Below are 118,359 nucleotides of genomic sequence, written 5' to 3'. Positions count from 1 at the left end.
ATGAGTAAGCAATCTCTCCAATATAATTTGTCCTGACATTCAGCTGAAACAGTGCTTTGAAAAATGCAATCACTATCTCACCTTCCGCTCACTGGTTTACAAGGCTTTGCTCACACTGAGTTTGGACCCAACAGTATCACTAAAATGCAGGATCAAATATGGATATGCCTTTGTTTAGAGATAAGACTTTCAAAAGAAGATACAGAAAGAAGAGATAGAATGGTTTAACAATGAAGACATGAGTGAAGTGGCTACAAGAGATCTAGAACATACAGCATGCAAGTTTTCCTAAAGCATCAAAACCTTTCTGATGTGCAGAAAAGCAACAAATTCTCCAAGGTCCTGGGGTGTAGAGAGGATTTTTACAGGTCTCTTCTAATCTGCAACCTCTGTTGAGGTTGCAGTTAAAGGGCATTTATACAGCATGAGCATTAAAATAGAAGAAAAAATAAAAGGTGTATAAAATCCAGGAAGATCCCTGAACTGAAGTGTCCTATTGCTTGAGGCCAGACATCACACATTAGTGATCTTCTTTCACACTGTAGTCTGCTTCACACTGCAGTACAACTCCCACTCTACTTGCCAGCTTGCACATCTGCTCAACTGGCTTTTACATCACAGGAAGATATTTATATTCTTCCCGAGACTTTTGGTTCTTGCTACAAACACATGGAGCCAACTGCCCATCTAATGGCAACACAGGGCTGAAGACAACATGTGAGCAACATGCCAGTGCACATGATGGGTTCTGTCAGAGCCAAGCTAGAGCTCAGTGTAGGTATAAGGAGACCTGCTGGGAAATAGAGCTATGAAGCAACAAGGAGAACAGGAAATACAGCTGTGCGGCAGCAAAGGAATCACAGGATATATGGATGTGCAGGAACAATGGAGTCCTAGCCACTCTACTCCTTTGAGTATGTCACTGCAATGCAACAGTTAAAGGAACAAATGCAGAAGCAATGGAGAAAAAGGTGGCATGAAATGCCAGGGACTCTGGGGCCACACCTCACTCCAGAAGGCACCACATTACTCACAGGCCTGCAGATGGATGGATTTGTTCTGAGACAAGCATTTTCACATGGCATGAGCTTAGGAGGAGGCAGGATGTGTTAACTGTATTTTGTGTAATATTATGTTTTGAGATTCACACAGGAAAAACTATTTATTATTTCATCCAGAATAATGTTGTATTTCTGGAATAAGAACATCCATATGGATAGTTATGCTCAAGTAACTAATCTGATAAAAGCTTCATTTCCCTCATCAGAGACACCTTAAAATCCTTTTTCTTCAAACAAGTCAAATCTATTTCTTCCTCAAGCTTTATGCCAGGAACCGGCACTGGAGTAGAACTGCTGTTCATGCTCTAATTTCATCAAGACTGGTTCATATACAGGATCAAAGAGAAAAAGTGGGCAAGGAGACCCTGGATTTTATTTGAACAAAAAGCTTTAAATATCCTGAAAATGGAAAGAAATCTTGGAAAGAGGGAAAAAAAAAAACCCCAAAAATAATGCTTATTTGGGCCAGTAAAGCCAGTCTGGCTGGAACAGTGCCATTAGACTGAAGCTCAGCATCAAAAGCAAGAGGCCAGGATGGTGGCTGGAAAAGGTGACACAAAAAAGGAAGTACACGGAATTCAGTAGTTCTTCTGTATCTTGTAATTTACAGCCAGGAGTTATCATATTTGCAGTAGCCTATTAAAAAGCACTGTGGTAACAGTGTAACAGAATAATCCACTTTCAGACATGGCTTTTCCCACAGTGTCAGTCACAGGTTTATTTGACCTGTGTATACCTAAACATGAATAATCAAATAAACCTGAAGAATCAAATAAACTGTTTCCAAAGTTAAAGGACACAGCTCCAATTCTATGGACAAGTTCTGCAGACTGTTACTCAAGGGCACAGTGCTCATCATAAGAGATCTGCAAGCACCAGTTCTTAAGGCTACAAGAAGACACATTCCCCATACAGTAGCTGTTAAGAAAACTATGGCTCAGGTAAAAGAGGTTTTTCTTCATTTGAGCTGCCTTTCTGAGGCCATTCTTTACAGGAAACAAAAAAAACCCAAAAACCACAGAAAAAATTGTAAATTAACTACAAATTCGTTGCTTCAGTATTTAAGATCACAAAATAATCTTAAATTTACAGGACAATCTTAAAGGAATAAGCAGTCTGAAAACTAGCCCATTAAAAAAAAATAAATATAGAACTTCAGGGAAAAAGCAAAAAGCCTTCACACACTATGTCCGTGTATTATAGAAGCTGTGGGTCAGAAGGGAAATGGTGTCCAGTGGTTGGAAGGTGTGTTGCAAAAATAACTTTACATTGATTGCATTAATTTGCATAACAACAAATTTAGAAAAGGTAATTGTAACAGTATGTCTGAGAAACATAATTTCACTACATACATCTTAAAGAGAGAGAGTCATGATTTACTACATATTTATCCTTCTACTCAAGCAGAGTGGGAAAATTACATTAGAAAGATGGCCAAGTACATCAATGCAGTTATCCCATCAGCCCAAACAGCCAAATCTTCATCCTGTTTTTTTGTGCTAGTCTTCTGATAATGGATTAAAACATAATTCTAAATGTCTATTATCTGAACTTCAGCAACTCGGTCATCCAACTCAAAAAGAGAAAAGTAGCATCTTTGACTTATTTTTAAATGGCAAGATAAATCCTGAAGCTTAAAGCCCCTTTTGTTCCCACCCTGCTTGCATAACAACGCCATCAGTCAGAGCCACTAAACTGACTTTCTAGGTTATATCTGTCAGTTATGATACTGTTCAGAGACCATAATGTCCAAAAGCCACCGAAAACATCCAAACCTTGTCACTTGTCTGATGAATCTAGAGTATGTGAACAACAAGATCAGAGTTCAAGAGTGCAGGTAAAAACAGGATTCTATGCTGGAATCAAATGGTATCCAAATTTTGTATCCAAACTACTAAGTTTGTTTTTCAACAAGTAGTTGAAGAAACATTTGCATTCTTTAGAGCAGTCCGGTATTTTTCCTTGTGCTTAAAGATGAACACTAACCCTTATGGGACTCAGAGTTATTTCCAGAGAAATACAGCAGCAGAAACTTAAGCTAAATGGACACTGTCAGATAAAAAATGCATCCTATTAAAATAAAAATTACCTGCTACCCATACAATGCATTTTTTATAAAAAACATTATTCGCCCATCACTCCTTGTTAGGCTTTGCCTTTGGGCACTTGAATGCTGCACTACTTACATCCTTAACAGAAGCAGTTCCTTTGAACTGTTTAAAAGTCATTAAACTATTTCTGCTCTATTTTGCAAATATTGCTCCTTCGGATACCTGACAATGCCTCTTTGAACCTAAGAGAAGTATGAACAAGCTATATCTAGTTCTGACTAAAAAGGTCAACATTTACATGGGATAACCTTTAAAACCCCCAATATTTATCACTGCCAAAAGTACAAATATGTTTTACTTCTAAAATCTTAATCAAGTATTTTTAAAGCTGAATATGTCAAAAGGATTCAATCATAAATACTGAATATCACAATTTGTGTCCATGATTTAACTTGTGACAATAGCAAAATCCCCTAAAAACAGTTTGAACTCTGGGTTTGACACTTCTAACTTAGGATGGTATATATATTCAGGGAGCAGAACCCACCATTCTCCATCTTCTGAAATGGAGCTCAGGTGTGACAGACCCAGATGTTTTACCATTAGGCTGTCAAACCTTGGAGAAAGACACAATGGCAAGGTCCTAAGTCAAAAATGCCTAAAATGAAGCTTCCCTGTGCAATTGCAATTGCGGAGCAGCACTTGGAATGAATCTGTGGTCTAATTTTCCTAAGCTGGGAATTGCTGAGGATACCTGGCAAAATACTAGCATTTCTACAACTGTGGAGGAAACACTCTGTGAATCTCTCCCGGGGCCCTGTAGATGAACATACTTCATTAAACTTTATTTTCTGGGGGGTATTATACTGGTTATATATGTAATTATAGATTTACCATACACTCAAGGAGTCTCATCTCATTTTAGCTAAAAATCTCTCTTCTGCTTTAGGTTTCTATGCAAGACTTTAAATTCTGTATGGAGAAAAACATTGTATTCCAATATAATGTTTCAACAAAGAGGGAAAAATAAAGAAATCTATTAAAAATCCTGTCAGTTTTGTTCAGTAAAGTTTTTTTTTAAATTTTTTTTATAAAAATGTACCAAGGAGTAAACTTCAAAGAAATCAGGTGATGCATATAAAAATAGTTTTCAGTGGCTCTGGAAGGAAAAAATAGCAAAAATAAAAGGAAATAAATGAAGGGGAAAAGCGCAAATAATAGTTTCTTTCTTCTTTTTTCACATCACTGAGCATCCTCTAGAGGTTGTTCTGGGATCCCCCTAAAATAAGATAGACAGAGTTAAATTCAGTTCTTACCAGCTATTCAGACTGCAAGCCTAGACTCTGGTTCTCATCTCAGTTGACAAAAGCACTTTTTTAGTAGTTTAGTTACATTAAGGGCACATCACTGCATGAGAGGAAGTAGAGTACATGCCCTGGTCTGCTGCCAGGACCGACACACTGCTCCTCTGGTTGTGGTTTCCTGTGATGGGTTGACTGGTTTGTCTCCATATTTCCAACAGTGATAAAGATGACAAATGAAAACTGTGATGTCATTAGCTTGAGACAGCAAGTTCCTTTATTTCAAATGCTGATTCCATATGAGAGATCTATCTGGTGTATAGTTGCTTTTTTGGGTAAGAAAAAGCATTGTTTTATACTACAAATACAGTGCTCAATCTTTGGGCCCAAAAAAGCTTTGGGAACTAACCTGCAAACCTGCAGAGAATGGGTTACTCATGAAAAGAGCTACTAACGGATCAGAAGAACAAATCCCTTGATTTCAAATTTAAAATATTTTCTGATATCACCTATATATCTTTCTCCTTTTTTTGCTCTCTCAACTGCTGGTTGCTTATTTTACATTATTAAGCTAAAGGTTATCAAAACATACAGGTGGTATCATTAAGAAAAAAAAAGTTTCAGATGTAGATGGTATATTGTATTAGAAAATAAACCAACAAGCTGAAATTTACAGCAAGACCACCACCCTCATTCCTGGTTTTCAGTGGTTATCTGGTAATATTCTGCTTCCAGCAAGAATGCCCCAGCTCTGTTGCAGAGCAACAGGTACTTGGAGGAACACTGCCTACTAATGCTGCAAATGTGTGATCTGAAGCACAGATACCCTGAGCTGGCATCAGCCACTGCCTGAGCTGTAGCAGGATGGATCCCAGTAGTAATTCCTGGCAGCACCACTCACATTGTCCTCTCTTGGTGCACTGCAATGTTGCAAGAAACCACTGGAAGAAAGGATCAGGAAGCTCAGAGATGACAAACTGAAGGGGGATCCCTCCCCTAAATCTTATTGTCTGATTGATCCAACTAAGGAGGCACAAGTTAAACATCTGGTCTGCATCTGATTACCTGTTGGTTGAAAAGGTCTTCCTCTCCATATTCTGCTTCATCTTCTTCCTCTTCATTTTCTTGCATGACTACTGATTTAGTAACACTTCTCACTGCAACTTCCTACACAAAATGACAGATAAGAAGATGGCCAGGAGTCTTTATCTATCCTTTAAGTTTTTACTATACCGTCCTTTATAATATCCTCCTTAAATTTTGGAGAGTTTAAAGCAGCTTGGCCTAGATTTAACACTAGCTATGCAAGCAAATACTGGCAATATCCTGCAAATCACAACATCATTCCTATTTCTGTGAACTAAAAGGCATGGTAATGTAATTCAGCCACTTGAATTTTCTTTCGCTACCCTGGGATTTAAGAGGAAGCAGACATGTTTCAGGTGATAAGAAGTCAATTTTACACAAGGTCACAGCACACACAGGTAGGAGCTGTCTGAGATACAGTGTCATGTGAGAAACTAAACTTTCTTAGTATGATTACATAACACAAAGAATAGTCCCAATTTCTAATAAATGTTCAGTGTCAACTGCATATGTTGGTTATCAGCATGGTCTTACAAACCAGGCACTAAAAAGAATTCGAAAACCCAAGGAAGCTTCCTATATATTACTAAGTTATTTTTAACACTTCTAAATAGTAAGAAATTCTCTTCTGCCTACTCGAACCATGGAAATCACAGGTGAAAATCTCTAGTTGTGGAAAAAGTTGCCCTCAACACACACTCCTAAGCAGGGATACTAAAGGTAACCATAGTGAAAACAGACATGGATTTGAAATTTTTTCAGATACTAGTTTGACCACACCATTTGAATACTGAGAGTGTTAGTTTTCTATTTGTACAAATTACCCCCCTCCTACCTCATCTTGCCCACAAAGTTCTTCTAGAAAACTGCCAGAGAGAAAGGCAACACAAAAACTGATACAACTGTGGTCTGTTTCCTTTTCCTACTGCTATCAGATTGCTGGGATAATGGCATGCTTATGAGTAACAGCCAAGGCACAAATCTCCCTTGCAAAAGTCATCTGCAGGGATGCTTGTAAAAAAACTAACTGCAGGCAGATGTAGGACAATGCAGAATGCTCAGGAACCTTTGCCAAATGAGAACTTATGATATACTTCTAAAATGGAAAGGACAGCTATCTTCCTACTTGAAAATTTACATTACACTTCAGAACATCATAGGAACTATATAATGGAATTGTGAATTGCCAGAAATGCTTCTTTTCTTTGTCTCTTCTAAAAGTACACACTCAAATTCCAAACAAATTCTCTACCAGCAGGTATTCTTCTAAAATAGGAAAAAAGTGTCTGTGGGCATAATCATGATGATCACAGTTTTCAAAAGTATCCCCAAAATGTCAGATATGTACCGGTATCTAATTATTTCAGTGTTACAAACTGCCATATTAGAAGACAACAGTGGAGATCTCACAATCAGGATTTTGTTATTGCGTCATGTCACCCCACCCTCAAATTAAGAGTTTGGGAGATAACCCAGCCCACGGACACAGCCTACCTCTCCTTCAGAGTTTACGAGGCAAGTGCGGATATTTCCACCAGTGCCCCAGCTGCCTTGATTCTTCCACACGAGAACAGAAGGGGGACTATGAGATACGCCTGCATCTGCACCCCAGATCTAGAGAGAACAGTCTGTAGTTAGCTCAAATTTTCTCTTTTAAATATACATATCCCCCCTAATTCTCCTACTTCTCTCTACATACGAGGTTTCTTTTCTGAATTCCAGTGGCAGTTTTACCCTACTTTTAAATACATTATTCCTTGTGGTCAGGTATTAAACAAATGTAATATTGCAGTCATTAATTCTTTTCTGAACAAATTTCTCCTACACTGTCTCAATAACCACACTGTATGGAGCCAAGGCAAAAAGCAGCATGAGTCTATCAGTCTTTTACATGCATCTGACCAACTAATACTTAAGTAGAAATAGTTCCAAGTGATTAAAAGATTCATTTGTTTCTTCCTAAAAGAACATCCGTTGCAGACTGAAAATAAAATGCATAATTATTGCCAAGCAGCTGTTCTACTACCGTCAATACTGAGAATGTCCAGTCTTAACTACAGTCTACTAGTCTGGATGAATGCTCTGAACTGTTCCAAATTCTTTAAGAGGTTGAGTAGGATTAGGGTTCTAAACCTGGGCAAAGGTGTTTGGAAACAAATAGTCCTTGACTAATCCCCCAAAATACCTTTCTCTTCAACTTCCTCTGTGCCCAAAATAATGGTCTTAAATACTCAAGTACTAATACGGAAATTCACTTTTTGTTTTGCATTTTTAAAACTGAAATTCTGCTCCTCTAGAGTGAGATCCATGAACCCAAATGTTATGCACCAAATCAGGCTGTACCAGACTTCAAGATTTCCAATTGCCACAGCATCAAAAGAATATGTTGCTAACATACTGTAAATCCAACTTACTGTAACAGTCTGCCCAGCTCTAAGGACATACTTAGGAGTAAATTTGTAAGCAATTTCTTCTCCATCTCCAATTTGTCTTTTCAGTCTCCAGTTACCCAAAGACTGATCCTAATGGAGAAAGTCAGAAAGTCATTCAGAGTGAACAAAACAGAACAATCAGACATCAGAGTCTAGGTCTTTGTTATTAAAATAACGAGAATATAATTTTATATGGTTGTTAGACATTTGCATCCTACCTTGAAAGTATTTGCCTATATCCAGTCAGAGTCTAAAGTGTAAATCTCAGAAGGTCATTCAGCAAAATTTTAAAAGACATTTCACACATCATCCATTCACACATCCATTTCACACAACAAAGTTCTGCTAGACAGCAGGATTTTTCTGTGAGCAATGTCCTAGCATGCATTTACACATCTGGGACACAAATTGTATTCTCTTCCTGCAGGCTGTTAGCCCACCATTATGTTCCACTTTTCAAAGCCCCCATTAATTCCTGGAGGATGTTGCACCTTGAGATACTCTCCTGTGCTCCACATGGCTGCACCTACTCATACTGCAAAGGGCTATGTATCATCTCAATTTAGCTTCTCCCTTGTTTTCTATGTGTTCTGCTGATACTCACCTTCTCAGAGTTGTTCTTAAGCTGAACATATTTGCCCTCCAGGTCTATCTCTTCTATGCTGATATTTCCTGTAGCTGAAGCTTGCTGGGACATTTGAAAGCTACTGCTACTGCTGCTGCCACTGATACTTCCAGTGCCGATCCCACTTGTTCCACTGCCAGAAAGCTCCTCTGCTTCAATACGTTTTCTCTTGCCTCGGGAAGAGCGAACAACTGAAGTGCTGCTGCCGCTGCTGGAGGTAGCCCGAGAGACTGTGACACGGGATGAGGGACTTGGAGAGAGCTTCAACCTTAACAGAACCAAGAAAGCATTTTAATTAACTCAGAGAACCACTGACAAAGCTACAATACCCTCAAGTAATCAGACTGTAATTTGCTTGGAGGCTGACAGCAGCGTCACTCTGTATGTCAAGAGGACTGCACGCATGAGGAGGAGGGGGCTACCCATCCCTGAGGAATGTTCTGGCAGTATGATCATGTGACATGGAAAGCAGTGCTACTGCGAGCAACACAGATTTCTTACCCCTCCCGCCAGTACAGCTACTACTAAATACACTATTCTTGGGCCCCATGATTTAAAACCACAGAAATACAAGCACTTGAAAAAAAAGTTAAAAAGTGTCATCATGCAGCACCTACAGGATGGCCAGGGTCTCAGGCCCAGCCAGCACGGGTTTAGGAGAGGTAGGTCATGTTTGACCAACCTGATCTCCTTTTATGACCAGGCAACCCACCTGGTGGATGCAGGAAGGGCTGTGGATGTTGTCTATTTGGACTTCAGCAAGGCTTCGGACACTGTCTCCCACAGCACACTCCTGGATAAACTGGCAGCCCAGGGCTTGGACAGGAGCACTCTGTGCTGGGTTGAGAACTGGCTGCATGGCCAGGCCCAGAGAGTGGTGGTGAATGGTGCTGCATCCAGCTGGCGGCCAGGCACCAGCGGTGTCCCCCAGGGGTCTGTGCTGGGGCCAGATCTGTTCAGTATTTTCACTGATGACATGGATGAGGGTATTGAATCTTTCATTAGTAAATTTGCAGATGACACTAAGCTAGGAGCATGTGTTGACCTGTTGGAAGATAGGATGGCTCTGCAGAGAGATCTGGAACAGTTGGATGGATGGGCAGAGTCTAAAAAGGTGAAGTTTAATGAGTCCAAGTGTCCAGTCCTGCACTTTGGCCACAACAAGCCCCTGCAGTGTTACAGGCTGGGGATGGTGTGGCTGGACAGTGCCCAGGAGGAAAGGGACCTGGGGGTTCTGGTCAGCAGCCGGCTGAACATGAGGCAGCAGTGTGCCTAGGTGGCCAAGAGGGCCAATGGCACCTGGCCTGGATCAGGAATGGTGTGGCCAGCAGGAGCAGGGAGGTCATCCTTCCCCTGGACTCAGCACTGGTCAGTCCACACCTCGAGTGCTGTGTCCAGTTCTGGGCCCCTCAGTTTAGGGAGGACGTTGAGATGCTTGAACCCGTCCAGAGGAGGGCCAACAAGGCTGGTAAAGGGCTTGGAAGAGAAGCCATATGAGGAATGACTGAGGGAGCTGGGGCTGTTTAGCCTGGATAGAAGGAGACTCAGAGGTAACCTTATCACTCTCTACAACTACCTGAAAGGTGGTTGTAGTGATGTGGGGGTTGGTCTCTTTCTCCGGGCAGCAACTGATGGAAGGAGAGGACACAGTCTCAGGCTGCGTCAAGGGAAACACAGGTTGGATATCAGGAAAAAGTTTTTCATGGAGTGAGTGATTAAATACTGGAATAGTCTGCCTGGGGAGGTGATGAAGTCACCATCCCTGGATGTGTTTAAAAAAAGACTAGATGTGGCACTCGATGACATGATCAAGTTGAGGTGTTAGGGCTGGATTTGATAGTATATATAGGGTTAAAATTAAAATTATTTCGGCAGCTGCAAAGCTGGGGAATACAACCTCAGCTTCACTGCGACCAGAATGCTGCTTTCATGCTATTGTTTTAACCAAATCAAGTATAACTTTGCCTGGGTAATCGCGGGGAGGAAGGATTAGGACGATTTGTACTTAGGCCTATACATCTAAGAAATAAAGCTGTTCTCTACTAGGTCGGGTGGAACTATACCTAATCATCATATGATAGATTATATAATTGTAACGATTGTTGGTAGCTGAATGTGATTATTACCTTAAACCAGAATCATGAGAATCATAAGGGAAGATATTTACCAAAAATTCATGCTTGGGTGTATACAATAGAACAATGGGAGGGCTTAATGATTAATATAGAGTTGTATAACGAAAAAGACTATAATACTGTACATCTTCTGAGCCCTTGTTGGAGTTGGATTTGGGTCTGTGCCCCGACTCCCAGAGCTCTTCAATAAAGCACCTTGTAGAGTCATTCCAGGATTATGTGTTTCCTATGCTAACACGTTGGACTCGATGATCTTGAAGGTCTTTTCCAACCTACACATTCTGTGAGATGACATGAAGACCAAGCACAGAATGATGTATTCCACTGTACTGCAAGACCATTACAAAACCCCAAAATAAGGACAGTGTTCAGTTGAGAACAAGTGTTCCATGCAACAACATTGTGGTGTGAAGCCAATATAACTTCAGTGAAAGAAAACCTGGGCATTCTTGCTCAAGTGGTAAAAAAAATAAATGCAAGAAATGAAAATAACACTTGTCAGTCCTTAGAAAAGCTATTATAGAAAAGAAAGTGGAATCTTTACACACCTTTCCTCTTCTCCTTCCAGAAGTTTTCGGTAGGCGCTGATCTCCATGTCTAGCGCTAATTTAACATCAAGCAGTTCTTGGTACTCCGTAAGCTGAAGCTGCATCTGATCCCTCATGTCTGTCATTTCCCTCTCCTTTGCATCCAGCATCTTCCTAAACTTCTCCCGCTCACCAGCCATCATTTCCTCCAGTTCCCGAATGCGATCTTCTGCTGCACTGGCCTAGGCACACAGCACAAGAAAAAGCCCATCTGGCATCCATGCAGGTCCACTCAAAAAGTTAACACCTTTCTCCCTCCCAAATGAACATAACAAAGATTTCTCTGTGTAAAATCCAGGAAATATGAAGGCTCAGAAGTGTTAATATATTCACACAAAACAGCTGTGTGTTTAAGATGAAAGCAAATTTACTCCTTTACCTGTTTCTGAAGACCAGAAAGCTGATAGCTGAGAGCTTCTATCCTCATGCGAGCCTCCTTCAGCTCCTCTCGAGCTGCACCAGCAGCTTTGTCATTTTGGTCAGAGGACAATTTGGCATTCTCCAGCTGAAAAGAAAGTTTTATACAGCTCACTTGTAGTGTTAGAAATTCTGTAATATCCTTTTGGTAAAAAAATAGCAATTATTTATTTTAAAAAATTTTAAATGGTCTAGTAAGTTTAGGATAAGAACTGCATAACTTTAAGGAATGCCATAAGGATTGAAGGAAAATCTATTTCAGATCTGTTCCTATAGTATTTGCTTATGCTGTTAAAAAATACTCTATTAGCCCTTCCATTACACAAGCAACCTCAGTTTCTAAAAAACTGACCATGTGCTCTGCTTGTTTGTCCTAAGGCAAATCACACTGGGTGGCAGCAAACGCTGCCTACCTAATCCATGTCCTGGTCCAACAGTTTCCTGGATGCCCAGAGATTAATTCAATAAAATATTCCATGAGTATTATGTCTTTCCTGGCTATTTGCAACTCAGGGACTTCCTCAGTCAGAGACAGTATTTTGCTTCTTACTATCTCTCAGTGGATTTCTCAGGCAGGAATTTGTCTCTGCTTTCTCAGGTTTTGGGGCAATGAGTTTAGCTCTGTATTAAAGAACAATAATTTTTGTTTCTTCTCAATCTGGACATTTCTCACTGGACATTCACTGTCCCTGTTCCTACTGAAAAAATAATAAACAATCACTCCTCATTCACCTTCCCCCATGCTATTTATGCTTTTACAGGCATCCACTGTATCTTTCACTTCTCTTAATGCATCTCTTTTCTAGGTGAAGTTTTATTTAAAATTTTCTCATGCATGACTTGTTTCTGTCAGTCTGCTCTGTATTACTCTGCCTTTGCAAGAAGCAATAAAACTACCTGCGGCACTGCAGATGTCATCCTGTTCCAGCGGCAAAACAACGGGCTTGGTTTTATTTTCTTTCCCTAATAGTTGCCACTATAGGATTTGTTTTTAATTTTTTGTTAAATTTACCTAGTGAACAAGCTTAATTTCTAGTGGTTAATTTTAACCTAAACAGAGAGAGCAAAACCAGAACTCTTATATGGTAAGTCTCATGAAAGCAGAAGGCTAGAAAAAGCACCTTTTGCATGCCTTAGAGCTGGACTTCAACGATTTTGCCACATATTGTGATTTTATGTTTGTTAAATTTTGTTTATTAATTGGGAGATAGGACTTTGGGAGAAAAAGGTAAAACAGTACAATTTAAAAGTAAAAACACAGAGAGAAAACTATGATTTTCAGTCAGTTGCTACTACTTAAATATGATTGCACATTACATTACTTTGGGAGAGGAGCCTCTCTAGAGTTACGGAGAACATGCTACAAGAAAAGGTCTGGTGGCTTTCAAGGCCACAGATCTGCAACTGCTCAGAATTTTTGAAGATTCTGTGTAGTTTTACTTATATAACAGTTTTTTTAAGCTGTTTATGGGCTTTTACATGTTTGTTTTAAGAATGCTTTTTTAGTATAAAACAGGGATTTTTTTTAATTTGCCTTTATTTTAAAAGAAATAGAGACCTCTTTGTTCTTTTTCAGGAGTTAGGGACATATTTTATTTAAGAATTTTAATTAAACCTTTTGGCTAGAACTTGCATTCTCCCAAGCAGTATTAGGATATTACAAAAACAGTCTATGTTTCCATAATTTAGATCTAGAGAAGCCCAGTCAAAAATGTCTACTGCTTCTATTTTATTTTCTAATAGTTTTTTTTAGTTCTTTTACTGACTTTGTCTCAGTGCTGTTTTTTTACATTTTAAATCACTCTGTTTTTTACAGAAGAAAAAAAAGAGTTAAAGTTTTTGCTCAAAGTTTTTTTTCTCCCCAGCAAATTCTTAAAACTTCAAAGCCACAAGTAATAGTAGAAAAGAAGAAAAAAGTTGCTCAAGAACACTAATAAACAACTCTCCTCCACCCCTGGTCAAATCTAAAGCAACTTAAATTTGCATTAGCTCTCTTGAGCTTTAAGAAAGTTCTTAAAAAGTCTCTCCTCCTTCAGACTAGTGGCTCTGACAACTATTGTCCAGAGCACAGTTACCGTAGTCCTGGTGCAGGGCCAGACCACTGGTTTGCAGTTTTCCTCCTTCTCTCCCCATCAGAAAAGCCAAAGAAAGAACAGAAGAAACATGACCAGCCTCAACCACTCTCCCCCAAGGCCCCAAGGCCTGGCCCCAGGGGTCCCAGCCCAAACCCTGACTCACAAGATGTTACCTCCCTGCTGGCCAAACAAGAAAAAAAAACAAGTCACCTAAAACCTGTAATTCAAGACTGTGTTTCCAGAAACATAAAAACACTTCCATTTGTCAGCCAAGCTGTCAATTACAATCTATGCTAGAACTTCATTAAGAGAAAAAACTTTTCACATTCATGCTAAACTACCACACCACACCATGGAATCCACTCAAAAACTAAACTGATCCAATTCTAAGAACAGTTACAAGCAGAAGATGTTTAGCCACACAAAACAAAGGTTTATAAAATCAATCTTCATTAGTTCTGCTGTTCATTAGGTTCTGAGCAGCACATACAGATGCTTCTTGAACCTACAGATTTTGAAGGAACTTCAAATACATACTCCACTACTTCTTGTAAAGTTGAAAAATAAAAACTATTTGAAGTCTTACAACCATTCGCTACCTTACAGTCATGCTAGCATAGTTCCAAATGCTCAGAATTTCTATTGCTTATTATCACAGATCATGATGATATTTCTTAGAAGCCCTTTTCAAGTATTCAAAAGTCACAATGAAGTCTCCCTAGAGAGTTCTCCTGCCCAGCCTGAACACCCCAGCTCTCTCAGCTCTCTTTCATGAGAGCTGCTCCAGTCCTCAGATCACTTCTGTGGCCTCCTCTGGACTTTCTCCAGCTGCTCTACATCTGTCCCATGCAAGAAGCTTTGACTTCGACTTTGAGCTTTTACCCAAAATCATCTCATCCTGGAGCTGCTCAGTAGCTAAACCTAATAATCTGCTTTGACATCATATTCCTCCCCAGCTTTGGCTCTCTAACAGGACACATTTTATTCAGAAATCACAGAATGAGTTCAAAGCTAAACCACTTTCCCTTCATATTCCAACTTAATCCATAACAACCACCTTTATGCAGGAAAAATCAGCTTAATTTGTTCATTCCCCTGTTTAAAGCGTGCCACTTTTTTATTCTCTAAATCTGTATGTTGCAGCCTTCCTTAACTTTTTTTTTCTACTAAGCATCTTCTATCCTGGATCTCCTTCAGACTGCGACAAGTCAATCCAAATGGATCCTTGCATAAACTATTACATGTTCCACAGCTTTGTGAATAATTCCAACACTGCCAACTGTGTTGAGGGTTTTAATTTTAATTTTGGGGCCTTAGTATTTATTATCTATAGTGTTACTGCCGTAAGTAAGAGTTAAGTATTTGTACACCAGCATTTCTCAAACCAAATCATCAACTGAAAGAATTCAGAGGGAGTCTCAGTGAAGGGTTGGGGAGAACAGTGTTATCAGTACCATCATTCTTTCAGTACAAGAAGTGGCTGTAACTTTGACAAGTATTTTCAAGAGCCAGAATTGGCAGGATGGGGCTCTGAGCAACCTGGTATAGTTTAAAGATGTTCCTGTTCAAGGCAAGGGGCTGGACTAGATGGCTTTTCAAGGTCCCTTCCAGCCCAAACTTGTTGTCCTGACCTTTTTCAGCCTTCTAACGTTTGCATTTTTGTAGTGGAGTTTCTCACAGACTTTCATGTAAAGCAAAGTAATGTTACTGTAAACTGTTCTTGTTTATTGGTTCTCTCTTGAGGAGAGACAATTGATGGACTTCTAGTTTGACCAGTGTGGTTGGAGAGGTGTGAACCTCATTTGTCCAATCCATGGTCATTGTCCAAAACCTATACAAACCGAAGTAAGAAAATAAACTTCTATCCTTTTGCCCTGAAGATCTGACTGCGTGCATGTCATTTATTTTGTGTCCTATAGCGACACAAACCATTCTATGATTTCCAAATTATAGACCATGGTTTTCATCACTGAAGCTGGTCAAGAAAGGTCTGATATCTTGCCTGAAGATTCCCTGTCACCAAAGAAATCACAGCTGCATCTAGTAGCAATTTTCCAGTCCAGAACTAACTTAGATCATTGAAATATGGCCAGGCTTAGATATATTTAAACGTGCATTGGCATGATTAAGAACCCTGCCAGGACCACAGTAAGAGTGAGGTGACAATGCACCTTTAGATAAGAAGCCCCTTTCAGTTTATCTATATCAGTTTGCAAGCTCACTGCATTCAAGCAAAAGCCCATACTGAGACACACCCACTCCCAAACTCTCCAATCCCCCCTCCAGCTTCTTATACACAACACACTGCACATATTGCAAGTCTTCCCTACCCCCTCCATTTGTGAAGAAAAAGTGATCTACTGATGTAAAAAAAGAACCCTTAGAGCAGAAGACATTGTCTAATCAGCTACTGCAGGACATCCACTATTCCCACTGTGTCTTCTGCAGAGAGCAACAGCTCCACATGTTTTCTCACTAACTGACCTCGCTTGGCTAAAGCTATTGCTTGCTATTACCTCTGACTATAACCTCCCTGGAAATGCACCTGCACACAAGTGCCAGCGAAGGCATTTGAACACTGGGACAAAACTTCCTCAAATTATAGTTACTCATCTCTTTAAAAGCAGTAGAGCTGGCAGAAGTGGTTTTTATCTCACGAAGTGGCTTCTGGTCTGACAGTGCTTGGGACAGCAGTTACCTTAGCCTGATACGTCTGCTCCAGCTCCATCTTATACAGTTTGACTTGCTCATCATGTTGATTTCGCAGATCCTCCAGAGCCTGAGTCATTTTGGATTCATACTCCTGTTGGCGGCTTGTGTCCACCTCAATCAAACGATGTTCATGTCGTTTCCTTGTCTCCCTTATTTCCTTCACACACACAAAAGAAGATGGACAAATTCCCACACTAAGGCAAACAGTACAAGCAGTTACTTCAGACAACAATTAACTACTGCATTACTAACTATTTAGTATAATGGAGCTACAGTACCATAGGCATTTAAGCCTAGGAACTGCTGCATGCATGAACAGATTCAAAGTCATTCTTCTCATTTGTCAGGATGAAATTCTTAAAAGTGATCCAACTTAAAACCAGCTTCAAAAACAGCCATATACTGTCTAAGTAAAGAACTGTTTTATGGTACAGAAGTCAAAATGGGGGGAAGGGAGGTGGAAAAAAACATTGATTTTTACATAGCAAAGAGATTCCATATGCTGCACTAAAAACCCTGCCCTTCTCAGTATACATCCTGACATTAATAATAGAAGTCTATAAGCAATCAGATGAAAATAAACACCTTGTGTGAACATTATATATATTAAAAAATTGTTACACTGAGAAAAACTGCAGCTTCAAATTTCACTCTTAAGCACATGCAGATCTCATCTATGTTCTATATACTTGATCCCTTCTCACTAGATTTTGGCTAGAGTATTAATAAAGCAGCAAGCCAAGCAATCATGAAGACATAATTTTTATGATCAGAGTTTGTACTATGAAATTTTAATTTTTAGAAATGTAAAAGTTTTCTGCACTTAAGAACTAGTAAGGTAAGGCTTATTCATGCACTTATTCATCCAGAGACCTGGCCACGTCTGAATGTGCGGTATGAGAAAAACAATTTCTTCCTTCAGGGCAGGACAAACAACCAAAGTGTGATTTTCAGTGCTGGGAAGAGGCCTGAAGTTAGCAGCAGGGCCATGAGGAACAGAGCAGGCGAAGCAAGGCTCAATTTTGCTAGACTGGAGTCATAGCAGGCTAACACATATTCAAAACAACTTTACTAGCTGTTTTGCAGAAATGCTCCTCATCTAAAACCAGATCCCTAGAAACATGTCCTTCTACTAGCAGCAATGTGATCACTATCAGAAGTGATATGGAAGAAGCTTTTCTTTCTGTGGTTAATTTTTACACCAAAAAACTAGCAAGCAGCAGTCTCTCAGTAACTGTAGGCAATGACAGCTGAGAAGCTGAAGGAATGTCATGGGGGGACTACAAAGGATCAGGTGAAGGGCTGAGCTGATCCAGTAGTTCAACACCACTAGAATAACCAGGCCTCACTTGCCATACTCCCAAATCATTATGTCTCAGTTTTGGACCCTTCAGTGAACCAAATCAATTCACTAACATAAAGGAAATTGGTTTCTTTATTGCTTCATGTGTTGAGTTGGTGCATACAAGAATCAAAGAGCTTCAGGGATGGTGAAAGAATACACCCTTGAGCACAGCAAGTTTTAGGATTAGCTTCTGCTGTCTCATTTAGCTTCACCTTTAGTCAATAGCAACACATTCTCCCCAAGAAGTGTTATTTTAAGGTCCTACAACCAAACAAAGATGTGTCACTGCAGTCAGTGTATCAATCCAACCACTCTAGGGCATGGAAGCAAAAATGTACATCTAAGGGTGATCTCTTTGGTTGGTTTCTTTGCCCTGCTCCAGCCCCTGTCCCTTGTCCTTAGCCACACAGCCCTTGTCCCATCCCTTAAATCAGTCTGAGCACTTATTTGGATTCTGTGGCAAAACAACTCAGCCACAAAGCAGTCAACAATTAAACTCAACCAAAAAGGTATTAGTATCTTTCTACTTCATCTGGTTGAAATGGTTAGGTGAATGGTGAGCCAAGCATCACAGCATCACAGAGTAGGTGAGATGAACAGTGGAAGCACGTGGCGACTGCTCAGCAGCCATTCATTGAATGACCTTGCAGAACCACAAGAGATGGAATCAATAGACATAACACTTTGCATCTTGTACAGAGAGAAAGTCATGCTTACCTTTCTCAATTTCCACTATTACAAAAATTTTGCTCTTCACTAGAACCATTCATTTAACAGGCAGAAAACTACCTCTGCAATAAGCAAGGCAGTTGCATAATGTTCTAGTCAATAAAAACAGGTTATAATCAGGTTCAGCAACCAAAGCTGGTGTAAGGAAAGAGCAGAAAGGTCCAGAGGGAGGGAACAAGATTTTCCCTTTCCCACAGCAGTCAGCTGCCTCCTTGAGTTCACCTGCCCATGGAACAATACTCTTGTCATTTGGCTCTTATACTGACTCCACCACTGATTTACCATATAAAAAGGTGTAAAACCTTTACCTATTTTATTATTCAACAGTTTTATAGGAAGGATAATACTGATCTTCCCTACCTGGACTAGTTAGTTGCTCATAGTCAATTTGATTAAAAGCTACATTAACTTTGGACAGTAGCAAGATTACTAGATTGATAGTACCTCCTCAAATACATTCTTCCTGAAGTCCAGATCCTCTTGCAAACTCTGGCACCGATTTTCCAGGTCCACACGCATTAGTGTCTCCTTCTCCAATTGCTTCTTTGCCACAGCATGACCATCTTCAGCCTAGTAATGAATTTTAAAGATAATTTTGTCTGGATTCCTATCTTCCATCTATAAATGTTTATGGTCTTCATCTGATGTCTTTGGACCAGTTACTTACAATAACAAATCTAATGTCAAGCAATTGATAAAAAGAAAACCAACCCACACCACTGCCAGAAAGAAACACAATAAATAACAAAAGCCTCGCAAAAACCACCACGGCTGTGTGTGTATGTGTGTGCTAAATGATACTTAAACCAAGCTTATATGTTTGCAAGCCAGCTATCTAAAATATAGGATTAGTTCAATACATTCTGACACAGGAGCTGAGAATTTTAAATTCCACAAGCACAATATGTTGCACTTCCTTTTTCTTGCTAGCATGGTCCCACTGGGTACTCCAGCACAAGTGCAACATTATGCAGGACCTTACTAAGGGCAACATTTAATAACCCAACATCCTATGAATATAGAATTTTTCAAACAAAAGCTTCTAATGAGCAAAATGTCTAGAACACTGTGTTGCCTTGGTAATTTTACATAGATTGGTTATAATTTCGTTTTGTATCTAAGAGGGGTAGCCAAAGGTTCAGCAGTAAGCAAGGTGGATCATTGATGTTCAGGCTATAAACTAACTGCAAAGAAAAAAGGGAATTTACGCTACACAGCCTGTCCTGTGCTGAAGCAAGGGAGCATTCCCTACCATACCTTAGCAAGCTGGGCACGCAGATCAGCCACCTCTGCTTCCAGACTGCGTTTCTCATTCAGGACAGTATTAAGTTCTGCTTCACTTCTGTGGAAGAGAACTTCCAGATCCTTGATGCGACCCTGAGCCACAGACAAATCTGCATCTTTTTTCTTGTAGCTGGAAAAACAAAGTACATTATAATTATACATGGGTGCACACCCATCCTGAGCACATCCTGTCCTGTGCTTTTATCAAGACAGCTTTGATCAAGCCCAGCTCATCACTATATATGGCTCCTGCAGTAACCTGCAAATGCTGCTGATCATTCCCTGGAACATTCCCAAAATGTGCAGTCAATACCACGTTCTGTAAATGCATGGCACGGCAAAAAGCATGTCATGGACAGACAAGAGAAAAACAAGAAGGCAACTCTGGCAGCTAAGAGATGGTAATACACACAAGGTGTAAAAAGTAATTTTTCATCTGGCAGCTACACAGCTGCTATCTCTTACTTTGGAGTACAGCCCATGAAACAAAATATATACAATGGCCAAAGACTCCTGAGCATCTCCAGGGTTTTATACCTGATGTGGTCAAGCCTATTCCTCATGATGTACTCCAGTAAAATAAAATAATCCACTATGGAAATGTGATCATCTTTCAGGAATAAACCAGTCTTTCTTCAGCAATATTCATTACAGGCAAAGCATGTCCAAGTGCTTTAAATATCATTATTTGAGCTGTTAAATCCAACTTGCAGATGTGATCAAGGTAATCTTCCGTCTGCCCACCAAAAATTTATCAGTCTTTTTATCTAACATAGTGACTTTCTGCAGCTTTTCTCAGCATGTATCATTATGTTTTTAGGAAACTGCTCTGTTATGTGCTGCAATCCTTCCTTTCTGCTGCTTAAGATCACTGTTCTAGCCTTACACCACACGGGATGGAGAAAACAGGCTTTTTTATTTTCTTAAGTCATCACAGGCAATTTTTCTAGTTTCCTTTCCTCACACTTCTAATCTGTAGATTTGTAGTTTGCACCTGTGGTCCATAAGCTGCTTTTATGGCCCCACAGAAATAACTTTGAAGAGAATTCCGACTACATATAGTAGACTTTTAAAAGCTCTGCATTCAATCTGCAACTCCAAACATGAAAAAAACCATTATGTTTGCAAAGAGAAAAAAAGAAGCTGAAAACCACTGCTCTAAGTTATACAAACCTTCCCACCCAACCCAGATCCTGAAGCTTGGTTCCAAAACTCCTTATCACCTGTACTGTCCTCTTGAATTTTTGATTTGCCTGAATTATTCTACAAAAATCCTCCATTATGGGGTAGTAGTATGCCCTACATATATTTCTTTACATGGTTCAGCATGATGTGCTTCTTTTTCTAACTTGACATCTTTATTTTATGACACGTTCAGCTTGTGTTTTCTCTCTTTATTTCACAAAGATCTTGGATTTTGTTTTCGTTTACCTATAACAAATTTTTCTTATCATCAGTCCACTTTGTCACTGTGAATTCTGTTCTGCAACATAGGTGAAGTGCCTTCAAACTCAGCAGCTTGCAGGAGGCACAGACAAAACAAGGATTCTACTTCAAATACAGTTATTTAGCAGTAATCAGAAGCTCACAAGCGCTGTGTTACATGTGTTGCAAAACAAGCCATTCTGCCTGTGTCACAACCAATCAGACCTGGGAGCCTTCTACCTGTGCAGGATCCAAAGAGCAAATGCTACTTCACTGTGAGCATGGACAGCAGTATGTGCTCACAAGGCCTCCTGATTCCTCCCACCTGCAGAAGCCAGGCAGCAAGCGACTGTTTCCAGGGATAGGAACAAATAGAAGTGTTTGATGTTCAGCTTGACAAAGAACCACAGAGAATTCTTGACAGTGGTAAGTAACTTTGGCCCCCTCAAGGACACTTACAACATTGCAAGCCATTTTAATTTTTATTATCACTTACAATATCAGCCTGGTTTATTGCCTTCATGCAAAAATGTGACATAAGTTTTACAAGGTACAACTCCTTGTGGGGGTCTCTGAGATTTTAAAAAGTTCCCACAAGCAGTCAATGCACCTGGTGTCAATGCTTCAAGGAATACCAAGTTAGGGTAACTCTTGAGAGCTCCTTTTTTCCAGAAAGAGCCAAGTTTGCTCAAGGGAAATGTTTCAGTGACCACAGAATCACAGCATTGTTTGGGTTGGAAGGGACCTTAAAGTCCATCTCATTCACACCCCCATCATGCTCCAAGCCTCATCCAACCTGGCCTTGAACACTTCCAGGGATAGGGCAGCCACAACTGCTCTGGGCAACCCATGCCATGCCTTCACCACCCTCACAGGGAAGAATTTGTTCCTAATATCAAATCTAAACCTACTACCTTTCAGTCTGCAGTAAGACCCTGTTGTTCTGTCCCTACATGTGGGGTAGACAGCAGGCAGAGGAAGCCACAGCATGACATTCACCCCTCTCAGAGCTGCGAGTGTGCAGCTCCAGCAGAAGACTGTTAAAGCAAGCAGAATAATGGCAGCTGACAGATACTGACCTTCAGACCTGGCTTGACCTGGGGAAACATGACACTGGTAAAAATATGATCAGACACTTCATGAACACCAGGGCAGGAGATTTTCCTTAACCATGCCATCACCTCTTTGATCAATGAATGGACGTTATTCACTTCACCAGGTCCGGTTCAACAGTCTGATGGGACAGGGGTGTTCTACCCAAGCAGAAGTGTTGTGCACCTCACCAGTAAATTAACTGTTCCCACCATAGCTCCTCCACTGACCCCCTCCCTCCAGTAGTCAAAAGTTTTGTCAAACAGCTGAAGATGAAAACACAAACACTGGAAGCCATTACAGAGCAAAAAGGATAGAACTATACATCCTACAGAATAATATGAGAATAACTATTTTTACAACATATTTTAATTCTAGATTTAAAAACATGTCCCTACTCCTGATACAAACAAATGAGAAGTTAAGCTGTTCCTTACATCATATAAATGGTGTTCAAACATCCTAAAGATATTTAACCTTTTATAAAGTAAAACTACCCAACTGATTTATTAACCTAGTTATGGGTTGGAAGGAAACTTAAATCTCATCTGGTTCTGCCCCTCCTACGGGCAGGGACACCTTCCATTAGACCAGGTTGGCTTCAAGCCCCATCCAGCCTGGCCTTGAATACTTCCACACAGATGAGGCAGCCACAGCTTCTCTCACGGCATCCTGTTCCAGTGGCTGGATATTATGTTCTTCCCCTAGAGGGTGGCTGGGGCACTGAACAGGCTCCCCAGGGAATGATCACTGCCCCAAGGCTACCAGAGCTCAAGGAAGAGTTTGGACAAGACTCTCAGGCATACAGTGAGATTTTGGGGTGTCTCTGCAGGGACAGGAGTTGACTTGATGTTTTTTGTGGGTCCATTCCAGCTCAGGATATTCCATGATTCTATGATTCAGCGCTTCACCACCCTCACATGGAAGAATTTCTTTCCACTATCCCACCTCATGCTGCCCTGTCAGTATGAAGCCATTTACCCTTGTCCTACCACTACTGCCTCGTATAAAGCCCTCTCCTTCTCTTGGAGCCTCTTCAGGCAGCACTGGAAGTGGCTCTGAGGTTTCCCTGGAGCTTTCTCTTCGCCAGGTGAATGCTCCCTGCTCTCCCATATTGGCTCCAGAGGGGAAGGGCTTCAGTCCTCAGAACACCAGAACATGTGGCCTCCTCTGGACTCACTCCAGCAGCTCCACATTCTTCTGATGTTGGGCCCCCAGAACAGAACACAGTACTCCAGGTGGGCTTGAGGGGGCAAATGACCTTCCTTGATCTGCTGGTCACACTTCTTTTGATGCAGCACATGACAGGATCAGCCTTCAGGGCTGCAAGTGCACACTGTTAGCACAAATTTCGTTTTTCATCCATTGATACTTAGTTCTCCTCAGGGCTGCTCTTGATCCATTCTCCACCCAGCCTGTGTCTGTGATGGAAATAACCTAACATATATGCAGAACCTTACACTTGGCCTTGTTGAACTTCATACGGTTCACACAGGCCCACTTCTCTAGCCTGTCCTGATCTCTTTAGATGGCATCCCTTCCCTTCAGTGCATCAACTGCACCACACATGTTTTGGCTGGCTGTTCTTCCTCGTTAGAAGGAAGTGCTTCCTGCCCCTTGCGCCCCAGTTTCACACTCCATTTCCAGTGGGTTCTCTGGAAATTTAAAGGAGATAAGCTGGTGGCTCCTGAGAAAATAGGAGCCAACAAGGAAACACATGTGAAATGCCTCCAAGAAATTAAGGGGCATTCATCTAAGAAGATGATACTGCCAACAGTATATCTGACATCATACAGTCCAGCTGTTTCTCTACACCAACCCATGCAGGGTGGGCAATAAATAGGAGGAGCTGGAAGCCACTGTGCTGCTGGAAACCTGTGACCTAATTGCTGGTGAAACTTGGTGAAATTAATCTCATGACTGCACTTCAACTATCAACAGCTATAGGCTGTCAAGAAGGGACAGGTGAGGAAGGAGGAGGGGTGGAGGGTTTGCCCTACCCAAGAAGTGCACTGATTGTGAATGGCTGTCTCTAAAGAACAGCCATAAGCATTTTGAAAGCCTACAGGCAAGAATCAGAGACAGAGGCAACAATGGGAACCCTTGTGGTTGGCATCTATTCCTGGCTGACTGATCAAGTGGAGCCTTTTTGCTCCAGCTACAGGAGGCATTGCACTCAGACTCATCCTGCTGCAGGACCAGAGCCATTCTGCTGCAACAGTAGCAGGGCAAGCTGTAAGCACTTAAGGAGGCTGCCAGAGAGCACTTAGGACAGCTTGTCAGGCCAGGTAATAAACAGCTCTACCAGACAGGATGAGATACTGGACTTGATGGTCACCAATACAAGTGAGCTAACCAGTGATGTCAAGACAGGAGGCAGCCTGGGCTGCAGCAGTCATGCGGTCCAGGAGTCTGCCGTCCTGACAGACATGGGTCAAGTGAACAGTAATGAAAAATGAATTTTAGGAAAGCAAACTGCCTACTGTTCAAGGAGTTGGTCAATAGCACCCCCTGGGAAAATGCCCTCAGGGACAAGGGAGAAGGTCTTTTGGGATTTTTTTCTAGAGCACAAGAGCTCTTGATCATCAGGACTGGAAGGCAAGAGACCAGCATGGATTAGTTGAGACCAGTAGGTGAAACTAAAAGGCAAGAAGAGAATGACTAGGCAGTACTATCACGGGCTGGTATCCTGGCAAGAGTGTGGACACACTGCCTGCTTGTATAGTGACAGGGTCACTAAGGCCAAGGTGCAGCTGAAGCTGAACTTGCAAAGGGACACCCAGAATAACAAGAGCCTTTGCAGGTATGTTAGTCAGAAAAGGAAGGACAAAGCAAGTATATTTCTTTGACAAACAAGACTAGCGAAGTGGTAATAAGAGACAAGAAGGCTGCTGTATTCAATAACTATTTTGCCTTAGCCTTGAAAGGCAACCTCTTCAGTAGACGGACCACAAAACAGGAACTGGAAGGCAAAATAGCTCACACTGTAAGAGAAGGTTAAGTTTGTGACCACTTGAGAAACCTGAATATATGCAAGTCTATGGGATCTGACAAGATGCACTCCAGAGCCCTGAGGAATTGGCTGGTGTAGCTGCCAAGCCACTCTCCATGACATCTGAAAACTTATGGCAGTCAGATGAAGGCCCAGATAACAGAAAAAAGGGAAACATTGCACTTACTTTTCAAAAGAGTGGGAAGGAAGACTTCAGGAGTTACTGACCTGCCAGCCACACCTCTATACCTGGGAACATCAAGGAACAAATCCTCCTAGAAGCTCTGCTAAGGCACACAGAGCACAGGGAAGTGATTCAAGACATCCAGTACAGCTTCTACACCGTCTACTCTCTGAGTCACTTTGGAAGGGCTACAAATATTGTCTCTCTGGACTTCTGTAAGGCCTTTGATAAAGTCCACTCACAATATCCTTCTCTGATAACTGCACAGCTAAAATTAGACAAAGGCATCAATGAAAAAAAGTAGTGAGCATATGCATACCATAAAAGAATTTGAAAATTCAGAGTCAATCTGTAATTTTGTAAAGGAAAGCAAGGAGTGTAAGCAGGGGTAGGAACCCTGCTCGGAAGGGCTCTGAGAGAGCCTTACTTCACCTCTGCCCAAAGAGGCCACAGCAAATGTGGTTACCACAAAACACTTCTGAGTTCTGTAGCACTTCTGCCACTCACTGGGGTCTTGGGAGACATCTTTGCATCTGATGTGAAATACTACATGGAGCTTACCCTTCTTCACACATCAGCAACTCAGAAGCACTCAAAATGCAACTGTGTTTAAGAAATTACTCATAAATAAAATACAGAACAAGACATTGAACACTGTTAAAATAGCACCTTTAATACTGGCTGAAGTTCCAATTCTGCAATTTTCTTTCCCAAGAGGATACACTAAAACAGAAAAAATGACAGAAAGGAAAAAATATTGACTGAAAGTACAAAGCAGCTTCAGGAGTAGAAACAACTAAGCAGTAAGATGTTTCCACTTGAAAAAAGAGATTATTAAAGAGAAAAATCTTAAAAGATATGAAGGAGAATACAAAAATAAAGGGATAAATGAACAAATGAAACTGGGCAGGCAGATTGAACAACATGTTCACACGATACATAGGTAAGCTCAGAATCCCCTTGCTGTGTCTAAGAACTCCACAAACAGTTGGTGGCATAATCCTGATCACACTATGAAATGCAAACCCATGATGACTATTATACAGGTAGACATCAGGAAGTCCTTTAGCTAAAGGGAATTGCTGAAGACTGGAAGAGTATCCCAGAGAACTGCTGCATGCATGTTACATTCTTGTCTTCTCTAACAAACGGCTTTTAACAGAAAGTGAATAAGAGGCTAAGTAGACCTTTGGTCCAATCAAATACAAACTACTCTAGAAAGAGCCTTGGGATGCTTCTTGTTGACTTACTAGGCAAAATTATATCCAAATATCTCAAACATTAAAAATCCCCCAGAAAATGTTACAACACTGGTAACACAGTAAGAAAAAAAAATCTAAACTAAACAAAATATGTGCCCCAGAATCCAAACCCTGTGAGTTGAATTTCCACTCACATGGAACCCTGGGGTAGTGTTGTCTGTCAGTATCTGAACAAGATACAGAAAAAATAAGCCGAAGTGCTTCCTCTGAAGTCCATCACACTGACAGAAAAACACTGTTCTTTCCTAGACTACAGGCCCTGTCCCAAATCCTTGTGTCCCATCCAAGGCTCTTGATACAGGTTGGTCAGCTGCTTCAGAAATTGAAATTGTGCCAGTTGACATCCCCAGGAAGGAACTAAAAAGCAAGGTAAGCCTCAGGCTCCAATGGACACAAACTACGCCTGATGTTACAGTATCCAACCACACCCTGTGGCTTCCCTGGAGTATCTTCAGTGCCTTCAAGGCTTTCCATGCTCACAAACCCAAGCTTTGGGTGTAAAAAAGAAAGGGGGAATCTGATCTTAAAGCAGTAGGTTGACTGTGATCCTATGTCTCAAGGTAAGTCTATTATCTCCTGTCCCAGCAACCCAACCTGTTGGGAAAGATGGGACAGGAAGGGCTTATGGATATGATTGTCTGGTAAGAAATACTGGAGATATAAAATCTGTGAGTGAAATAGAAATGAAGGGCAGCTTTGAGATGCAGGCATGGCAGGCAGGAGGACGGTGAGTAACTGGAGACAGGCTGAAGGACAGAAAACAAAAGGACCCAAGAATGCAGTCCATCTCCACTCTGCCAAGGCATCAAGGAAAAAGTAGATAAGAAGAGTAGCCTTTACAGTTTAGAATATAGGATGATATGGTAATTTAGTAGTTCGCAGAGGCTGCATGCAAAGTTTGTAGGTTTTGTATGTTGTGCCAGTTGGTCACTGTAAATCAGAATATTCAACACAAAAGGAGATAGAATGTGTTGGAACAAGGACCTTGCTCTCTTACTCTTACCCTCTTACCTCTTCACCTCTTCTCTTCTCGTCCCTTTTCCTCTCTTGCCTCTTTGCCCCTTCTCTTGCCCTCTCTCTCCCTCTGCTGCTTCCACCTCCCTCTCTCCTCCCACCCTGACCCCGGCACTTTTCTTACCTCCCTCACCTCATATCTCCTCTCTCTCTCCCTCTCTCTTTCAGGCTTCCCTCCAGCTGAGGCTGGTGGCTGAAAGCAGCCCTCTTTATCCATGACCCTTGCAATAAAACCATGTGTCTCTAGAATATCTCAGGTCTGCAGAGTACCTTGTCTCTGCCATCCATGAATGCCCCTACACCAACCTATTCCAAGCAAAGAACAGAATGGCAGTGTTTGGGATCCCTTCTGGCCAGACTGTACTGGCATCCTTAAATCTCGCCCCTGTCATGAGGTTGAAAGAGAAATAGAGGTAATAGTAGTGAATATAAAATTATGCAACAACCTACTCTTCCACTACACAAAGTTCTCAAAGCAAGTTTGATCTGAGAGAAGCACCGTGTGACTGTCAGCATAGACAGGGAAGCTTCAGTAATGAGCTAGATGTCAGGTGAACACTGCAAATTAAGACAAAAAATTGAAAGTTGCACTTGCAAGAGTCATATTTAAAACCTGGACACATCACAAGCTAGACACCTCACAAACACTTCAAGTACATTACAAACATCTCAATTAACTGGCAGGAATTTGGTAGAAGAAATTCTGAAGCTGAAGAAGAATTCAACTCTACTGCTGTGAACTGTAAACACAGAGAGAAACACAGAAAACCAGGTATTTTTTCCTCATCTATCACAGAAGAGAAACAAACAGTTGAAATTAGTTTGGTAGAATTGCTAATTGAAGTGACTGGTAAGGAGCAAATCAAGTTGTCCAGATAACAGATGAGGGAGGTGATCCAAGGGAAAACACCATCTCCATCACTTGACATGCACAAACCTCTACAACAAGGTATTTGTAAAATCTCTTAGTGGTATCAAAAGTCTAAATCACAGCAATCCACTGGATTCTCATTACCTGCCAAGTGAAGATACTTCTTACGGGGATACCTCAATCAAAACAGAGAAATATCATCTTGCAGAACACAAGACGTGCACCAAGTTCCCAGTTACAATTGTTGCTCTCTTCCGGAGTTTGCTTTAAAAGCCAAGCAAGAAGAGTACTTGCTATCATGAGATGAGAGAGACAACATTAAAATCCATGTGATGCCAACTGCCATGCAAAATATACTCTCCAAAATAAATGCCAAGACTGCTGACCTGAGGCTTTGAAGAGAAAAAACAGACCCAACAGAACATCCCAGTAGGGCTGGGTGGGATTCACCTCGCTGCACTTCAGGGGTTTTATGGCTGACCTAGTTACCAGAAGGGTTTTTCATGGTTAACAAAAGCTGAGCTAATTGAGTCCACAAATACCAGCACGCAGGTTGCCTGACCACTTGCAGGCCTATGGTATTGGCTGTGCTTCAATAGGCTTTACACTGATTCACTCAAATGCAGATGCTTACACTACCCCTATTTCATATCTGGACAGTTGTTTTAAGGCAAATTCCAAAAATATCTTCAATGGCTGACTTTAAAAAGTGGGCCCAGCACAGAAAATGAGTATCCAGTGATACAGCAGAATTTACAGAGAAAACATTAAATATTTTATCATAAATCAACTAGCTAGTCAGAAAATAAAAATAAAAATTAAAAAAAAAAAAAAAAAAAAAAAAGAAGACAAGGGAGGGAAACACCTAAGTCCTTTCATAACCACTTAGTTGCAAATGAAGAGAGATGAGAGACTTACAGTAGGCCTTAGTGGCACTGCCAAATTAAAATCTCTTTTATGGCTGACAACACTGATAAACAGGTGATATACATAATGACCTGCTCATAAAAAAAAATCTGTATCTCCCAAATATTATATATTAAAATAGATACCAAAATTCAATTTGATTGAATTGAAATTGATTTTTCCACCACATACATTAATTTCAAAATTAACTTTCTACTGCTAAACAGTATTTGATTACAAATAATTCCCATGAGAATTGAAATAATGGATTCTACTTGGCTTCAGGAACTAGTTTATTACACCAATTCTCTGTGATGCAAACTGAACAGCAGTTTTAAAAAATTTACTCAGTACAAGGTCTTTTCCCAGCACATTTGCATTGTAGCTTCAAGGCAACACTGCTTCCATATTCCCAAACAGCTCAGGACCAACCCTTTCCTTTTTCTTCCATTTACCCAATCAGTCATACTGTGAACCAGACAATAAAAATCATTAATTAACCCTCCCTGGATGGATCAATTTTATTCTAGATCTTTCTCAATCCAGTTTACCAAGCAGCTGCACACATGTGTTCACGTGAGGGGAGGTATGACAGGACAAAGTAGGCACAGGCACTTATTTAAGCCTCAAATCATGTGATATTCATCTTACATTTACAAGTACACTTGTGTATATACTGCTGGAATTAGGTGCTCTGACTAGCTGTACCAACAAACTGAAGGATTTTCCTTCTGACAAGCCTGCATCTTCTCATGCATCTGCTTCCAAAAGGCATTTTAAAAAGCATCATTAGTATCATTTCCACAGCAAATACTGCCCATTCTAATTGAAAGAAAAAAATCAGTCTCCTCACCTTTTATTGAACTCCTCAAGTTCTGCTCTCAGTTTTCCTATTTCAATTTGTAATCTAGCCCTCTCTTTGGCAGTTTCATCCAGAACTCTTCGAGCATCAGCCAGTTCAGACTCATAGAGACTCTTGATTCCGCTTACCTAAGGGGAAAAAAAAAAGTATTTGGGTATGAGAACATCCCAATGATTATGAAAGAAATGAAACATAGGATCAGGTTGCACACAAGTTTCTTTGAAAAAGGGTGTATGATATGATTTCTGCCATTTAAGAATTCTATATTGAACATTTTCAATTAACAAGTAACCAAAAGATTTCGTTTTTATTAACACTGCGACAAAACATACTATGTTTGAAATGTGCAAAAAACCTCCCAAGAGATAAACTGAACTAGATCAGTGCACCCTAGAATCTTAGCTTCAAATATTTGCCCTTATTCCCAATACTGCTGCTTTGGGAGATTTTTTTAAACACCTGAAGACATGTTGTGGAATTCAAGCCCAAGGGACCACTTTCACTCTGCTGCTCTTCCACTACAAAGTGACAAAAAATCTGAAACCAGATGAACTACAGAAATGTGAACTGTTCAGAAATGAGCTTCCACTCTTATTCTCTACCTCAGACTTCTCCCTAACCCCAAAATAATATATCATATAATCAGTGATACAGACTGGATGAGGCACCTCAAAGTCTTCTATACCTTTATATTATTTAAAAGGTAAGGTTATTTGAAAGGTATATCAGATGGCTAAAATGTACAGACCACGTAAGATTGCTGCTTTGGCTTCTGTGAAAGGATACCAGAAAAACTTTTGTAGAATCACAGAATATGCTGAGTTAGACCTGTAAGGAGCATCAAGTCTAACCCCAGGCCCTGAACAGGGCACTTCCTACACTGTGACTTTGCGTTGCCTAAATGCTCCTTGAGCTCTGGCACCCTTGGTGCTGCGCATACTTCCCCAGGGAGCCTGTCAGTGTAAAAGCACCCCCTGGAAAAAAACCTTCTGATATCCAAGCTAAACCTCTTCTGACTCAGCTTCATGCTGTTTCCTCAAGCTCTGTCACTGGTCACGAGAGTGTAGAGACTGCTGCCTGCCCCTCATGAGGAGGTTTAAGATTCCCCTCAGTCTCCCCTTCTCCAGGCTGAACAAACCAAGCGTCCTCAGCAGCTCCTCAATGCAGCTTCCCCTCTAGACCCTTCCTCATCCTTGTGGTCCTTCTTCAGACTCTCTCTATTAGCGTAATGTCTTTTTTAAACTGTGGTGCCCAAAAGTGCCACCAGAACTCAGGGTGAGCAGAGAGACACAATCCCCTCCCTCGCCTGACGTCCCCCCAGGACATGGTTGGCCCTCCTGGCTACAGGGCACTGCTGACTCAGATCCAACTTACCATTGAACAGACCCCCCAGGTCCCTTTGTTTAACCCCTCTTCAGCTTCTCATTCCCCAGTCCATCCACACAACCACAGCAGCCCCATCCTAGGGGTAGCATCTGGCTCTTGTTAAACTTCACAGGGTTGCTGATTTCCCATCTCTCCGATCTGTCAGTATTTCTCTGGAGGGCTTCTCTGCCCCCTGCAGGTGTTGATAGCTCCTCCCACTTTACCATCATTGGCAAACTCTCTTAGGATTCCTTTGAGTCCTGCATCCAAGGGTCATTGATGAAGACGGGCTTTTGGAAACTCATGGAACTTCACTCATGACAAAATGTCAGCTTGATGTCCCCCCCAACACTACAATACATTGTGCCCAACTCATGAGCCAGTTGCTCACCCATCACATGACAGGGTTATCCAGCTATACACTGGTCATTTAGTAAGGTGAATCCTGTCTCTCTGAAGCAGTTGTGAATACTGAAAGACAGTTCCATGGTCACAGAATCACAAAACGAGTTGCGCTCGAAAAAACTTTATTGTCCATCTCATTCCACCCCCTGCCATGTGCAGGGTCACCTTCCACTATCCCAGGTTGTTCCAAGCCCCAGTCTGACCAGAACATTTCCAGGGATGGGGCCACATCTTCTCTGAACAGAGCAGAGGTCCAGAATCCCCCCTTCACTGCTGCCCATGCTGCAGGCTTGGCCCAGTACAGAGGGGGTTTCTGGGAGCCAGTGCCCACGGCCAAGGCAGGTTGAGACTCTCGCCCACCAACACCTCCAGTCCTTCTCCCCAGAGCTGCTCTCAAGCCATTCTCCACCCAGTCTAAATTTGTGCTTGGGGTTTGTTGTAGAATCCAAAACCCAAACTAGCAGTTGTACAATCCAGAGTCGCTCTGCAGGATCTGCTTAGCTATCCTCAAGCCTTTCACTCTCCCCATACCAACCGGGCTCTGATACCACCAACAATCACGGTCTTGGTTTGAAAGACAGGTGCCTGCCGAGGAAGGCACGAACCTCCCTTGGAATGGAAAAGGTGATCCCCTTCCCTAAAAGTTGTTTTAACTTTGAAATTATGGGGATTTCAGGAAAAAAAATGGGAAAAATGAATAACAGTTCCTTACCAGTATATACATGTGTATAACAAAGCAAACAAACAACAACAGAAGCAGCACCAGAGCCACAGACCCAGTGACACCAGAGCCGCAGACCCAGACCCAGCCAGAACCACAGATCCAGTGGCACCAGAACCACAGACCCAGCCAGAGCCACAGACCCAGTCCCAGCCAGAGCCACAGACCCAGTGACACCAGAACCACAGACCCAGTCCCAGCCAGAACCACCGACCCAGACCCAGCTAGAACCACAGACCCAGTGACTCCAGAACCACAGACCCAGTGACACCAGAAGCACCGGCCCAGTGACACCAGAGTCGCAGACCCAGTGACACCAGAACCACCGACCCAGACCCAGCCAGAACCACCGACCCAGTGACACCAGAACCGCAGACCCAGTGACACCAGAAGCACCGACCCAGTGACACCAGAACCACAGACCCAGTGACCCCAGAAGCGCAGACCCAGTGACCCCAGAAGCGCAGACCCAGTGACCCCAGAAGCGCAGACCCAGTGACCCCAGAAGCGCAGACCCAGTGACCCCAGAACCGCAGACCCAGACGCAGCCGTCTCCCGGCGGCGGGCCCGTTCCCGTTGCTGCAGTCCCGGGCACAGCCGGCAGGGGCGCTGGTGGCTCCCAGCCAGGCGGGCCGGGTGCGGTGATTCCTCCAAGGCTGCAGGGGGCGCTGTGGCGCGAGTTTCGCTCCGTCTCCACGGGGCACTTTCGCAGACCCCCAGCGGGCGGCCAGTCTCAGCACCACTTGGGACGCTGAATGGACTGCAGCAGGAACGTCGGAGCAGCAAGCTGGAACAGCCGAGGCAGGCACACCCAAGGTGGCAAACAAAGTGTAGCAAAAGCTCAGGAGCTGTGCCAGGAGTCACAGGGGTCGGGCAGACTCAGGGTGTCCTTAAGTAGCAGCAGAAAACAGCGGGACTGGGCAGTGGCAGCCGGGAGATGCTCCCTCGGACGGGCTCAGGGTCCTGGGTCTTCCCATGGGGTATCTGAGTAGATGGTGAGGGTCCTTCCCAGTGAGGTCGGGTGTTGTAAACGTCCTAGATCAATGGCTGCTCTTAAGAGTAAAGGCTCACCCACGGTAGGAGAAGCAGTGCAGGACAGAACTCAGCTGTGGAAGCGAATTCTCCCCCCACAGTAGCAGCAGCTACCGTTATCCCTCTGATCCCCCGAGTGAGCAAGGACCTGAGCCCAGTCCTTCAAACCCCAGCCAAAAGCTCACTGTGTCTCCACAATTCTCAAGAGAAAGCACCCCAGCATAGAGACTGCAGCCAGCTGTACCCCTTCCCTCCATTTTGGCCATATCCTTTGTCTTTTCAAGTACCTATAGTTCTGGTCTCTTAGGCAACAAATGGGAGAAAAATTCCATAAGGGAAAGAAAGGAAAGGAAAAAACCTTAACCTCCAACAATCACCAGAGGCATGTAGTCATGTTGGATACTCTTCAGGTCCGTCTTGCCATTAGCACTAGTCTCTTTGTTGAAGAGCAGAAGGGGTAAAACTCATATGGTCATGTGAACCTCAGCAGTCTCTCTACACTGTCCAGAATACAAGCCCTAGGAAGCAGAAACGAACCTTCTCAGATATGAGGTTAGGCCAGCAAATGGGTCCCTAAACTATGAAAATGAAAACCCCATCTCAAGGAGACAGAAAAAATAAAACTAAAACCTCAAAATGGAGTTCAGCAGAAAACAAAAGGACATGCTGCAGACCAATCCACTTCATGTCCGCGTGCACCCAAGCATAAATCTTCCTGCACAGAGGCCAGCCTAGACACCCATACTGCACTACCCATGTCTTTTCACTTTCCCCCCCCGCCTTTTGCTGGCAAAAGAGCCTGCAAGTTTGTAATTGAGCAACACAGGGAACAAGGAAATCAAAAAAGAAAACAGAGATCTTTCCATGGCAGACTCTGAAAGACACAACTGCTGGAAGTTTGCACCTATCTGTGCTGGGAGAATGCAAAGCTCACTAAGCAGTGAGTCAAGGGCAGACACACTGACACACAGACCCTCTCAAAGCAACCACTTGAGAAAACCTGCAAGATGTCACTCAGTGAAGACCTGAAACATGTCAAGAAGGTGCTGAACCAACATGCTAGGCAAGAAACAGCCAACCACAACTGACTCCAGACAAATTTGCTGATGAAACACTAATCTCATGAGCATAGATTATTTGTGCAAAACACAAGTGTATTCCCACCAGGTGTGGCTCACTATGTTCTTATTTAGCCAGTTATAGATTGACAAAGGACTGCCAGTCAGCTATGGCTCAGACTCACCAAGGTATCAGTCAAGTTCTCAAGAACAATGAAAATGTGTGTTATGTCACCTCCCAGATGACGTCTACAGTGCCAGAAAACCATTTAACCCAGTATTTTAGAGGATGCATCTTGAGTGACCCAATGTCCACAACAGCAACCAAGCGTGCATTTTGCAGGTGGCAACTAGGCAACACCAGACCTTCATAACCTGGTCATGACAGTAGCTCTGGTCATTGTAGCTCCAACACTGGCAGGGGTAAGAGGAAACTATGTGAGATCACAGCCACCTGCATTCACACCCACAGAAAAGGGAAGACACAGGTGAAGAGGGAACCCCCATAGATACTGCTTTTGTCACAAGGGTAATTGCTGTCAGCAGCTGAGGCTCCCAAGGATCTTATTTTTCTCACTAATTCTCCTTTCAGAGGATGAACACAGTGGGGTGTTCTCAGAACTGCAGTAATCCATCCTGTCCCCATGAAAACATCTGTTCCAGAAGACTGCAACCATAAGCACTGCAGGAGAGGGCAGGGAGTTAGTAAAAGGGAACTGAGGAGAGCTCTTGGACTGTTCTCTTAGCTCTTCCAGTATCTCCCCTCTCAGCCTCACAAATTAGGTAATTGCAACAGTGACGGCAACACAGTGAGAACAGCATCAGTCATGTACTAAGGATATAGAAAAACAAGGGGATGAGCTCGGTTTCTCTTCTGTCACAGGCTAACCTACACAAGGGCAGTGATGGAGGAAAGCAGAGAAGGAATGAAAACTGTTAGAGGTTCCTCTAGCCACATCTGCAAACTTTTTGGGTTTTTTGCATTTCTCTGAGGGCTTATTGTATACACTTTTTATTTGTCTAGACGCTTACTACATACAAGTAAAAGTAAAACAGCACTGGACAGGGTTAGGAAAAAAGGCTATAACTAACAAAGAACTAAAGATGAATCATCTGCAAAGCTCCTTTTCCCTGCTGTTAAGAGATGGCAGCCCTGTGCTCATCGAAAAGAACAGGAATGCTACTGTTCTAAGGTCATGCTGAGATTGCCATATAGAACAGCAAAGGGCAGCTTTTTGCAACCTTGTTCAAGTTGGTGATTGAAACAATGAGGAAAAAGAACATCCTGATCAGCTGATGACTGAAGAATCTCTGGCAGAACAGTGACTACAGTCCTTGCCTGATCAGCATCAGCAGAACTTCTCTCATCCAGAAGACACTACCCAAAACCAGAACTTTTGTGCACCGATCAAAATTGTCCCCATACATGCAGGCTGGGGGCAGGGGGTGTTAGGAACGGTTACCCATTGCTCAAGACATGTCATGTTAGTAAATAAAGCTCAGGTATGGTCCCTGTGGGATACTGGAGTGACAAGAAAGGAACACCTCTCTCACGATAACCATGGTTCTGTCTACTGCTTGCCATAACTATCCTTAACACTGAGAAATTCACCTTTGATTATGGACCCCATCATCTGCTGTCTAGGCAAAAGTCTCAGGGCTAACCAATAGCCCACAGTGAGCAGTCCCTCCTGTCTGCTTCCTACAACGTGCATGATACCACCTACCACAGTGGCAGGTGGTGTTTTCTGCCATCACCAAAGAAAAGCCAAAAATAATAGAATATTCAGTCAGCTTTTATAAATAATAAATATGATCAGACTCAAATTTACACACAGTTGAGAACAACCAATTAGAATTTTCATCTTGAACACTGTGGAAAAAGAAAATAGTCTCCTACAAGCATGTAGAGCTTAGATGCTTACATATATAAAGATTTAATAGTGCAAAGAACAGTATGCAAATTTCACTGAACTATGTTTAACTGTGCTTCTACACAATAGTTAGGGCTGCTTTGGGGGTTTGTTGGGGAGTTGTGGGATTTGGAGGGTTTATTTTTAATTAATATCTTATTTCACACTAAGCCTAATCATTTTATGAATGCAAATTCCAACGGTTAATAAGAAGACTGACTTGTCACCACAAAATCCAGTTTACTAGGTTGGTCCCCAGAGTGAAAGGACAGGATTCTCCTAGTCCAGTAAATGGAAAATCTGACAACTATGTGAAGTTTTAATGCTTCCACAGGCCTAAACTAATGTCCACTATCCAGCACTAAAACAATCAAACTACAGTTTCCTTTTCTGGACAAATGTAAAGAATAAACAGACCTTCCTAAAGGGATGGGGAAAGTATTTAACAAAGGTTGATCCAGAGACAAGCCAAAGCATCAGTGCCAAAGAGGAGCTTGATGAATCCTGATGAAATTTGTTATAATATGTCTAAGGATTAAGACCTTTTTGAAGTCTGGATGAAAAAACATGAGAAGGAAAGCTCAAGAGCAAAGTAACCAAAAGGTTCCTATCAATATTTTCAAGTTTATTTTCTGATTACTGCATCAGAATGCTTTTCAGAATCGCTAGCACACAGAACTGCTGTTACAAGCTGCTTTACGCTCATGTTGAAAGTGTGATGAAATTGTATCTACGTTGTCTGCTTGTCCTCTTATTCTTGCTGTAATGTGTGCTGTCAACAGAATTACATTCTGCCTCTTGCATTTCAAAGGAATACTCCTTCTAGCCTCCAGCGATCTACCGCTGAGAAGTTCCCTAAATTAGATGTGTTTATTTTGTTTATAGCATGATTTCACACGGCGAGCGAAGTTTCATGCTTAGAAATAGCTACCGATTTTGAATAGCTACAGATGGAAGTTACAATATATCATTAAGCGATACAAGGGGACTTTAAAGGTACTTCGGTTTTGGGCATTCATGCACTAATTGCAGGTACTCCAAACCCAAACAAAACATTATCATATCTGCTCTGCTAAACTAAATTAAATCAAACCCTCCTCCCAACAGCCCACGCATCACCACATTACCATCTCAAGGGGCGAAAAAAAATTTAAAGCTGCAACAGTGGCACAGCAATTCATCACATCCCAGAAGTTCCAGTCCAAGCTGTTAATTGACAGGCTTTCCACAGCACTTTAACATCATCTCAGTGGTGGGACACTGCACCTTGCTGAGGGGGTCTGCGCTACACCACAGCACGGGACTGTCCCCAGTGTCACTGACTACATCCTTCCGCCAGAAGTGAAGGAGAGTCCCGGGGGAAGCAGACACCACGGAAAAGGGAAAAGCAAGGCTTAGGAAAACAGCATTCAGTTTTGCTTCCAAAATTCGAGGAAACAAATCAAGTCCTTTACAAGGATTTCATTCCGAGTATTTACGCGGTCTGTAAAAGATTTCCTATGGTGAGAGGCAAAGTCAGTCTAAAGCCTTTCAAATCTTCCACTCCATTGCATCAGCCGTCAAGACAGAGGCCGCAGGGGACACCCAGCGCCCAGGTAACAGAGTATGCCTGCGCTGTGAGCGCGGGCACTGGAGGGCTCGGACCGCCCGCGGCCCCGGCCAAGCCCCGCCCGCGGCCAGGGGAGCGGCAGCGGCTCCGCGCTCCAGCCCGGGAGCCGCCAACCCGCCGCGTCCGCCCCGCTCCGCTCCCGCCACCAGCATGGGCTCCTGCCGGTGCCGAATCCCGGCCTGAGCCGCCTAAACGTGTCGCCAGTAGCCCCTAAGCGAGACAGCACGGTCAGAGAGCCCCCGAGCGCCCCGAGGGGAAGCGCGGGTGGGAGCTGGGTCCGCAGAGCCCCCGCTCCCCGCCCGGCGAACGCGCATGGCGCGGCGGCCGCACGGAGCAGCCACAGCGCGCCCTGCGCCGAGCAGGGAACGGGCGGGAACGGGCCGGGCGAGCACCGCGCCGAGAACCCGCCCCGGGCCGAAGGCGTGCGGGGACCGGGGAGGGGAGTGCCCCATGGCCAGTCGTTGCTCGCCCCCCACTCCGGCCGTACCTCCCGGGTGGTGACCTCCTCCTTCTCCGAGATCTTCAGCAGCAGCCGGTCGTTCTCCAGCTCCAGCGCCCGCACACGGTCAATGTATACGGCCAGGCGGTCATTGAGCTGCCGCAGTTCCTCCTTCTCCTGCAGCCGGGAGATGCGGGTCGGCGACAGCGGGGTCCCGCCGGGGGTGCCACGGCTCGGAGTGCCTGACATGGCGCTAGGCTGGCGGGCGGATGGGCAGCAACTCATTCAATCCCGCCGCACCGGGGGAGGGAGCGGTAAGATGGCGGGCGGGCGGCCCCTCACGCCGCGGCGCCGCCTGGGACATGCAGTCTCGGCGCCAAGATGGCCGCGGGCTTCAGCGGTGCCCGCCATTTTGCGCCCGGTCCGGGGCCGCGTGTGCGGCTCGCGCCGCGCGCCAAGAACAGAACCGGGCGCGGGGCCGCTTCTGAGGCGAAGAGGTTTTGGCGGCAGCAGCGGACGAGACCGGAGTGACCGACAGGACCTGACCCGTACCCTCACCGGCGAAGCCCCGTGGGGCTCAGGCCTGAGGGGTTCTCCGAAAGGATGTGTTTTCACTGTAGTTCCCTAAAATACCGTCCGCAGCCGCCTGTGCTCTGTGTGATTTTGCCTTTCTTTGCTGTCGGCTCTTCACAGGCCAGGGTCCAGCGCTGTGCTGAAATGGAGAAAACGTAGATTGAGTGTTCCCCAAGGCTGATATTTTTAGGAGTGCCTAAAGAGTGATTTTTTTTGGGTACGTAGTCAGACTTTGTACAAACTAAAATTCACTGAGCGCTTTTCTCTTCCTGAATATTTGGAGTAATATTTTTCCCCAAACCCCCAAATTCTGTCACTTCTTGTCAATTAACTAGTATAACGTGGATTGCTATTCCCAAAGCTGTTCCTGGCCTCGTGCCTTTCACCTACAAGGGAGGGCTGAGAAAATGGAGGAGTAAAAAAAAACAGTCTGAAAAGTCTGTCATCTGTATGAAGAGCAAAGAGAGAAAGTAGCAAGACTATTATGCAAAGCTGGGAGTATAGGTCTGGATAGAGAAACAAGAAAGACAGCAAGAAAATACAGCATACAATGTGAAAACTTAGAGATCTAGGGTGAAAAAGTAGATAGTAGGTATTTAGTCTCAAAATAGAACTAAATGTGAAATCCTAATATGAATCCACTTCAAACTGAAAAGCCTTGGAAAAAAAACAGGAATTCTGGACGCTCAAATCCATGTGCACAAATAGCTGTAAGTCTCTCTAGCAATCACTGCACAAATCACAGGTTTTCACCTGAATGCATTTGCCTCAAAATGTGCATCTGATACTGTCCTGGCTGCTGAGAGACAGCAGAATGCCTGTCCCATCTGCTTGGGCATCGCCTCTCCCGGGACAGCACTGAGTACTCGCCGCTCCAGCCCCGTCTCCTACTGAGAGCCAAGGGTGGGAATTTCCACCCCGGTCTGCGGAGCGGTGGGTGTCAGGGGCTTCCCCGATGGTATTCATGAGTGACAGCTAAAATGGAAGCAAGATCACTCCCCGTGCGCTTTCTGAATGGCACAACCTCTCTACATAAGGGTCACTGCCGGCAGGGCGCTGCCAGTGAGGCTTGATGATGTGCGACTTAGCGTGAAACTCAGCTATCTAACGGAATCTGGAAAGGAAGCAGAGAGCAGAGACTACAAATCCCAGGGTCCTGTGGTCGCTTCTCATCGGGAAGTCGGATCGTGCCCCATCCGCCTCCTGCTCTTTGTTCCAGCCCCACTTAGGAGTTGCAGTACAGTAAAAGTGCGTGTTTTGAATTTTGGCGCCTCTCTGCAAACTATAACCGCGCTGCTTCTGGGCCGAGTTCCAGCACCAGCCCCTCCTCCTGCCCCAGCTCCTGCGCCATGAAGTCCGTGTCCTCTCCAGCATCGTCTTCCCCCGAGCAAACCAAAAATACACCCCTTGAGCATCAAGCCGTGCACTTAGAGTGAACTTTGTCTCTGTTTAACGTTGTGTTTCCAAAACTAGCAAATTTATAGAAGACCAGCTATAAACTCTGGTCATGTTAAGATGGGGAAAAATATTTTAAGAATGCTGAAAGCCTCTGTATAAGCATTTTTTTATGAGCTCACTTCTCTTGTGATTTGATGTGATCATTTGTGTGTCTGACATATTTTAGAAATTATTTTAAGCTTTTTGCCTAATTTTGATTGATGATGTAAACCAGATGTAAATCCCTTTTGTTCATGAAGTTGAGCTCTCAGAGGTTTTTTTTAGAAAATGGCTTAGAAACTTTGAATGTTTCAAGAGTTTTTGTGCTTTGGGTTTTGTTTGGTGGAGATTTTTGCCTTCTAGTGTTACTAGGTATTTTCATAGTGTTGCTATCAACTGTATTGCAGTAAAGTTGTTTCTTTAAAAAAAATATTCTTCCTGAAGTATGCATCAGTAATAATACCTGATCTTTTCTGCATTTTTCAGAAAGTCCCTTTCTTTTGCAGTAGCCCAGACAATTGCACACTTTCATCCCTGACACCAATCTCCCCTTGTTAACAGAATATGCATGTTCACTTTTCCTATCTCTTCTAAAATGAAGAGAATGGTTTGGGGGTGAGATGTGGAGAGGAAGCATCAAAGAAGAAAGGGAAGTATAAAAGCTCAGTGCCCACTCATCAGCTGTCTTTTCCAGGGAGTACAACACGTTTCAGTTGTGATTTTGGCGTCTGTTTAAATACTGGTTCTCTTGGATCACCCCTATGACAGGGATTTAGTATTGAACCACAGTCAATATGGTGACTCATCTCTTAATATTTTGCAATTAGTTTTTCATCAGAGACCTTGACAGATCTTTGTTACCCAAACCAATTTTACAATAAACTCCTTCTGTTTTGAGCAGGTAGAATGGATTTCTTATCTCAAGACAAAATAATTGTTTGACAAAGGGATGGTAAAGGGATGTGTCAGCCTTTACCTGGCTAGGAAAACAGGATCATGGCAATCCCTGGGGCTGCATTCCTGGGTATACAGATTGGGAACCTGTTCAGAGTACACTGCACCTCCTGTCTTGTGCAATCTCCCAGGTTTTCCCTTTGTGGAAAGCAGAGCAGAGAAGGAAGCTGCTGCAGGTACAAGTCAGGAACCTAGAAGAGTCCTGGGCTCAGTACTGAAGCTCTAGCAATATGTCTGGCTGTCTGCATAGGATAAGAACACCTTTTTGGGATGTCAGACACAGACAGTAGAGACAGCTCTGTTTAGCTCTGGAGTGTTTCTTCCACCAGATAAATGAAAGAATTGCTTCCAGTACGTAACAAAGACAAAGGAAAACCTTGTGTACCCATTGATACAGAGCACCTTCTCATTCATTGACCATTTTCCTGTACATTTGGGTGTGTTATAAATATCGGGGAATTAATTCCTTCTTTTTAGATAGATATCCTGTATAAAAATATACACTGTATCAAATGCCTCCACCTCTTTGAAATAAAAGTGTGGTGCAACTACAAGTCGCTTCCAGGAATAGGAGACCCATTCATCTGCAAAATAAAGAAGGGAGTCCCCACCAGGAGATGGGTCTTCTCCTGAGATGGGATTGCTAACAACTGGGGTGATCATCACCTGATTGGGATCTTACCTACATCGGGCTGGTGGGCATGTGAATGCCAAGTTCCTGTAAATCTAATCAGGAGCCCCAACACTGCCCAGAAAACCATTCACCAGACCAGCAGAGGGAAAGAAAACAAATACGAATTTGAAACACCAACAGAGTGGACAATGGGCTGAGGCAACTTTTGCCTCGAGCAAGAAAAACTGTATCAAACGACTGTGTGGTGGCAGAATTTGTGAATGGGGAGGACACAGCTCGTAGTCGGATCTGAGGTTCACCCAGCATCGATCCCGGGAGCCATGCTGTCTGATTGATTTTGGCTTTTTCTATAAAATTCTATTTCGCAAAATTTTATCAATAATTTGACATTCTTTTATGAAATTGGACTTGTTATTTATAACAGGTGCAACGAATTTTCTGATGCTATCTGGAATTTCATAATGTCTCTGACATTTTCATAAATCTGGAGATACAGTATTTCCACTGCTATTTCTTAACGGCTTTGGTTTCTTAGCAGTTGCTGCCATGCTCCACCTTTTCTCATTTTACACTCTTTTATTTGTATGTCATGAATAGAATTATTTCTATCTTTTCCATAGTTACCTAACTCCCCCTTTGCAACATGTTCTTCACCTTGCTCAAAGAGCCAATGTTTCATTGATTGTCTCAGATATTGTCATTAATTTCTAGAAGGAGAGAGGATTGAACATATATCACATAACATTTTCCTATCAGTCCAAAGTCAATCTGGCTTCAGTGTTACTGCTTAAAAAAATTGCTAGTGTTATAAATGATTAGAAGCTCATTCAAAATAAAAATAATTTATTTAGCAATTTTTCCAAAATCAAATTGAAAGGCCACAATAAAATTGGACAACATCGATGGAATGCTGGGTGGTCAGAGTGACAGTAACAACGATCCCATCCAACCTCGACCACATACCACTGGGTCTTGGTGTATGGTTTGTATACAGGTTATTTATCCTGAGGCTAAGTCCACTGAGAGTCCAAATATTCATGTATCTCTTTATTTCCAAGCGAGGTTTTGAAAGGGATTCCCAGAAGTATGAAAAGTCTTTTCATATTTGATAGTCTTCCCAGATTTCTCCTTGGGGGTGTTGATTTGATCATCCTCCAGATCCTCCACCAAGACTGATATCAGATGTTGAGCAGCTGTGGAGGGCCATCCTTGATGAACGGGCCATCTCCAGTCCGGCCATGTCATTTCTGTTGCAAATTTTGTGGTTTCACAGCTTGCACGATAGGCCTGGGACTCTTGGAGATGCCCTTGAGTGGTTTTAATAGACCAAACTTTTGATACAATATTATATACACTAATTTATCCATTACATTTACCACATTATATACATGAATTTATACATAACATTTACCACACTAGCAATAGCTCCTAATCTGGAAGAAGCACTCACACCTCACCACAGAGTTCTGCTCCTGAATTTCATCTTTCATTGAATAAAATTGTTTCCAGCAGTGTCAGGACAGGAAGCACTAAAGCAAGCAGAGAAAATGAATGCTATACCATGAGTCATGGATGAAACCTTCCTCGTGCACTATGAGAAAGTTTGCTGAGATGTAAAAAAGAACAAAGAGGAACATGGCACAAAATTGTGGGGTTAAAAGAAACAGCAGACTGTAAGTGGGACAAGGGGTTTTTTCAAGACAAGACATGATGCTGTAATGTGTAAAGGGTGTGTTTATTTCTGAATCCAGCATCTACTGTTTGACAGGAGTTTTGAAAAATAGTGTTCTTTTGCTACAGCATTTACCTCCTTACTGAGGCAGAATTCAGGCTTGTATCACACTGGGGGAAGTGTGAACCAAGTCTGGACACAGAGACTTCTGGTCTGTGCTTGCTGTTGTTCCCTCTTTTGTGGCATGAAGGTGAGCAACTTCTAAGTGTGGCCCTTTAGACTCTTGTACTGGAATCAGACCCTGGTCTCATGTGATCAGAAAGAAATGAGAATTTAATTAAAAAAAAAAAATTCCCCCCATCTCAACAGGAAAGGGGTAAAAGAAGATGCTGAGGGGTCAGTGCTCAGAGGTCCCCGACTTCCACAACTCCACTTTGTCATTTATCTACAGAGTGATTTACTTACAATAGCATGTTGGAGGTTAGGGTTTTTCCTTTCGTTTTCCTTTTCTCTTAGGGAACTTCCCCCCATTTTGTTGGAACAATAACGATTGGGTACTTAAGAGAGGCAAAAGCAGTTCCCAAGCTCCGGGGAGGAGGGCATCTGGCTGCACTTCTCTTATCTGAGGGTTTTTCTCGGAGGGACACGGATACGGAGGGAATTGGGCTGGTAAAAGACGGGCCTGGGGCAGCTGCTAGTTCGCTTGCTGTCCGCTTCGGAGGAGGAGGAACTGCTGCTTGGGGGCGGGAATTCACTGCCGCTGCGGGAGCTCAGCCCGGTCCTGCTTCTTCTGCCGTGGGGGTGAGCCTTTTGCTCGTGAAAGCAGCTACTGAACCGGGCCCTTATTAACACCCTAGCTCACCGGAAAGGACCCTCACCATGTACCCGGATGCCTCAGGGGAAACCCCGGGATCCCCGAGCCCCCTCCCCCTCTTAAGGAGCCTCTCCTGGCGGTGTTCGGGAGCCGGGCGGCCACTGCCCAGCCCCGCCGCTTTTCTGCCACCGCTCCGGGTTTTTCACTACGCTGTAACCCGGCACCCCTGCCCGCCGGGACACCCCATGGCTCCTGCCACAGCTGCGGAGTTTCTGACACATCTCATCTACCACTCCGGGACTTCATCCCTACCTTTCCAGCTTGCCACTCAGAAGTTCCTGCTAGAACTCCTTTTGCTATCCAGAGAGGGTACCAGGATCGGCTGCCCGCTGAGGGTTTGCAAACGAAGCCCCTTCGTGCTCTCTCGCTCTCTCTCTCTCTCTCTGGGTCTGTGGTTCTGGCTGTCACAAGATTTGTGCTTCTGGCTGTCACTTGGTCTGTGGTTCTGGCTACGACTGGGTTTGTTATTCTGGCTGTCACTGGTTTTGTGTTTGTGGCTGTCACTGGTTCTGTTTGTTGCTGCTGCTGTTTGTCTTGTTACGCACATATATATACTGGTTAAGAACTGTTATTTCTTTTCCTATATCTTCGCCTGAAAGCCTGATAATTTCAAAGTTAAAACAACTTGGAGAGAGGGGAGTCACATTTTCCATCCCAAAGGAGGTTCCCGCCTCCCTTGCCAGACACTTATCTTTCAAGCGAAGACATTGCTAAAAAGAGCCCCGTCTGTAACACAGGGGCTTCCTACAGTACAGCTCATTCACAGTCTTTCCCAGGTGCAGGAGGAGGTAGGTATATGGTGGGATACACCAGCCTTCAGGGTAGCACCATCTACTATGTCTCACCCCCAGTGGCTCCCCAGGATTCAGGAATTCTTCCTTTCTTGGCAGTTGAATACCGTGAAAGCACGACTGAAAACAGATGAGCTGGCCAGGTAGGAAAAATGCCACTGCTTCCTTCCAGTCAGACTGTGGCAGCCAGAATCGTGGGCATGCCTATGCAGAGCAGCTGCTGTTTAAAGAGATAAATAATAACATTACTCTAAAATCAAGGAAAGGATTATTCACATGACTTTTAATAAAATATTGGGCCAGTAATCTCTAACACTGTGAGTTTTGCCTTTCACATACAGAGGTGGATTTTATTCTCATTAAGACTTTTGGGGATCCAACTGCCAGGATAGCCCAAATTCCCAGTAACCCGTGGAGTTCAGGTTCCCTCATTTCATATGCAAGCTCTTCAAGTTTAGCCACTTGGCAGTTTGGAAAGGACAGTGAAAGAGGGTGGGGATGGGCTCTGAACGCAGTTCCGAGTTCAAAAAGCTTGCATTATCAGCCAGGAGCAATCCCAGCTCTGCTCCAAAAATCACTTAAATCATTGTTACGCTGGTGGAGCTGTGGGAGGGGAGCATGCAATGGTCGCACCCCTGCATTGTTATTATATAAAGTCTGGCACTCTTCTGCATGCTAATGAAAACGAGCCCAGCTTTTATTACCAAAACAACCATTTGGCGCTTATTTTCAAATCTGCAGCTCAACTGCAGCTGGCTAGGTGCCCACCACACAGAGTTATTTACATATTCTCCTCCAACAGCAGCAGTAACCTATTCTGTTCCTCATGTCTGGCCAGGCTGGCTCAGCGTTTGTCACGGTCTCACTGGAGAGAAATAATTCAGTCTCATGCTATTAAACAAACAAACCAGCTCCCAGTGGAGTTCAGTTTTTAGTGTAGAAAGGTCAAAGTAGAAACCTTTGGCTCCACTTTGAAAGAGAATTATCTACTTATCCCATCATGCACTGTAACATCCTACATGCATTTGGGAATGCTGATTCCTTAAGCCAGAGGTTCTGTCGAAGGTAAAGTTTACAGGGTAAAACATATGTGAGAAGGGAGATAACGAAGTATGTGCATGGGATCAGTCTCTCTTGGACATATTACATGTTTAATCAAGGAGATGAAAGGAATGCTTTCTGCAGTTCCAAAGTATGCTCCTCCCAGGGTATCAAAGTATTTTACAAAGGATAATTCATTAAGCTTTATAATGATCTTGCAACAAAACTAAGATGATCATGAAGATTATTCAGTTAATGTCTGTATGCTTAGAGTTTCATGGAGTAGCTCTTTAAACTTGGTTTTCAGGTCACAGAATAATAGAACCACAGATTGATTTAGGTTTGGATTAGCAGGGACATAAAGCTCTTGTTCCAACCACCTGCCATGGACAGGGACACCTTCTACCTGCCACAGGTTGCTCCAAGCTCTGTCCAACCTGGCCTTGGACACTTCCAGGGATGGGGCAGCCATAGCTGCTCTGGACAGACTCTGCAGATGCTCCTAGTCTGCAAGGATAAAGTGTGGGCAGGTAACCCATCCATGCAAACAAGGAACAAGAAACATTAGAGTTCTAAGGTTTTGTTAACCATGTTGTGTCATGAGATCAGTAATGAAAGACTGCTTTGTAACTGCCTGGTGCTGAATGGTACAAGCTAATAGCACAGCTGAGAGCCAGCTCCCTCACAGCTGCTCCTCTGGAATGGTGTCACTGGAGAATGAAGAGGAGCTCTTCTCGCCTCCACTGTGGCCACTCGAAGCCCTCTCGGGATGGGTAAGAGATGTGCCATTGCTCAGTGGGACTCAGTCTGGCAGACAGTGTCCAAACAGCTTCACTTACAAGAAGTGCCGGGGGCTGCTCAGGTAAATAAGCCCAAGTCACCTCAAGGCTGCAGGAAAGTTTGTGCCAGAATGGTGGAGAATCCTTCACACAGGCACTCGGCCTCTGCAGATACGCCTCCTTTCTCTGCAGCACCTATGTGGGTCCACCTGCACAGGGAACAGCAGTTTGCAGCACAGTTTGGGCTGTGACTGCTGCCCATGTCTCTTGTCCATGCCACAGACTAAGGACCTCAACCCACCTTCCCCTCCAACCTCCCCTTCACAGTCAGGTTCCCCACAGGCTCATGCTGGCAACCCCTTCTCCTGTGCTCAGCTCCTGCACAGCGAAGAGCTATGTGCTTGGCCTGGAGGAGCCAGGGTAGGGTAAGGTGCTGCACTTTTCCTTTTTTCCTTGGTCTTCAGTTAGGTCAAAAAGAGTTCTGGCTTTTCCAGTTCTGTTCCTGATATCCATGCAATGCCTATTTGTCTCTTGGGTAGTTTTGATGATGCTTCCACCCCCCACATTCTTAACTTTTGTATTTAAATGTGATCCAGAATTTTTCACTCAGTGAGTCTGGCCTCCTATTGTACTTGCTCAACACTGGGATGAATCGCTCTTATACTTGTTCTCCATTGGTTAATCAGAAATTCAGGTGGCTGTTTTACAGCTATCTCAGCTCACTTCTACTTCTCTTCCGGCTGAAAAAGGCTCATTGCTTCCACTGCTCCTCATGCTCCAGGCCTCAGATATCTTCATGGCTTTCCTCTGAACTTCTTCCCATTTATCGAAGTTTTTCTTGCATTTCAAGGTCTGAACACAGCATCATTGTTGTGATCTAATGAGTGTCAGCTAAAGAGAGCAATCCCTTCCCGGCCCCTGCCAGGTGCATCTGTCCATGCAGCCCAGGATGTCACTGCAGCAGTCAGGACACACTGCAGATGTTGAGCCTATTTATGGTCCACTGAGCCCTCCATGTCCATCTCAGCAGAGCCAGTTAGTCCCAGCTTTAGATTCAGCTCCAATCCCAAGGCTTTCTCTTCACTGCCTACCTTTTTCTGCCCACTGTCCTCAGGCTCACCTGATGCCTACCACCTGATTTGTAACACCTCTAGGAAAGTAATAAGACAAAGAGTGAAGAGATGTAATGCAGAATCCAAAGAAAGATTCAGCAGAGATGCAAACCATTTAGCAAATGCTGGGAATGTGGAAGAAGGTATTTAGCAATGCTGGAATGGGGCAAAAGCTTCTGGAAACTGAAAGCTTGGATTTTCTATTACGGACTTGTACAGGCAACAATAGGAGGCAAGAAACCTTGTCTTGGGAAAAAGGCGGGTTTGAGGGGTATCCAGTCCAATGATGAGAAACCCATTGGGAGTTTGGGATCTGTAGATCCTTATGTGTTCTTCATGAATGGAAAAGATGTCCTGAGGGGAAGGTAGAAATAGTCAGGGTGTGAGAGGGAAAAGCCCCACGCAGATGCTGCTGGTGGGGTGGTGCTCAGAGACGAGGCAGAGGGAAGCAGCAGGTGCCGCCTCCTCCAGGCAAAGGTTTATTTTAGGGCCACGGGTACCTGATGACATCACAGAGCCAGAGCAGGTGAGGGCCCATCTTCAGCACATCCAGAGGTGAGTGAGCAGCTACCCTAAGGCAGCTCCACGCACATCACCAGTGGCAAGAAAGGCAACAGGAGAGGTGACACCTCCTCCAGCCCTGGGCTGCAGCAGCTCCTCCTGTGAGGAGCCCAGAGCTTGTGGATGAGGAGACCTTTAGCTGTCCCGTGCAATAGCTGTCAGTAGCAAAGATGATATCAAATGTGTGTTGATTTTAGAGGTGCAGATTGTCAACAAAATTTGCATTCGTAATTTTTCTTTGTTGACTTTCAGAAATATGAGGAGGTATTTCAGAAATGCAGTTCCTTCTGCCTGTGTAGGACAGTCATTCCCACCCTGCGGACTCCTGTTCATACTCTGCTCTCCTGTGGAGAAAAGCATTGGAGTCAGACCTGTCCCACCATCTAAGCCATGAACATTTCTCACTGCTGGAATCAGTGCCATGAGGAGGTGACAGAGTCCAGAAGCTCAGAGTGGGTGAGCAGGGATTGCTGCCCTGGGATGAAAGAAACCAGTCGTACAAAGATGAGCTCTACAGCAGGATGTAAACTTCCATAACTTGTTTTAAAATCCAAGGTTTTCAATTTCATGCCAATATTTTCCCTTTCAACAAATTAAACAGAATTGTCTTTGAAAGCAGAAAACAGCTGAATTGCACATGTTCACCTCAGCTCTCCTTCAGAGATAAGAAAATCCAATATATTTTATTCCAAAAAAAATCTGTTTAATCTGTTCCTTTATGTATGTCTGTCAAACGTTATCAAATCCTGGTCAAGCGATACCAAAGTTATAATTTACAGGGTAAAAGTCCCTAAGTGAGGGGCTGCACGGCCCTGTAGAGCAGCCCCCGGCCGCAGCTGAGGGGAACCAGCAGTTCTGCGAGGTAACCCTCCTCTCGTCCTCACTGTCCCCTCACATCCACAATGACCCCACCGCGGGGTGACGCCCCGGCCCCTCACAGCGCACCGGCCGTGCCGCCAGGGGGCCTCTTCTCCCCGGTACGTTCCTCTGCCCGCCCTCGGCCCCGCCCGCCGCCGGAAATGGCCCCCTCCCGGAGGCCCGCGCCAGGCACTTCCTTCCGGTGCGGCGCCATTCTTGCGGCGCGGGTGGGGTCTGCTGGGTCTTTGTCCATCCGCGTCCATCGGGCCCGGGCGCCTTAGCCATGGCCATCCGCTACCCCATGGCCGTGGGCCTTAACAAGGGCTACAAGGTGACCAAGAACGTTTCCAAGCCCCGGCAGTGTCGCCGCCGCGGGGTGAGTATGAGACTCTGCTGGCGTGCCCCGGGCCCGCCTGTCGCGGGGGACGAACGGGCCCGCTGCCCCCGGTCCGCAGTGCAGTTGTGTTCGTGTGTCCGGCGCGGAGCCGCCCATCACTTCCAGCCCGGTCCCGCGGGGCTACGGCTCGGCGCTTTCGCTGTGGCGAGAGGAGGGCTCAAATCCGCGCGCTGCCCGTGGCTGTGGGGCGGGCGGGCCCGGCTGGGCAGGGCAGCGGGTGGCTGTGACAACCGTGTGCCTTCTGGAGTCTCCTGTTCTGCTTCTGTTGGTAACAACAGGCAATCCCCCACAAAACTGCCCGGAATTTCCCTACTAAGAGCTATCCAGGTCCGACAAAGGGGTGTGATGAGACATGAATGTATCTCGGCCTATTCACTTATTAAGTGCTCTGAAGCTGTGGTGTCCGACGTGTGTTGCAGTGCAAACCCTGGCTAGCTCATGGTCCTGCTTTTTCTAAAAATGCTGATCTGTGCCAGTGTGTAACACAGCCTCACCCGAGCCTGAAGGCAGCCTGGCATTCCTGGCCAAGTTCACGTGCTCCACAGGATCTGCCAGGGATCAGGTTTTCTTGGAGCACGCCAACAGCATGGTCTGGTTTTGAGGCCTAGCCAGGAGTATGCCACAGCTCCTTGTAGTTCCCTCTGCATCAGAGTGTAGTGCCTTGTAACCTGTGTCCGCCCTCCCTTCCCACAGCGCCTGACCAAACATACCAAGTTTGTGCGCGACATGATCAGGGAAGTCTGTGGCTTTGCACCCTATGAGCGACGTGCAATGGAGTTGCTGAAAGTGTCTAAAGACAAACGTGCTTTGAAGTTCATCAAGAAGCGGGTGAGTCAATCAACTAACAATAGCAGCAAAAACTATTATGTCAGTTTTCTGCTCTCCCCTAGGAATATTTGGCTTTTTAATTAATTAATTTTTATATTTGTTTTGGAAGTTACTGGTGTAATACGATGGAGTGGAGAGAATGTTCCTTGGGGTGGGTGGGAGAGCGAGAGTTAGATGCAAAAGTACTTAGCCAAAAAGGACCCAGGCTCACGGATTCAAGCTTGTCATGCTGTTTTTCCATGGTTTGCATGTCTGGTGTGGGGAGGATAAGAGCAGCACTGATGGAGGTTGGGTGCCATTAAGCAGGAGACTTCAAATGGGGTAGCTTGACTTGTAATGGTTATGAGACCTGAAAGCAGCCCCTTTTGTGCTCCCACTAACTCTGCTGAAACATGATGGCAAACTCCTGGCTGGAGGTTGATTCTGTCTTTCCAAGACTTTACCATTCTGCCTGGTTTTGAGGTGTGATGGCAGTGATGCCTGCAACAGTCCCAGTCTGTCCAGTCTGCACTGGGGGAAGACTGACAGCTCTACTCTCTCCCCACAGGTCGGCACTCACATTCGGGCCAAGAGGAAGCGTGAGGAACTCAGTAACGTCCTGGCAGCCATGAGGAAAGCTGCTGCAAAGAAGGATTGAGTTGCAGAGGCTGCAACACAATAAAGTCCTTTCTCCCAAAAGCAGAGTAGTGAGTCTTCTTGGTACACCTACTTCAGTGGGTGCTGCTGGGGGATGCTGACAAGGTCCTGAACTTCAGCCACCAAGAATTTGGGTCAGTGGTTTATTGTACCTGCAGCTGAAGATGCCGATATGAGTGTTGCTGTGACTTCCTGTAGAGGGGAATCCTCTACAACTGTGTGCAGTCTGAGGACGTAGAAATCTGTGGAATAATGCCTGCCCCCCCTCCTAGTCTGTCTTCAAACCTAGATGGTGGTAGAAGGGAAGTCAAGTGGGCAAAAATGGCTGTTGAAAATAGTACTTCTTTGCACTTCCCCAGGGCATATCAGCCTATTCCTCATACAGCTTAACCTGCTCCTATGTTTCTCCTAGTACCCTCTGTTCATGTTTTCTATAGTGTGTTAAGCAAGTCATGAAAGACTGTGAGTTAGCATGAACTCCCTGGACTTGAGTAGCTGGATTCTTTATTCCCCCCTAAGGGCTCCCTTGCTGTGAGATGACAAGAGCCATTCTTGGCTGAGAAAATACTTTTCAGCCAGACTTCATGCTATTATTCTTCCCTTCTTTAAATTCGTTTTTCTTAATGTTCACTGGAAGATAATGTATTCAATTTCTCTGGCCCCTAAACCTGTCTTAACGATGCAGAACAGTCATGTCAAGACATTTAATTCCTTTTCTCAGTCCATGAATATGATACAGCTGTTGCAGAGGCACAGGCTATCTGTGGTGCAGAACAGTGCTGCTGATTGGTTATACTGAGCATGTTGCTGTTTGGGCCCGGTCTGCTCTCTTTAAGCCTGGAGTTCTTTCTGGTGGTATTGACCTGGTGCCTGAACCTGGAGAACCATGTCCCTTTATGAGCTGAAGACACCAGCTGTGCTGAACTATCTTAGGATTTCTCTGTCCTTTCAGCCTAGCCCAGGCTGCTACGCAGAGACAGATTCTGAGAGCTACCTGCCTTCTGCCACATCAGGAATAACATAATGGCTGTACATCATCCTATCTCTGTCTACTATTCAGTCATTTTCCACAAGCCATGTGGAAATTTACAGTGAAATAGCTGAAACATCTTCAATGAGAAGAGACCAAACTAGCCCCACTGCTGGTGGCTGGTAACATGCCCATTCCTTTGGCAAAATTGGAAATCCTTTATTGTAGATCATAATTCAGTATTAAAGACTGAGAAGTAGTTTATTCTAGTAGAGCCATAATTCATTTTGTCAGCTGCGCAGCAGCAATAGCTTCATGTCCCACTTCGGGATTGCCCCCAGTCACCCATCTCTACATCTCTAGACAGGGCCTGAGTGCTCAGGGACAGAATACCTTCCAGCCATCGGGGCACAGCATGTCACCCTCCAGTGAGATCCAGCTGCGAAAATGCGATATCAAATACCTCTTTGTAGTGCTCCACAAAATGCACTTCCAGTCCTTCTGTAATGAATCCAGCGAGGTCATAATAATCCTTTTTGTTCTCCGATGGCAGAATGATGCAGGTAACACCTGCCCTCTTTGCCTATGGGGAGAAAAAGTTGGGCTGTCTGTCATGACCTAGGAATCCTTCCATGTACCAGAAACACCCTTCCCCATTTCTGAAAGCAAGAGCAGTTATTATGGAGCATGATCCAGCTTTCTTATTTGGAGAGCACCAAGGGCATTCCTGACAGATATCACCAGGGAGAAACATTCTAGATCCCCCACTCAAGCCCCAAAACACACTCTCTCCAGTGCATCCAGTGCACAGGGACAGATGAGGGAGGGAGGCATTTTAGTTGGGACTATTTTAGCAGCTCAGGGGATTGTTTATAATATTCATACTATTTTACAGAGTTTTAACTATCTGTTCCATCTTGGGCGATGATAAAGCTTAGGATGAAAGCAAATTAGAAACATCTTGTGAGACTAACCTACCCCACCCATACCCTTAGCACAATCCTACAAAACCTTTTGACAGGGACATCTTCATTGGAAGGAGCACAGAAAAGAGAGCTACTCCTCCCAGGACAGGTTTGTACCCATTGCTTTAGTGGTGACTCTGTGTTTATCTGTGTTTAGGCCTGTGGCCACCCACACTCCTGCAAGTGCAGCCAGTCAGTGCCATAGCACAGGTTAGTCCTGTACCAACTGCTACAAACAACTATTCATTTTTAAGCCATACAAGGAAAAGAAATCACACTGCACAAGGCTGTAGCCTAAATAAATCTGGGGACAGAACATTCATATGAAGCCCCAGTTCAACAAAGGGAGATCTAATAACATTCTTGACAGAAAAATGTGCGGTGCAAGGCTCATGTAGGCCAGAATTATGCAGGTGAAAAGTAGGGAGAGACTGAATGCTTGGAAAGGAATTCTGAAAACTGCAAAGGGATGAAACCAATAACACAAGACACTAAATCTAAGTTTGTTTTATCTAAAACAGACATCTGTATAAAACGTCAGACAAATTCACACTGGAATTAAGAAACAGAGCCTTGATTTTAAGAATGTACTGTAGAGATGCTGTCAAATCTCCACTGGATGCTCTCCTGAAACAGGCAATTCAACACAACACAGGTGACTGAACTGTGCTAGTCTGACAGCCAGGTAAAGCTATCAGTTACCTGCAATTCTGCCAGTGTAGGTGGAATTGAGCTAGACCCTGGCACAAAGCCTGGGGTGCTATCCCTTTCCTCACAGCCAGAGAGACAGCCAAGATCCCCACGTTCCCCTGCAGGCTTCTCCAACCTGTGCATGGAATGAAATCTGCCTCTCCCAGTTGAAAGAGCAACCCCTCTGGCTGTGTCTCCACTGAGCCCAACCCAGGGCTCTCCTGTGAATGATGAAACAAGATAAGAGAAGAGCTCTTACCGCAATAGTCTTCTCCTTGATTCCACCAACAGGAAGAATTTTTCCAGTCAATGACACCTCTCCAGTCATGGCTACATTCTGCCTCACTGGGCAATTCATGGCCAGGGACAGCAGAGCTGTTACTATGGTACATCCTGCACTTGGTCCATCCTTCGGGGTTGCTCCCTGTTTTGAAAAACAAAGTACAACCTCCTGCTCATTAAGAAGCAGCACAGCCAGACAATACCCTTGTCCTTGTTGTTTTAACCTTGTCCAAATTTCGTGAAGCCTCATACATGTTTCTGCACATGTGAGTGACAGAATCCTGCTATTTGAATTGGCTGATGTATTAACAGCTGACATTCCTCACCTTTTTCATGAGGAGTAATCCCTGAGTCCACAGTGTGGTTTCTAGCCTGATGTCAACCACTATACTCACTGGGCTCAGGTCTCTGAGTAAGCAACATCAGTGAGAAAAAAGTGCACAAACATTTGGAAGCTCTTTGTTAGACTTAAGCCAACCATGAAAACAAAGAACAGAAGTCAACATCACAAGGGGGAGAATGTCAGACAGTGGAGGACAATACCAAAAATTATTCAAGGCAGAAAAGATCCAGGCCTGAACTAGTGACAGTCTGGATTTATCTGAGATCAAACCTCTTCGAGGTAAGAGCAGAGGAAATCAGTGTTTGAGAGGGAACAGAGACAGAGATCATGCCTGCTGCTTTCTCATCTTTCAGGAAATGAATTCATAGACAACAGTGCAGTACCTGGACAGGCACAGAGGAAGCTGCAACAAAGACACTGCACATAGAGCACTCACTAGTCCAGAAGTAAAGCTGGGGCACAATCACAGCTCAAAATCTGTCTTCAGTAAAGCACCTGCCCAAAGCTTGTTAACACAGAATTTGAGCCACTCTGAGCACTGTGTGCATTTATTTTCAACCCCAAATATTGGACAAATGCAATTTGTCCAATGCAAACTGCAGACTAGTCCAAATGTGGACTAGGAAGCATGGCACAGAGATCAGGAGTAGTATTTTCAATTACATGTAAATGACTTGAAGCCTTTAAGAAGGCTGGTAACACAGAGACCTAAACTCTGATGTCCTTGCAACTTCATCCAAGCATTTATCCAAATCACGTATCTGTATGTCATGGTTTCCCTACCTGCACAACAGGGCCCAGCTACAACAAAAGCTTAGGTTTCTTTAGAAAATTATCCAAGCCCCAAGAATCCAAGCATTTTTGCCACATGCTTGCTGTAGAAAGGAATGGAAACATGGCTCATAAGAAGACCTTCACAGGAGCCTGAAGAAAATGTCTTCATTCCTGCGTTTTACTGCTAGAAGAGGGCATTCTGCACAACCCATGAACAAATGAAGTGCCTTCCAGCTTTACATCTAGGGGAGCAAACCAGCTGGGCTGCTGTGCATGCTCTCTAAACTCTGCATCAGTTTACCTCTGGGACATGCAAGTGGATATGAGAAGACATAAGAAAGTCATTGTTGGGGTCCTTCTGCATCAGAAAGGCTCTTGCAAATGTGTATGCAATTTTGGCACTCTCTTTCATTACGTCTCCCAGTTGCCCTGTTACTTCAAGCGACCCATCCTTGTTCTCCTTGTCTTTGGGTCGCCTCAGGGATGTTTCAATAAACAGAGTGGAACCTCCTAAAAAAAGAAAAGAAAAACAACACCTGAAAAAAAGTTAAATGAAACGAGAAGGTTTTGGTGATGCAGAAGCTGTGTCAGGTGTTTGGAACCGATGCTCTCTGATGAGACACTAGCCCTTGAGTAGAGAGCAGCTGAAACCTGTTCCTTAAATACCTTCAGGAAGGCCAGCTAGAAATCTCAAGTCTCCATTCATTGCTTTTTTGGACTTCACCTTCTAGGAACACAGATGCAACCCCTATTTAATGGAAATAATCAAGTTCATATAATGGTTTCATATTCTTTGTTTCCTCCAGAGAATAAGCTGGGTTCATAAAACACTTTTAGCCACTTCAATTCTCCAGTGCCAGATATCCATTTACCTTCTTCACCATACTGACAATTTCCCTCTGAACTACTTTATTCTACCCAAGGTCAATTTGAGTATGAAGAAGTCACCTCCTTTGCTGTTTGCTGTATTTTCACCCTCTAGTACACAAAAGCCTCCAAGTTACCAGGGGAGTAATCCAATGAATGGTAAGAGCCAACTGCACCCACTTCACAGAGTGCTGGAACAGCTATACCTGCCCTCAACACCAGAAGTCAAGTCAGTGTTGCACGTCACTGACAGGACACAGCATTCCTCAGCTGTGCCGTGTGTCACAGTGGCACCACCTGTTGCTACATACATCCTGATGCATGTCATTTGTATGGAATATGGAGGTTAAAGAGAAAACATGCTGGCCCTAAGTTAAGATGAGCCTGGGTAAAGGCATAGGAAAAGCTCTCTTCAGGGAAGTAGTATTCAGGATCCAAAGGAAGTTCCTTTTACTAGTGCCTGTAGAAGAATGTCACTGGACTCAGTTCTGTTGGACTATTACATTCAAATTTTTAAAATTACAGAGAAATGTAGACATTAACCCAAAGTTAATTTTGTCTCACCCATAGCTGTCCAGGCCAGACCCATCACCACTCCTGGGGGAGTTGTTTCATACATGCGATCCACAGTGAAGATGGGCTTTCCTACAAAGTCCTGCAGGTTTTCAGGTGTTACTTGGACCGTCTCTGCTTCTCCACTCACAATTTTATAGGCAGATTTCCTCAATACCTGGGTGAGATAGTAATTTATCTCTGTAGAAAACGCTGAGAAGGCTGATGCACAGTGGTCACAATGACACATAACTTTCTCTCACCTTTTCTACTTGTTTCTGCAGATTCCTCACTCCACTCTCTCTGCAGTACTGCTTGATGAGAACAGTCAGGACATCTGATGTGATTTGAGCTTTGTTTTCATCCAAGCCACACAGAACTCGTGCTTGAGGGACTAAGTATCTCTGAAAGAAATAATCCCCCAATCCTTCTCTTAGTATTTGTGACAAAAGCCTAGTCGTTCCAATTCACTCAACTTTCTGCTTTTAGCTCAATGCTGCTTTCTGCTGTCCACAACCTATGGAACACTGGAAATACTTTAACTATGTGTTCAAATCAAAAGAACTCTGTCCAAAATACCATGTGCCTAATATTTTGGATGCAGTTGGATGTAAATATGTAAGCCTGAATATGCAGAAGAAAAAAAAGAAAAAATTACCAGATGTAATTCACATAAAGCACAACAGTGCTTTATCTTACCTCTGCAATTGCAAGTTTTTCTTCTGCTACATATCCTGACACATTGATCACTTCCATTCTATCCCGCAGTGGCTCTGGAATGGTTTCTGTTACATTGGCTGTACAAATAAAAAGTACCTGGAAGCATTGAAAGATCCCATTAAGAACTTTCATTAACCTGCTGCTTTACTCCAAGTATTAGTTCCTAAGTTCTCTGCCTAAAGAGCTAGAGCAAGATCACCCTCTCTGTGAAATTAGTTTTTATTAGAAGTTTGGATTTTATAACTATGTAATAGCATGTTCCCCAAAACAAATGTTTAGAAATGCACAAATTGGGAAATTAGAATGGTTTGATAGGGACCAGAAAAAGGAAGATCTAGATCTCACTCAGCTCTTTCTACCTTCTAGGAAATTAGCACAGAATAACAAAATTATCTATACTATTCCTATGTCAATTCTGCAATTTATGTCAGCTGCACAAAAAGTGCAATTGTGTGTAAAGATGACCAATTTCAAAAGCTTCACTGCATCATTAGGCCACCTCCATTGACAGCAGCTCTGCCAATCATCATGTAAAGGAAAACTCTTGCCTTTTCTAGTGGAGACCACACCATCTATCTGCCCTTGACTCTACACGGAGTTAGGGCTACAGGACATATGCTGGTGATCACGTTCTTTCATGTACAGACACTTCAGTTAAAGCCAACTCCTGCAGAGACAGCTGTGTACCACTTATGTTCCATCTGACTTTCCAACTGAATAAAATATCAGCATCTTTTCATGTACAGGAAATCCCCGCATTGATACACATTCATACAGTCAGGCTCTACAACCTCTGCAGAAAAGAGAAATAAATACCTTTGACAAATCCACAGGAACATCAAGATAATGATCCAAGAAGTTAGAGTTCTGTTCTGGATCCAACAGTTCTAGAAGGGCTGAGGATGGATCCCCTTGATAGCCTCTTCCTATTTTATCTACCTGTGGGAGAAAACAATTTATTATTTTAAGAAGTTTCCTACCATGATAAACTCTCAAGCAAGACTTTTTCAAGGCTCCATCTGAAAATTTTTATGACTGTTCATTAACATCCAGTACCAGTCAACCACTTTTTTGTGCACTCATCCAAGTCCCCACTACCTTCTTGTGTGAGCAAACGACACACCTGAGAAGACAAAGGACTTGTGAATGTTGCAGAAAATCACCATGAAGTCTCAGGCCATGTGCACGGAATAAAAAGCACTACTTCTCATGGGCTACTACTCATTAAGCTGAGATAAGCTACAGGCACAGACCAGAACACTTAGTCCACAGTGAGGACTAGGGTGCTAGCTTATACCACTCCCCAAATATGGAAGCTCAGACACTCTCCTTACTCTGCCCAAGGTGCAGAAAAGCCTACAAACAGCCATTCAAGCAGAGCCAGATTAGCAGCCTGGGCTGTTGTCACAATCATAAATTGATTGAGGCTCATGGGGACTTCCTGAAGTCATCCTGACTAACCCCACTGCTCACACAGAGCCACTAGAGCCAGCTGCCCAGGACTGTGGTCAAGGTCATTGACTATTCCAGCACTATGAACTCTTCTTCTGAGGATACAAACAGGGCCACTTCTTCCTCTTCTACCTTAGAAATAGTGTTAACTGGATGGCGTTAATGAAATTTGCTGCTACAGCCAAGGTCGGGCTTCTGGCCAACACCACTCAAGTGTCACAACGTACAGGTTCCATTACCTTTCAAATCACAATACTCACTGGTTACATCACACTGCAACAAACGACAGTTGATTGGTCCCTCATACCATTCCCACGAATCTGCTATTGGTCCTTCCCAGGTATGGCACACAAGAAGGCCAGAACGACCTTCAGTCTATTCTGAACACCTGGTATCACATCCTATTGTCATTTGCTTTTCCACAAAGCATTAGGCTGGTAGCCCTGACTCATTTATTCTCAAATGAGACCACAAATTGGCTGTAAGCATCTTATTCCTTGGAATCCTGCTTTAGACCAGCTGAGCAACTCTTGCTAATAATCACACAGGCAATAGTGGATTTGTGCACAGTGATGTGCCCACATCTATGTAGGAAACACAAGAACTGTGGAAACTCTGACTATCCAGGCCAGGTCCATTCAGATCCAAATAGCTGTAATTTAATCAGAAGGATAAAACTACAATTTTAAAGCTGGAGTCTGTTATAAGGACAGGGATTTTTTAGAAGAGTTACTGTTTCACCTTTTCTATGGGGATCAGGACTGATACAAGTCTTTAAGAGCAAAATCTGGAATAAAGACCAAATACTTCACCTCATCAATCAGTATAAGTGGATTCTCTGTCTTGGTCTTCTTCAGACACTGGATAATTTTTCCTGGCATTGCTCCAACATATGTCCTCCTGTTTTACCAGAGATTGTATTTAGGGAACCATTGAAAAGCACAGCACATATCAGGGTAGATACCACACAGCTGACAGAACAAGTCTCTCCTGCTGGGAAATGCATTGTTATTTCTTCAACACCTATCAAAAGCATTCTCCATCACTATATTAAGCACCAAGACCCACCTAGTCTGTTTCCAGTAAAGAATTGACACAAATTTTGGCAAAATACTCCTGGATTACAGGTTTTATCTTCAGTTTAAACCACTTCTTAATTAGAGAAAAGCAAAGAGCTTAGGCTGAGAATAGAGATGCATGAATTTTCATGGGGTTTGGGTAAGAAATGTTAGAAGAGTTAACATTTCTCTTCCTCACTTGATAGGGACAAAAAGACCTGTGTAGATCAAAAGATACTAAAGGAACAAACTGTTCATAGCAAAATATAATCCTCCTGCTAGAGATTGTTCTGGTATCCAGAAACAAGCAGAAGCAAAGAGGGTAACAGAGTGAAGGTCAAAAGGCACGGAACAGAGAACATCTGAAGAACATAGAAAATATTTTTCTCTGCTTCTGTGTAGGGCAGAGCCCTGCAGGTTCAATTTACTCAGCAGAATGGCTACTCTTACTGGTGTGAAAACACTGCTGGTTTTATGGTCAAATGCAGATGCTCTCCTCTGTTCTGGTGCAGACACATCTGGAGTTGTCATGTCTAGTTCTGGACTTACCAGTTCAAGAAAGACAAGGAACTGCTGGGGAGGGTCCAATAGAGGACTATGAAGATGATGAGGGGACTTGGAGCATCTTTCATGGGAAAGGCTGAGGTAGGTGGGCCTGTTTAGTCCTTAGATGACCAAAAGGAGATCTTATCCATGTGTAAAAATATCTGAAGGGCGGGTGTCAAGAGGACAGGGCGAGACTCTTGCCAGTGGTGCCCAGTGACAGAACACAGGGCAATAGGCATGAACTGAAACACAGGAAGTTCCACTTGAATATGAGGGGAAACTTCTGTACATTGAGAGAGGCAGAGCTCTGGAACAGGCTGCCCAGAGAGGCTGTGGGATCCTATTTCCCTGGAGACTTTTGAAACTTGTCCGGACACCATCCTGTGCAACCTGCTATAGCTGACCATGCTTTAGCAGGGGAACGGTCTAGGTATCTCCAGAGGTCACTTTCAATCCCAACTGTTCTAGGATTTTGTGTATGTGGAAGGAAAATAAGCCTATAGAAGGGTCAGATCTACGGAGTTTTTATTGTTCTCCCCATGAACGTTCTTGTTTCCAGGTTTTCCTCATGCAGCACCCCCATCCTGATTATTCAGAAACCAAGTCTCAATCACACCTGAACAACATGTGAATGACCCTGTTCAAACTGTCACCATTCTCTAGTTCTGACATTTACAGACAGGCATGTATTAGCATTTGGCATCAGTCTTTGGGTAGCTCATTCAGCTTTTCAAAACTGAGAAAACACAAGAAACAGGGAGCAACTGAACTTAAAAGCACAAACACAATTATGTTCCAAAGTTCACCCTTTGCTATCTTTTTTACTTCTCTCTGTATCTTGCTCCTATCTGCAAGGGTTGGCAGAACAGAGATAAAAATTACATACATTGTCCAACTTCAGTTAGGCTCCTATTTACTTCAGTAAAAACTGCTGGGTAGAGAAACTTCTCACGTAACACTGACCTGTGTCCTTTTATTTCTGCTACATCAGTCATCCCTCCAACACTGAAACGGAAGTACTCTCTGTTTAGGGCTCTGGCAATGGAGCGAGCAATACTGGTTTTGCCGACTCCAGGAGGACCATAAAAACACAAAATCTTCCCCTGGGTGGATCCTCGCAGTTGGCTGACTGCAATAAATTCCTGGAGAAGAGATAAAGCACCAGCAGTGAAAAGGAGGGAATGTCAGCAACACCAAACCACATTTGTTATCAGGTCAAGCTGTGATTACAAAACAAGCATCATATACAACATTGGTCTTCAAAGGACTTGGGGGAGGGCAAGGGGAGAAGCTAATTGAGTATAATGATACATCTATTTTTCCTCTGGTTATTTACACATGCTTGGTTGTCCCCAGGTTTTGTGCACTGTATCATCTCACCAGAAGCAGCAGTGTCTCTCTCTCCACTGCTCTGGAGTGAGAAGACAGTTCTAGTTCTTCTTCCAGCTTCTCTTGTTTTCACCTGAGTCTCTCAAGCCACATGTGAGCATCTCCTACTGTACCACTCCTATGTGCTAGGTTAAGCTTGTTTCATCTCACACTTCCATGACAGACCACCCCCAAGTAACACTGAACAGTTGAGGAATCAAAAGATCACAGTTCAGAACTGAGGCCTCAACTGGCTATACACTTACAGTGAAGAAATGACTGTGCAAGTGGGGAAAAAAATCCAGAGACTGCTTCCCTTGGACACTTACTGGCTCAGCATTAAGTGCAAACCAGAATATTGCAGTTTGAAACGAGAATGTGAAATTAAGCACATTAACTGATCACCAGAATATTTGGGTATTTCATGCAGCTTTCTGTTAGATGTATGAATTAACACCAATTCAATGGAGACTGCAATCTGAAACACATCCAAAATGCCTGATGTTAAGTAGAGTGTGAAATGGGACACACTGCTTACTCCAGCCTTACCAGAATTCGCTTTTTGACATCATCCATTCCATAGTGATCCTCCTCCAGAACCGCCTGGGCTCTGGCCAGCTCCAGGTTCTCTTCGCTACACTTACCCCATGGGATGGATGTCAGCCAGTCCAAGTAGTTCCTTGTAACACTGACAGAAATACACAAATGAGAGTGATTCACCAGCTCTGTCTTCCTCCACCATCTTCCAAAACAACCTCATCCAGAACAAGTGGGATATAAACTACCCATGGAAGTGAGGCAATGAAAACATCACTATGTGGGCAGCCATTGCTAACCTTTTTCACAGTCTTCAATTCCTTGTCCCTCCTCCCACAAAAAAACCAAAGGTTTTTTTCACAGCTTTTGCTTTTTTGAAACAAAGAGTCTCCAATATACCATGACAAGACTTAAATTTCTGCACATAACTTCCCCGTATAATTGTTTTGGTGTGGGGCTGGTTCCTGTCTAAAAAGGAACAGGACTGCTAGTACGATCTGAACCACATCAACTGCTTGGATCAGGTCATGAAATTTAAAACTACAAAAAGTTTTCTGTCTCCACAGTAAACTAAGACATGGTAGAGATGAAAGATTCCTGGTTCAGAAGCAGGAAAAAACAGCTGGATGTACAACACCTCAGAGAAAGATTTAAGACTAGGATAATGATGCCAGTATGGAAGTTAACAGTAGAGTTAACCAGTTGTTCTGGGTTGACGCTGTCTCCTATCCCATATCTTGGACTACACTGTTATGTCTAACAGCTGCCCCTCTCCCTCTTTGGCGGTGGCTGCCGCTTTGCTGCTCGCTCTTGGGCTCAGCTGCTTGCTCGCTGCTGTTTGGCCACTGCTCTCTCTCTCTCTGCCTGCCTGCTGCCACTGGCTTTTGCTGCTTCTGTTTGGTTTTTTCCTTTCCTTCCTTTTCTTTTCCCTTCCCCGCCACCCGCCCCGCCCCGAAGATTTTGGACCGGCTCCGGACCTGACCTGACCTGAGAAGTTGGAGAATCTCCGGGGCCCGCGGAAGAAGCCCTCCCCCTCACAGTAACTTGCCCTTTTCCTTGGTGTTGGGGAGTGATTTTTTTTCATTTGTCAATAAACTGGTTTTTTCCACTTTTCCTCCAAGGCATTTTTCTTCCCAAACCCAGGGCTCAGGGGGAGCCCTGGTGGTGGAGGTTTGTTTTTAGGGGACTCCTTTTAGAGGTTCTCCCCCAATTTATTCCAGACCAGGACATTTCTTGGTGCATTGGCTGGGAAAGGGCCCGAGAAAGTGGAAAAAACCTTAATAATAATATTGGTGGTTCTAATTGTTTTGTGGGTGTATTGGGATGGTTTTTTCTGGACTCATAAAGTCATTCAGGGTGAAAGCCTGCCAATATTTCTGGTCCCAAGGGGTTTTTGAGGTCTTAATACCTCTGTGGTACCTAGGGTTATTTCCTTACCCAGAAATAGCTCTGGTATTGCTCCTAATACGTAGCTTTTGAGGCTGTGGGGCACTAACCAGAATATTCATTGGGCTGGGCTACTTGTGATGTTTTATAGGAGGGCTGTTAAGATGCTTGAATCTATTCCAGGGGCGTATGGTTCGTTGTTATGGTGGTGCATTCAATTTGTTAGGGGAGAAGCACGGGGAGAGTTTTTTCAGCCTCTCTTTTGAATTCTCCTTTGAATTGTTTACATCTCTATTAGAAAATGTTCCGTTTCCCCTGAGTGTTAAAGAGACCATCTTTCTGGCATTTAATTTAGTAAGTTTTCTCTATACTGTCTAAAGTTTATATAAAATGAAAGCTGAGATTTCCAAAGGGGCTAATGAGACTTCTGATTCAGGGGTAAAGCCAACTAAGAGAAATCTTGAGTGGAGTGGGAAATGGGAAGATATGGGCCAAATTTTAAAGGAATTTTCTGATCCTATAGTCTGGGACTTCCCATCTGAACAAGCTCAGAACCCAGCTGAGGTGGCAAAGTATTTGAAAGAGAAGTGCTGTGGTAATACTAAGGAGAAAAGGATTATTGCAGTGAGCTGGGCCCTGGCATATGTTTACCGTACTCTGCTAGATACTGAAGGACAGCAGATAGAAGAAAGGGAGATAAGCTAGTTACCACCCCAGTCACTCATGCTGCAGCTAATATCCCGGGCTCCAGGGCAACAGACAGGGAGTCTAAGACACTGGCAGTCACCGGGGCAAAGAGAGCATGAAAGACTGATCAGCCAGTGGAGGATGATGATGATGATGAAGGTGAAGGGCCCTCAAGGCCTCCTGAGGACACCCAATCAGAAGCTGAACCAACTGACACCCAACTGGAAACCGGACCAACTGGCCTAAGATCAAATGTCCAACCAGATGGCACAAGATCAGGACCCACTATTGATTCCTTTTTCCTGAAGGACCTTTGAGACCTAAGAAAGGATTACACTCAACGAGCAGATGAGTCTATAATAATTAGTTGGTTAGTCCGTCTCTGGGATGCTGCAGGCGAAGCTACAATTCTGGATGGCACTGAAGCAAGGCATTTGGGCTCCCTGTCACATGATCCAGTTATTGACCAAGGAATGATGAGGGAGGCTAGCCCTTGCAGTCTCTGGGAACGAGTCCTGGGAAGTGTGGCACAAAGATATCTGTGTGCAGATGATCTCTACATGCAACAGACCCAGTGGAAGACCATAGAACAAGGGATTCAACGTTTGAGAGAAATGGCAGTGGCGGAGATCATCTTCTCAGATGACCTAAACACTAAGAACCCAGACTTGGTACCATGTACACTCGTGATGTGGTGAAAACTTGTACGACTTGGGCCATCTGAATATGCTTCTGCTCTAGCAATAATGAAGCGGGAGGAGACATATGACACTGTGCCTGATATGGCGAAAAAGCTTCGAGCATATGCTGATGCAGTACATGGCCCAACTCATGCCAGAATTGCAGCATTCGTGTGGAAACACGACTGCAGAAATTAGAAGACAAAATAGAGGAGAATCATAAGAAACTCAGGGAAGAGATTAAGGAGGACTTCCTCCAAATTTCGGCTGTGCAAATTAGGGGCCCTGGTACCCAACGCAGGCGTACCTTTGATTGGGAGAGAAGGCACACTCCACGAGCTGAGTTGTGGCTCTTCCTGCGTGAATCTGGAGAAGACATGAGGAGATGGGATGGAAAACCCACTGCTGCTCTGGCGCAATGGGTATGTAATTTGAAGGAAGGTAGGATTCAAAGAGGAAGTCCTACTAAACAGAGAGCAGCTCCAGTTGTTTGCAGCCAGGATGTTAAGTATGATGATGACGACATGTCCGATCCCCTTGAAGGAACCTCTAAGACACATACCCAAGGAAAGAAGGATAATCATGCTTAGAGGGGCCCTAGCCAGGCAGAGGTTAGGGAAAATCGTGTTTTTTGGGCAGTGTGAGTTTGTTGGCCTGGCACATTAAAACCACAATATGAGGCCTTGGTTGACACTGGTGCACAGTGCACATTGCTCCCATCAAGACATGTGGGAGAAGAATCCGTTTCTATTGCTGGTGTGACAGGGGGATCATAGGATTTTACTTTGGTGGAAGCTGATGTTAGTCTGACTGGAAATGAGTGGAAGAGGCACCCTATTGTGACTGGCCCAGAGGCACCACGCATTTTGGGCATAGACTTCCTCTGAAATGGGTATATCAGACCCAAAGGGATTCAGATGGGCATTTGGGATAGCGGCTGTAGAGACAGAGGGTGTTAAGCAACTGAACACCTTGCCTGGACTATCAGATAACCCATCTGCTGTAGGACTTCTGAAGGTGGAAGAGCAACAAGTGCCAATTGCCACTTCCACAGTGTATCGCTGACAGTACAGAACAACTCGAGATGCAGTGATCCCCATCCACAAGATGATCCGTGAGCTGGAGAGCCAAGGGGTGGTCTGCAAAACCCACTCACCCTTCATCAGCCCCATCTGGCTTGCACACAAGTATGACGGAGAATGGAGACTGACTGTGGACTACAGGGCATTGAATGAAGTGACTCCACCACTGCTGTGCTGGACATGCTGGAACTCCAGTACGAGCTGGAGTCCAAGGCAGCAAGGTGGTATGCCACTATTGACATTGCTCTGGCTGCAGAATGCAGGCCTCAGTTTGCTTTCACCTGGAAGGGTGTGCAGTACACTTGGAACCGACTGCCCCAGGGGTGGAAGCACAGTCCTACCATTTGCCACGGACTGATTCAAACCGTACTGGAAAAGGGTGAGGCTCCAGAACACTAGTATAAATGAACTGAAGAGAACACAGGTGCATCAAATCACTATTCACTGTTCTAAAACTACGCACTTAGATCAGGAATTCAAGGAAGGTCTGCACGATGCAGTAACTATCAAGTTGCGCACAGTCATGGACACAGGGAAGCACAGCTGGGCAACCTGGGCCCAGGATTCATCTGATGGCAATCACCATGCAACCAGAGCTTTGGCTTTTTTCTCCCAAGTACTTCCTTTGCAAACTTGCAACCACTGTTACAACTCTGAAGGGAAAGGTACTAATGCTGCCAGTGAAGCCCAGTGTCTCTTTTCCATGACTGCCAAGACACTGCTCATCCAAAGGCATGTTTGCTGTCAAACATAGTCTTTTACTCTCTAAAAGATACTTTTAAAAGCAGCAACCCAGAACATTAAGAGAGCTGATGAGTACACCAACTGCTGTATTGTATAGCACACTCTGACTCAACAGACAAGAAATGTTCAATTCAACCTTAGTTTCTGACAATTCGTGTCACAGAACATGTTATAAACTGTTCTCTCATTCCTTAGTAATTCCTACTCTGCCCCAATACTTCAGGGACTACCTCAGGTAGCTTAGCCAATATCATGTATTAGCTTCTCTCACATCTACTGAAGACACCAAAGTACAAGGAAGAAGAGCCAAAACTGAGGGTAGGGAAAGAATAACCACATACTTCATGAGGAACTAACAGCACATTTTCTGTCTCTAGTATCAGACTGCAAGAGAAGACAAAAGACCTAAAATAATCATAAGAGGTAGAGTACATAAGTAAATGCAGGCAATTTTGAGAGGTGGTGAGGGGAGAGGCAAGGAGGGAAGAGGGTGCTCCATAGATCTGCACTGATGTTTCACTCTCCCAATGAACCCTGACAGCACGACATAGCCATTCGCTCACTTGAACTCTGAGGAGTGATTATCCAACAAGCCCAACTTGTTCAACTCTTCATCAATCACATCCATGACGTGTTTTGGCACTACCAGCTCCTTTAGTCGCTCACGGAATTTCTCTTCTATAGCATCCTTGTCCTCTTTTTCCAGACCTAGTTCTTTCTTAATGATCTTCAACTGCTCTTGAAGAAGATACTTGCGATGTGTTTGCTTGATCTTCTCCTCAACCTAGGCAAAGCAACAAATACAGTAACTAATGTGTTCCTAGTACAGTCCATCTAACATTCAACATTTCCAAATACTTCTCAGTCACGATGTTCCCAGCAACTGAAAATACTACTCTTGAAGCTCATCTGCAGTGTATTCTAACAAAAGAAGCAACAGGACAACATTCTCCAGCACCCTCCATATCTTGAAGGCCTTCACTGGCCATGATTCAGAGATTCAACGTTCTGTTTGTGCTGGGGAGACCAAAAATTGGGCAGAGTAAGACAGATGTGACCTCCTCAGTACCAGACAGAGAGAGCTAACCACTACTGTCTACTGGCTGCTTACACAGGGCAACTGAAGCCCAATATGCAGCTGGATTTCCTTGCCACAAGGACAGTCTGCAATTTGTGGTAAGCCTCCTGCACATCAGGGCTTTAAAGTCCTTTTCTGCATGGCTATCTTCTATCCTGTTTATTCCAGTTGTTATGATGGGACTATGAATTTCTCTTGGCAGAACTTAAGGAGGTTCTTACTGACTCCCTGAGAGGATACCACTAGTAGCTGGCTGAAGTTAGTTGATCACAACCTTTTCTGCCCATTAGTCTAGCCGATTTTTTCAGCAACCTACTACTACATACTTCCAGTCTGTAACAATTTAATCAGAATACTATTACAGTTGACCTCAACAAAGGCCAAGCAAATGTCAAGGGATTCAACAGCCATTGCTAGAATCATAGAATCATTTAGGTAGGAAAAGACCTCTGAGATTACTGAGTCCAACAATTAACCTAGCACTGCCAAGCCTACCATTAAACCATGTTTCCTTTTTGTGCTCTGGGCCTTCTCATAAGAGGAGACAATTAGGCAGTCTGCTTTGAGGAAATCCCTTTTGGTTGCTCCAAATCACATCCTTCTTCATTTTCCTGTACAGGACTTACTGGAGAATTTTCCCCATAATCTTCCCAGAGACTGGGGGCAGGCTGACATGCCTACAGTCTCCTTGATTCTCTTTCTTGGAGATGGGCATGGCATTTACCTTTTTCTGCTTCCCAGGAACCTCTCCCATGACCACAGAGTTTTAAAGGTGAGTGGAAAAAAAATAATGACACTGATAAGCCCTCTCAATATCCTTGGATGCATATCTGGTCCCACAGACTGCATCTGTTGAATTTGCTTAAGAAGTCTCCAAAAATTCCAACCCCAGTCCAAAAGCATTTTGCATGAATTCTAAAAGCCCCAGTTACTGGGAGTTAACAAATAAAATACGACTCAGTACACTCAAATATTTGTACTTCACATACCTCATTATCATTTAGATACAGTTACTTGTATTCAAATTAAATCTTACTGCAGTTCACAGGAGTTAGCAGAGGGTCATTTGAAATAACACTGTGCTATTTACACTAGTATACGCTATATGGTATGAGGCTGTATATTGTTTCATAGATGCTTGGTAAACTGCAGACCACTAGATTTATCTGCTTGCACGAAATTACAACTTGGACACACCTTAAAAGCAGGTGTTGTATCCTCATGTCTCGTTACTTCTCCTACGTGCACGAAAAAAACCACATTTCTAACAGAAGAACAGAAAATCTTAAATCTAAATAATGTACCCTTTAGAGCATGTACCCAAACTAAGCATCACAGCAGTGCACATGATGTAAATATACACAAGGTATTTGTTACTCCAGAAAATTACCTCTCTTCCAAGACGCTGCTGAAGTTTGCTCAGCTCATACTCCTTTTTCAGAAGAGAAAGTGCTTTATAAAGCCGTTTGGGAATCTGGAAAAGATAGACACAAAATGAGGCTTGAGATGTCATACCCTTGTAAAGTAACACATAAATATATACTTTCTCCCTCCCAGTGAGAAAGGCAGAATAAAACACTCCAACAGGTTGTCTGGGAGAGCTTTACAGCACCTGCAGATGTGGAAAGACAAACATGTAGCAACTCCACCGCACATAAAGAATATTATGTCCTGCCAAAGATGCAGAGCATTCTGATTTACCCACAGTAAATCCGTATTAATGATCTACCACATCCTTCGACAGGAAATCTAGTCACCGATATTTGCATATCATCAAAAGTAGCACTGAAGTCTCTTCTGTACTGAGGCTGGTAAAGAAACTGTGACATACAACAGTTGTACTGATTCCATTTGCATTGCTTGAGTTAAAAACTTCATCTTACACTGGTTTCTTCCAAGATATCTTGAAGTTCATGTGACTCTGCCCCTGTTAGGGCTGCACCCATGTCACTCAGATAGATAGGGTTATCTACCACACGCTGTCCAGCCTGCATCATCTGAAGTACGGACTCTCTGAAAATAAAAGGTAAAGAAACCTCAAAATGCTCTGTAAATTTACATTCAAAATGGAGTATCCTAATTTACTTGTTGTGACAGCACAATAAAATGAAACACAGCTCAGTTTCATAGCAAATGATTTTTAAAATTTTACTATATCAATACTCAGTAGCAAACAGATAAATAACTTGGCTAAGAGGAATGACCACCAATATATAAAAGTAAGCACCTGAAATGCTCTCCAAACAGTTATGTAGAAATTTTTGTGCCAGTATTCCAAAATTTTTATCCTGCTCGTAAGATATGGATGAGATCATTATATGTATTGCAGTGAGTTTCACTTAGACCCAGATCACCTGCCTTAGGACTTAACAGTTCTATTTTGTTTCTAAATTGCACATCAGGCTTTCAAAACTTTGATTCCAACAAGGGATAGAGCTTACATCCTAAACCAAAAATCTGTATGACAATTCAGCAAATATTGCTACTTCATTACAGCAGAAAGGCAGGTAGTATAGAAAATGTCAGCATGTTCCAGCCTGTCAGCATGAGAACATGCTGTTCACAAAGCAGGAGAGCATGGGTAAGACATACCTGTACAAGGGGTTCAAAGCAATGATGTCCCGTATTGTTTTAACAATTTCTGCAGTAAGTGCCTATAAACACAACAAAAATTTAATCACCAAATGAATGGAAAAGGATAGGCAAGATCTCAGTAAAAATATGACATTCCCCAGACTCCAGCCACTCACTGCAATGGTGGGAAGTGATGGCTCCTGGTGCTGGGGCAGCCCCTGCTCACAGGAAAGGCAACAACGCCTATAGGTTGCCCCTCTGGCACACACAGAACTTGACTGGCTCTTGGCCAGAAGATACAATCAGGTTGAACACTCAAGCCACCTTCAAGCAAACACTCAGTTTGATAGAGGTTATCACACAAATTTAAGCACAGACCAGCCTCTTCATGTAGCAACTTTTTAAGTCAACAGTTCTAAGAACTGAGCTGTTATAATGAAAATTCTTTACTTTCATATAATCCCCTCGTGCAGTGACTGTGAGAAAGAACTAGTTTTTGCAGCCTGAAATTAGAGCCTGATTTTACAACTCTTCCTTTTAAACAAGATGTGTAGGTGCAATTCTACAGGATAAGTCTAAGCTTGTAAACCAGTTCACTTACTTTAACCTCTTCTGTGATCTGAAAATCTTCATGAACCACGTTCTCTACTTCTACCATGAGAATTTCCTTCGAAGAAGCAGCTACAGGATCTAGTACAAGCTCCACAGCTTGGTCCTTTGCTCCAGGCTCCTCTTCAGCTTCCTTCTTAGATCGCTTCTGTTTCCTTCGAATTTTTTGTTTGTTCTCAGGTTCCTCAGGCTCAACTTCTAGTTGCTTGTTTATACGAATCCTGAAAGCCAAAAGAAACCAGCAACAAACAATTTCCCCATTAAATGTGATTTCAACTCTTCAGCATGAAAAGGAGAGAGTCTAAGCTGTACTTTGAACAAGCTAAAATTTAAAATGGAGAGGAGAAACACATTTGCAAGACACTATCTTTCTTTATTTTGGCTTTTATACAGGAGTTTCCTTTTCTATGCATTTCACTATAAATGGTCCTCAAATCTGATATCCAGTGTGGTTCCTATGGACATGACTGACCAGTGCTCCCTGTCTCAATCAAACATAAAGACCAATCCCCAAGTTACACCTTAGGAATACCAAACTCTCCCAAGTTACAGGGAAATATTTCTATTCCAAGTAACACCAAACCAGAAGCTTATTTCCAAAGTGCAATCAAACATGGCTGTGCTTTGATAATGCAGCAGGAGGTCTAAGATTTCATTTGAAAAGGAGTTGACTTGTGAACTCGTATAAATTCAGCTCTGACAGGACTGCTCATTCTTTGCTGTCCAGAACAAATGCAAATGAAGGAAAGTGAGGGGAAGGAAAAAACCCCATGCTTCGAAGCAAAACCCACACTGGATCTATCTCTTCCACCATGTTTCTCTCCTTGTATTTTTCCTTCTAATGGAAATTATTTATTTGATGCTTTTAAAAAGACAATATCTTAAATTAGTTAAAATATCTGGCATAAATGGCTAAAACTAGATTTTCAGCAATAATCGTATTTTCTTCAATTCAGTTCTGGGGCAAAATTATCTAGGCAAGCCATAATTAAAGTTCTGGACACCCCCCCCCCCCCTTTTTTTTAAGCAAAATATTGTCCTGAATGAATTCTAGAGATTTTTCACCATTACTAATCCTTGCTGTAATTGTCAAAGTAACTGCTGAACTTCAACTCAATGAATGTTTGCTTGCATCACATCACAGTTGATATGACAATGACATGCACTGTTTCGTTTTGCAGCTAACCTGTCACAGCTGTGACAGTACATGACACTCTCAGGTGTGGTAACAAAGCAAAAACTTGCCATACACAAGTTGTGTGGAAAAATGCATGTATGTGGTGAAACTGATAAGGGATGTCTCTGTTTATACAGAATTCCAGTGAGACGCATTGAAGTATAAGCAACCAACCTTCGGTGTCCCATGACTATCATACGCAACTTGTCTCCAAGATCCTGCATTTCATGAATCTGGACAAAAGTTCCCATTTGGTACACTTCATTCAGATCCTCCACCACATCAGATTCATTGCTATTGAGAAAAAAATTGGAGTAGATATTCAGAAACTTGAGATAGCAGGTCAGATTAAAAAAGAAAAAAAACTAATCACTGGTTGCAGAACTTTAAACTGGACTTGGGGGCAAAGACACTTAATCCCCATTGCTACCACCATGCAACCCCTTTCCAAATCACCCAAGTATCTGGACAGCTCATCTCCTTCCTAAACAACAACACCCTTTTTTAAACCAAGAGTCCAAGTGCCAGCAGTGCTGGTGGCGGCAACAAAAACTTTCATATCATGAGGGCGGTCCAAGACCAGCCACAATTTCTGCAATGCTATCCAAGGCATTTAGGATGATAGCTTTTATTATAAATGCAACCTGGACAGCTTATTTTTGTATTTTTAAAAAAGATCAAGAGAAACAACTTACTTGTCATCCTTTTTTAGAAAAACACCTGCATAAGGCTGGGCAAGACGAACTTTCCTTCTCAGCAGTTCAACCAGTTTCTTATTTTTCACCTAAGACAACAGGCATGCAATCAGAGGAGGATTTTCTGTAATCTTTTCATTTCCAGGGTGTAAGGCCAGGCATGATGGCCTTATGAATTATGAAGTTGTAGCTTGTATTGTATTGTTCTGATCTTGCCCCCACTAGAGGACAGTAATATAGAAGTGGAAAAAAAAAAGAGACACATGAAATTTAAGCATTTTGAACTAGTCACTTCCCAGCCAAGATAAGACAAGCTCAAAGGTTGGGAGAGGAACTAGACCAAATTTGTACAAGTCTTACAAGCAAGAAACCTGAGTTACCTGAACAGTATCTTATAAGCTTCTATTCCTATCACTGTTCCCCTTCCATAACTGTACATCCTAGCTCTCTGCACCTGATGGGGAGCTAGTTCACTCTTCCATATCAGTTGCGCGAATTCTGTCCCCAAACTAGTTAAAATCCTCTTCTCCAAAGCCTTCTCTGTTCAATTCCTTTCCTACACCCACAAGCCTGAGTTCCTGCTTTGAGATTCAGCCAGCATTTCTTCCTGGTTTACTTTCTTACTCGTCTCTGCGCTCTAGATGCCACACACTGCCTCTGGCAGATCTCCCAGCATCACTGGAACTGTTATCACAGCAGGCTGAATCCTCAGTGACCAAGGAAATAACTCCTTGTGAATTCTGCTGTTGCATGAAGTCACCCTGCCAATCACTGAGTGTTCTTCAAAATGATGGACGTAAGGTGCATTGCTCAACGCTTTGCTAATAACCAGCATGGCTCTGACAGAACAGCATGAATAATACCAGCACTGTTGGCCTATTCTAATCTCAGTCTATTCTAATTTTGCACAATGTTTAGCAAAAATATGCTTGCCAATGTCAGAGACATTAACAGGAAGAAAATTAGTAACTCCATAGGCACTGAAGAAACTTGACCTTGTCAGGTAAATTGCAGCACAATGAATTCAAAGGATAAGAGAGAACATTTAACAGTTTTGTGAGACGTTGCCGACCTGTGCATTGAAATTGACGACTTCTGTACATAAGTCTCATATGACTGCATGCTCTTAATAATACATAATCTTCTCCTTCCCTTGACACATTTACAAAGACACTAGAAGCTGCACATATTAGACTTGAACATGCAGAAAAATACTATAGTAGAAATAACATTATGCTAAATGGATATTAACATTATGCTACAGGAACAAGAAAATATTGTTTTATCTTACAGTACATTTACTTCAAAATCAGATTGGCAATACACCAGGGAAGCATGAAACTACAAGTACTTATTCTAGAATGGGTTTCATTTCAGAAGGAAAAAGTATTTCTGGCCTGTAAGCTCAAGTCACACATCACTCATATAATCTTTGGCTCTTAAAATCCTTATGGGACGCAGAGGGAAAAGATCACACTCTGAAATGGTGACTACCATCCCCATTTCTCTTCACCCTCTCCCACCACAGCTGCACAGCTCTACACCGAACTCCTGCTTTTTCCTTGCAGCTCACAGCTTGCTGCCTTCACCAACACGATCCTCGGTGCTCTGACACCAACCCACGGCGCCGAAACAAGGACACGTTTGCTTAACCTTCATCACAGAACACAAAGAAGACAGCGAACTTCGAGAGTGTGCGTGTGAATCGCCGACCTTCTCCGTTAGCAACAGAGCTGCTGACGCAATAACTGAAACTTCAACTGGCCCAAAAGAAACCGCTATCCCGATAGGACCCGCTTACAAAGATCGAGCTAAAGGCCGTGCAGTGGCTGCCTGTGGAGGTCACGCACGAGGCTGCCTTGCCCTGCAGTTCAAGGAACCTGCCAAGGCAAAGAGAGCGGCCCGGACATGCGGCACCCCCAGCGGCGGGGCCAGCCGGTGACTCCCGCACGGCTCGGGTGATAACCCCCGGGACCCGCGCCCGAGGCCGCTGCCAGTCCAACCAGCCAGCCCAAAGCATCTCGAGGCAGCGGACCCGCACCTCGTGGCAGCGGCAGCTCCCACCCAGGCCGGTCCGGCGGAGCCGAGGGCTCGGCGGCACCTCACCTCGATGATCTTGATGAACCGCGGGAAGACGGGGTTGCGCGTCACAGCGATGAGCGGGACGTTGGGGAAATGCTCGGGGACGAGGAGCGGCGTCAAGGCCGTTATGACCGGCCCGGCCCCGCCGCTGTCCGCCCCACCGCCACCGCCGCCGCCGCCGCTGTCCTCGCCGCCGCCTTCCAGTGAGTCGCCCCCGGGCAAACCACCGGGGCTGCGCTGCTGCCAGCGCGGGCCGGCGCTGAAGGTGGCGCGGGGCGGCGGCGTGGAGCCCAGCGGGGCCGGGACAGCGGCGGCGGGGGACCAGAGGCGGCGCCGCGTGGGCCCCAGGGCAGGCCCGGTGACCGCAGGCCGCCAGCGCCCGCACAGCCGCCACCAGCGCGCGGCCGCCATGCTGACGGCGCGCGCGCCTCACTTCCGCCCTCCCAGCAGCACCGGCCCCGCCCGCAGGGGGTCGCGTGGCGGCGCGCACGTCCGAGCCCGCCCGTGAGCGCGTGTGCGAGCCCCGCCCCCGCCCCGGCCGCGGTCGGCGGTGCTGAAGGGAGGAGCGCGGCGGGCGTGCGTGTAGGTTTGCCTGCCGCCCGAACTTCGTTTTCTTCCTCGGTACCCTGCAGCCGGCTGCCCAGACACCTCCCGAAATATCTCCAAGGATGGAGACTCCGTAATCTCTCTAATCGCCCTCTAATCACCTGTGCCACTGCTCCGACAGCCTCTCTGTAAAAAAGTCTTTCCTGGTATTTCGAGGGAACTCCCCGAGTTTCTTTTTGTGCCTGTTGACTCTTGTCCTGTTACTAGGCACTACTGAGAACAGCCTAGCTCTGAGTTCACACCTCTCGTAGGTAGGTATCGCTCTACATCTATGACACCCCCGAGCCTTCCCTTCAGCAGACAGCAGTGCCAGCTCCCTCGGCCTTTCCTCAGGGGAGATGTCCAGTCCCTCCATCATCTCTGCAGTTCTTCGCTGGACTCTCCATGGCGTGTCCATGGCACCGGTAGTGGGGAGCCCACGGCTGGACACAGTTTGCCGGCCCTGGCCTCAAACAGTGCTGAGGGGATGCTCTCGTCCCCAGACCTCACCGTGCCAGGACAGGCAGAGGCACGGTAGTGGCTCAGGTTCAACTCAGGGTCCGGCAGAGCCCTCAGGTCTTTCTCCGCAGAGTTGATCTTCAGCAGGTTGCCCCCCCGTGTGTCCTGGTGCTTGAGGTTATTCCTCCTCAGGTGCAAGACATTACATTTCTTTTCACTGAACTTCCTGTTCCTGTCAGCCCATCTTTCCATCCTGTTGAAAGATGAAATTAAATTTAAAGATTCAAGGGAGCCTTGAGACTTGTCTCAGTGGTATTTGGTAAAACATAATAGGCAATAGGCACACATCAAAAGACACGAAATTCTATTTAAAGAAAAGCATTTTTACAATGGGGATGATTTGGTATGTGGAACTTGCATCCTTGGAGATACTCAAAATCCAATCAGACAAAGTACTGAGCAACCTGAGCAAGTTGCTTCTGCTCTGAGCAGAGGGGTTTGACCGGGGATCTTCAGGGACCCCTCAGCCAAGCTGGTGGTACCAAAGGAGTCTGCATGGCTTGGAGGGCAGGTGGGGTAGGCTAGATTGCAGATGCATCCTAAGTGGACTGGTAGGCCTTAACGGCCCTGGGCAGCCTCCCTTGGGACCTACATCTCAGAGCTGTGCATCACTTGCTGTTGTCTAATGATCTGACTTCTGAGTCTGTGCTGTTGCCTTTCTTGGATGCTGTGGGACTGGGAATGCCCTTTCCCCAGCAGCCCTGCTATTCAGCTTGATTCCTGTCCCTTAGGGAATAGAAGACAAGAAAAAGAGATATCAAAGGGAGAACAAACAGCTTTCACTTTATGCAGATGCCATGCTATTAATGCAACATTTTAGCAGGTAACATAAACCCATTATTGTTTAAGCCTCTGAGACCTCTTCCAAATAACCTTTTTTGGGAGTGTATTTTCCAGGTGGAAGTATGTGCCTATGTGCTGTCTGGTGCAGATAAAGCAAACCTCATGTACCTTTGTCAGTTTATGGACAAATGCTTTTCTTTCAAAGAAGAGGACTTAGGAAAAGGCCTTGTCAGAATCTGAGATTAGTATTTGACCCATGAGGTAGGCACATAGAGATAAGAAAGTATAAGACATCATGTGAAAAGTAGTGTCTCTGACTTTAGAAGGTTACAGTCGTGATGAAAAATAATAGAAAAAAATCATGGAAAAGTATTGTGGAAAAAAATTCCCTTTATTTTTCAAATATGGAATCTATCTGTAGTAACACTTTAAAGAACAGCATGAAGAAAAAGCCCTCAGGAATTAACAGATTCAAATTGCATGAATGCCATGAACACATTGTACAGTACTGATTTCCAGTTTTTCTTTGGGCAGAGCAGAAGGACGTACAATTTAAGGTCAGTTTTCATGGGCAGCTCTGACTCCTGGAATAATGTGTATGTATCACACACATAAAGGGATATGTGGCCTAACTGAAAATCCATATTCTTCCTGGATTTTCTCTTTGAATTAGTATTGAAAAGTTATGTCCTTACCCAAGAGCTACATGTGTATTTACACATTGAGATAGCTCTCTGTTTCATCCCATGTGTAATAATTAGGAAGAGATCTGTTTGCAAATAGAAGAAACTTAAGAAGTTTCTGGAAGTAGAAGCATCAGAACTGCAGTAAGGACTGTATAAGCTCACAAATATATGATAATTTTAAAAGACAGTGGATAAAATCATAAAACACCATTCAATTATTCAGTTTTGAAGGCTGAGTTAGTACAAGATCAGCACTGGATTTGGAAGGAGTACAAATACTTTAGTATTCTTGACTGATCTCTGAAAGCTTGGCCTTTGCCAAAACAGATGCAGTGTGGATGGGAGTCTTTGGGTTGTGTACAGACAAGAACGCAGTGAAGATTTTTTTCTATACATTGAGAAGTTTCATTTAATCTCCAGCAAGTACAAGTCAAAATTGGCATGCATTGAGCTCCTTTCTGGGAAATCTGGCTTTGAAAGGCTCATTTCTGGAATGAAGTAGAACAGCCTCAGTTTTTTGTTTTAAATATGGAGTTAAAGGAATAAATCAAGATGGGCACCAAAATGAAATGTGCAGCTTTATACATAGTGAGACTGTAATATTTGTTTTCCTTCTTGGATTAGTAAAAAAAAATAAATTAACTCTGTATATATATGCTTGCACACATGCACCCCTTTCATATATATTAGTGTATATATATATGTAAGTATATGCAAATTTCTGATAATACTTTGATGTTCAGGTACTGTGAACAGATAATCCCAATCATAATCTGGTTAACAACATGGGTAAACACCAGAGCCAAAAGCTATAAACTGAATTCTGAAATTCCCAAAGGAAGACTTGTTTGCATTGTTGGAAAATGAGGCCTCTACTTGTTTGTGCTCTGTTAATCTTGTGTGGAAAGCAGGAAATCACAAACAGCAAGCCTTGGTGCGTACTGCTTTGTGGGAACATTTGTAAACATGTGGATTCAATGTGGTATGGAGAGTCCCTTTTGTGATACGTGTACATGTCTGCTAACAGGAACTGAAAACAGGTTCGACTCCTGCTGAGTTTTATTGAAGTATTGTTAGGATCTTTTCGGATAGCTTTTAGAAATTATTGGGCTGGAAAGACCCTTTTTGATGTCTCTAAGACAGAAAGCATGTGCATACATTATAAAGCCAGAAGGGACCCTTATGACCAATCTAGTATGACTGTCTGTGTAACCCAAGCCATAGGACTTCCCAGAATTAATTCCCATTTGAGCTTGAATCCAATCCAACAATCTTCTGATTCATCCTTCAGTTTGCCCTTTTTATACAGGAAGTGTCGTCAGGATCAGAATTCAATGTTTTCTTGAAAAGTTGGACAAATAGTCTGAAAAAAAAAAAGAAAACCAAGAAGACAGTTCAATATGGACAAATTGAAATTACTATACTTAATATTAATAATCAGCTGCACAAACACAGGCTGGGAAATTGCTTGATAGGCAGCAGTCCTGCTTAAAATGATTTGGGAATCATCATGTATTACCGTTAGACTAAGGTCAATACTATCATGCTGTTTTTAAAAAATAAAGCACTTCATTGGGTTTTTTAAGCAGGTCTGTCTGTTCTTTATGTAGGTCTAAATCTTCGTAACAGTCATCAGCTGAGCAGTGTTACTGATAAGCTAGTGCTGTCTTAGCTCACTATAGATGTAAGCTGATGCAGTGTATCTGAAAACTCTTTGATTAAGATCAAGTTCTCAGATAGAGCCATCTCATCAAAGTAAGAGTCCTACCTTGCTAAGAGTTAGGATAAGATGAAGACTTGAATTCACTTGTATGTATGCATCAGGGACAGTTATCCTGATCAGCTGATGCATAGCCTGCTCATAACCATGGTAACATGGTAACATGGTCTAAATCATAATATACAGGAAATATTCTTTCCTCAGTGCTCAGCAATAATAAATCTTTAGCTAGATTGTTGTGCCAAATTTTAGTCATTCCACTTCCAGGAAGATGTGGAACAGCAAGGAGAAAGTCCAGAGGAGAGGAACATGAATGATTATTACCTGTGATATATACAGGATCTGTTTAGTCTAGAAAGGAGAAGAGCAGACATTATAAAAGTATTCAAACAAGATTAAAAAGTGCTACAAAGAGAAGAATAATAATTTGTTATCTAGCCCACTTGCCTCCTGCTAGAGTAGATCTCTTGTCAAAATAAACAACCTGCCTTCCACAGTCAGCAACCAAACAACTTTCTGCCTTACAGTCTGGAGCTAGCCACTGCTAAACAGAACTACCATACACTTCTAGTTATCCTGTTCTGTTACCAGTCTTACATGAAAGAGGTGCATTTGTGCATTTATCTCAGGTTCTCAATATTTGTCCAGCCCATAAAAATAAAATACTCTGCCTACAGGATGTGGAATGTGGCAACACCAGTACAGAACTGTGCAGTTTCTGAACAACTAAAAAGAACCTTAGGTTCTGGCTTTGAACATCTCAAGAAATATGTTTGAGGAAGCTTTGTTAGTGTTGGGGAGGGCAGCATGGGCAGGTGTGCAGTTGTGATTGCAAAGTTGACTTCAGCAATACCTCTGAGGTCTTCCTTCCATGAAGTGCACCTCTAAGTATATGGCTATGGCTAGGGATGAAAAACATGAGTGTGTAAAGCCATCATAGAGGGGTGTAAGTGATGTAGTGGGTTGGGAATAATGAGCAGACCTTAAGTGAAAACTGCCCAGTTTGGATAGTTCCTCAGTGGGTCAGGCAGCTGCTTATTGCTATTCCTGCTCTTAGCCATTGTCAAAAGCAGGACAGCTACACTGCAGCAGCCCCAACACTGTGGGTCCTTAACATCTTCCTGGCTGAGTTATAGACATTCATTTTCTGGATGGTCATGGATCGGGATGTTATGGAACAAGTCCTAGTGGTCCTAGTCACTGATGTGAGAGATATCAGCTGTATTCCTGGCCATGCCAAGGAAGGGGGAGAGAGCATGGATGAAGCAGGTCCCTACTTCTATCTTTAGACTCGGAGATCTTATGGATGTAAATTTGGGCTTATGTCCAAGTGTGTTAAACAGAAGCTGAATTCCATTTGGTAGGAATCAAAAAAAAAATTCCTGAAGTTTTCGGTCTGGGATCTGGGAAACTTGTGCAAGTGCTAAGCAATTTGGCTTTGCCTATAAAAGATAAAGAGCTGTGGAAAGACAGAGGTGTTTGAAAGCACATTCTGGATCAATGTGACTGAGGGGAAGTCACTTCTGAAAATAGGCAGAGATGAGAACAGGAATCCTGTGATGAGGACTGAAACTGTTTTCTGAGCAAACCTGGCTTGGATGTACCACTCAGCTGCTCAGATGGGCAAATTGTTCTTAAACTTTGTGTTTCCCCTCCTGGTTTCAGTAGGATGAGAAGAGCTTGCTAAAGAGAAATGAAATTAACTGGGTTTTGGCAGAGCTTGGTAGAGGGGAGAGCTGTTTCAAGACTGAATAATGGATATAATAATTTTTTTAACTGTTTGCTCCGTTCACAGTCCTTTAGGATCTTCCACTAATGAGAAACCTATTGACCCCTATTGGTGCTACCGGCCAGCTGTCCCTGCAGTATGATTCCACATTCCTTCAGGAGGTGGGTGACTAGTATCTGCAACCAAACAGGTTGCCAGTGGAGCTCTCAGGGAGCATCAAGTGCATATCTGTACAAACACCAGGGCTGTGAGCAAAGAGGTCAGTGCTAAAAGCTTGTTTAGGTATAGGTACTAACCAAGTGAAGACTTTGCAGCTGCATCTTGCAGGACAGAATTACAGCAACATTTTGGTGCCAGTGCACAGATGGACTCACCTGGCTACTTAGTTCAGAAATAAAGGAGCTCCTAGTCCAGCTCCTTCACTGGGGTCTTTCTTACTGAGGTCTAACTATTTGGCCTCATAAGAATGACTATATCAGGCTTTCTTTGCAGTTTAATTTTTTTCTCTTTAATGCCAGTCAGAGAGAAATAGGGGAGCAACAGGATTAGGAAATACTGCATGTGGCAGAAGTGATAGAAAAGTGAGTGTCTTGTACAATGGATCTTTCTCTGTCCTCCACTCTGGACTTCTGTTTCAAGTTTTCACTTTTTACAGCATTAATCTGCACTCTGCTGCCCGATTTCATAGTGCTGTCTCCCTCCTGGAGTGCCTGGGGGTGTCATTCTGTTGACAAACCAGATGGAAGAGCTGTTCTTTCTCCTCTATCCCAGAATTACCAAGCTCGCAGTCTTGCGCATCCAGCTCATGCCGGGAGAGATGCTCCACAATGCCAGCCCCCAGAGAATCCCCCAGGACGTTGGTAGTTGTTCTAAGGCGGTCCCTGAAAAACCAGAGAGAAAAATGAAATACAGTTTCATAGTAGCAGCTAAGGGGATGAAGACTGTTTCAAGAAACATCTTCAGTGAAACTTTTTCTAAGTCATTCTAATAATGGATACTTCCACACTGTCAGGCAAATGACACCAGAGAGCCTTCTTTGATTGACATGCTTGAGCTCAAGCTTCACACTCATTCCTGTTTTATTGCATGCCCAATTTCTTACTGAAAAGTTTTGGACTTGACACAAAGAGGAAGGTTGCCCTGTTTCTACATGGAGACAATGTCCTTTCCAAAGGCCTTGATGCAGACTCAGATGGCCTCAGCACATCTGTTTCACTTCAGTTGTATTTTGTTTTACAAAAAGTGCTGAAATTCTTGTGCAAACATATGACAGCACTGCTGTGGACACGGATTTCCTCAGCATGGACAGCATGTGCTAAGACAAGGCACCAGATTCTTTTTGCAAAACAGCACATCTAAAAGACTCTTTGCAATGAGATATTCTCCACAACCACAGCAGTATGTCAGAGCTGCTGAAGTTGTCACCAGTCCAGTGCCCCATCAGATCCTTCAGGGGTAACAGTGGCACCTGATTAAAATAGTCTACTCTAAGTAAGCACAAGAAGTAACCTGACTTATGAGGAGGCAGGGCTTTTCCCAGCCAAGTTTGTTCTTATGCACAATCCACAAGAGAAGTGAAGGTGTTCTGCAAAATTGTTTCCAACTGGTCAGCCATGGCTGGGAGCAGATTTTGGCTGCTTCGGCTACAAACCATCAATACAAGATACAGAAGAACAGATGAAACACTGACAGTGTATCCATCTGTCAGTATTTTGGTGTTTGAGAAGACAGAGTGGTGGGACAGGGCACAAATGCATTCTTCAATCTGGTTCCTAAGAGCACTTCTATAAAATCACCTGTCCCAAGTGATTTTATTTAAAAGGGGAAGAAAGCTGAAATGTAGCAGTGTGGCTGACTAGCTGCACCCATGTAAACACTCTTCAACTTTATACAGCCCAGTCTAATCCCTCTTTCAGTAACCCAGAGCTATCATTCTGTGGTGTGGATTTGCTTATTATTGGCACAACCATTCCCTATGACTCTGCAGGTAATTTCTGGGTGCATTTTAAATAAAGCAAAATGGAGGACATTGTGTTTGGTCACCAGGCTGATCAGCAAATGACCTCTGATGCCTTGAGTCTCTGAAGCACATGGTGAAGACTGCAACATGGGCAGAGGACTACTGTGCAAAGGTCTCAGGGATACAGGTATGTTTTAAGCTTAGTGGTAGAGGTTAGTGAGCCTGCTTTTAGCAGAGACATCGTGAGTACAGATGAGGTCTGTAAGCACTGGCAGGAAGGCACAGCAGTGCATGCCTGCTGAGCAAGGAACTTACAGAAACCAGTCCACAGCAATGATCAGTGTAATGTCTTCAGTAGGCAGCCCCACTGATGTCAACACTATAACCATTGTCACCAGTCCTGCCTGGGGAATCCCTGCAGCTCCAATGCTGGCTGCCGTGGCAGTGATGCTGGAGGAAACAGGAAAGCAGAGCTATCAGCAAAGGGAAGAAAAGAGGTGGACGCATTTGCAGAAATGTCAGGAAGTAGCTCAAACTCATCATCAATTCATCATCGTCTTGGCAGCCTTTTCTGCCTTCGTCACCAAGACCATATGTGATGACACATGGGATGTCAGCACAATGCCAGGCTGCCCCTGCCAGACACCTGCTCATAACAGACTGCACACCACAGCTTTTCCTAAGACCTGGACATGCAAGAAGGGCTCAAGTGGAGCCTCAAAGACATGGTGTCCACGTGTGCTCTGACACCTGGAGCTCTAGTACAACCCTTCTTTCCCATATATTTTTTTCTTATTGTCTCCTCTGAGCAAAAGAGGAACCTGATCACAACTCAGATAAGCCAGCAAAACTTAAACCCTTTCTGTAGTCCCAGAACTCTTTCAAAAGTCACCTTATTGTGATGATTTGCCCAAAGTCAAGTTCATAGTTGTTGACTTGTGCAATGAAGATGGCTGCAAGGGCCTCATACAGAGCAGTGCCGTCCATGTTAATTGTGGCTCCCACAGGCAGCACAAACCTCGTGATACGCCTGTCCACACCATTGTTTTCTTCCAGGCACCTGAAGGTTATGGGCAGAGTTGCTGAGCTGAAAGGAATTTACAAAACCACATGAGTTGCATGTATGCTGACTTTGGAAGAAGGACTAAGCCTCTGCCTGGTTTATGACCTTACCCACCTGCTTTTTCACATGAGCCAGAGGCCAGAAGCTGCTATGATAAAAAACAGTCTAAGCAAGGCTTCCTCAGATACGATGCACGCTGCAGTTGCACATTCTGACATGGCTTTTCTCAGGGAGTGTGACAGGGGCTGTACAACCCTGAGGCTGATGATGCTGATATAACACCAAAAGAAGGAGGATTCAAGGTACATAGGGCAGAGCCTCAAGACCAGAATTCCCTTTTCTGCTATTAAAAAAACTTGAGCCCTTTCTCATCCCTCTTAGTCCATAAGACAAGAATGACACATGTTTGAGAATATATCTTGCAGAGAAAGCAAAGAACTGTTTCTGAAAGAGAACATAAGCAGGAAAAATGCTATGTGTTTTGGTATGAGAATGTATGTGGAAGAGCCTGCTATGTACTTGCCGGGATACGAATAAAACAAGAAACATAGCACTTAGTGAAACAACAGTTACCTACCATCCTTTGCTTTGGCTGTGTGACATGACAGTGTGAGTCAATGAACATACCGATGTTGATGCCTTTGCCCAGGTCTCTGGGAAGTTAATGGCGGCTGCATACAGTCTGTGTGCCTGGGAGAGACAGACATGAAAATGTGTGCAAGTACATGTGTGTGAGATAAGTGCATGTTGGAATAATGCTGTGATTCAGCAGGGTATTTGTCCTGAGCTCAGCATTTCAGTGGTGAGCAAAGTCATCCTTGTGTTTGGTCAGGAGGAATATGGGCTATTCAGTCATGGTCAGACCTGGTCATGTGAGTAGGGGCTCCCGAGCAGGGCAGTGGGAACCTTTCCACTCCCAAATGAGTTTGGCTGGTCCACTGCAAAAAGCTGCTAGTGCTAGAAATTGTGAGACCACAGTGCTGCATGGAGAGCAATGGAGTGCTGAGATGTAGAATCTACATCACCCAAACCCCACTCCTACATAGCCATCATACCTGGAGGAGGTGCCCAGGGCTGTGATGAGAGCCTGCAGGAGCCCTGCAATGAACACCCAGGGATTTCGGTGAGTGACAATGAAATAGAGCAGGGGCAGGATGCAAAGGGCATGAATGAGGAGTCCAACGATGACAGTGAGTGTGTACATCCCCAGCTGGCCTCCCATCACTGCTAGGTCATCCATCTCCAGGATTTTGCCCGCAATTAAAAACATGATCCCAACTGGAGCATACCTGTGGTACAAACACAAGGCCAATGGTCAGGACTGGCTCCCACACTTTCACACCAGCTTTAACACATACTGTCTGGATAAACACCCAACAAGCCAGCATAACAAAAGTGCTTACTGAGCCTAATCACTGTATTATCCTGCTGGTTTCTTTTCTAGAGACCTGGAGACAGCTAGGACTAGTTCATCCCATGGTCAAAAATCAGCTCTTTGTGTGTGCCTGGAGACCCCGGCACTCTGTTTTGCACACAGCATGGGCAGTGCCTTCTCCTTCTTTTGGATTTTCTACATTTCTATAACATTCCTTGTAGAACTGATAAGGAAAGTTATGTGGAGAAACCTGAGTCCCATCCTTTCCTAACAGAGACAGTATTTTTTTTCATTGAAAGGCATAGGAAAGTACAGAAGAAACAGGGAATAAGGGAGTAAAAGCAAAAGTGTCCTATAGGCTCTGGGATATCAGCCTTGCTGTCTTTAGATGCTCTCATTTAGGGAATATGAACATCTAATGATTCCAGATCTGGTGTAACAAGTACTGGGCACACTAACAGCTGTAAAAGCAGCCATGGCTCATATAAAAGCCCATTTTGAGGTATCCTGCTCTCTTTTCTATTCTTCATGTCTTTTCCCCCCTCCATAACAATGCAGCTGACAAGCAGCAGTGAGGCTTCACAGAAAAGAAGACATAAGTGAGATACGGAGAGAACCATGGGCACTAATTTAATAATCGGGCCAAAGAGAATTCCAGCTCCATGGCCACACCTCTCAGGCCTGGGCCTCTGCAGCTCAAGAGCTCACATGCAACTCATGCACAAGGCTCAGAGATCCACATGCTAAATTCCAGCTTAGCCTGGGAGATTTGGAAAAGTTTCAGGAAAGGATTTAATAAATATTTCATTTCCTCTGACCTTCCTGTTAGAACACATCCTTGGCTGCAGCCAATGACCAGATCTCCCCAGGAAAAACAAGCTCCTTGGAGATGGTCTGCAGGCTGTGGCTACAGGAAGGCATGCACAGGCAGTGTCCCAAGTGTAACCAATGTTTTATACATTAACACCCTGCCTGCCTTCATCTAAAGGGCAATTTAAGGAGGGGTGTCAAAGGTCTCTGGGGTAGTGTGCAGGTCTACTTGTTCCACTGTGCTCATGCTCTCACTTCTGTGCTCTCAGGCAAGTCTTACCTGTTCTTAGGAAAGCAAAGCCTCAAGTTCTGGTTCAAACATGGAGTAAAAGATCCTGGGGGCATGGGGCTTCCCAACATCTGCTATGAGCTCAGGGATATTCTTCCCCTTTGTGCCTTTTTCTGTAAGGCCTGTCCTGCTGTGCTCAGGATTTTGCTCTGAGATACAAGACTGTGACTTATAAGACCAAGGAAATGAGCAGGAGTGATCTAAAATGGGAGAGGGTGTCAGGCTGACAGATTTCTTCCCTGTTAGACATTTGCATGTATCCTGCCAGACCCGCATCTGTCCTGTTTTGCAGTTCCTGGCAAAACTTTGAGCCCTAACTGGGTAAAAAGCTTAAAATAACAATATTTGGTAAAATGCTGCTTTCTAGAGTAGACTTGTCTCAGCAATGCCTTGTTTGTCTGGACCATGTGTCATAGGCAATCTTACACAGAAAGCAATGAGCAGCTGAGCTCCAGAGGAGTCATGATCTGGGAGACCTCAAACTGAAAGTCAGTAACTTTGAGAGGATCCTCTCAACCCAGCTCAGCTCTCAGAGCTATTGCATTACTGCATACAGCTGCCACACTGAAAGCAGGAAAGGGGCAAAGGGTTACTGTGATTCATAGATAAATCAGACTCCTGGAACACAGCTGGAAGGAAAGCTTTTGGTGAAAAAGCCTCACACCCTACTCCTGTTGGTAAGGCTAAGACATCTTCCACTCCACCTCTCTGGTCTTCCAAAGATGTTTCCAGAAGCCTCAAGAAAAGCAAGTCCTGGTGTACCTGATATTTCTATGGCAAAAACAAAAAGAACAGGAAATGAAATGTGAACAAATATCCCATCCAGACTTTTCCCTCCAGCTTGATGGAGCCAAAATAGAGCTGTGCCCATCTGCTTTTCCTGTCTTGAGCATGAAATCCTTAAAGCTAGCCCACTTCTCATCATGGCAATAGAAACTGCACCTGCAGACCTCCTGCTCCAACCGGCCATGCTCCTCACCAGATGATAATGGCCACCAGCCTCATGATGGCTTCGTTGAGGCAGTTAAAGAACTCTCGCAGGGCCCGTCCCTTCTGCTTCATGCTGCCGATCATCAAACCGAAGCACATGGAGAACACTACCAGCCCCAGCGCGTTCACCCCATTGGCTGAGCCTGGGATGGGAATGACTTCTTCAAAGGTCAGCACCTCGGAGATGGTTCCCAGGCCATGAGTGACATTCTCCATGATGCTGGTGAAATTCTCAGGCACAGGGATCTGAGTGGTTGTCACACCTGCTGTGACATTGCTGCTGTGGAGGATGGTTCTGGTGAAGACCCTGGTGCTGTACTGAGTCTTGTACTGAAAAGACACAGATTATCAAATGCACTCACAGGCCCTATGATCAGATGATCAGGACACATGCTAGGCTCTTACATCCCTTCTTAAAGTAAGGAGAGTACTGCATGTTGCTGCTGACCTGTGTGGGAAACTTGCTTTGCCTGTTCTCAAGGTCCCCAGTGTAGTGCTTTCACCAGAAAGTTCAGAGAGTTCATAGAGGAGAAAGTCAAAACAGACCATTAGAGCACCTCATGTCACAAAGACTGAGATATTCTGGCTTCTTTGATAACCCTTTACGCTGCTTCTAAGGGCACTAACACTGTAGAAGATGGATTCATGAAGAATCTGTTCCATATCATTGCCAGTCCAAGCCTGCTACCCGTGATCATGCAAACCCTTCCTGCCGCAGTGGGATAGGATGGAGGTTGAAGCCCCCATGTACAGTTTGAAAAACTTGCATGGGGGATGCTATAATACAGACTAACATCTGCAGTGTCTCCTGCAGCAGTAAGACCTGGGGAATAAAGTGCTGTTTCATCCCTCAGAGAAGTAAATAGGACCATAGTCCAAGGCACAAGGTGAGATGAAATGAGATTTCATACCTGTTTGAAGCAGGCTTCTACCAGGTTGGGCGGGAACATATTCCTGCAGTAGATAAAACAAAGAGTTATTGTCCTGTTAAACTTGGAAAATATCGTGGGCTTCCTGGCCAACTTCTTTGTCCTGGAGCAGTGTCTGAGGTCACAACTTTCACAGTGTCCACTTATGTGCTTTCAGTCTGACTGACAGAAGAAGGGAATATGCTGATCTGGACCCAGCACCTCTTGCAACTTCTCAGACTTCCACTGCGTGTTTTCAGACTCCAGAAGGCTATTCAGGTATGTTGGGGGTTAGGTTTGTCCCTTTTTTACTCTAAAGAATTTTTTCCCCATAAGTTATCAAGGAGACCAAGTTTTGGATACTTAAGGGTACTTAACTCAAACCAAGTGGCCGAAACCCGGTTGGGGAGATTTTTTTTTTCTTTATCTGTTAGGGAGGGGTAAGTGCTTTCTCTGATTAGAAGCCAGCTAGGAGGGCTTACTTTTTGGACTGTTTCCTGACCAACAGGGAGTCAGGTTGTATTTCTGACTGCTTCAGAGTTTTCTGAGATTTCTTATTTGTTTGCTTGCTTATTCTTCTTTACTACAACATTTGTATTTTTAATATCCCTAGTAAAGAACTGCTATACCTATTTCCAAAATGTTTGTCTGACAGTCTTTTAATTGCAAATTTGTAATAATTTGGAAAAGGGGAGGAGGGGGGCTTACATTCCAAGGGAAATTCCAATCTTCCCTAGCAGATACCTATCTATCTAAACCTAGACACAGGTATGTTGAAAGAGATGACACGCATACTGCCCTGGGATATAGGTACATAGTAAAACTATCATCAAACCCAACTGAACTTTGAAACAATACCATATTACAGTGTTTAACACACTGCCTTGCTCTCAGCCTCACCTCTACAGCTGTCATGTGAGCTCTCTGTTATCCTGTACCTCAAAGACACGGCTTTATACTACTTGAGATGGTACAGCTTTGCAATTCACACAGTAAGGTCACAGCAAGGGAAGAAAAGGCAATGTCTTGGGAACTACTTCTTTGATTTCCTTTGGGCATTGAAGATGGATATTTGGAGTAGCTTTTGTCAGGTGAATTTCTAAAAGGTAGGTAGCCATTGATGGTTTTCATTACTTGTTTTGTTGAGCACACCATGACCTCTTATACTAATATCTCTGGAGAAAGGCTGGACTCCAGGCCAAGCACTCAGTCTCAGAGTGGGAAAGCCAGTTAGCTAGACTAAACTAGAAGTAGTAGGCTTGCTAAGGCTCAGCCATTAACCTCTTTCCCTAAGACTCTCTGCCTAAATCTGTGATACTTCAAAAGGACACTCCATGGAGGAATGTAATCTCACTGATATGGTCTCAACATGAGACCATCTTATTTACCTACCTCACCAAGTCCATGAAGGCATCTGTGGTCTGCACCTGCTCAATTCTGCCTTCTCGGTGAAGTTTGTCCTTAGATCCTTTTCCTGGGTGTATGATGATCACCATGAAGATGCCAATGAAGACAGCTATGATTGTGGTCACCATGTAGTAGATGATAGCCCGCATCCCCATCTTCCCTGAGACTCTGCTATCCAGTGAGGCCATTCCTTGAGTGTCACACAGAGAGACAAGGTTAGGAAGCCTATCATCTTAGAAAGGGAAAGCTTGAAGAAGATGCAAAGGGTGCAAGGCTCATGCATGAGTTGGACAGTCAGCTAGGGTTTCTAGGAAGCACAGCCTACAAGGAACAGAATTTGGAGTTTCAGGGTAATGTTGATATGGAAGAATGTGGCATATGGTCATGAAGAAGCATCGCACTGGTGGATCTTAGTCTGTATTTGGGAATGCAGCAATTTTCTTTTAAAGCTCTCAGAAGGGAAATAATCCCCTCCTAGTACATTGAGCCTTTCAGTCCCTAATGGTACGATGTTTCAGCAGGTAAACACCTTGCAAGTCCCTTCTGGTCTCAAAGCTTGGCTGTCTGTCATGTCTTCCTTGAGGATCTGGGTGAAACAAGCCCTCCAGCTGGTGATCAACTTTGGCCCTTTTGGACTGACACAAATTAACCTTCTCTAGGCTAGAGGAAACCTGAAGCTGACTTGGGCAGCAAACTTGGAGACATTTGAGGTTATGTAGGATTAAATCCTTATTAGTCCTCAAGTGCTGGGCATTTGAACCACTGCACTGTGTTCTCCCCAGTCTTCTGAGAATGCACAAGGTCTTCTGCTTCTCTGCACCACTACTGAGCCAGCAGGGGTGTCAGTGTGGACTGTGTTCACTAAGACTGTAGATTCAGGCTTGTCACTACTAACCAAGCTAATCCAAGCACCTCCAGCTGGGTCACAAAGAGGTATCCAAACAACAGCTTTGCTGACCATTGTCTTGACTGAAAGCAGCAGAAAGCACTGCTCACCTGTAATCAAGCTAGAGACAATGAGAGGAAGAACCAGCATCTGGAGCATACGCATCAGCAGCTCACCAGGGAAGGAAAAGTACTTGATCTGGCGATAGTTCAGCTGGTAGGGCCGGAGGGAGAAGGCCAGGATAATCCCTGTGGATCAGCAAAGGATGAGAATGGAAGTGGGACAGTGTGATCCAGTGATCTGTCCCTCAGTCCTACAATGTGGCTTTTCTCTTTCTCATCTACTCTCAGTTCCTCCTGTTCCCAAAGGAACAAATGCTCATTTTCTAAAAGGCTATGATCCAGTTTTTACAGTATGCTCTCTCTCTCGCCGGATATATTTGTGTGCAGAGGAGCCTTGTGCGAAACCACAGGTCTCCTTGTTCCCTGTCTGTTGCTCTTCTGGAGTCTGTTCCCAGGAAGCTCATGAACACAAAATGCTGTGATGAGAGATATGATCTCCCAGATTAAAATAAGTGTGATTACACAGTTTAGATTCTTTGTCTGCCCATCTCTTAAAGCTGAGTTCAGCCAGGTAGAGACATACAGTCTGGATCAAAAACTAGGGACAACGTGCTATTTGCTAAGCAGATTTGGTGTGCATATTGTATAATGGCCATTTGCAGCAGTTCTGGTCCTGTTAGGCTAAAGCCGTGGGATGAATCTGAAAAGCCCTTGTGCCTACAGCTGCACTCATAAAATGCCTCTGAAGAAACCTGGATGATTTGTACAAGGATTGGTTGAGTTGAACCATCAAATCTTTCTATCATCTTTCTATAATAGACTGTTTCTATACTGCAGCCAGAAAGGATCAACAAGGACTCCTTCCCACATACACGTTCTCTGTTGGGTCTCTTGACCTTGCACACAAAAGTATTCATGTGGACAGCACTTTGAGCTGTCAGCTCATCAGCTTCACCTCCTCAGTCAAATCGCTATGATAAAATAAAATCCTTGTAAAATAAACAAACATTTTCCCATATTTATAAATGGTGCCTGGTGTTGCCATCAGCTCCATACCTAGTAGGACTGCAGCAATGGTGAAGAGGACAAAGGCATTCCTCCTGAAGAAGCTTTTAGCGCTCCCAGCAGTGATGCTGTGCATCCGCTTCTTGGCCCGCGCCGCCCGCTTCTGCACAGCCTGCTGGAACCGCTGCACCCGGCTGTCGGCGTGGAGCCGCTTGGCTGCATCCTCGTTGAGGAACAGGCTGTTGATGTGGCTCTGCTCGCTCATGGTCAGCACAGCTCCTTAGTCCTCCAGGCACAGCTCTGCCTACACTGAGCAGGGAGAAGTCATGCAGGAAAGAATAAGCTGTGGCACATCTTGCCTTCATCTTTAGGTCATTTCCCTGAGACTTGCTTACAAAGGTTTATTTAAAGTTGATTAATGAAATCCTCTGACCATCTGCAAGGAGCAGACCTTGGGAAAGGGTAGCTAAAGGCCTGCCAGGGTCTTGTCACTACTGCTTTGATGCCTCTAGAGAAGCTCTGGACTCTGTAGCAGCCAACCTGCACTGAGGAGTGGTTTATGTTGGTCCGGGCAGCCAGAAAGTGCTCCACAGCTACCCAGGCTTGTTTGTAGGAGTTTGGTCACTTTGGAATTTAATTTATTTTTATCACCTGGCAACAAACCCTTTTCCCATTCACAAACTCTTCTAAACAAAACCAACAGCAACAACATTTCTGATGTACCTCCAAGGTGGACAGGTCCCTACCACAGCAGTTTTCCCCATGACAGGGAGTGACGCAGGCTGTTTCTTTGCCTTCCATGAAGGCTGAGGATAATACTTTATTTACTGACTTTTCTTTGAAACACGACAGAACTTTCAAGTAGTATCTCTTGTCAAACTCTACTAATGGGATTAACCTGGTGTTCTGTCTTCATAAATAATAAGACTGAAATCAAATCTACTCCAAAGAGATAAATAAAGAACCGATTCTGCTCCATTATCAATTGGCTGCAAGCCTGGACAGTCTATTGTACTTTATATGTTTAGTTTTTATTGTTATCTCCATATTCCTCAGAACAAAAGAACAAGGAGGCTATAAGGCAAATCAGTCCTGTCTAGAGTGCTAGAAGGCAGCAGACACCCAGCACTTTACATAATGAGGAAGATTATTGCCTGACTATGCAGGTGCTATTTTCCTTCTGTCACTGTGCCTTGACAGAAGGTCAGAAAATTATTCTTGTTCCCAGGAGTTTGCAAAGGTAATACAAACCTAAATGAAACCAAAGAAGAACAAAAGTCACCTTAGCACATTCAGCAAGTGCTGGAAGACCGTATTTGGTGTTGTCAAATAAGGAGCTAGTCCATTTAAATCAAAATTTAAAATTTAAATCAAAGAAACCCTCACAAATGAGACTATATTCTCTATAAATTACACACCTAGTATCTTCCATTTGGACCCAGATAAATGCCTATCATGATCTGAAGACATTGCCTTAATGAGGAACTGCTTTGTTGTACAAGATTGCAAGGTCATGTGCACAGAAGGTGGAGAAAAACCTCCATTCTGAGAGAAGGTTAGTTTGCCTAGATGCTAATGCCTTCATGAGGTTCAGAACAGCAGAAATATCTGAGGTCGCCCAGCCAAGTCACTCTAAGCCCTCCCAAGGTAAGCTGTGCAAAGGCCACTGGCGAAGATGATGAGTATTTGCTGCAGGAAACTTGCAGTGCTGCTGTGGTCACCCCAGCTTTTAGATCAGCAAACAGCATTCCATGGATTTTGATCCACTCATTCAAGCTTGATCAAGCATTCCATTCCTTCCTATACCTCCCCAGTTGTATCTGTTGATGGAGATAATGCACACCAGACTGTGTGAAAACTTTGCCTGTCTTCCTTCTTTTCACTGCCAGTCCTGCTTTTCAGAGCTACATATGAGAAAAAGAAACTGCAAGATTCTTTCAGTTCGTTGAGATTGTGCCTCCTGAACCTGACAATAGGTTTAGAAACTATGAATTCAATCCCCTTATATATATATATATTAAATATTTTATGTATATAATCAATCCCCCTATAAATTATACAATAAACTTGTATCATTTATAGCCTTCCAGATACGAAGTTGAACAAATGACCCAGAACAGATGACACAGGAACACACCTCAGTGGGTTTGAACGTCTCCAGAGGGAGACTCCATGACCTGCCTGGGCAGATGTTCCAGTCCTCTGCCACCCTCAATGTAAAGAAGTGCTACCTCATGCTGTGGTAGAACTTTTTGTGGTTTAGTTTCAGGTCATTACTCCTTGTCCTGTTGCTTGGGCATTCAAATGCTTCCTAATGTCCCATCTGATTGTCCTCTGGCATGACTTTGAACCATTCCCAGTGCTGCACCTGGATCTCAGAGAGAACAGTCCAGCACTTCCCTCTCCACATTCCCTCCTGAGGAAACTGCAGAAAACAATGCTTCCAAACCTCCGTTTCTCCAAAGGAGTCAAGCCCAGAGCACTCAGCTCCTCTTTGTATGACATGCCTTCCAGCTCTTCACCAGAAAGCTCATCCTCCATTCCCCTCCTCTGGACATGTTTGAGGACATTCACATCCTTCTTCAGTGTTGGAGCCCAGCCCTGCACACAGTGCTCCTGTGAGGCTGCAGCACTGCTGACTACTATGGGATAAACCCCTCTCTGTACCTGCTGGTCATGCTATGTGTGATGTCTCCAGTATGCAATTTTCCCTCTCAGCTGTCTGGGCACACTGCTCACTCCTCTTGAGCCTGCGGCCAATCTGCACCTCCAGGTCCTTCTCTGCTCTTCAGCCACTCCTCTCCCAGTTTAGACTTGTACCAAGTGTTACTCCCTCCCAGCCACAGAAAATAGCACTTGGACTACCATTTCATGCCTGAGATAGCCTAATGCTCCAATTCATCAAAATTCTCTTTTGAGGCCTCTTGTTCCTCAAGAAAGTCAATGGCACCTACCAGTTTGATATTGTCAGCAAGCTTGCTAATGGGATATTCAATTCCTGCATCTGGATCATGGATCAAAATACTGAACAGTACTGAACCCACTGTTAAGCCCCAAGGACACCACCAGTGACCATTCACCAGCCAGACAGAGCCTCATTCACTACAACCATCCAAGCTCTGCCATCCAGCCAGCTCTTCACACTGCACACCATCAATTCGCCCCTCCCACAACTGTCCAGAAGGATGCTGTGAAGGACAGTATCAAAAGCCTCACTAAAAGCCAGGAAAACTGCATGCACTACCTTCCCTTTATCAACCTGGGGTGTGACCTCATCCAAAAATGAAATTAAACTGGTTAAAGAGGACTTTTCCTCTGTGAACCCATGTTGAAGATTGTATTATTCTTCAAACGCTTTTTAGTAGTATTCAGTAGGACCTTCTCCATATTTTTTCTAGAAACTGAGTTTAAACTTACAGATCTTTGTGTACTTCTTTGTGTCTTCCCTTATGCCTTTCTTGTGGATTAGAATAACATTGGGTTGCTTCCCAGTCAGCAGGGATGCTGTGTGGCTGCCTACAGTAGAGCTAGATTGCTACCTGAGGCAATCACTTCCAAAAGAAGAACCATCAGAGAAATTTTCAAACCCCAGACACTCTTTTTCTTTCTCCCAAACCATTCATTCCTCATCAAACAACCCAGCACACATTGATAATGTGAAGTGCTGTCTTACTTTTATGTGGAAAACTCCAAACAATTTAGTGAAGTCAAAAGTCACACTGATGGCTCTAAAATTACCCACCAGAGATTTTCTACACACAAACCAGATTCTCATTTGCTGTGGTGACCTGAGGGGACCCATGTTGAGTAGGGAGAAGTGGACTCCCCCTCCTCCAAACCTTGCCTTTCTTAGAGCTGGACTATACCACAGCAATGGCTCAATTTCCTGTACAGGGAAGGTGGGGGCAGAACCCACTGATATAAAAGGATTCACCCAATCTCTTCTCCAGATGTCTCCCCATCTACATGCACTGGAAAATGTATTTTTTTCCAAACAAAATGAAATTTCTTGAAATAGTATCTTGAATGTAATCTTTGACTACAGGCTTTGTAAAGACACACAGCCTCCCACATTTTGGCCATGCCCCTCTCCCAGAGAAAAGACCAGCTTGTTTAAATGGGGAACTAGGGAGAGCAGAAGAAGTAAAAAGCAATCTTCAAATGCACCTAGTTGAAGGAAAACCCTCATCTGTAAGGATATGGCCTCAGTGTCAGATCAGTCAGGGTTTTAAAAACTTTTGTCACGGATCATGTATGAAAGGTTTTTAAAGCAATGGATATGAAAGGGAACGAAAAGGAAGATCCCCTTCTCACCATCACTGGTGGTGACAGGCTGCCAACAGAGATTTCAGTTGTGAGGTCCAAAAAGAAAATGAGCAGAGGGCTGAGCTGTTCATCTGCTCACAAGTGACAGGAAGAATTTTGTGCTCTAGGCATAAATGAAAAGCAGTAAACACAGAAACAAAAACTCTTCCTTCCAGTGACTCCCAAAGAAACTGGAAAGACCACAGAAAAGCACAGACTGACAGAATAAAGTACTAGGACTTATTTTGGAGACATTAGGGGACAAATAAGAAAATATTCCACCCCTGAGAGGATGAGTGGCAGCTGGCACAGAGTTAATTTTCCTCCTTGTAGTTGGTACAGTGCTGTGTTTGAAATTTAACGTGAGAGTAATCTCAAACTTTGTCTTGTGATAAAGTGAAAATCCCAAGACGTGAATCGCACTTCTGGGAATGATATAGTTTTCATATTGCAACATTAAATACTTGAGACTGTTGAGATTTTTTTAGTATTTAGAAACCCATACACACATCTTAAATATTGAAACATCACAACAACAGAAAAAACCCTAAATTAATCAGTTAAATTTCAAGTTGCTTGCTGAAGAAATTTTGCATTTAAGTCAGATTCTAGGAAAGCTGCTGTGAAAGTCTTCAATGACTTACTTTCTTTGTTATGCAGGCTCAACTTCAGAAAAAAACCAGCCAAGTTTGTAATAAAGCTGTCATCACTGAAGTGTTTCTGCATTCAGTTATTCAAACATCAAGAGGCAGGCTGTAAGTATTTATAATTTTTTTTTCATGTGCTGTAAAGTTTTACACTGTCTGTATTAAGTTTCCATCCATGGGGGCCCATAAGCAAGCTCCTCCTGAGCCGCACATGCTTCAGGCTATCAGCAGAGGTGAAGGGCAGACTTTCCTCAGAAATGCACTGGTCATGAATCCAGTCTGTCCACTGGGGAGGCAGGTAGACTCTCATGAGAGTCTACGTGTTCCATGCTGCTGGGGTAGCCCTGCAGAGCCCCATGGGTGTGATGCCTGTCACTGGGCAGTGCTGGCACAATGCAGAGCCCAGTGCTGTGGCAGTAGTGCTGCATCTGGAGGCAGGATCTGGGAGGAGATAGGTTGTATCTGCATATGCAGATCTACACAGCATGTAGATCTGCCGACAGGGCAGAGTTCCACGTGAAAACATGTCCCAAGGGGTCAGAGCAGTGGTGCTGGCCAGAGGAGGTCAGTTCCGTGTAGCAGTGATATACATTGAGTTTCTGCCAGGGAGAACAGACAGTTCTGCTAAGAGGAGAAACTACATGTAGGGAAATAAATCTACTTCATGCCTCTGCACAGCTCTGCCCTTATTCCAGAGACAGCTCTGAGGTCATGACAAGTATTCTGGGAATGGGGGTGGGCTGCAGAGATATCTGGCCTGGCTTTGTGCAGGTAATGGTCAGAATACGGCTGTGGTGGATGAAGAAATATATCTGACTACTTAACATGGTCCAGACAAACTCAACATCAACCCCCTAATAACAGTTTCTTAGGGCCTGCATCTGGTACATCACCCCTGGGATCACAGAACTCCCAAGACACCCCAGGTGGGACCACCAGTCCAGAAACTCTGCTGTGCTTGTGCCAGCAGGTTGAGATAGGTCATCCTTCCCCTCTAACTCAGCACTGGTGAGGCCACAGCTGGTGTGCCGTGTCCAGGTCTGTGTTTCCCAGTATGGATACAGGGAAGAGAGTCCACTGAAGGACTGCAGAGATGATGGTGGGACTGGGTTATCTCCCATGAGGAAAGATTGGAAGATCTGGGAGTGCTCAGCCTGGAGGAGAGAGGGCTTGGGGTAGGTTTCATCAATGTACACCTGCAGGGAGGGTGTAAATTCAGTGCCAGACCTTTCTCAGTGCTGCACAGTAACCACGAGAGGTAGCAGACATGAATTGAAGTACCCAGAAATTCTTCTTAAGCATAAAGAGAGTCTTTGTCGCTGCAAGACAGACTGAACACTGGGGCAGATTGCCCAGAGGGACTAGCAGGGTGTTCTCCATTCTTGGAGATATTCAAAAGCCATCAGTCCTGAGCAACCAATTGTGGCTGACTGCTTTGGGCAGGGGGATTGCACTAGATGATGTTTAGAGGTCCCTGCCAACCTCAGCAATTCTGTGACCTTCCTTCTGCTGATGTCCTATGAGACAAAGCTTTATGGGACTTCAGACAGCACTGAAGAACATAGACATCCTGTCTATGGCAGTGTCTTGGAGGTGATTTACATTTATAATTAGCACAGGGATGTGGTTGGTTCTCCACTCTTCTCTCACCCTCTGATGCCTGCACAGCAGTTCTGCACTGCACTGAAAGACAGACAAGAAAATGCTGCTTCACTGGAACAGACAAGTGCCTTTTGTGGCTGTTGGACGGACTGTGAGGACTCAGGGATTTCCCAGCAGAGGGGGAGCCATCAATCAAAGGGAAGGTCCTGACCACTGGCAGGACATGTGCATGACAGGATACTCTTGCCATGGTGTGTGGGATTGGAGAAAGTAACAAAAATTTCAGTTGAAGACTATCTGCCTTCATGCTCTGTGCTCCAATTTCTCATGAGGCAGAGCACAGCAGTCATCCCATGCCTGCTTCCTCTGCCCTCATATGACACACTGGCACAGCTTTCTGATTGCTAATGTGTCCAAGAGATATCAGCTGATGCTCAGATAACCTGCCCCAAGAGAGGCAAAAATCTGCATGTCCAGCACAGCAGAGGAGAGCTCCATTCTTCAGAGAGTTCAGGCTCTTGGCTGGTACATGCCCAGTTGTCAGTAGTCAGAACAAATGGATGGGAAACAATAACTGAAATGCGGCTGCTTTACAGCATTGTCCCACTATTGCTAATGTCTGTGTAGAAGAACACAAAAAGGGGTTAATCTAATTAGCCAGTTTTACTCCTGGGACTAGCAGAAGTCAGCCAAATTAGAAATGCCCATTGCAAACCCTCTCCCAGGTTTACCAGCCTCCAGGGGCTGGTGGAAGAAAGGCAATATAATCCCAAGACAGCAGTGTTTTTGGTACAGCGTGTACCATCACATCCTGCCATGGACATGGCACATGGCACTCGGTCAAGCCATGCTGCTAAAGGGATGACACTGGAAAAGCATGTCAGGTGTCCCCCTCAATGACAGCTGCCCCAGGCTGCCTCTTCCCTCTGCTAGTGCAATCCCCTTTTTAGCTTTCATTGCTGAAAGCCGGTCAGACTGTGAAATAATCAGCACTTTGAGCCCACTGTTTCTCTTGTCTCCAAGGAAACTCTGCTTTATGTTCAACATCAAAACGAGCAAAATTTTCAGTGAGGGAAGTCTCCACAGGTAGCAGCAAAGAAGCACCCAAAGTGGGAGAAGAAGAAGAAATCTCTGTAGAAGGAGAGATGTTGGAAAGAGTTTTGCACAGTTAGGCAAATATGGAAGGGCAAGGCAAGGGGTCACCGAAAAAGCTGTGCCAGTCTTTCCAAGGTGGTCTTCTGGTGCTTGGTCACCAAGAGAGAGGAGGTAAGGGAGGGGAGGCTCAATGCTTATGAGGAGGAGACATGTCACTCTCCTCAGTGGTCTGAAAGTTGCTGTTAGCAGCTCTCAAGTTCTACTTGCTTTTTGGGCACTCCAGAGTGGGAAGCTACAGTCCCCCCACTGCCAGCTGAATAAAACAGGTGATTTGTGGGAATTATCTTTGCAAGGATGTAAAAGGAGGAGTAGATGTCTCCACTCCCACCTGAGTTCCCCCCATCAGTAGCTCAGTGTCTGTGATCAGGAGCATTAAATCCAGACATTGTGCTATTGCCTGGGTTTTTTTCTCAGTTCTGAGGACCAGGATCTCTATCCTCAAAGGGCTCATAGACCCCCCGCCCTTGGCTGGAGGCATTCTTACCCCTCATGCTATTAGGTCCTTTGCAGACTGGCCCACTGCTTGCCCTTGGGAAGGGAAGTATAAGCTGAAGGCAGTGAAGCCAAAGAGCCTATGCTGAAAATTTCCATTCACAAGCTCAGCTCAGCCATCTTTGTGTTGCTATAGCAGCCCCTGGAAGGGCTTTCTGCTCAGCAGGGCATTTCTGTTTCTTGATACATGTCAGGCAGCTCCCTCCCAGATAACTTCTATCACAACAGTGGACCCAGGAGGAGAACAAATCTGCTCAAGGCCTAGCAACTGACACATCTCTGTGAGAGGGCACCAGCTAAAGGGAGACAAATCTGAAATAGCTGAGCTCTACAATGACAGTGATCACCAGCTGAGCAGTGGGTTTGGGGCCTAAGTTCAATACTGGAAGGACAAGTGCCACTCTCCGCTCCCTACTCATGCCAAGGTCCTGTGATAAGGTTGTCTCGCTCAAGCTTCCCGCCAGGCATTTAACCCCAGCCTGAGACACAGAGTCCCATTTTTAGAGCACCCCCCACTGAGCAGCCCCCTGTCCTAAGGCAGATGAGAGCCACTCTCTCATGCACATGCCCAAGGAAATCTCCTGCCCTGCTTCAGCGCGTGATCCTGGCACCACTCTTACGCATGCATTCAGATTCACTGATAAAACCACTCACCTGGAACCAGTGCAGGTTGCCAAGCACAGAGGGAAGCAAGTCGTTTTCGTCTTGGGGGATTATTCTGCGTTGTTTCGTTCTTTAATTCTTTCAAAGGCAGGAAGAAGTATTTTCTCTCTAGAAAGGTACAGTGTTAGCAGAGAGCTCTGAGCAGTATCTTCTGAGAGAGGAAAGGAAGACTGTATATGCTCAGGATACATGGCAGAAAGGGGTGGGGGAGTGGCATTGTAGGAGGAGACAGGAAAAATCTTTGATGATTGCACCAGACCAGAGCACAGAAAGCACCTGTCACCAGGAGGTTGCATAGAGCCCTTACTGGGTTTCACAGTACCAGTGGGCTTGCACTTTCTTCTGCCTCCTCACTCAAGCTTCAAGGAGAGTTAGCAGTAACAGAGAGCAGGGCAGCTGTTAAATGAGAATGAAATCTCATCCCCGTTCCACTTCTGCCCCTTACAAGGGTTGCTCCCACAAGGGAGGCTGCATGCATAAGTCAATCCAGCAGCAACAGCTGACTGGACAGGCAGGTCCTTCACTAGTCCAGTCTGGGTGCACAGGACCTCTTAGGTCCAGACACACCCCTGTGGTTTGTCCAGATCAGCCTTAGGTAATAGCCATGTCTGTGCCTCAGCCAAACTGCTGCAGTTTCCCTTTGATGCATTAGGCACATCATATGGAGCAATCAGTTCACTGAGAATGCAAAAAAAAAAAAAAAAATACAGTAGTTGTACAGCCTGTCAGGGAGACAGACTCTGCTTCCAAAGAAGCAGGCAAAACTTTCACTGCTCACTGATTTCTTAAATATTGATTCCTGATTCAGTTTCTTAGATAAAAGCCCCACATTTCAAAATTTCAATCAATGCAGTGTGTTGAAACCACAAGTCAGGTTACAGGTGTGAGCACCACACAGCCTATGCTGGCCTCTGAATGTGGCAGAGTGAAAAACTATATCCAAAAATCAAGCACAGCATCGAAGTTACAACAGTATCTCTGTTTCTCACCCTACCAGATACATGACTCACAATGGACATAGTCGTTTAATGAAAGTAGCTTCTCCTTAATTCAGGTGTCCCCAGTGTAAGAGTTTTGCTGTGTGCTCTGGCTTTGGCATACCAAGGCTGATACATTGCATCTGCAACTGCAGCTTGTGCAGAGTTTGAACTCATCCAGCCAGGAGTAGGAGCCAAAGCGTTGTGCTCATTTTACAGACGACCCTGGAAATTAAATCCCCCCAAATCCTGTGTCCTCATCAGCTCTGTAGGAGGAGGAGAACTGGACCTCTTCAGCCCAGGTTACAGAAAGCAACTCCCAGCACCAACTGGCTTTTTCAGACATCAATCACAGAATTGTTTAGGTTTGAAAAGAATTTTAAAATCATTGAGTGCAACCATAAATCAGGACGGTGATTAGATGGGACTTCGCTCAATGAGCCATTTGGAGTCATGACTGTCTCTGTCATTCTCCCTTGTTTAAACTTGCTCCAGACACAAGCTATTGCTGCATTAGGAGACAAGGACACACTCTCTGAATCCAATAAATTGCTTGTTTTTCACATGATTTCGTGGTTCACATGGCACTAATGACCCTAATCTTCTTATTGAAAGTTCAACATAATCTCAGGTCATGCAAATATCAACTGGGGACTGTAAATTCAAGTACTGTGTCCTGAAAGGTTTCAGTCATCTTTCCAGAAAAACACATACTGGAATAGGCTACCCAAGAAGGTATTTTTATTCCAAAATTAATGCTTCTGATTTTGGGGAATAGGTGTGCCCTGCCTGTACCACACATCAAAACCCTCCTGCAGAAATGTGGCTGAGAGATAGTCCAGTCACAGAGGTAAAGAGAGACAGGTTGTGGTGGCCCAGCCTGGCAGACATTGTTAATATTTGCGTCTTCTGCTGCTTCACATCAGCCATTGCTGGGGCAGTCCCAGGGAAAGGATACCCCATATTCCTCATGCCCCTTCAGCCAGAAGCTGCTCTTGCAGGAGAGCCCCTTACAGCACTGTTGGCACTGCTGGGGTCTGATGACCTATAGCAGAGCACTCCTTCCCTGGACAAGTGCATTTCTGGTGCTACCCAGAGAGTGGCAGAGCAGCCACACACTTGGCCACCCCTCAAATACTGTTCTATTCCCTGATTCCACTTCAGGCAGCAGTGTTTGGCTAACAGTGAATGGTTGTCCTTTCCTATACCCGAAGTTTAGCTTGGTTCCTAGCATCTCTGCTAATTTCTACCCCAGTTTTTAATCCCCTGGTTAGCACCCATAGGGCTTTTTAAGCCATAAACTTGCAGTGACAAGTACCTTAAACCTTCTCCTTTGGCAACTTTTTCCATATTTCAACTTGTACCTGTGGAAATTTCCAGGCAACTTTGAGTTATTTAATAAGACACAAAGCAGCAGCCTGAAGCTATGGAGGAGGAGAAGACTCTGCTCCCTCAGGATGGAGCTGCCTGATGTCCCAGTCTTTCCAGGGTAGAGCAATCCTTGAGGAACAAATCCCATGGTCAGCTAACTCCTCCAAGTCTTTCCTTGTTCTATGAGTGCCAGGCACTCTTAATCATCCACATCAGAGGCCACATGATGCTCTAAGTTTTCAACAATGGGTAAAAAGGAAGCTCACAATGTCACTTTATGAGAGGCAATGATAAAAGAATGACAACTGCACTTCATGTCATGGAGTTGCTTTACAGTAGGTGTTCTAATGCTATCCTTGCACAGATGCTTGAAGATAAAGGAAGGACTTGATGGGAAACAGTCTGGAATAGCTTTTCAAAATCAGCTCCCTGGAAATTTCCTCCACAAAGCACCTTTCAGAATGATTCATGCTAATTCCACAAGTAGACTAAATATGTTGCATTGGGACAGGGCAGTTTTGCACCCTTTCTGTCTTTAAATACATCCTTGGTCTGTATGGATGTCTTTTTTTCTAGTCCTAGAAATATGAGCCAGACACACTTAGGATGATAAAAAGGGGTATCTTTATATAAGCATCCTTAGGTGCACAGTCTGTTAGGTGGAAAACACTGAAGATGCTTGCCCTGTGTGACCCATGTACAATTTCTATAGATTCTGCAAATCAGCATATCTGACAAGAGCCCCCCAATTAGAAGTACACTCCATGAACTAACGCCCTGTAGCTCTAGCACCTTCAAAATCCTCCTCCCTCAGATAAGGACCAGGCCACAGTTATAAAAATATGTCTTGAAGAGCTGGTTTCAAACTTGCTTTCTAAAGAGAACCAAGATAGCATAGTGATCCTGGAATTTATTTTGTCTTTCTGCTAGGAAAATACTGAAACTAAGTTACAATAATATACTACAAAGCTACAAATATATGTGTAAAGAATACAGAAAACATATAAAAGAAAAAAGGTATAAATCCAGACAACATCAGTATCTCTGACAAATTAGGAAGACCCAGGTCCCAAACAAGGGAAGTTCTGGGCAAATTATTCTTGAGACAAAGTTTTACAAAGGGCTTGTGTGTCTAAAGGAGATGTTTGCAGGTCCAGCAGAACAACTCCTTCTTTATCATCTCTACTTTTTAAGAAAGACTGTTTTTTATTGGATCCTTAAAAAGCAAAACACCTGAAAATGGGCTAAGAGTTGACTCATAATGTAATAAGGTAAATCTCCCATGTGAGTCTTTGTTAGAATGCAGTTAGAGTGTCCAGTTTGGGCACACAGTCTGGAGGAGGCATTGGGCCTGCAGGGCTGAAATGCAAAACACAAGTAGATGGTTGTATCCACTGTCCCATGGCTTTCCTGGCTTCCAGCAAGCACTTTGCACATCAGTCTTTTGAAAGTGCTTGATTTCTCTGAACTGCTGGGAAAAAATCCTTCAGGACCATGATGTAGTGAATGGCAGGGAAGTGTGACAGCCCTGTCAACTGAACATGTGGTGACTGGGAGGATGGATACGGACCATCCATACCTAGACCTGGATATGGAAAGTATCCAATGACATGGATACTTTCTGCTGGAGTGTAGAAAGCCACTGGGATATTCCTTGCTGCTAATTGTCGTGGGGAAAGATGTGATTTCTTTGTGTGTTAAGCAATCTTTCAGCCCTCCCTTCCCTGGATTTTGCAATTCTATAGTTTTGTTCTCCTTGTTACAGTAACCTTAATTTGGGAGTTGGTATTAATTCTGTCTCCTGCATTGCTCACTGGCCCTGGGAACAGAGTCCAATTATGCAGCTGCGACCTTCATTACAAGTTAGCAGACTTTCTGCAAATGAACTTCCTTCATGTTTCACAGAGCTTCTCAAATAATGGAATTTCCTTCCTATGGGAAATGCCAATCTCTCAACATCTATTTTTGCCCTATTTTTTAACAAAAAAATCAAAATTTCAACTCTTATCACACATGAAGCTCAGGAAAATTCAGAAATGTAAAGAAATGTTTTGGTTTGGACATCAGACTGATGTAAATCTACTCCTACCTGTGCTGTAGTTTTTCCTCATGTGAGTGCCTCTCATAATTTTTTTACCTCATTTTTTATAAACTACAGGTCTCATGGTGCTCTGCATTGTCCCCATATAGCCAAGCTGCTATGGTGCATTTTCCTGGCTGCAGCCTGGAGGGAGCAGCAAGGGTCAAGGAGAACAGGGCCCAGAGAGCTAAAAGAGAAAGAGCATGTGATGTTGTTCTCATGGACAGCACCTGCTGTCAGAATTTTTGGTCAGAATTTTTGATGGGACAACAAAACAAAGACGGTGAAAATAAAAAATTGTATATCCAGCAACAAAATCTATTATCCACAAATTTTGTCTGGGTAGTTTCAGGTGATGAGTGAGACAAAGTTTTGTGAATTTCTGAAGTTTCTGTCATTCTAATGTGCCCTCATTTTCTTCTTGGCTCTGCTGAGAGTGTGTGTGTGGCTGAGGCATTTTAGCTGTTTTGAATCCCAGCTCATGCTCCCTGCTTCTTCCAGATGCACTGAAAACTTGTGCTGCACACTCTTAGGAGGAGTTCTGCATTGAGAGTTTGTGTGATTTGTTATTTAATTTTTCTTTAAGCAATCCTTGTAAATCACTATACAGGCACAGCCAGTGCAAACTGCAGATTCTTACACTGGTTACTCTTGATGCCTGACTTTACAAAAACACCATTTTCCTCAAACAGTTTGAGAAACTGCACTGCCACTGGAAAATAAATCCCCTGCTCTCATCCTGAGAGGTTCCCTGGTAGAAACTCACCTGATTCCTACAGCATGACAAGAAGGGTGAGGAGCAATTTTGACTTTCTTCCCTACCCTAATCCACCTCTGACTCTTCCTCCCAGCCTCATGCCTGTCTGCTGCATTACAAACTAGCAGTTCTTCTCCCTGACCCACTTGAGACTCGATTCAGTTTTCATGTAACAAATAAGTTATTTCTAAAAACCTTTTTATTTTCACTTGCCTTATTGTATTTTTAAATTTATTCTACTGTATTTTGTGTTTTACCCGTGACTTGGGAATGCAGCTTTCTTCCACTGCTTATGCTGCACAGAGATAATTCCCATGCTAATGTGGCACTGTCTTTTAATTTCTTTTCTTCCTTTCCATGAGCAGGCTGCATCTCTCTTTCCTTCACATCTCTGCTCTGCCTCTTGCAGCCTGTGGTTGGCTGTGCTTTCTACTCACAATAGGCCTCCCTGGTTCCCAGGCTCCCAGGTTTAGCAGGTTTCTCCACTGTACTGTTGCAGTTTCTGTGCAGAACAGAGTTTTAGTGAAGATGCCAACAGTCATCAGCTGCCCAGTGGAATATCAGCACAAAATTTATGTTCTTTGTCACAGTGGCTGAAAAATCACTTTCTCCTGCAGTAGATCAGCCGTAAATACAATATACCAGAGGTGCCTTCTGTATGTTATTGACATTTTAACTATTACATAACTCTTTACACTTACATGAGATTCTCTTTATGACATTAGTAAGTTTTCTTGCACTCACTTATAAGTTTGGACAGCTGAATTCTACATGTGCCTGCTCTGGCTGCTCTACAGAGACACGTGCAATGCAACGTCACAAGTGAATTCACAGTAGGTAGAAGCATTTCTCAGGGCCCATCTTTGTACACCCTTTGAAGCACTATGAAATACATTCTGCCAGAATGATAGCTGGCATGACTCCCATGGATTGCTCTTAAAAATATACTATTTCTTCTTGAAACTCAGGCAAGATCTTCCAATAACAGAATGTCCTGCTATGGAGAAGAATAGACTTCAATACAGCACAAGGTGGATGTGCCTTGCCACAGAGGCGGGAGAAAACGAAATACGAAATACATGTAAATACGAAAACTTTCTCCAGACCATTACTGTCCCTTTCTCCAGACCATTATTTCTGAAAACTGCTATCTGCCCAGGAAGAGGCATTTCAGACTGGTACATTAGCTGAATACCCACAATAGAGTGAGATGAATACCATCTGACTTTATCCCTTCATTTCCTGCCTTGTCTGATCTCACTCCATTCCTTCTGAGTCATGCTTTCAAATAGAGAGGACCAAACCTTAGGTATTTTCTCCCGTGGTCTCCATGGTATCATTCAGTTTGAAAAGGCCTTCTAAGATCATCAAGTTCATTCCCCAAGCATTGCTAAGCCTACTACTAGCCCATGCCCCCAAGTGCCACATCCACATGGCCTTTAAATCCCTGCAGGGATGGAGACTCCACCACTGTCCTGGGCAGCTATGCCAGGGCTGGACAGCCCTTTTGGTGAAGAAATTTTTTCCAGTCTAAACCTCACCTGGTGCAACTTGAGGCCATTTGCTACTGTCCTGTCCCTTGTTCTCTGGGAGGAGAGCCCAACCTCTACCTGGCTGCACTTTCCTATCAGGGATATGTAAAGGTAGAGAGTAATAAGATCACCCTGAACCTCCTTTTCTCCAGGCTGAGCCCCTCCAGCTCCCTCAGCTACTCGTCATCAGCCTTGTGTTCCAGATCCTTCCCCAGCTCTGTTTGCTTCTCTGGACATGCTCCAGCTCTTCAATGTCTTTTTTGGGGTGAAGGACCAAACCTGCCCCCAGGACTAGAGGTGAGGCCTCACCAGTGCCTAGCACAGGGGACAAGCAGGACAGTCACTGCCCTGGTCCTGCTGGCCACACTGTGGCTGGTACAGGCCAGGTGCCATTTGCCTTCTTTGCCACCTGGGCACACCTGGGCTCCTGTTCAGCCACCATTGACCAGGACCCTCAGGCCTTCACCGCTGGCAGCTTTCCAGCCACTCTGCCCCAAACCAAGGATGGTTCCTTAGGGTTCTTGTGACCCAAGGGCAAGGCCCAGCCCTTTGCCTTGTTGGCTTTGGCCCACTGATCCAGGCTGTCAAATTGCCTCTGCAGAGCATTCCTGCCTTCCAGCAGATCAACATGCCACCCAGCTTGATGTCATCTGTGAAATGACTGAGGGTGTCCCATCATCCAGATCATCGATGTAAACCTTAAACAGGGGTGAGCCCAAAATTAAGCCCTGGGGAACACCACTGGTCCCAGTGACTCCATTCACCACCATTCTCTTGGTTCAGATGTCCAGACAGCTTTTACCCATCAAAGAGCACACCCTTCCAAGCCATGAGCAGACAGTTTCTCCAGAATACAGTGGGAAACAGTGGCAAAAGCTTTACTAAGGTTGAGGCATACAACATGCACAGCTTTTCCCTCATCCGCTAAGCAGGTCACCTTGTCATAGAAAGAAGTCAAGCAGGACCTGCCTTTCATAAACCATGCTGATCCCCTGGTTGTCCTATACATGCCATGTGACAGCCTAAGGTGATCTGTTTCATCACCTTCTCTGGCACTGACTGGCCTGTAGTTCCCTGGATCCTCCTTCCAATCCTTCTCATATGTGTGCCTCACATTTGCTGACTTCCCGTGACCCAGGACCTCTCTGGCTGACCGGGAACTGCTGGTAAAACATGAGAGAGTGGCTCGGTGAGCTCTTTTGCCTGTACCCTTGGACTTGTGCTGGTCCAAGTGGTATAGCAGGTCACTGGCCATTCCCTCTTGGTATATCGGGTCTTGATTCTGCTCCCCATCTCTCTCTTCCAGTTCAGGGGACTGGGTACCCTGAGGACAATTGTTCTTGCTATTAAAGACTGAGGCAAAGAAGTCATTAAGTACTTCAGCCTCTTTCTCATCCTTTGTGGCAATGTTTCTCACCACATCCAATAAGGGATGGAGATTCTCCTTGGCCTTCCTTTGCCGATAGGTCTGTAGAAAACTTTTTTATTAGTCTTACAGCTAGTGGACAGATTAACTTCTAGTCGAGCTTTGGCCTTCTAACTTTCTCCCTGCACAACCTCCCAACATCCTCATAGTCCTCCTGGAGTTCCCTGCCCCTTTTTCCAGAGATGATAAATGCTCATTTCCTCCTGAGTTACAGCCAAATTTCTCTGTTCAGGCAGCTAGTCTCTTCCCCAACGGTTTGTGTTTCAGCACATGGGGACAGCCCTACTCTTGTGCCTTGAAGTCTTCCTTCTTGAAGAATGTCCAGCATTCCTGGACCTCTTTGCCCCTCAGGGCTGCTTCCCAAGGGGCTCTCAATCAGTCTCCCAAACAGACCAAAGTCTGCTTTCCTGAAGTCCAAAGTGGCAGTTCTGCTGTCCCTGTTCCTTATTTCTCCAGTATCAAAAACTCTGTTGCTTCATTATCGCTGCATCCAAACGGCCTCAGCTGCCACATCTCCCACCAGTCTGCCTCTGCTCACAAACTGCAAGTCCAGTAGGGCAGCTTCTCTGCTTGTCTCACTTTCCAGCTGTGTCAGGCAGTTTTCTCTTCCATGCACTCCAGGAACCTCATTTTCTCTCCACTGTGTTGCATTTCCAGCAGACCCCAGTAAAGTTGAAGCCCCACACAAGAACAAGGACCAGTGACGGTGGGGATTTTTCCAGCTGCTTATAGAATGTTTTGTCTGCCTCTTCTTCCTGGTTGGTCAGTCTATGACAGTTATTGACATTCCTCCTTACTAATAAACATAAGCATCCAACCTTACCATTGTGACGCCTTATATCAGCATGAATGCACAGCAGAATGCACGCTGAAACGCACATGTGATATAGGGCTATGACGCTTTTATAAATTTAGCATATTAGCATAGTTGACAAGAATCCCCAATTAGAAGGACAGTTAATGAAGTAATTCCCCCCTTGGTTCAGCCTCCTACTGAAGCCTCCTCCCTTCGTTCTAGCCCACATTGTTTATGTCTACATATATAGGAAAGCAGAAGAATGACCTGGGTTCACTGAAGAAGTAAGATTAGAATAGGATTCCAGGAATGTGTCTGTTTTAACAGAGTACTGAAAGTACTGAAATAAACTAAGAAACTATATAACTATACAAAACATCAATAGTCTATGTTGTACTAAGCTATGAATATATGAAAAATATATAAAAGCAAAATTTTCTGCCATCAACTGCAATCATTAAGCTTGAGACAGTCAAACCACTCCCTCATACACAGGGTTACCACAAAACTTCCCCTCCTTCCAGTCACTAGTGGTATCCCTCTAGGATCTGTGTTGGGGCCAGTTCTCTTCAATATTTTTATTGACGAGGGTATTAAGGTATTATGGTATTAAGGTATTATGGCTGAGTGTATTAAGTCTTCATAGTAAGTTTGCAGATGACACTAAGCTGGGAGTGTGTCAATCTGTTGGAAGGTAGGAGGGTTCTGCAGAGAGAACTGGAACGACTGGAAGAATGGGAAGAGTCCAATAAGATAAAGTTTAGTAAGTCCAAGTGCCAAGTCCTGCACTTGGGCCACAACAACCCCTGCAGTACTCTAGGCTGGGGACGGTGTGGCTGGGCAGTGCCCAGGAGGAAAGGGATCTGGGGGTTCTGATCAGCAGCCGGCTGAACATGAGGCAGCAGTGTGCCCAGGTGGCCAAGGGCCAATGGCACCTGGCCTGGATCAGGAATGGTGTGGCCAGCAGGAGCAGGGAGGGTCATCCTTCCCCTGGACTCAGCACTGGTCAGGGCCACCCCTTGAGTGCTGTGTCCAGTTCTGGGCCCCTCAGTTTAGGAAGAACATTGAGACATTTAAACATATCTAGAGGAGGGCAACAAGGCTGGTGAGGGGCTTCCAGAGGAACACAAGCCCTATGAGGAACGACTGAGGGATGTTGGGGTGTTTAGCCTGGAGAAAGGGAGATCAGAGGTAACCTATCACTCTCTACAACTACTTGAAATGTGGTAGTAGTCAGGTGGGGTTGGTCTCGTTCTCCGGGCAGCAACTGGCAGGAGATGACACAGTCTTAAGCTGTGTCAAGGGGAATATAGGTTGGATATTAGGAAAAGTTTTTACAGAAAGAGTGATAAAGTATTGAGATGGTCTGCCCAGGGAGGTGGTGGAGTCACCATCCCTGGATGTGTTTAAAGAAAGACTGGTACTCAGTGTCAGCTTTGTTGAGGTGTTAGGGCTGGGTTGGACTCAATGATCTTAGAGGTCTCTTCCAACCTAGTGATTCTGTGATTCTGTGATTCTTTGCCTGTCACTTCTGAGTCTAAAACTATTCATTGCAGCACTCCAGTCATGCAAGTTATCTCACCATATCTCTGTGATGACAATTATATTGTAGTTCTCCAGATACACCATAGCTTCCAGCGCCTCCTGTTTGTTGTCCATGCTGTGGGTATTGGTGTAGGTGCATTTCAGCTGGCCTATTGATCCCACCACCTTCCTGGAGGGAGAAGCCCTAATTCCTACGTGACCATTCTTAGATGATACCATGGTTTCTAACCCATCAATAACTCTTGCTTCTTTGCTGACACATCAATCTTCTTCCCTTCCCCAAGCATGGAGATGACAGACTGAAGGACCTCACTAGCACACCATCTCTCTAACATCAGCACGCTGCCCCCTGGCTTATCTCTAGTGAGCCTGGGTTATTCACCTTTGTAGTTTTTCTCACTATGTGTTTTCACTGCTCCATTCCCTTCTCAGCAGCATTTTCCTGCTGCTCTTCCCTAACTCCCCAGCTTCCCTGCCACCACAGGTGGGTGATGTTGAAGTAACAAAGAATGGTTATGGAGAAGGGAATCTCACCCAAGAGTAACAGTTGGATTCTTAGGAAGCAAAGGTTATTGGGTTGGAAGCAATCACTCTGGAACAGTTTCTGGTTTGAGTAATGTTAGAATGTCCCTGGTAATACAAGAATCTTCAGTACAGAGTGATGTTATCCCATAGGACAGCCATGGTAGTAGGAAGGCCAAAACTGGAAGAGCAGCTGTGTTGCAAGGAGCTCTGTTTAGGTTACCCTATATTGTTTGAAGGCATTTTTTATGTAGCCAAGCAAATAAAAAAAAGCAAACAATCACTGGTGGCAGCAGCAACAGTCTCCTGAACAGTAGTGGACATGATTATTATTTGTTCTGAGTGTGGTTGTTTCTGTGGCTAAGACTGCAATAGAGCACCTTCAGTACACCCTGTTCCATGTCAATAGACTGAAATGTTCTGAATAGGCAATTTAAGAACAGCTTGCCATGATTTTGCAATAACAGCACATGACTTTCATTTGGGCATCCTCTATTAATAACTTGTACAAACCAGAGGATGTCACAAAGCCTTTCTGTTGCTTCAAGTAGCTTGGTCTGATACTGCTGTGGCTGTCTGCTTTCTCTGAGCTGAGAAAACAGGATGAAAGGCTTTACGTCTGCTGCTCTGATGATGTATTTGTCCAGATTTAACTGGGCCATTTTCTTTGCTGTTCTTCCTATGGTGTTACCATTGGCATTGTGCTCTTCCCCAACAGCCACCCAATGCTGTGTATTTGTATATAATTACAAGGACAAAGGGACCAAGTGCGATCATCTATCTGACCTCCTTTTTCAGGACAGGAATAGCCCTGTGTTAATTAATTTTTCTTTTAAGTAGAATATACTATTTGAAGAAATTTAGAAGCTGCATTACTGTCTTCTCGTGGTCATGAATTCACCACCGTTTCAGGCAAATTATATAAGCCTGGGTTTACCTGACCCTGGAAATAATGCATAATCACTATGAAGAAAGCAGTCAGCAGCTGCTGTAGAGGAGTTGAACTGAACCTACTAATGCTATTGGTAATGCTGACATTGACACACCAAGAGGCTATAGCTTAATCACCATGGATAAACAAACACTCATGCATACAGCACCCTGTGGGCAGTCCTTAGAGACTAAAATGCAAATAAGATCTGTGGTATGAAAGTCTTAGTCAAGGTGGATGATCCTCGGCTGTCACTGGGACAGCAGCACCTCCAAGTTTTTTCCAGATGCCCCCTCAAATCACCACTTCCCTCAGCATGGATTCAACATGGTTCCTCTTCCTCTCCTTCCAATTGAGATCTTAAACTACAGAGTGCAGCATTACATAGACTTCTGGGGTTTGATTTTGCAATTTAGTTTCCACTGGGAGTCTTCCCTGTTATTCAATGGCTTTCTGGAAGGAGAAGAATTAAAAACCACAAGACTTCAGAGAATGCAGCCAGCTCTAGAGAAAATCTACACCATTAGCTTTCCTTCATTGAATTGCAGAATCCCCTAAAACCTGCTTTCAACCACTCCTGATGGACTTTGTATTTCGTTCTCTCAAGTTTTGTCTAGAAAAAGCACAGTCTACCTTCCTCTTCTTCAGAGACTCTATTTCACTCTGTTAATGATACTCTTCTGTCATGTTTCTTAGGCTCCTAATTTTGACAAAACATCTGTTCACCTTGGGATAGAGCTTTGCTGTAAGACCCCCAAGTGGAGAATTCAAAGGTTCCCAGATCCATCAGGAATCTCTAAATCTTCCCCCTTGTGGAAAATCTCCTGGAAGCCGTATCAGAAAGATACAGGATCTCCTCTTTCAGACTGCAGGTAACACTACATGCATCTCCTTGCCAAACTGCTTTGTTGTCAAATGGTATCTCATTCCAAAGGCATATGTAGCTATCTGCTTTGTATCTTGTCCTGTCAGCGAGCTTTCTGCCAGATCACTCTTTTATATATTAATATATTAATAGATTAATGCAGTCTGAAGTCAAAAACCAGCTTTCAAATTAACAGGTGAACAGGTTCAGCTTCATAAGCTGTGCTCTTTCTGCTACATCTTTGATGTATTACATGGTGAATCACGGCTGCCTCTTCAAACAGTTCTCCAGAGCTGGTGACTCAGGGATTAGTTTGCCCCCTTTGGTGCTACAGAAGGGTTTGTTGAGCACACTTCACCAACTAAGACTGCACAGATTTGGTGCCTGGATCTCCCTGGCCCATTCAGGCAGCATGCACAGACAGTACAGGGCTGTGATTCTGAAGGTCTCCATACATGGGAAGGATGCTCCAAGTTGGCTGTCCTGTGCCAGCACACAGGACAGTTATGTACAGGCAGTCACATAATATGGAATCTCTCCTGCGTCCAACCAAGCATCCTTTCCAAATTCCCACACAGGGAGTTTTCTCCCCATTCGCTCTCATGGATCATAAATGAGGTGGCCCCAGATGCCTGTAGATGTTAGGCTGAGCTCAGGCAGGCATGTGGGGCTCAAGTCCTTGCTCAGAAAAGCCTGGAGTGGTCCTGTGCTGGCTGCACACTGTCAACAGAAGCAACACAAGCTATCTCACAGCTCATTACAGAAACTGAGCCAAAGGGAAGGCACGTTCCCAGCTTATCAGGCCACCTCCTCTGTGAGCTCTCTGATCTATTTTTCAAGTGATTGTTCCTGACCTAGGAGAAGCCCCTGAGAAATCTCACTGTTCATAGCCTGCAGCTAAATGGGCATCTGCAAGCAGCCATAGTGGGGAGACAGCAGCATGGCACACAAAGTCTGATTAACCAGATGGAAAATTCCACTTTTCTTCATCACAGCATACCATGCTGAAGAACTTGGGAAGCAAACCAACCATGTGTTTATCTGCTTGCCAGGCTGCTGCTCTACTTTGGTCCCATGAATGTATACATTGCCAGGATACCTGAACTATCTGCTCAGCCCTCTTTTAGCATTGTGATAAGAAATGCCTCTGGAACAGCATCTGGCATACTTTGCTCTGCTTTGGAATATTTTTTTTAGCACTGCTGACAGTCAATGCAGTGCAACATGAAGGGTGAGGCTCCAGCATGGGGACCAACAGAACCAACCTCTCCTTCAGCTCTTGGCCATGTTGAGCACAAGAACCCGGTTCCCTGATGCTTGCACTCCTTGCACCTCTGCAAGTGATCATCTCTGGACATCTCCTCATCCCAGGTTAACTCAAACCCTGCTACCTTGTATAAAATTGGTCAAACTTAAAGACTCCTCTTACTTAATTACATAAATGATAAAGTGACTAACGAATACCAGCCTTTTAAGAATTCAGGAATCCCAGCTGACAGTCTGAAATCCTTGGTGTGCTCTGGCTTTGACTTATTTGCCCCTCTTCCCGGTGCTTTTCTACACACAAACACACTCTTACCTCCCTGATCTGCAGCTGTGCTCACAGCAGGTTCGTTTAGTTCCCTGTGAAGAGGTGAGAAAAGCATGTGAGTGTGTCTGGGCTGAAAAGCTTTGTGCTACAGTGTCACTCAGGTCACCAGTGTACAGCCAGTGCTAACCAATGAGAATGAATCCCATGGGAATTACACAGCTGTAAATCCTGGAAACTATGCTTCACACTGTGAATATAGTATTGCTGGTTCCCTTGCAACACTATTCAATTAAATGATACAAAACCAGCAAATAAAGAATTCATTATTAACATATAATATTTTACAGACTCTCCCCTCTAACACTCCTATACCATAGTGGTCTCACTTGCTAATGGCTTGAAGCACCTCCTGCCTCTGATCACATCAGGGAAGAGGAAATGCAGAGCAAGTGGCTCCACAAACAAGCCTGATCCTGACAATGGTGGCGAGGCAAGGCCAGTAGCCCACCTTGTAGCAGAAACATGCTTAGGCAGTGCCAAGAAGGTGAATGAGCCTCAGGATCAAGTGTTCTCTATGGGATTTTATTTAGGTATGCATTACCAAGGTTACTTAGTAAGGCTTCAATTCCATTAAATACTTCCCTTGGATGAGGTTTTATATGCATATATGTTTCATTCACACGTTTAAAACATTGTCTCAAAAACCAGTTGATGGGGGAGGTCTGTTAGTACTTTCCAGGTCAGATAATTTAAAATGTGGTGTCAGAAAAGAGAATGAAATTTAAGGAAGTGGTGCTTGCTCAGTCTAACCTAAGGCATCTAGCACAAAAAATTACATCCTGAGCTCTGGTTAAAATAGATCTTTTGCATAGCAGTCAGAGAACATGTAAAAGCAGTGACATAGCCAATATACTGCCTTAGGCAATTCAGCTCCTCTACAGCCCAGGAGCTGCTTCTTGAAGGTCAGAAGTGTATGAACATCTGTTCACAAAACCTGGATTCATGTAAAATCTGTAAGGACAAATTGTATTAGTGACACCTCATTCCCTCTTCCTGTGATGGTGGGAAATGCATTAAACTCTGAAAACCAGAAATATGAAAGAGTATTTCTGATAATTTTGAGTTCCTTAACATCTTTAATGCTTTCCTGGAACAGGAATCCTGCCCACATTTGGGATCTCCTGTATGATTAACAAAGTCCTCATGCAAAATTGAGCAGAGTATTACCTTTACAGGGTGCTCACCATACCTTCAAACTGTAGACCTGCAGTAAAGCTTGTGGAGGGCTCTGGAGGAGAGGGGCGCTCAGACTGTCTCAGGAACCAAGCTCAGGTCGAATGACAGGCTCTGATCGCTTCCAGCTGCACAGTAACGCCGAACTTTTGAAGACGGAAAGGAAGCCTTTGGAGAGGAGGGGTTAGCCACAGTCATCACATCCACAGCTCCTTTCTTATTCCTTCTTTGTGCCCGTGATTCCGCTGGCCCCAGCGAGCAGGGCCCCGTTCCAGCCGCAGCCCGGGGCTGGGCGGAGGAGGGTCAAGGTGGGCTGCAGGCGGTGGGCCCCCGTTATCCCCCGCTGCTCTGTGCCTCTCCACGGCTGGAGCAGGCACTCGTAGGGTCAGGGAAATCTTACCCACCTAATTTTCCACTTGAAACATTTCCTTTTTGGCTCTAGAGATAAACTATCAGTACCCTGGGCCAGCTATCATAAATACACTTGTTGTGGCTCTGTTCTGCTTGGACCTCATCTGCAGAATAGCAACAATAATCTGAATAATCTTTGTAGAAGATGCTCACTTATTCTGCTTTCAAACAAAAAAATTGACTGCTGGAGACTGATACAAGATTTGTAGTGTTGCTGTGGAAGTCTGTGTAAGGTTGTTTGGCAAAGCTGAGGAAGGAGGCTGACAGCTGAGTGTGTTTATATTAAACTTTAAAAGCCCTGAAAGCTTTTTTTTTACTATTATTAAAAAGGAGCAGCAAAATATGTTCCCTTTGGGGTTTGTATACATCAAAATTCATGTTTTCATATTTCAGGAAATTTTCTGCTGTACAGAGTCGCCTCCTCTGCATAAATCATTTGAAAATATACATTTGAAATATTTGCCTCCTCTGCATAATACGTTTGAAAAATTCTGTTGTCCACCCTAGCAGTTTGTCATTTCTAGTTTGCATACAAGCACTTAGCTTGGAAAAAGGGGAACTCATGTTCCTTTAATCTGAGATGGCACCCAGCAAACATTATGCAAAAGGAAACAGACCATCGTTCATGTCCAGCATGGGAAGTGACACCCCCATCCATGTGTGGCAATGGGAGCAAGGAGCGCTGC

General features: G+C 44.2%; 5 protein-coding genes across 9 annotated transcripts; 1 reads left to right on the top strand and 4 right to left on the bottom strand.

Annotated features, from left to right (window-relative positions):
- Positions 1-3,955: 3,955 nt before the first annotated feature.
- LMNB2 (lamin B2) lies at positions 3,956-39,289 on the bottom strand. Its single transcript, XM_066336379.1, has 12 exons — positions 39,039-39,289; positions 30,440-30,576; positions 19,814-19,970; positions 19,001-19,126; positions 16,469-16,639; positions 11,658-11,783; positions 11,240-11,460; positions 8,536-8,824; positions 7,914-8,021; positions 6,994-7,113; positions 5,479-5,580; positions 3,956-4,391 (listed from the first exon to the last, which is right to left on the bottom strand). Exons 1-12 carry the CDS (start codon positions 39,273-39,275, stop codon positions 4,350-4,352), a joined length of 1,836 nt encoding a protein of 611 aa, XP_066192476.1. The 5' UTR covers positions 39,276-39,289; the 3' UTR covers positions 3,956-4,349.
- An 11,175-nt stretch (positions 39,290-50,464) lies between these two features.
- RPL36 (ribosomal protein L36) lies at positions 50,465-52,179 on the top strand. The gene is made up of 3 exons (XM_066336095.1): positions 50,465-50,652; positions 51,367-51,501; positions 52,049-52,179. Exons 1-3 carry the CDS (start codon positions 50,560-50,562, stop codon positions 52,136-52,138), a joined length of 318 nt encoding a protein of 105 aa, XP_066192192.1. The 5' UTR covers positions 50,465-50,559; the 3' UTR covers positions 52,139-52,179.
- A 1,126-nt stretch (positions 52,180-53,305) lies between these two features.
- Positions 53,306-76,191, bottom strand: LOC136372003 (lon protease homolog, mitochondrial). Its single transcript, XM_066336432.1, has 18 exons — positions 76,080-76,191; positions 73,974-74,062; positions 73,453-73,572; positions 72,094-72,322; positions 71,511-71,572; positions 70,802-70,931; positions 70,309-70,392; positions 68,404-68,624; positions 63,274-63,412; positions 62,320-62,498; positions 60,565-60,652; positions 59,117-59,239; positions 58,280-58,396; positions 57,844-57,984; positions 57,593-57,758; positions 56,463-56,671; positions 55,022-55,186; positions 53,306-53,690 (listed from the first exon to the last, which is right to left on the bottom strand). The coding sequence occupies exons 3-18, from the start codon at positions 73,527-73,529 to the stop codon at positions 53,526-53,528; spliced, it is 2,295 nt and encodes a 764-aa protein (XP_066192529.1). The 5' UTR covers positions 73,530-73,572; positions 73,974-74,062; positions 76,080-76,191; the 3' UTR covers positions 53,306-53,525.
- LOC136371767 (lon protease homolog, mitochondrial-like) lies at positions 75,730-76,466 on the bottom strand. The gene is made up of 2 exons (XM_066336037.1): positions 76,015-76,466; positions 75,730-75,853 (listed from the first exon to the last, which is right to left on the bottom strand). Exons 1-2 carry the CDS (start codon positions 76,464-76,466, stop codon positions 75,730-75,732), a joined length of 576 nt encoding a protein of 191 aa, XP_066192134.1.
- Positions 76,467-78,324: 1,858 nt separating this feature from the next.
- LOC136372041 (excitatory amino acid transporter 4-like) lies at positions 78,325-117,342 on the bottom strand. 5 transcript variants are annotated; one of them, XM_066336508.1, is made up of 13 exons: positions 117,279-117,342; positions 101,688-101,804; positions 92,884-93,141; positions 91,876-92,013; positions 90,865-91,069; positions 89,476-89,518; positions 88,554-88,894; positions 86,156-86,389; positions 84,930-85,124; positions 84,353-84,487; positions 82,855-82,958; positions 80,673-80,699; positions 78,325-79,991 (listed from the first exon to the last, which is right to left on the bottom strand). In XM_066336508.1, the coding sequence occupies exons 3-12, from the start codon at positions 93,095-93,097 to the stop codon at positions 80,695-80,697; spliced, it is 1,614 nt and encodes a 537-aa protein (XP_066192605.1). In that variant the 5' UTR covers positions 93,098-93,141; positions 101,688-101,804; positions 117,279-117,342; the 3' UTR covers positions 78,325-79,991; positions 80,673-80,694. The 5 variants fall into 5 exon arrangements, with proteins under 5 accessions (XP_066192605.1, XP_066192604.1, XP_066192606.1 ...); XM_066336507.1 differs by lacking the exon at positions 80,673-80,699; XM_066336509.1 differs by lacking the exon at positions 80,673-80,699 and having other exon boundaries at positions 85,056-85,124.
- Between the last annotated feature and the right edge of the window lie 1,017 nt (positions 117,343-118,359).

Source organism: Sylvia atricapilla, chromosome 26, assembly GCF_009819655.1.
Source record: "Sylvia atricapilla isolate bSylAtr1 chromosome 26, bSylAtr1.pri, whole genome shotgun sequence".
Classification (NCBI taxonomy): Eukaryota; Metazoa; Chordata; class Aves; order Passeriformes; family Sylviidae; genus Sylvia; species Sylvia atricapilla.
Note: the sequence above shows the minus strand (reverse complement) of the source record. Positions and strands in the feature narration are given on the sequence as shown.

Bases quoted from the DNA above. Each gene is read 5' to 3' on its own strand.
- LMNB2 (XM_066336379.1), bottom strand. From the start codon at position 39,275: ATGAGTTGCTGCCCATCCGCCCGCCAGCCTAGCGCCATGTCAGGCACT. The intron at 16,640-19,000 runs GTACTATCAATC...GTGTGTGTGAAG, and splicing joins GGAAGAATGTATTTGAGGAG to GAAATAAGGGAGACAAGGAA. The intron at 8,022-8,535 runs GTGAGTATCAGC...TTTCTCCATTAG, and splicing joins TTAAGAACAACTCTGAGAAG to GATCAGTCTTTGGGTAACTG.
- RPL36 (XM_066336095.1), top strand. From the start codon at position 50,560: ATGGCCATCCGCTACCCCATGGCCGTGGGCCTTAACAAGGGCTACAAG. The intron at 50,653-51,366 runs GTGAGTATGAGA...CCCTTCCCACAG, and splicing joins GGCAGTGTCGCCGCCGCGGG to CGCCTGACCAAACATACCAA. The intron at 51,502-52,048 runs GTGAGTCAATCA...CTCTCCCCACAG, and splicing joins TGAAGTTCATCAAGAAGCGG to GTCGGCACTCACATTCGGGC.
- LOC136372003 (XM_066336432.1), bottom strand. From the start codon at position 73,529: ATGGGAACTTTTGTCCAGATTCATGAAATGCAGGATCTTGGAGACAAG. The intron at 71,573-72,093 runs GTAAGTGAACTG...TTGTGTTTATAG, and splicing joins AGATCACAGAAGAGGTTAAA to GCACTTACTGCAGAAATTGT. The intron at 59,240-60,564 runs GTGAAGTATTTG...TTTCTCCCACAG, and splicing joins CACTTATACTGATTGATGAG to GTAGATAAAATAGGAAGAGG.
- LOC136371767 (XM_066336037.1), bottom strand. From the start codon at position 76,466: ATGGCGGCCGCGCGCTGGTGGCGGCTGTGCGGGCGCTGGCGGCCTGCG. The intron at 75,854-76,014 runs GTGCGGGTCCGC...TTGCCTTGGCAG, and splicing joins GGAGCTGCCGCTGCCACGAG to GTTCCTTGAACTGCAGGGCA.
- LOC136372041 (XM_066336505.1), bottom strand. From the start codon at position 93,097: ATGAGCGAGCAGAGCCACATCAACAGCCTGTTCCTCAACGAGGATGCA. The intron at 91,070-91,875 runs GTGAGCAGTGCT...GTGACACTCAAG, and splicing joins TGTCTCTAGCTTGATTACAG to GAATGGCCTCACTGGATAGC. The intron at 85,125-86,155 runs GTATGATGGCTA...AATTCCTTTCAG, and splicing joins GCCCTGGGCACCTCCTCCAG to CTCAGCAACTCTGCCCATAA.